At 44.9% G+C, this 144179-nt stretch overlaps 1 protein-coding gene across 1 annotated transcript; it reads right to left on the bottom strand.

Annotated features, from left to right (window-relative positions):
• Positions 1 to 46238: 46238 nt before the first annotated feature.
• Positions 46239 to 86742, bottom strand: LOC140722678 (uncharacterized). Its single transcript, XM_073037383.1, has 6 exons — positions 86401 to 86742; positions 85128 to 85137; positions 63411 to 63610; positions 57073 to 57095; positions 56867 to 56985; positions 46239 to 47280 (listed from the first exon to the last, which is right to left on the bottom strand). Exons 1-6 carry the CDS (start codon positions 86740 to 86742, stop codon positions 46727 to 46729), a joined length of 1248 nt encoding a protein of 415 aa, XP_072893484.1. The 3' UTR covers positions 46239 to 46726.
• Between the last annotated feature and the right edge of the window lie 57437 nt (positions 86743 to 144179).

The following is a 144179-nucleotide window of genomic DNA, read 5'->3' as shown; positions in this document are numbered from 1 at the left end:
CCTGCGACGGAAGTTACCACTATTACTTCCCATTGAACACATCCAGCAGCAGAATGTTCATTCCCCGAGTCTGCAGCGCGCGGAGTGGACAATCGCGGTACTGCAGGGGATCAGCAGCTCCCCGAAAGCGAAAGCATTCTGAATCAGGAAGCGCTGGGAGTTAACATGGCTTCGAAAAGAAAGGCCGAGAGTTGGATCGAGGAAGTAATTTGTCCCGTTTGCCTGGATTTCTTCACCGATCCGGTTATACTGGAGTGTGGACACAACTTCTGTCGCTCTTGTATCACACGGTGTTGGGAAAGGGAGGAGAGAAACTCCTGCCCAGAATGTAGAAAAGTGTTTGCTGACCGCACCCTCAGGGTGAATCGGGCCTTAGCAAATCTGGCTGAAAAAGCTCGTCAAAACCAGAATCCGAAAGGGAAGGAAAGTAAACGTCACTGCGAGGAACATGAGGAAGAACTGAAGCTGTTTTGTGAAACGGACAAGACACTGATCTGTGTGATCTGTGCGGTTGCGCAGCAACACAGAGAGCACCGCTTCATGCCGATTAAAGAAGCTGTTAAAATCTACAAGGTAAAAACTAAACGTTAATTTAATACTTCACACATTTCCTTTGTCCTACATATCATCACACGATCCTCCATAACCAGCACATCATTCTTTGCAACTTCCGCCATCTCCAACGGGTTTCTAGCATCTCTCCGTCCCACAGCCCACCTCCGCACCCCGAACTCTCCGCTCTTCATACGGATCGCACTCTACGGACTGTATCGCCCTGATACACTCGCTCCTCCCCACTGATCTCCCTCCTGGCACCGACACCTGCAAGCGGGACAAGTGCTACACCTGACTCCTAACCTCCTTCCTCGTCACCATTCAGGGCCGCAAACAGCCCAGTTCCTCCCGTATCTTCCATGGTCGATTGTCCTCTCGTATTAGATTCCTTCTTCTCCAGCCCTTTACCTCTTCCACCTGTCCCCTCTCAGCTTCTCACTTCATCACCCTCCCTCACGTTCCCCCTCACGTTGTCTCATCCGTCAGCTGTCAGCTGGTTCTCGTCCCCAACCTTTTTATTCTGGCTTCTGTCCCATTCCTTCCCAGTCCTAATGAATGGTCTCATCCCGAAACACCGACTGTTTATTTCCCCTGAATAGATGCTCCCTGACTCACTGAGTTCCTCCGGCATTTTGTGTGATAATCGGATTTGATCACCTGTTTCTTTTGATGCATCTTTGTTTCTATTTCCTTCACTCTCTGACTTCCAGGATCAGCTAAAATCTTCCTTAGACTCTCTCACGAAAAAGAAATCAGACTTCCTGGAAAAGGAGCAGAAACAGAAAGAGAAGATTTCCGGAGTTCGGGTGAGGCTTCCTGAGCGGAATTTCTGATATTACTGCCGAGTTTTGCTCCATTTAATGCAGAATTGCCGAGTGTCTCAGCTCCAGTGACCCGGGTTCGATCCTGACCTCGGCTTCTGTCTGTGTGGAGTTTGCATGCTCTCCCTGTGATCACGACAATTTCAGACAGATCCCAAGGTCATGCTGGATGAATGGTTAATTACAATTAACCCTGTGAAGGTGGGGAGGGTGTATGTGAATCAGTTGGGAGTCAATGGGTCAATGAGGGAGAATAGGTTTCAGGAAAACATGAGGGAATGGGGTTGATGGTAATGTTTCAATAGACAATAGACAATATGTGCAGGAGTAGACCATTCGGCCCTTCTAGCCAGCACCGCCATTCACTGTGATCATGGCTGATCATACACAATCAGTACCCCGTTCCAGCCCTCTCCCCATATTCCTTGACCCCGCTATCTATAAGAGCTCTATCTAACTCTCTCTTGAATGCATCCAGAGACTTGGCCTCCACTGCCTTCTGGGGCAGAGCATTTCACATATCCACCACTCTCCGGGTGAAAAAGATTTTCCGCATCTCAGTTCTAAATGGCCTACCCCTTATTCTTAAACTGTGGCCTCTAGTTCCGGACTCACCCATCAGCGGGATCATGCTTCCTGCCTCCAGCGTGTCCAATCCCTTAATAATCTTATATGTCTCAATCAGATCCCCTCTCATCCTTCTAAAGCCCAGTCGCTCCAATCTTTTAACATATGACAGTCCCGCTGTTACGGGAATTAACCTTGTGATCCTACACTGCACTCTCTCAATAGCAAGAATGTCTTTCCTCAAATTTGGAGGCCAAAACTGCACACAATACTCCAGGTGGGGTCTCACCAGGGCCCTGTACAGCTGCAGCAGGACCTCTTTACTCCTATACACAATTCCTCTTGTTATAAAGGCCAGCATGCCATTAGCTTTCTGCTGTACCTGCAAGCTTGCTTTCATTGACTGATGTACAAGAACACCTAGATCTCGTTGTACTCGTTCAGAAGTAGTATGGACCCCAATGGACCGAATGGTCTCCTTAATGTCATAAGGAAATACAACACAGCAATGCAGTAAACTAATCTCCACCTTTCATTCGACAGAAACAGTCACACAGCGTTCAGACCCACATCACATCCCAGTTTGCTGAACTGCGCCAGATTATCACTGAGAAAGAGCAGAGCTTACTCAGGGATCTCAGGGAAGAAGAAAAGAGGATTCTAAATTCAATGGAGAAAAATCTTCTAGCTCTTCAAGAGAATATAAGGATTATTCAGGAGGAAATCACTCAGTTAAAGGAACAGATGGATCAAAAAGATAGTGTGATATTTCTCAAGGTGAGGGATTACATTTCAATTTATTTTTGTCAAGTTGAACTAAATGAACTAAGCGGCCAATTCTACCAAATCAATTGCCGTTGCTGGTGTCCTCACACAGAGTGTTCCCCTTGCATGACGAACCTCCAATCACTCCGCTAATGACATTCTAAAATGTCGGAGATAAATATTTGATCCTTTATCAGCAACATACAATACTTAAGCAATCAAATTCCAGCATTATTAATCATAAATTAAACTGCAATGAATTGGTCAACAAATGATATGGCATCGGCCAGTCCCAGGATCAAAACAGCCCAGAACAAGGTACGAATATGTAACTTATTCCCTTCGTAATTACCACATCCCCACTCACGTGACTGGTTATCGTAATAATCACGTAACACAGACTACAATGCAGACAGAAAACAGACGTGTTGCTCCGACACACAGCATTTACAAATGGCAGTAAACTGTTTCTCACCAGACAATTGATGCAACTATTCAGGGTTTCTGTTTTCCCAAAACTGGACTTCCACAACTTCTGTACATCCCAGGAAAGAATGTAATCTTCTCTGAAATGATTTACTCTGATCATAACACAAGGCTGCTGATTGTGTCCTTAATTACCACATTAAATATCCTCTGTAACTCCCATTAACACCCAGTTCCAGTCATAGACTGTGAGTGTGTCTGGTGCGGTGGGTGTGAGAGTCTCTCTGTCAATCAGTGAGAACAAAGAATGTGACCCGCACATCAGACTTATCCTCCATATTCGGTTTCGGGCAGATTATGCAAACTTACACAGTCTCTTCTTTTTCGGATAAGTTTTACATGGGATTGTGTCCCATTCTTCATCGTGATAGAGCCATTCAGTCCATCTTCAAACAGATTCCTCTCTGTCAGAATCCTCCTGCCACCTGCTCACCACAACCAGCAACAGTGCCCCAAACTCCCTGGTCCCTCACTTGTTTACCCAGCCTCCCTATTACAGTCAGTCTCTGCTGATCCATTTCAACCACTACTGTGGCACTGAGTTCCACATCCCCTTCACTAAATTTCTTGTGGGATTTATTAAAAACCACCTGGCATTTCATCTTTGACTGAAGGTCTCCCCATAAATTGAAACATAGAAACATAGATTCAAATTTCTGGGGCATTGGAACCAGTTCTGGTGGAGGTGGGACCGGTATAAACAGGAGGGTCTGTACCTGGGCTGGACTGGAACCAATGTCCTAGGGGGTGCGTTTGCTACGGCTGTTCAGGAAGCTTTAAACTAATGTGGCAGGGTGATGGGAACAAGTGCAGAGAGACAGAGGTGTGTAAAATAAGGGTAGAAGCAAAAAGTAGTAAGGTGAAAAGTAAAAGTGGCAGGCAGGCAAATCCAGGGCAAAAAGCAAAAAGAGACACTTTTCAACATAATTGTATAAGGGTTAAGAGTGTTGTAAAAACAAACCGAAAGGCTTTTTGAGTCAATGCGAGGAGCATTCGTAACAAGGTGGGTGAATTGAATGTGCAGACAGTTATTAATGAATATGATATAGTTGGGATCACAGAGACCTGGCTCCAGGGTGACCAAGGATGGGAGCTCAACATCCAGGGATATTCAATATTCAGGAGGGATAGACAGGAAAGAAAAGGAGGTGGGGTAGCATTGCTGGTTAGAGAGGAGATTAACGCAATAGAAAGGAAGGACATTAGCCTGGAGGATGTGGAATCGCTATGGGTAGAGTTGCATAACAGTAAGGGGCAGAAAACACTAGTGGGAATTGTGTACAGGCCACCTAACAGTAGTAATGAGGTTCGGGATGACATTAAACAGGAAATTAGAAATGCGTGCACTAAAGGAACAGTAGTTATAATGGGTGACTTCAATCTACATATAGATTGGGTGAACCAAATTGGTAATGGTGCTGAGGAAGAGGATTTCTTGGAATGCATGCGGGATGGTTTTCTGAACCAACATGTCAAGGAACCAACTGGAGAGCAGGCCATTCTAGATTGGGTATTGAGCAACGAGGAAGGGTTGGTTAGCAATCTTGTCGTGCGAGGCCCCTTGGGTAAGAGTGACCATATTACGGTGGAATTCTTCATTAAGATGGAGAGTGACATATTTAATTCAGAAACAAAGGTTCTGAACTTAAAGAAGGGTAATTTGAAGGTATGAGACGTGAATTAGCTGAGATAGACTGGCAAATGATACTTAAAAGGTTGACGGTGGAAATGCAATGGCAAGCATTTAAAGATCGCATGGATGAACTACAACAATTGTTCATCCCAATTTGGCAAAATAATAAACCAGGGAAGGTAGTGCACCCGTGGCTGACAAGGGAAATTAGGGATAGTATCAAGTCCAAAGAAGAAACATATAAATTAGCAAAAAAAAAAACCGGCACACCTGAGGACTGGGAGAAATTCTGAGACCAGCAGAGGAGGACAAAGGGCTTAATTAGTAAAGGGAAAAAATATAATGAGAGAAAGCTGGCAGGGAACATAAAAACTGACTGTAAAAGCTTTTATAGATAAGTGAAAAGAAACAAAGACTGGTCAAGACAAATGTAGGTCCTTTACAGTCAGAAACAGGTGAATTGATCATAGGGAACAAAGACATCACAGACCAATTGAATAACTACTTTGGTTCTGTCTTCACTAAGAAGGACATAAATAATCTTCCGGAAATAGTAAGGGCCCAAGGGTCTAGTGAGATGGAGGAACTGAGGGAAATGCATGTTAGTAGGGAAGTGGTGTTAGGTAAATTGAAGGGATTAAAGGCAGATAAATCCCTAGGGCCAGATGGTCTGCATCCCAGAGTGCTTAAGGAAGTAGCCCAAGAAATAGTGGATGCATTAGTGATAATTTTTCAAAACTCCTTAGATTCTGGATTAGTTCCTGCGGATTGGAGGGTGGCTAATGTAATCCCACTTTTTAAAAAAGGAGGGAGAGAGAAACTGGGGAATTATAGACTGGTTAGTCTGACATCGGTGGTGGGGAAAATGCTAGAGTCGGCTATCAAAGATGTGATAACAGCACATTTGGAAAGAGGTGAAATCATCGGGCAAAGTCAGCATGGATTTGTGAAAGGAAAACCATGTCTGACGAATGTTATAGAATTTTTTGAAGATGTAACTAGTAGAGTGGATGGGGAGAGCAAGTGGATGTGATATATTTAGATTTTCAAAAGGCTTTTGACAAGGTCCCACACAGGCGATTAGTGTGCAAACGTAAAGCACACGGTATTGGGGGTATGGTATTGATGTGGATAGAGAATTGGTTGGCAGACAGGAAGCAAAGAGTGGGAGTAAACGGGACATTTTCAGAATGGCAGGCAGTGACTAGGGGGTACCGCAAGGCTCAGTGCTGGGACCCCAGTTGTTTGCAATATATATTAATAATTAAGACGAGGGAATTAAATGCAGCATCTCCAAGTTTGTGGATGACACGAAGCTGGGAAGCGGTGTTAGCTGTGAGGAGGATGATAACAGGATGCAGGGTGACTTGGATAGGTTAGGTGAGTGGGCAAATTCTTTGCAGATGCAATTGAATGTGGATAAATGTGAGGTTATCCACTTTGGTTGCAAGAACAGGAATACAGATTATTATCTGAAAGGTGGCCGATTAGGAAAAGGGGAGATGCAACCAGACCTGGGTGTTATTGTACACCAGTCATTGAAGGTGGGAATGCAGATAGATAGATAGATAGATAGATAGATAGATAGATAGATAGATAGATAGATAGATAGATAGATAGATAGATAGATAGATAGATAGATAGATAGATAGATAGATAGATAGATAGATAGATACTTTATTCATCCCCATGGGGAAATTCAACATTTTTTTTTCCAATGTCCCATACACTTGTAGCAAAACTAATTACATACAATACTTAACTCAGTAAAAATATGATATGCATCTAAATCACTCTCTCAAAAAGCATTAATAATAGCTTTTAAAAAGTTCTTAAGTAGTTTACTTAAGTACATTGAGTCCTAACCCTGGCACTTTAACATATCTTACTCCTGGCGGTTGAATTGTAAAGCCTAATGGCATTGGGGAGTATTGACCTCTTCATCCTGTCTGAGGAGCATTGCATCGATAGCAACCTATCGCTGAAACTGCTTCTCTGTCTCTGGATGGTGGTATGTAGAGGATGTTCAGGGTTTTCCATAATTGACTGTAGCCTACTCAGCGTCCTTCGCTCTGCTACCTATGTTATACTCTCCAGTACTTTGCCCACGACAGAGCCCGCCTTCCTTACCAGCTTATTAAGACGTGTGGCGTCCCTCTTCTTAATGCTGCCTCCCCAACACGCCACCACAAAGAAGAGGGCGCTCTCCACAACAGGCGGTGAAAAAGGCAAATGGTATGTTGGCATTCATAGCAACAGCATTTGAGTACAGGAGCAGGGAGGTTCTACTGCAGTTGTACAAAGCCTTGTTGAGACCGCACCTAGAGTATTGTGTGCAGTTTTGGTCCCCTAATCTGATGAAAGACATTCTTGCCATAGAGGAAGTACAGAGAAGGTTCACCAGATTGATTCCTGGGATGGCAGGACTTTCATATGAAGAAAGACTGGATCGACTAGGCTTATACTCACTGGAATTTAGAAGATTGAGGGGGGATCTTATTGAAACGTATACAATTCTAAAGGGATTGGATAGGCTAGATGCAGGAAGATTGTTTCCGATGTTGGGGGTGTCCAGAAAGAGGGGTCACAGTTTAAGGATAAAGGGGAAGCCTTTTAGGACCGAGATGAGGGAAAACTTTTTTGTACAGAGAGTGGTGAATCTGTGGAATTCTCTGCCAAAGGAAACAGCTGAGGCCGGTTCATTGGCTATATTTAAGAGGAAGTTGGATATGGCCCTTGTGGCTAAAGGGATCAGGGGGTATGGAGAGAAAGCAGGTACAGTGTTCTGAGTTGGATGATCAGCCATGATCATTCTGAATGGCGGTGCAGGCTCGAAGGGCCGAAGGGCCTATCCCTGCACATATTCTCTATGTTTCTATGTTTAACAAAGAAAACCTACAGCACAATACAGTCTCTTTGGCCCACAATGCAGTGCCGAACATCTACGTACTTTAGAAATTACCTCGAGTTAGCCATAGCCCTCTATTTTTCTAAGCTCCATGTACCTGTGTTGTAGTCTCTTGAAAGACTTATGAGACACTTCAAAACTCTCATCAGACTTATCCATATCCGGTTTCCATCAGATTACAGAAACTTTCACTGTCTCTGCTTTTTCGAATTAGTTTTACATGGGATTGTGTCCCATTCTCTGTCATGAGCAGGCCATTCTGTCCATCTTCTATCAATTTTCCCTCTGCCACAAACCTCCTGCCACCTACTCACCGCACCTAGCAAGAATGCCCCGAACTCCCTGGTCCCTCACGTGTTTATCCAGCCTCCCCATTACATTCAATCTCTGCTGTTCCATTTCAACCACTCCTGTGGCATTGAGTTCCACATTCTCTTCACTAAATTTCTTGTGGGATTTATTAAAAACCTCCTGGAATTTTATCTTTGACTGAAGGTCTCCCCATAAATAGAAACATAGAAACAAAGAAAACCTGCAGCACAATACAGTCTCTTTGGCCCACAATGCTGTGCCAAACATGTACTCACGTCTTAATAAGCTGGTAAGGAAGGCGGGCTCTGTCGTGGGCAAAGTACTGGAGAGTATAACATCAGTAGCTGAGCGAAGGGCGCTGAGTAGGCTACGGTCAATTATGGAAAACCCTGAACATCCTCTACATAGCACCATCCAGAAACAGAGAAGCAGTTTCAGCGACAGGTTGCTATCGATGCAATGCTCCTCAGACAGGATGAAGAGGTCAATACTCCCCAATGCCATTAGGCTTTACAATTCAACCGCCAGGAGTAAGATACGTTAAGTGCCGGGGTTGATTGTATTTAATGTATTTAAGTAAACTACTTAAGAACTTTTTAAAAGCTATTATTAATGCTTTTTGAGAGAGTGATTTAGATGCATATCATATTTTTACTGAGTTAAGTATGGTATGTAATTAGTTTTGCTACAACAAGTGTATGGGACATTGGAAAAAATGTTAAATTTCCCCATGGGGATGAATAAAGTATCTATCTATCTATCTATCTATCTATCTATCTATCTATCTAAATTACCTCGAGTTACCCATAGCTCTCTATTTTTCTAAGCTCCATGTACCTGTGTGGGAGTCTCTTGAAAGACCGTATCGCAACCGCCTCCACCTTTGTTGCCGTCAGCTCTTTCCACCCATTCCCAAAAACGTATTCCTGACATCTCCTCTGTACTACTTGCAAGCACCTGTGTCCTCTCATGTTCGCCACAATGAGGTACTTTTTCCACCTTCGCGCATTCAAATCCATCATTGATCTTAAATTGTTCCATTTTATCATTCTGATATCTTATCCCGATGATAATGCACAGCATGTCCTGTCTTTCCTGTAAGTTTCATCCTCTCAGTAATGGTCTAACGTCCAGAAACTTTTCCTGTAATTTTCCCCGTAGTTCTGTATTGCTGGTTTGTGTTTGTGACTGTGGGAGTGGGAATTTTCAACACCTTGTAATGATTTGGATGAAATTCAGGATGTGGACAGTAAGTCAAGGTCTAATCAGATTGGTGTTTTTTTTATTTATTTCAGGAGGAAGCTCATCGGTACAGGAGGTAGGACATGCTCTTTACTGAAACCCTGCACAGATTTGTAAAATACTTTAAAATTCCAGTTTATCACCAGCAGTTTAATATTTACAGAATCAGTGACGATGTCCAGGAATTGTCAGTGACTGATGAAGCCCTACCAGTTGAAAAATTCTATCACTTCTATTTGTTGAACACAGTGCCGAGAGAAACACTTGATGCCATTAACCGAGGTAAAACTTACAAAGATTTATTTTTCCTTGTTCATGAAACACAATTAAGTTGTAAGTTGATGCAGGATTGGCTGTGATAATGGACTGAGGTGGAACTGAAATTTATTCCACATCACCCCCACAGACTGGGAGGCATCACTGTCACATGGTCAGCTAGAGATGTCAGACCCCTGAACACACCAGCACAGGGACACAATACAACCAATACACGGGACTGGCAGATGAACCACTGTGTCCTGATCCCAGGCAAATGCACTAACATGACAAGACATGAATTCTTTCTTCATGGCCTTTCCTCTTCTGGATCGGCAACTCTCACTGTTGTTAGATGGAGAAGAGGGGAGCAATAGTGATAGGGGGTCAATCATCAGGGGAACAGACAGGAGAATCTGTGGACATGAACGGGACACCCGAATGGTATGTTGCCTCCCAGGTGCCAGTGTCAGGGACGTCTCAGATCGTGTCTGCAGTATTTTGGATTGGGAGGGAAAACAGCCAGATATCTTGGTGCATTTTGGGACCAATTACATTGGAAGTAAAGGCAAAGAGATCCTGAAAATAGAATTTGGAGAGCTTGGTAGAAAGCTCAGAAGCAGCACCCCCAGGGTTGTAATTTCTGGATTACTGCCTGTACCAGGTGCTGGTGAGGGTAGAAACAGGATAATTTGACAGATTAAAGATGGCTGAGAAGCTGATGCAAGGGTCAGGGCTTCAGGTTCCTGGATCAATGAGATCTCTTCTGGAGGAGGAATGACCTGCTCGAAAGGGATGGGTTGCACCTGGACCTGAGGGAGACAATATTCTCAGAGAGGTTTGATAGAGCTGTTGGGGAGGGTTTAAACTAATTTAGTGGGGTGTTGGAACAGGAGTGAAAGGATAGGACTGATGGTAACAATGAAAGGACATATGCAGTCAGACTAACGGATAGGGCCATTTGCGAGGACAAAATTGCAGCCAGTAGGGTGAGTATCAGTGCATTAGGGATGCAGAATTAAAAAGGGTAGCAGATACAGTACACAAAGTGTTATATCTCAATGCATGGAGTATGAGAAATAAGGTGGATGATCTTGTTGCACTATTACCGATTGTCAGGTATGATGTTGTGGCCATCACGGAAACGTGGCTGAAGGATGGTTGTAGTTGGGAGCTGAATGTCCAAGGTTACACAATGTATCGGAGGAAGGAAGGAAGGCTGATGGGGTGGTGTGGCTCTGCTGGTAAATCAGTAGCTAGATGTGACATAGGATTGGAAAATGTTGAATCTTGTAGGTTGAGGTAAGGATCTGCAAAAGTAAAAATGATTCTGACAGCAGTCATATACAGGCCTCCCAACAGTCACTGGGTTGTGGCCCACAGATTACAACTGGAAATAGAAAAAGGGGGTGATGAAAAGGACCATGTTATGATAATCATGGGAGATTTCAACATGCAGGTCAATTGGGAAAATCAGGTTGGTAAAGGATCTCAAGAGAGTGAGTTTGTTGAATGCAATGTGATGGTTTTCTAGAGCAGTTTGTCGTTGAGCCTACTCGGGGAACAGCTCTACTGGATTGGGTGTTATGTATTGAACCAGAGGTGAGTAGTTAAAAGAAACCTTAGGAAGCAGTGCTCACAATATGTCTGAGTTCAACATAAGTCACCCGGACCAGATGAACGGCACCCTAGTGTTCTGAAAGAGGTAGCAATAGACATCGTGGAGGCATTTCAAATGAACTCCCAAAAATCATTGGACCGTGGCATGGAGCCAGAGGACTGGAAAATGGCAAATGTCACTGAACTCTTTACGTAAGGAGGAAGGCAACCGAAAGGAAATTATAGACCAGATAGCCTCACCTCTGTGGTTGGGAAGAAGTTAGTGTCAATTGTTAAGATGGTCCCGGTGACTTATGTACCTTTAAGTCTTTCAGCTGTTTGATCACCTTCTCCCTTGTAACAGTAACTGCACTCACTTCGTTTCCCTCACACTCTTCAACATATGGCACAGTGCTGGTGTCTTCCACGGTGAAGACTGATGCAAAATATTTATTTTATCTGACATCTCTTTATCCCCCGTTATTATATATCCGGCCTCATTTCCACTCTCATCTGTTTTACTTATTTACAATACTTGAAAAACAATTTGATAGATTGCCAGCTTGTTTTACAAAGACAGGTGTGTTAAAAATGCCAGAAGGATCATTTGAGACCTGAGTCAGCCCAACCACAAACTGTACCAGTTGCTACCATCCGGGATACGGTACCGCAGCATAAAAGCCAGGAGCAACAGGCTCCGGGATAGCTTCTTCAACCAGGCCATCAGACTGATTAACTCGTGCTGAGACAACTGTATTTCTATGTTATATTGACCAGCATGTTGCACATATTATTTATCACAAATTACTATAAATTGCACATTGCACATTTGATGAGGGTAAAACAGTGGATGATGTCTATATGGACTTCAGTAAGTCCCTTGACAAGGTTCCACATGGGAGTTTAGTTAGGAAGGTTCAATCGTTAGGTAGTAATATTGAAGTAGTAAAATGTATTCAACAGTGGCTGGATGGGAGATGCCAGAGAGTAGTGGTGGATAACTGTTTGTCAGGTTGGAGGCCGGTGACTAGTGGTGTGCCTCAGGGATCTGTATTGGGTCCAATGTTGTTTGTCATATACATTAATGATCTGGCTGATGGGGTGGTAAATTGGATTAGTAATTATGCATATGATACTAAGGTAGGTGGCTTTGTGGATAATGAAGTAGGTTTTCAAAGCTTGCAGAGAGATTTAGGCCAATTAGAAGAGTGGGCTGAACGATGGCAGATGGAGTTTAATGCTGATAAGTGTGAAGTGCTTCATTTTGATAGTGTTACGATCCAGCAACAATTAATATATAATTGAGACAGGTTTTTGTTAACAAATAAAAAAATTATTAAACACTGCTTAAAAAAAACCCAAAAGTAAACAAAAGACTAACTTAACCGGAAGTCGGCTGCGATACGGCAGCTCGAACAGTTCTTAAAACGAGAAACGCGAACTCAGTTCTTAAAGTGATAATGCAAAAACAGTTCTTAGAAGTAGTAATGCGAAAGTCCAAATGTTTACACAGTCACTTTAGAGATATCCTTGAGATAATAAATTCTCTTCCTGGGCGTTACTGCTGATCCTAGCTGAAGCGGACTTTACCGAGGGATTCACGATTGAAGGAAATAAAACGGCTTAAAGGCACTGACCTTTCCTTGGCGAAACTCTGCATACAACTCCTTCTGCACTTTTTGGGCAAGTCAGGAGTTATCATGGACACGTTACTAATTCTTTGTACGAAGATTAAATAAAGGTCGAAACTGCTTCACAGCCGACATCAACTTTCCTCGATATTTCAGCTTCCCGAACTTTGAATCTTCACTCTCCGACTTCATTTTAACTGACAGTATTGTAGCAAAACTGCCGACAATAACCTTTGAGACTTAAGACAGAAAGTAAAACTCCACTTTTAAACAAAACTGCATCATAACATCGAACACGCAGCAACATGGAGTCAGTGGCGAATTCAGCCACGAACTGCCCCACCTCACAAGGAGGGGTTCTCCTTTTATACCCTGTTGAAAAAAAACTATCACATGACCTCCCACTGGCGGGGAAAATGACGTCACTCCACCATCACAAGACCATTACATCATGCCCAGCATAGCCTCAATTACATCATGGTCATGCGACAGGTACAAGATACCCACGGGTACGTAACAGTAGGACTAATCAAAATAGGACATATATGGTAAATGGTAGGGCATTGAAGAACGCAGTAGAACAGAGTGATCTAGGAATAATGGTGCATAGTTCCCTGAAGGTGGAATTTCATGTGGATAGGGTTGTGAAGAAAGCTTTTGGTATGCTGGTCTTTATAAATCAGAGCATTGTGTATAGGAGTTGGGATGTAATGTCAAAATTGTACAAGGCATTGGTAAGGCCACATTTGGAGTATTGTGTACAGTTCTGGTCACCGAATTATAGGAAAGATATCAACAAAATAGAGAGAGCACAGCGAAGATTTACTAGAATGTTACCTGGGTTTCAGCACCTAAGTTACAGAGAAAGGTTGAACGAGTAAGGTCTTTATTCTTTGGAGTGTAGAAGGTTGCGGGGGGACTTGATAGAGGTATTTAAAATTCTGAGGGGGATAGATAGAGTTGACGTGAATAGGCTTTTTCAATTGAGACTATGGGAGATTCAAACAAGAGGACATGAGTTGAGAGTTGGGGGCAAAAACTTAGTGGTAACTCGAGGGGGAACTTCTTTACTCAGAGGAAGTGGTAGAGGCAGGTTGGATATTGTCATTTAAAGTAAAATTGGATAGGTATATGGACAGAAAGGAATGGAGGGTTATGGGCTGAGTGCGGGTCAGTGGGACTAGGTGAGAGTAAGCGTTCTGCACGGACTAGAAGAGCCAAGATGGCCTGTTTCCATGCTGTAATTGTTATATGGTTATATGGTGATAGTATGAGGTTAGAAATACTTGGTGACACTGGACGAGATAGGACAAGTCAGCATGGCTTCGTTAAGGGAATATCCTGCCTGACAAACCTGTCGGGATTATTTGAGGAGATTACAAGTAGGATAGATAAAGGGGATGTTGTATATTTGGAATCTCAGAAGGCCTTTGACAAGGTGCCACACATGAAGGTGTTAACCAAGTTTAGAGGCCATGGTATTACAGAAAAGTTACAGGCATGGTTAGAATATTGGCTGACTGGCAGGAAACAGCGAATGAGAGTAAAGGGATCCTTTTCTGGTTTGCTACCAGTGACTCGTGTTCCACAGGGGTCAGTGTTAGGACACCATCATTTTATGCTGTATATCAAGATTTTGCAGATGGAATAGACCATAAGATATAGGAGCCAGTCGGCCCATCTAGTCTGCTCCACCATTCAGTCATAGGCAGATCCAATTCTTCCAGTCGTCCCCACTCCCCTGCTTTCACCCCATACCCTTTGATGCCCAGGCTAATCAAGATCCTATCTATCTCTGCCTTAAATATAAATTGTCTGAACATCCACTTGTGTCAACAAATTCCACAGATTTTCCACACACTGACTAAAGTAATTTCTCCACATCTCAGTTCTAAAAGGACGTCCTTCAATCCTGAATTCATACCTCTTGTCCTAGAGTAGATGGCGTTTTTCCAAGTTTGCAGATGATACGAGAATTGGCTGAGGGGCCGGTCGTGTTGATGAAACAGTTAGGCTGGAAAGGGACTTGAATGAGGAGAATGGGAAGGAAAGTTGCAAATGATATACAATGTTGGAAAATGCATGGTCATGCACTATGGTCGTCGAAATAATGTGCAGATTTTTTTTCAAATGGAGAGAAAACCCAAAAAGCTGAGATGTAAATAGACTTAGTAGTCATTCTGCAGAACACACTAAAGGTTATCTTGCAGGTAGAGTCAGTGCTGAGGAAGGCAAATCCAATGTTAGCATTCAATCCAAGGGGTTTAGATAGCATTCAATCCAAGAGCAGGGATGTGATGCTGAGGCTTTATAAGGCACTGGTGAAGCCTCACCTTGAGTATTGTGAACAGTTTTGGGCTCCTCATCTAAGAAAAGGTGTGCTGGCATCTATTTCATAAGGATGATTCCAGGAATGAAAGGGTTCTCATACGAGGAACGTTTGATAGCTCTGTGTCTGTGCTCGCTGGAATTTTGAAAGATGAGGGGGGATCTCATTGAAACCTTTCGAATGTTGAAAGTCCTAGACAGAGTAGAGCTTGATAGGTTCTAGATTGGACACAGCATCAAAGGTTACGGGGAGAAGACCAGGTAGTGAGGCTGAGGAGGGAAAAAAGGATCAGCCATGATTGAATGGCGGAGCAGACTCGATAGGCAAATGGCCTAATTCTGCTCCTATGTCTTATGGTGATCAGACCACAACATTGAAGCATTGTGAGAATGAGCTCGGACACACCAACATGCATTGACATGGGTCAAGATTTCATCTCGGGAGAAGCACACACAGCATAACCGGCCTGGCAAAGCTCCCTCACACACATACACAGGAAGGACTGGCAGATTGTAGTCAGAGCCTCAGCAATGTACGTTGTTATTTCCTTCAGTAACCTGGAAACCAATCTCTTCAGAGACAGTCATTTTTTCATTTAAACAACTCAATCACGTGTGACACATTGTCAACACACACCAGACATGTGATGACACACTGTAACTTACAAATTCTTCAATGTGCACACGCCCCTTCAATGTGTATACACACAACAGGGATATTTACCACAATCACCACACACACACACACACACACACACACACACACACACACACACACACACACACACACACACACACACACACACACACACACACACACACACACACACACAAATCCTATCAGACTGTGACACACGGCCACAGAAATAGGCACAAATTCCCATTTAGGATTGAAATCTGCCGTCCTTACCCAGTCTGTCTGTTCTGTGGCACTGAGCTGCCCTCTGACGTGACGTCACATCAACACTTCACAGACAGACTCCGGGGTGAGATTCCTCAGGAGGATGATCTGGGAGGGTTTGATGGATGTTGAACCCACGGCCCACTTCATCAATCTGCAAGACTAAGATGTCTTCTTGAGCATGGCCCATTTGTGTGTGTTTGCCCCCCCCCCCCCCATCCCTCTAACCATTTCCCATCTGTGTACCTGCCCAAATTTATTTTAAAATATTTTATTTTTACCTGCTTCTACAGCGTCTGAGGGCAAATTCCATTTACCAACCTCCCTCTCTGTGAGAATGTTACCCGATAGACCACTCAGAAAAATTTCCCATCTCACTTTCAATCTGAGGCCTCTGGTTCTGTACTCCCATTTCTTGGAAAAAGAAACGTTATTTAAGCTCCTTATGAATTATTTACCTTGATAAGGAGTCAGACCTGAACATCCTACACTACAGCTGAATAGCCCAAGCTTATCCACTCTCTGCTTTTAACCCAAGCCCCCAGTCCTGGTAACATCCTCCTGAAGCCTACTGTCCAGTGTACTGACATCCTCCCCATATTCGGGAACCGGAAATGTAGACAATGCTCCAAGTGTGGTCTGTCATCGACATCAAAGGCCTTGCTTACGTTCATGTGGATAGTGTGGAACAGGCTGATGAATACAGGACTGAAGGTGTTTTTTTAGATTGGGACAAGAAGGGCGACGTGGGAGCTAAATTCTGAAGGAAGGCAGTTTTTTTGAAAAAGACCTCGCGTACAAGAACGGCGAGACTGCGCAGGACAGCGCGGAGAGTTTAAAAAGTTGACCACCCTATACAGCGGGCAGCAGAGTGGGTGGCAGCAGAGTGTAGGGCTTTGGCTCAACGGGCTTAGGCGGTAACGTGAAGTGGCAAGAGCGAGGCACCGACTCTTTTTTTTCCCCCTTGGCAAATCGGCCCGACGAACGGGAGAACAGCAGGGCACATTAGCTAATGGTTTAAAAAGTTCGTGTGCTTGGCGAAGTCAGTTGGTGAGTAGACCTATCTTTCTTTGTTTCATTCATGCAGAATTAGGTAGGATGTCTGCAGGGTTAGTGCTTTGTTCAGGGTGTCAGATGTGGGAATCCTGGGAGACCTCCAGCCTCCCTGATAGCCACATCTGCACCAGGTGAACCGAGATTCAGCTTCTCAGAGACCGTGTTAGGGATCTGGAGCTGCAGCTTGATGACCTACTGCTTATTCGAGAAAATGAGGAGTTGATAGACAGGAGCTACAGGGAGGTAGTCATCCCTAGGCTACAGGGGTCAGAAAACTGTGTGACTGCAAGGAGTGGGAAGTGAAATGCCCGGATAGTGGAGAGCACCCCTGTGGCTGCCCCCCTCAGCAACAAGTATATCGTTTCAGATGCTGTTGAGGGGGATGACCTGACAGGGGACGGCCACGATCTCTGGCACTGAGCCTGGCGCTGTTGTGCAGGAGGGAAGGAGGGAGAAGAGGAATGCGGTAGTCATAGGGGATTCTATAGTCAGGGGAACAGACAGGAGATTCTGTGAGCCTGATAGAGATACCCGCATGGTGTGTTGCCTCCCAGGTGCCAGTGTATGGGAAGTCTCGGATCGGGTCCAGAATATTCTGAAGGGAGAGGGCGAGCAGCCAGCTGTCTTGGTACATGTTGGTACCAATGACATAGAGAGGAAAAGGGAGGAGGTCCTGCAGATAGATTTCCGGGAGTTAGGAATGAAGCTGAGAAGCTTCTGTATTCTCATTCTGTATTTTGTATTGCTACCTGTGCCACGTGCTAGCGAGGGCAAGAATAGTAGGATCAGGCAAATGAATGCGAGGCTGAGAGACTGGTGCAGTGGGGCAGGGCTTCAGATTCTTGGATCATTGGGATCTCTTCTGGGGGAAATATTACCTGTTCGAAAAGGACGGGTTACACCTGAACCACAGCGAGAATGTTTAATAGAGCTGTTAGGGAGGGTTTAAACTAATTTGGCAGGGGGATGGGAAACCGGAATGATAGAGTAGAGGAGGGGGAAAACAGAAATAAATCTAAGATAGTGAGCAGTAAAGATGTCAAGAAGGACAGGCAGGTGATGGGGCAAATAATATCAAAGAAGATACTAAAAGCTTTTTCAAGTATATAAAGAATAAAAAAACAGGTGAGAGTGGATATAGGACACATAGAAAATGATGCTGGAGAAATTGTAATAGGAGATAAGGAGATGGCTAAGGAACTGAACGAGTATTTGCATCAGTCCTCACTGAGGAAGATATCAGCAGTATTCCGGACACTCAAGGGTGTCAGGGAAGAGAAGTGTGCACAGTCACAATTACGACAGAGAAAGTACTTAGGAAGCTGAATAGTCTAAGTACTATAGTACTATAGTCTTAGTAGCTGTGGAGATCGCGGAGGCGTTAGCAATGATCTGTCGAAAGTCAATAGACTCTGGCATCGTTCCGGAGGAGTGGAAGATTGTAAATGCCACTCTGGTATTTGAGAAAGGGGCAAGGAAGCAAAAAGTAAATTATAGACCTGTTAGCTTGACATCGGTGGTTGGGATTTTGTTGGAGTCAATGGTCAAGGATGAGGTTACCGAGTATCTGGAGGCATATGACAAGATAGGCCAAACTCAGCAAGGTGTCCATAAAGGAAAATCCTGCCTGACAAACCCATTGAAATTTTTTGAGGAGATTACAAGTAGGTGAAACAAGGGAGATGCAGTGGATGTTGTGTATTTGGATTTTCAGAAGGCCTTTGACAAAGTGCCACACATGAGGCTGCTAAACAAGATAAGAGCCCATGGAATTACGGGAAAGTTACATATGTGGATAGAGTGTTGGCTGATTGACAGGAAACAGACAGTGGGAATAAAGGGATCCCATTCTGGTTGGCTGCCAGTTACCAGTGGTGTTCCCCAGGGGTCCGTGTTGGGGCCGCTTCTTTTTACGTTGTATATCAACAATTTGGATTATGGAATAGATGGATTTGTGGCTAAGTTTGCTGATGATACAAAGATAACTGGAGGGGACGGTAGTGCTGAGCAGAAAGAGAGTCTGCAGAGAGACTTGGATAGATTAGGAGAATGGTCAAAGAAGTGGCAAATGAAATACAATGCTGAAAAGTGTATGGTAATGCACGTTGGTAGAAGAAATAAACGGGCAGACTATTATTTAAACGGGGAGAGAATTCAAAGTTCTGAGATGCAACGGGACTTGAGAGTGCTCGTGCAGGATACACTTAAGGTTAACCTTCAGGTTGAGTCGGTGGTGAAGAAGGCGAATGCAATGTTGGCATTCATTTCTAGAGGAATAGAGTATAGGAGCAGGGATGTGATGTTGAGACTCTATAAGGCCTCACTTGGAATACTGTGTGCAGCTTTGAGCTCCTTATTTAAGAAAGGATGTTCTGACATTGGAGAGGGTTCAGAGAAGATTGACTAGAAAATTCCGGGAATGAGAGGGTTAACATATGAGGAACATTTGACCGCTCTTGGTTTGTACTCCTTGGAGTTTAGAAGAATGAGGGGGAAACTCACAGAAACATTTCGAATGTTAAAAGGAATGGACAGAGTGGATGTGGCAAAGTTGTTTCCCATGGTGGGGGAGTCTAGTATGAGAGAGCATGAATTAAGGATTGAAGGGCGCCCATTCAGAACGGAGATGCAAAGTAATTTTTTTAGCCAGAGGGTGGTGAATCTGTTAATCTCTTGCAGCAGTGGAAGCCAAGTCATTGGGTGTATTTAAGACAGAGATTGATAGGTATGTGAGTAGCCAGGGCATCAAAGGTCATGGTGAGACGGTGGGAGAGTGGGACTAAATGGGAGAATGGATTAGCTGATGATAAAATGACGGAGCAGATTCAAAGGACCGAATGGCCGACTTCTGCAGCTTAGTTTTATGGTCTTATTTGAATGCACCAGTATACGTAATAAGGATCTTGTAGCACAGGTAGAGTTTGACAGGTACAAACTTAGGCAGGTACGACTTTGGCCGAAGGAATTAAACGTATAGACAATTCTGTAAACAGGGCAAAATTCAAAAATCAGAGGTGCAAAGGGACATGGGTGTCCTTGTGCAGGATTCCCTGAAGGTTAACTTGCAGTTTGTGTCAGTGATAAGATTGGCAAACTCAATGTATGCATTCATTTCGAGAGGATTAGAGTACAAGAGCAAGGATGTAATTCTGAGGTTTTATAAGGCATTGGTCAGACCACACTTGGAGTATTGGAGGGGGTCCAGAAGATTCACAATAATGATTCCGGGAATGAAAGAGTTAACATATGAAGAGTTTGATTCTGGGCCTGTACTCACGGGAGTTTAGAAGAATAGCTGATTTATTATCCCCCTCAACCCTATTCTCCCGCCTCCTCCCCATAACTTTGGAGACTCTGATCAATCAAGAAGTTTACTTATTAATTTCTGCTTTAAAAATCAAACAGGAGAAAATCTGCAGATGCTGGTAACCCAAGCTACACAGGTCCTGATGAAGGGTCTCGCCAGATCTCTCTGACACCTGTCTGGAGAGAGTTGATGTTGGGAGGATGTGGGTGGGTCGAGAACGGTAAGCACAGCCTCCGACTATAGGGATGTCCATTTAGGACAGTGATGAGGAGGAATTCCTTTATCCACAGGATAGTGAATCTGCCACAGGCAGCTGTGGAGGGCAAATAATTGAGTATATTTAAAGCAGAGTAACACACACAAATTGTTGGGGGAACAGCAGGCCGGGAAGTTTCTATGGAAAAGAGTAAACAGTCGACGGTTCAGACTGAAACACTTCATCAGGACCTGTGTTGCTTAAGGGTCCCTGCAAATTCATCCCCTGTCCTAATGAGGGGCTGCGGGGGATGGGGTTCTGGGAAAGGGGACAAAGCCATCCTCATCTCCCATCTTTGCCCCCTCTCGCTTCTCATTACGTCTACACACACAGCTCACCCACGGGCTTTCCACCCCTCCCCCTCCTGGTTCAATCTGCCATTCATCTCTCCCCTACTGGTTCCCATTATCTCCTCCTTTACTGTCTCAAACCATCACACTGCCCCACTTCACACTCACAAATGAATGTGAACATTGTATGACGGGCCTGTTCCTGTGCTGTACTGCTCTATGTTCTCTGTTCCCTGTTTCGAAGAATGAGAGGAGATCTCATGGAAACACAAAATTCTTTCAGGGGTCAACAGGCAGGTTTTTCCCCTGTCCGGCGTAAAACCCACGGGGAAACATTAGTTGTCCATCCGCTCCCGTCGGGTCAAACCACGGTGAAGGTTCGTATCGGCCACTCGACTGCGCCTGAGGCCCAGGGGCCTTTCCACCGGTACCGGGCCGCGCTGCCCGAGTCTCCCCCTGATCCCCGGGGCCGCGCTGCCCGAGTCTTCCCCCGATCCCTGGGGACTTTCTAATTCTCTCCTTCTCCCCGCAGTCTCTGCCACCCTGGATGTGGAAACGGCGAATCCGTATCTCGAGGTGTCTGAGGATCGGAAGAGTGTGAGATGGACCCGGACCCGAAGGAATCTCCCTGACACCGGGAAGCGATTCACAGACTGGGCTTGTGTGCTGGGATCGGAGGGATTCACATCAGGGAGACATTACTGGGAGGTGGAGTTGACGGGGATTCGGGTCTGGTGGCTGGGAGTCGCCGGAGAGTCTGTAGAAAGGAAGGGATGGTTCAGTTTGAGTCCGGAAACCGCATTTTGGATCATCGGGCGGCATTATGACGTGTTACATCGGGATTGTGACGGGTCCCGTGTTCTCCCCTCCCCCGAGTCCCGTCTCCCTGCCGGTCCCATCCCCGGGAGGGTAGGAGTATATCTCAGTTACGAGTCCGGGACAGTTACATTTTACAACGCGGAGACCAAGTCCCATCTCCACAGCTTCACTGGGAATAAATTCACGGGGAAACTTTATCCTTTCTTCCGGACTGGGGATGGAAACCAGTGGCTGAGAATCTGCTCCGGTTCCACTCCCGGTCTGTAAATGTGTCGGGTCCCGGAACCGGCGGCAGGAGTAAAGTCCCTGTAAATATAAATGTGCGGAGAGTGCAGCTAAATACGTGGCTAAGGAGATGGTGCAGGAGGGAGGGCTTCATGTTTCTGGACAATTGGGCTTTGTTCCCGGGAAGGTTCGGCCTGTTCCGACGGGACGGTTTGCCTCTGAACTGGAGGAGGACTAACATTCTTGACGGTAGATTTGCCAGTGCTGCTCCGGGGGATTTAATCTAGATTTGCAGAGGGAGGGGAACCAGAGTTTTGGAGCAGATAGTGAGGTGGAGGAGGAAAAGGAACATGAGAGGACTGCATGTATAGACGGAAATGAAAAAGCAAACTTTATACATATTCTATATATTATATATATTCTCAGGTACATATATTTCAATGCACGGAGTATTGTAGCTAAAACAGATGAGTTTAGGGCGTGGGTTGACACGTGGGATTACGACATTACTGCTATTAGTGAGACTTGGTGGCAGGAGGGGCAGAACTGGCAGCTTAATGTTCGGGTAACATTGGAGAAGGGCCAATTTTGTGGAAATGAAAAAGGATCTAGGAAGAGTGGATTGTGAAACGTCTTTTTTTCTGGCAAGGATGTGTTCGGTAAGTTCAAAGGTGAAATTTTGAGAGTGCAGAGTTTGCACGCTCCTGCCAGGATTAAAGGCAAAATTAACAGGCATAGCGAACCTTGGTTTTCCAGGGATATTGGCGATCTGGTTAAGAAAAAGGGAGAAGTGTATAGCAGGTATAGGCAATCAGGAAGGCCAAAAAACATGAGGTTGCTTTGGCAGATAATGTGAAGGTAAAGCCAAAGGATTTCTACAAATATATTGAGAGTAAGTGGATAGTAAGGGACAGAATTGTTCCCGAGTAGATCAGAGTGTGGAGCCTCACGAGATGGGGGAGATCTTAAACAGTTTTTTTGCATCGGTATTTACTCAGGAAACTGGCATAGTGTATATGGAAGGAAGGGAAACAAGCAGTAGTGTCATGGAACATTTGTAGATTAAAGAGGAGGAGGTGCTTGCTGCCTTAAAGCGAATAAAGGTAGATAAATCCCCCGGGCCTGACTTGATATTTCCTCGGACCCTGAGAGAGACTAGTGTAGAAATTGCAGGGGCCCTGACAGAAATATTTAAAATGTCCTCAGCCACGGGTGCAGTGCCAGAGGATTGGAGGGTAGCTCATGTTATTCCGTTGTTTAAAAAAGGCTCCAATAATAAACCAGGTAATTACAGGCCAGTGAGCCTGATATCAGTAGTAGGTAAATTATTGGAAGATGTTCTGAGAGATCGGATATACAAGTATTTAGACAGCCAAGGGCTGATTAAGTATAGTCAGTATGGCTTTGTGCGTGGTAGATCGTGTTTAATGAATGTTGTAGAGTTTTTCGAGGAGGTGACCTAGAAAGTAGATGAAGGAAAGGCTGTGGATGTTGTCTACATGAACTTTAGTAAGGCCTTTGACAAGGTCCCACATGGGAGGTTAGTTCAGAAGGTTCGGACACTAGGTATCCATAGAGAGGTTGTAAACTGGATTCGAAATTGGCTGTGTGGGAGAAGACAGAGAGTGGTAGTGGATGATTGCTTCTCAGACTGGAGGCCTGTGACTAGTGGTGTGCCTCAGGGATCTGTGCTGGGACTATTGTCGTTTGTTGTCTATATCAATGATATAGATGTGGTCAATTGGATCAGCAATGTTGCTGATGACACCAAGACTGGAGGCGTTGTGGACAGCGAGGAAGGCTTTCAAAGCTTGCCGAGGGATCTGGACCAACTGGAAAAATGGGCCAGAAAATGACAGATGGAATTTAATGCAGAGAAGCGTGAGGTGATGCATTTTGGAAGGACAAACCAAGGTAGGAGAAGTGTTGTAGTGTTCGATGGTTCTATGTAGTGAACTAAACATCGATCGATTAAGGTTAACTCGTTCACCGCATCCGTCAACCGAACAGAAACACCGGGGATTCAGCAGCAGCTGCGGGCGGCGGGTCCCGACCTCCCCTGGGTCCTAAAGTCCACCTGGGTCCTAAAGACGTCTGGTGTGATGGCCTTCATCAACCGTGGGATTGAGTTCAAGAGCTGTGAGGTGATGTTGAAGCTATATTTCTCCTAACCTGTACATAAGTAATTGTAATAAGATGATGAGAGGCTTTGACCATGTGGATAGCCAGAGGCATTTTCCCAGGCTTGAAGTGACTAACACGAGGGGACGTAGTTTTAAGCTGCTTGGAAGTCAGTACTGAGGGAATGTCAGGGGTAAGTTTCTTACACAGAGAGTGGTGGGTGCATGGAATGCACTGCCTGCAGCGATGGTGGAGGTGGATACAATAGGATATTTTAAGAGACTCTTAGATAGGTTCATGGAGCTTAGAAACATAGAGGGATATACGATCAGGAAGTCCTAGGCAGTCTCTAGAATAGGTTACATGGTCGGTACAACATTGTGGGCTGAAGAGCCTGTAATGTGCTGTAGATTTCTGTGTTCTGTGTCAAAGACAGGCAGAGGGATTAGTTTAAATGGAGAGGAGGACAGCATGGAAAGGTTGGGCCGAAGGGCCTGTGTTATAGCTGTAAGGGAGGGTTTCTGTCCCAACCATCGACTCTATTCCCCTGAACAGATGCTGCCTGACTTGACAACGTTCTTGAAAAGTTGCATTCAGTTCCGCTTAGGATTCTGTACAAAGGATGTTTTGTGCTGGGACAGTGCAGAGGAGATTCATCATGATTGAGGGGGCTTCTGTTCATAAGTCCATAAGGCATAGGAACAGAATTAGTCCATTCAGCCCATTGAGTCAGCCACCTTTCCATCATGGCTGATCCAGATCGCACTCAATTCCAGATATATGACCTCCCGCCATATCCTTTGATGCCCTGACCGATCAGGAAACAATCAACTTCCGCCTTGAATATACCCACACACTCGGCCTCCACCGCAGTCTGTGGCAGAGAATTCCACAGATCCAATACACCGTGGCTAATAAAGAAAATAAGCTGCTTACCTCTGTTTGAAAAGGTGGCCCCTCAACTTTTTGGCTGTGCCCCACCAGAGAAAATACCTTCTCCACATCCACCTTCTCCAGTCCTTTCAACATTCGGTAGGTTTCAATGAGATGCCCCGCATTTTTCTGAGTTCCAGTGAACACAGGATCAAAGCTGCCAAGTGCTCCTCATATTTTAACCCCTTCATTCCCGAAATAATCTTTCTGTACCTCCTCTGGATTCTCTCCAATGACAACACATCCTGTCTGAGATATGGTCCCCAACACTGTTGACAATACTCCAAGTGCGGCCTGACTCGTGTCTTATAGATCCTCAGCATTATCTCGTTGTTGTTATATTCATGGGACGAGACTAAACTGTGTTGATCTACAGGGAGATCTTGGAATCCGAATTCATAACTCCCAGATAGTGGTTCCATTGTCAGGCAGTTATGTTGCAGTTGTAAAAATCTCTAGTTTAATCACATCTGGAGAATTGCATTCGAAGACAGGAATAATGCGGAGGTTTTGGATGGTGAGTGGAAGAGGCTTAACAGGATGCTGCCTGGATAAAGTGAGACCGGACAATCTCGGGGAATTTTCTCCGGAGTGGCAGAGGCTGAGGGAGGTCTGACAGACGTTTACAGGAATGTGAGAGGCACAGACAGAGTGGACAGCCGGGATTTTTTCTCTAAGGAGGAAATGTCCAATGCCAGTGGGCATGAACTTCAGGAGAAAGGGGGAACACACCCTCATTGGACCTTTTTGCACTATTGAAGTATTTTGTAATTTAGTGCATTTTGTATCTTTTTTCTGCATAGCTGCTGTTAAAAAAAAACAATTAGAAAAACAATGATGTTAAAAACCTGACTCAGAATTTTAAAGGAGATTTGCGTTTCAAGTTTTGTTTTTCATTCCCATAGTGGTGAGTGTCTGGTGTGAATATCGGGTGGTGGTGGAGGCAGATGCGAACGAGGCTATTAGATAGCATGTGAATGTGAGGAGAATGGAGGGATGTGTTCCTTGTGTAGGCAGAAGGGATTGGTTTAGTAAGGCATGAAGTGACCAGTTCAATTGGTTCAGAACAACCCAGTGAGCAGAAGGGCCTGTTCAAGGACAAGTACAGCAAGCAGAGCAGGTAAACTGGATAAAGTGATCCCACTCAGAGAACAGACTGTGACGTCAGTGGATATATGCCGGCATCACAGTTCTCTCACCAAAGATACTTCACTGCTGGATAAAATGAAGTTTGTGATGTTTATAACTGATGAGGTGAATTGTACTGATCAGACATCTCATCCTACTGAGGAAATTAAAATTATTGTGAAAGCTGCAGAAAGGTATCTTGGTGTAACTGGTGTTTTGTGGGAAGCTGTGAATGAAGCTCTGATTTGTGGGGGTTTCTGCATCCCAGTCTACTTGTGAAGATATGTAATGGGATTGAAATATTGAAGTGAAATGCAAGAAGCCTGATTTTACATGGTCAACATTTTTAGCAGTTTATTTCTGATTTGTCAGATTCTTCCGATGTTATATCTGTTCAGGAAACCTGCACATTTTAAGTTTTATTCCTGTGCAGGATTATATTGTTATTTGGGTTGACAGGTTAGTTGGTAGAGGGTTGGTGTTGTCAGTTTTATAAGGAAAGGGGCAGAGTATAGTGTTGTGAATGGGAATAAAATGTATCATGAACTTGGAGAAAATCTTGATTCAACAGGTATGTGTGTAATTTTCTTTTGTGAAAATATTAACTTTCTGAATTGTATTTGGTTTGGCCATCTACTTTTCTCATGGAAAATGGTTGTAGTAGTTCCCATTCTAAAACCTGGATCTCCCCGTCTGATCCTCCTTCTTGTAGGCCAATATCATTGAAGTCTCATTTATGTAAACTTGTGGAATGTATGGTAATCGAGTGTTTGAATTATATTTTCGATAAAAGAGTTAATGTCACGTTTTATCAGAGGGGAATTTGGAACGGTAGAATAAGACCATAAGACAAAGGAGCAGAAGTCGGTCATTCGGCCCATCGAGTCTGCTCTGCAATTTTATCATGAGCTGATCCATTCTCACATTTAGTCCCGCTTCCCCGCCTTCTCACCATAACCTTTGATACCCGGGCTACTCAGATACCTAGCAATCTCTGCCTTAAATAACATTGGAATCAGTTTGGGTTTGGAAGATCATATTAGGACAGTACAGTTAAATAAAGATGTTGTAATAGCAATATTTTTGATATTGAAAAGGCAAATAATATTTACTGAAGGATGGACTTTTGATTAATTTTTGGAAATGCAATTGAGAGGGCTATTGTACAATTTTTTCTGATTGTTTCTATTTGTACGTCTTGTAAAGGTATGGATGGGCAAGTATGACATTGAATTCATTTTTATATTTGGAAGATGGTATTAGTAAAGCCAGTTAAATATAGATGTTGTAACAGCAGTACTTTTACTATTCAAAAGGCAGATGGTATTTATGAAGGAAAGAATTTTTATGAAATTGTGGAAATGAGGATGGAGGGGCTATTATCTATTTTAATTGAAGGTTTTGTGTCAGGTATGGGTGTGAAAGTTATATTCAGGTTGTTATGAGATAGAGACTGGGATCCCACAGGCGGTATGTATTATTTTATATTATAATTAATAATATTTCTCTCTGAGACAGGTTTTGGAGTGTGTAAATCACTGTATGCAGATGATGGAGGTTTATGGATTAGAGGTAGACATTTCAATTTTACTGTATATAGGATGCATTCGCAATTAATAAGGTCGAAAAGTCGGCAAATAGATGGGACAAGTTATGTGTTTTACAGACAGGATTAATGAACCTGCACTTGATTGGAAATGATAGGAACTGATATTGTCAAACTCCTTAAAGGGTGTCAGTCGTAAGATTTCCAGGCATGTGGACGGATAATAAGCTGACATGGAAGCACCGGATAAGAAAATAATTGATAAATATAAAGAAACATTAAATATTCTCAGTTATCCCTGTGGGTATTCTAGGGTGTTACATGAAAGTATTTGTTGACCAATCTCGTTTGTTTAATTGGATCTGTTCTTGATTATAGTTGTGGTTTATAGATCAGCTTCAGCTTCAACTTTATAATGTTTGGGTGTGATACAAGCACAGGCTTTGAGATTGTGTTGTGGTGCAGTAAAGTTCTCCACTGTTTCGGCTTTACTGCATTGGTCAGGCCTAATCTGGAGTATTGTGTGTAGTTTTTGTTACCGGCCTGAAGGAAAGTTATCAACAACATTGAAAGAGTGCAGAGAAAATTTACAATATGTTTGCTGGGACTTGAGGACTCGAGCTTTAGGAAAAGCTGAGGACTTTATTCCCTTTAGTGTTGGAAAATGAAGGGGGATTTTGCAGATTTATACAAAATTATGAGTGTTGTTGACGGCAAATGCAGGCAGGATTTTTCCTCTGAGTTTGGAGGTCGCAGTTTAAGGGTGAAAGGTGAAATATTTGAGAGGAACCTGAGTGGGAATTCCTTCACTCAGAGGGTGGTGAGGGTGTGGGAAGAGCTGTCAGTGGAAGTTATGGATTTCATTGCAGAGAAGTTTGGATCGGTACATGGACGGGAGGGGTATTGAGGGCCATGGTCCAGCTGCGGTTATGGGACTCGGCAGAATAACAATTCGGTGCGGACTAAATGGGAAAAATGGTTTGTTTGTTTGCTAGTGCTCTCTGACTCCAAATAAAGTGCCGATGAAGGGGAATTGTTTGGGGCTGTTGTCGGGAAGCAAATGATGTGCTTTCATGATTTCCTGCTGGCGATAGAAGTGAATTGAAACTGGATATCCATGGTCAAAGTGTGGCGATCAGAGCCAGGGATTGTAAAGTTGTTGAAAACAAACAGACACACAGACACACACACACACACACACACACACACACACACACACACACACACACACACACACACACACACACACACACACACACACACACTCACTCCACATTGGCGTTCACCCCACTTCCCAAAAATATCTCTTTCCTCCTCTTTGGCTCAAACTCTCCCCACTCTCCTGCCCCCAACTTCACCCCTTCCCACATTTGCCACCTCTGCTTCCCCGTTCCCTCACTGTCTCTTTCTCTCCATCTCTTGTCTCCCACTCCCTCATTCTTTCTCTTCCTCCTCTCACCTCACCTATTTCCCTCTCTTCCACACACACTCTCTCTCTCTTCTCTTCATCCGTTCCCTTCCCCACTGACACACCCTTGTCCTCAGCAGATTCCTCCCTACCCTACCCACTCAGTCCCTCCTCCTTTACCTTGTTGTCTCTTTCTCCCTTTCTACCCAGCGCTTCCCCTGCCTCTCACACTCTCCCCAATTCCTCCTTTACTGCAGCTCGTTTTCCCGGCCACCCTCCCGTCCCCACATCCCCCACCCCGCACTGTGATGACGGTTGACTCGCACAGTGAATTGTCTGATGTTGTGTAATTCTAAGTTGTTTGGAAAGCAGCAATGTTCTCGCAGAGATGAAGGCTTGTGGTTTCCGGGAGAGGCCAGTTTGTTCCCTTTCTGTGTGCTACAGAATAGGCGGGGGAGGGGAGTGTGGAGTAGACTGGATAGCCGTGTGTTCTCAGCAGCTACGCCGTCACGACAAAGACCGAGCGCCGTCTGCGAGCTGGTCTCTGATACAGACCGACACAGACACATGAAAAGACGGACAGACACATACGGGGACACATATGAACACACAGAGATGCAGACATAGAGAAATACTTTAAAAATGAATGCAGTTTGCATTTTGAACGTTTTAAGATGGAGGCAGCTATTTTGTGAACTGTTGGAAATGATTCTTGCTCTGGGATAATCTAGTGCGCTTGTGGGGATGTCAGCGGGTTTGGGGGTTCACATGGAAATGGGTCTGCACATTGATTTGCGGATGTGCGAAGGTTTCAGGGTATGTTGGTGAATATGGATTTTGGAGTGTCGGTGAATTTGGGGGTGCACATTGCTTTAGGCATTTGAGGGTGCATGGGGATTTGGGAGTATTTAGGGCTGCGCACAAATTTGGGTGTCTCAGCGGATTTGGGGTTGCACACGGATTTGGAGAATCCTTCGATTTAAGGTTGTAATGAATCTCAAGGCTGTTTCATTTATAGATTCTTCAGGAACAAATGCACTTTGAAAAATGAACTTTGATCTGGCCATTAGGTTTGAGGTGGAGACAGCTGTTTTGTGAAGTGTTTGAAATCATTCTTGCTCTGTGATAATCTAATGTGCATGTGGGATGTCAGCGGGTTTGGGGTGCGCACGGATCTGGGTATGAGGGTGGATTTGGGAATGTCAGCAGGTTTGGGGTGCGCACGGATCTGGGTATGAGGGTGGATTTGGGAATGTCAGCAGGTTTGGGGTGCGCACAACTATGTGTATGTGGGTGGATTTGGGAATGTCGGTAGGTTTGGGGTGCGCACAAATATGTGTATGTGGGTGGATTTGGGAATGTCAGAAGGTTTGGGGTGCGCACAGATCTCGGTATGTGGGTGGATTTTGGGGTGTCGGTAGGATTGGGGTGAGCATGGATTTGTCGATGCACACTAATTTGGGGGTGAACACTGAGTTGGGGTTTGCGGACGTGCAGATTTGGGAGTGCATAATAAATTCAACCTCTTCGACCTCTGTTCTTGCTTTTTTTTTAAGTTGTAGGCAGATATTTTGAGAACCGGTTGAAATGAATGATACTTGCTGTGGGATGATCTAATGTGCATGTGGGAGAGTCTGTTGATTTGGAGCTGTGACGAGTCTCAAGGCAGATTTACAGTGGCAGCATATTCAATTGATCAGTCACCTTTGTTGGGACAGACTAACTCCCACATATGGTCTAAATATTAACTCACAATCTGTCTCCGTGGGGATTGCGCCGGTCAGACGTTATCAGGTGATGAGCCGGTGAAATATCCGGTCACCTCGAGGCTTCAGTTCATTAATAAAGTCGCGTCCTGAGCACACGGCAGAGGCGGCCGCAGTGTCTCCGGTCCAGGCTCCAGATCCTCACATTCACCGCCTCATCCCCAACGTGTTTCTAAGGTGAGGACATGTTCGGCACAGCAACTTCCTGTTTTGTGCCGGAGGTTTCTATGTTTATTCCCGGGCGGATTGTCCCATCGACCGGCAGCTCCGGGAGGTTACCAGAGTGTGTGTGTGGGACGGGGCAAAGCACCGGCCTGGAAACTCGGTACCTCTTTGGATCGGTCAGATGGCAGTCAAAGAATTACTCCTGAATGCCGCTCGCACATTGGTCTGCAAATATGCCCAGTCCTCAGCATTGTTTTACCAAACCTGTTTGTCTGCTTCGGCTGCAAGTCCTGACTGTTGCTAGGATACCGGCCTGTGTGTTGGTTTATTCCGCTCGAGGTATGTAAGGGGTTCGGGTTATAAATGCAATTGGATCGGGTGTTGGTGAGGCGGAATCTTAATATTGATTTTGTTTCAGGAGCCCCTGTGTCAGAAAGTGAACAGTGCATTATACACGCTCCAACAGAGATTTATTCTTTACAAAACAAAAAAAAATTCCCAGGACTATTCCAACGATCGTCACAAAACTGAACCTGAGGAACTCTTCTGACTGAATTCGCATTCATAAAGGGGATGAGTGGAAGACAGCTTTTAATACCCCGGCAGGTCAGAATGAATATTTATGACTAACTATCGCAGATGTGAGGTGTTGTATTCCTGGACGACATCCTGTCATGTTTACTAAAGCAATCTAGTGAAGAGAAAGTGTAGAGAAAGGGGTGGATACAGCCCAGTCCATCACAGACAAACCCGTCCACACCATTCTATACATTCCCATGGAACACTGACAAAAGACGCCCACTATTCAGGACATGCCCTCTTCTCGTCAGTACATCTGGGAGAGGGATACTGGGCCCTTATGGTCTGACGCCACCAGGTTCAGGACCAGTTGTTCCCCTACAACCATCAGGCTCCTGAACCACTGTGGCTAACTTAAATCACCAACAAATCTCAACTCGTTCCACAACCTACAGACTCACATTCAAGCAGTTTACAACTCAATTTCATCGTCATATCTTTTTATTTGCAAATTTATTTCTATGTACGTTGGTTGTTTCTTCATCTTTGACACTCTCTGCATAGAGTTTATTAAATTCTGTTGTGATTTTTTTCTTCTCAGCAGCTACAAGAAATGGAATCTGCCCATGAGGTATGTAGTAACGTATGCGGGTTTTGATAATAAATTTGCGTGGAACTGTCAAGAAAGTATCGTAGGTTTGATTTATTGCTATGAGGGTGTGGATGGTGATGAAGATTTCACAAGAACTGATAAAATCAGCCGGATTTGCTGTATCCAGTCCCAGGGTGGAACAACATTCCGATCAACATCGAACACTGAACAATACAGACCAGAAACATATCATTAATGTATCATTTAATGCCCCACTAAACTAATGCCATCTGCTGATATAAAGTCCCCACTTGTCCATTCCCTGTTCATTCAAACACCTATTTAAAAGGAACTTTATTTCCTCTGTCATACTTGCCTCGAGTATCAGCCCTGGGAGAGCATTTCATGTACCCACCAAAATATGTGAACAAAAACTTGCCCAGCATATTTCCATTCAAATTAACTCCCTCGGCGTAAATGCATGCCTGCTAGTCTGTGATATTTCAGTCATGGGACAACTAAGCCAATTGTCTATTCTATACAGCAAACACAAGGAAATCTGCAGATGCTGGAAATTCAAACAACAACACACACAAAATGCTGGTGGAACACAGCAGGCCAGGCAACATCTATAAGGAGAAGCGCTGTCGACGTTTCGGGCCGAGACCCTTCGTCAGGACTAAGCGAAAGGAAAGATAGTAAGAGATTTGAAAGTAGTGGGGGGAGGGGGAAATGTGAAATGATAGGAGAAGACCGGAAGGGGTGGGATGAAGCTAAGAGCTGGAAAGGTGATTGGCGAAAGAGATTCAGAGCTGGAGAAGGGAAAGGACCATGGGACGGGAAGCTTCGGGAGAAAGAAAGGGGGGGGGGGGACACCAGAGGTAGATGGAGAACAGGGAAACATGTCAGCGATGGGGTAAGAAGGGGAGGAGGGGCATTAACGGAAGTTAGAGAAGTCAATGTTTATGCCATCAGGTTGGAGGCTACCCAATCGGTATATAAGGTGTTCTTCCTCCAACCTGAGTTTGGATTCATTTTGACAGTAGAGGAGACTTATCATTCTGATATGTCTATCCATGGCCTCCTCTACAACTGATTCCACAACCTACAGACTCATTTTCAGAAGCTACAACTGATTCCACAATGGACAGACTCACTTTCACAGAGTCTACAACTGATCCCACAACCAACTGACTCACTTTCACAGAGTCTACAAATGATCCCACAACCAACAGATTCACTTTCACAGAGTCTACAACTGATTCCACAACCGACAGACTCACTTTCACAGAGTCTACAACTGATTCCACAACCGACAGACTCACTTTCACAGAGTCTACAACTGATTCCACAACCTATAGACTCACTTTCCCAGAGTCTACAACACAATGTAGTCTTCTTATTTTTATTTGCATCTTTTATTTTCCCTGCACATTGATTGCATCGTTTTAATACATTCCGTTGTGCTATGATTTGTTTTGTACAGAATCCTCCAATATCTTCACATTCAGAAGTGTTATTATCTGCCGAGGGAGATGAAGGGTTAATGTAGAGCTGGCTCGTCTGCAGTGATGGATGTTTACAGTCCAGCAGCCTTTCCCCGACCGCTTCAAGCTCCAATTCCAGTTTATTGTGTTTCAGCATGCAGCTAAAACTAAACAACAATTTTATATGCACCCTCTCGAACAACTGCCACGTCTGTCCTATCAAGAGGCGACCTGGACTGACAGAGAGTTTTCAGTGTCGCCTACCTAGACTTTTAGAGACTTGCGACATTGTTCTGCAGATAAATGCCCCGACTAATGAAGGCCAGAATACCATACGCTTTCTTCAACCCCCTACCAGCTTCGTTATAAGAATGTGATGATGTGTGCAGGAGGAAATACCACTCTAGGTTTGCCGATATCCTAGTGGACATACCGCCTCCGTTGACCCTGCCACTTTGATTTGGTCACCTCTTTATTCTCCAGATCCGCCACTTGTCTTTATTGGATTCTTCCTCCTCGTCAAATCCATTTTAAAGATTAAAATTGTCAGTGGTGGGGTTATTAGTTATGGACTGGGAGAGACTGCACTGTTTCGCCCTGTCCTGTCGCTTTCTCAAGGGAATCTGCTGTTCGCCTCTCAGAGGAGCTCCGTTTAAAGTTGGGATTCTGTGCCTCCCCCTCCCGGAGTGTTCTGCCCAACCCCCAACAGTCCTCGGCATTGTTTTACCAAACCTGTTTGGCTGCCTCGGCTACAAGTCCTTACTGTTGCTGGGATACCGGCATGATGTGTTTGTTTAGCCCGTTCGAGGTATGAAATGGGTTCTGTTTTAGAAGTCAGGGTGTTGGTGAGGCGGAATCAGAATATTGATTTTGTTTCAGGACCCCCTGTATCAAAAAGTGAATAGTGCATTAACATTAAACACGCTCCAGCAGATATTTATTCTTTACAAACAAAAACAACTAAAACAAATTGCTCTAGGTTCATTGGTCGTCTAGAAGAAGGTTTTGCCGATTTTAGCGAGCGGTACAAAATCCCACTGGGACGTGAATGTGAGTAGATGGAGTGATTCAGGTGCAGAAAGAACGTGGAAATACCCCCCTGTCCGATTTAGGGACCTGCCCAGCGCATGGAAGACTCCTTCTCTCCCTCAGGACCCGAAATGCTGGTCAAGGACAGGTATATTCAAGAGGCTCTTTCCGCAGGGTTTTTCAGATCCTGCCCTTCCCTAGCGGGAGCAGGGTTCTTTGTGTGATCAGAAAGATGGGCGTCTGACACCTTGCATCGATTATAGTGGTTTTAACAAAAATAACAGTGTGAATCACTCCCACTTGTCAATAACTAACACAGTGTTTGAATCACTGCAAGGGGCAACTATTCTCGTAAAACTGAACCTGAGGAATGCGTCTAACTGATAGCGGTGTACAAGATAATGAGAGTCACTGATCGTGGGGTTAGTCAGAGGCTTTTTCCCCAGGGCTGAAATGGCTAGCACGAGAGGATACAGTTTTAAGCTGCTTGGAAGTTGGTACAGAGGAGATGTCAGTTGTAAATTTGTTTACGCAGATTGTGGTGAATGCTTGGAATGGGCTGCCGGCGGCAGTGGTGGAGGCGGAAACAATAGGGTATTTTAAGAGACTCCTGGATGCGTATATGGAGCTTAGGAAAATAGAGCACTAGGCTGTTCTAAGGTAGGGATTAACTCGGCACAGCTTTGTGGGCCGAAGGGCCTGTATTGAGCTGTATTTTCTATGTTACATACCTCGAGCAGACTAAGCAAACACACAGGCCGGTATCCCAGCAACAGTCAGGACTTGCAGCCGAAGCAGACAAACAGGTTTGGTAAAACAGTGCCGAGGACTGTTGGGGGTTGGGCAGAACACTCCGGGAGGGGGAGGCACAGAATCCCAACTTTAAACGGAGCCCGTCTGAGGGTCAAACAGCAGATTCCCCTGAGAAAGCCTCAGGAGAGGGCAAAACTGTGCAGTCTCTCCCAGTCCATCAGTAATAACCCCACCAGCTGAACATACAGGTAACTTCAAACTTTAAAATGAGGTTAATGAGGAGAAAGATCCCAATAAAGACACTTGGGGGACCTGGATAATGAAGACGTGGGCCATCTCAAAGTTGGGATAGTGAAGGGATACGGTGTATCCACGAGGAGGTTGACAAACCTAGAGGGATATTTTCCCCGCTGCCCACATCATCACATCCTTACAATGAAGCCGGTCGGGTGTTTAAGAATGCGTATGGTGTGTTGGACCATTAGTCGGGACATTAATCTCAAGGGCCATGTTGAGCTCTCTGAAAGTCCAGTTAGACGACACTGAGAATTTTGTGTCAGTTCTGGTCTCCTCCTGATAGGAAAGTCCTGGAGGTTTTAGAGAGGGAGAGTAGGAAATTTACCCAGGGCATTGTTTTGTTTCAGCCAGTATGCGGGTGTACGGCTGGATCACGGCAAACTGGAACTTGAACTTGAAACGGTCGGGGAAAGGCTGTAAACATCCCTCACCGTAGACGAGCCAGTTCTACATTAACCCTCCATCTCCCTCGGCAGAGTCCAACACTTCTGAATGTGAGGACGTTGGAGGATTCCTTCAAAGCAGCTGCACAGGTTGATAGACCGAAAGGCCATGATAGAAAGGATCACAATGGGAACATTAGGCCCATCGAGTCTGCCTGCTGTCCCACCATGACTGATTTCTTCTTCTGTGCAAATTCTGTTTGATTTCTGATCCTCAGGGTTCTTCCGGGACCGTGTCCGTATAGTGACGCAGTGGGTAGAAGCTTCTGGACTGATGAGCTCGATTGTAGTTACCTGTGAGACTGGCTACACTCAGTGGGGAGGACCGATCATCAGCAGACATCCTACTATCGTGATGTAGGAACCACGAGTCATATTTAAATGACAAAAACACAAATTTTATACAAAATAAAAATAGCCGAATCAGACCGAATCGTTGGTCACTGATTCCTACCCGCTTTACCATGGCCAAAGCAGCGTGAGGGAGAGAAATGCGGGACACACCATTAAAGAGTCGCTACTGACCGTGAACACAGAATTATAGAACCAAAAACAGGCCATTCATCCCACCTATCAGACGCCAAACTACCGTGCTGCCTCGACCCATCGACCGGATGCGTCGCTCCCCTAATCCCAGCCCTCATTACCTGTGCAGATCACTCTTAAATGTGGAAACCGAAGCCGCATCCACCACTTGCGCTGGCAGCCCGTTCCACACTCTCACCCCCTGAGTGAATGTTCCCACCTCACCTTCCCCTTCGGCACTTCGATGGAAAAACGTCTGAAATAGCTTCTCACATTTTTGCAAGAGCGACCAGCCCCATTTATTGGGAACCAGGGCACACCATCTCTAATTACCCACAAAGTTTATTGAAGACTGCACCCAAATTAGACCATGATGCACCCCACAATGTAGTTACAATCCTGTTACAAAATAAGCATAATTATGTATCTGTATCCGGTATACAAACAACATATACACATTAGCACATCCCCATCACCTGAGACTTTGAATATTCCACCGTGTATGTTCGGAAAAGCACCACAAAGCCAACCCGAGCGTATCAACCCGGTTTAAAACACTTTATTAAAAATAACAGGGAAGATATGGAAGTGCATGCATTCAGCCAAATGACAACAGAACGACAAGACAATATTAGCGTGTGTAAGGAGTGTGTTTATCGAGCGCTGCCCGTCACAAGCCGAATGGCCGAATCCTGCTCCTCTATCTTATGGTCTCCCATCGTCGTGGAGCCTCAAATGCGGCTGCACGTGTTGATAGACCGAAGGGCCATGAGGTTAAGGAGCAAAATTAGAACATTAGGCCCTGTCAGTCTGCCTGCCATCCCATTATGACTGATTTTTTCTCCTGTGGAAACTCTGTTTAATTTCTGATGCTTAGAGTTCTTCCAGGAGTTAAAAATAACCAATGACCTTAATTTCAAAATTTCAGTTTATCTTGGAGTGCAAACAAACATACAAGTCCTCAGCACACTAAACAAAGAGCTGAGAACGATGGCAAGAATTGTAAGACAAAAAAGTCAGTGCTTCTGAAAAATCTATCCCTTCTATAATAAGATAAAGGAACTTACTTCAATGATGATGAATTTTTTAACAGGATAATAAATTCTTCTCCTGCTTCCAGCCGGGTAAAGGTGTCAATTTTAACCGATGTTTCTATTACAAACTCTGCCAAGTGGTGTCCAACTAAGTCCACAGCCTTATGTTGAAATATAGCTTCAACATCACCTCACAGTTCTTGAACTCAATCCCACGGTTGACAAAGGCCATCACACCAGACGCCTTCCTAACAACACTACCAACCTGCGCAGCAGCTTTGAATGTCGTATGGACATGGACCCCAAGATCTCTCTAACCATCCACACTGCCAAGAGATTAAAGTCTGATTCTGATTCTGATTATATTCTGTGTTCAAATTTGACCTGCAGAAATGAATCTCTTCATTGGTGTGGAACTACATCTGCCACTTCAGAGTTCTGCATCTGAGGAGAGGAAATAGATTGCTGAGCCTCTGGCTAGGATCATTATGTCCTCATTGTCCAGGGGAATGGTACCGGAGGATTGGAGGGAGGCAAATGTTGTTCCCTTGTTCAAAAAGGGCAGTACGGATAGTCCGGATAATTATAGACCATTGAGCCTTACATCTGTGGTGGGAAAGCTGTTGGAAAAGATTCACAAAGATAGGATTTACTGGCATTTAGAGAATCATGTTCTGATCAGTGACAGTCAGCATGTCTTTCTGAAGGGCAGATCGTGTCTAATAAGCCTGCTGGAGTTCTTTTTGGAGGTGACCAGGTATATAGATGAGGATCGTGCAGTGGATGTAATCTACATGGATTTTAGTAATGCATTTGATAAGGTTCCACACTGTAGGCTTATTCAGAAAGTCATAATGCATGGGATCCAGGGATGTTTGACCAGGTGGATTCAGAATTGGCTTGCCTTCAGAAAGCAGGGAGTTGTGGTGGAGGGAGTACATTTGGATTGGAGGGTTGTGACTAGTGGTGTCCCACAAGGATCAGTTCTGGGATCCCTACTTTTCATGATTTTTATTAACGACCTGGATGTGGGTAGAAGGATGGGTTGGCAAGTTTGTAGAAGACACAAAGGTTGGTGGTGTTGTGGATAGTGCAGAGGATTATCAAAGATTGCAGAGAGACATTGATAGGATGCAGGAGTGGGCTGAGAAGTGGCAGATAGAGTTCAACCCGGAGAAGTGTGAGGTGGTACACTTTGGAAGGACAAACTCCAAGGCAGAGTACAAAGTAAATGGCAGAACACTTGGAAGTGTGGAGGAGAAGAGGGATCTGGGGCTACGTGTCCACAGATCCCTGAAAGTTGCCTCACAGGTAGACAGAATAGTTAAGAAAGCTTATGGGGTGTTAGCTTTCATAAGTCGAGGGATAGAGTTTAAGAGTCGCGATGTAATGATGCAGCTTTATAAAACTCTTGTTGGGCCACACTTGGAGTACTCTGTCCAGTTCTGGTCACGTCACTACAAGAAGAATGTGGAAGCATTGGAAGGGTACAGAGGAGATCTACCAGAATGCTGCCTGGTTTAGAGAGTATGGATTATGATCAGAGATTAAGGGAGCTAGGGCTTTAATCTCTGGAGAGACGGAGGATGAGAGGACAAATGATAGAGGTATAGCTGATATTAAGGGGAATAGATAGAGTGGACAGCCAGCGCCTCTTCCCCAGGGCACCACTGCTCAATACAAGAGGACATGGCTTTAAGGTAAGGGGAGGGAAGTTCAAGGGGAATATTAGAGGAAGATTTTCTACTCAGAGAGTGGTTGGTGCGTGGAATGCACTGCCCGAGTCACTGGTGGAGGCAGATACACTAGTGAAGTTTCAGAGACTACTGGACAGGTATATGGAGGAATTTAAGCTTAGGGAGGCAGAGTTTAAGGGTCGGCACAACATTGTGGGCCGAAGGGCCTGTACTGTGCTGTATTGTTCTATGTTCTATCTAATTCTCGCTGGAATCTCTCTTTTAATTTAATTTTTTATTGAAGGCACGACACAGTACAGAAAACGTAATGCATTACATTTTCCTCCATTTTGCTTTTATACCTTACCCCTAAACAACACCACAATGTCATCAGTGGGGCCTTCTGGGAGTTGTAGTCATTTGTCATCGCGCGCTCCCTGTCAAAGCATGTTTCGTCACCCACCACAGACGTCACCGAAACAGACCCACTGAAGCGCGAAGGGGAATCACACACGTCCTTGTTGGCGCCGAGGCCGGCGACACCGACAGAAGCGAATCGCTGATTTCCGCCAAGGCGATGGAGCGGAAGAGGAGGGGCTGATTATGGGCCGATTTCCTCTAGCCTATCGTAGCTCAGACGTAACACTGACCCCTGCTGTCATTGGCTGTAGTGACTGTCGCTCAAAGGGAACTCAGAGGGTGATTAGTTTATGTGAACGTCAGTCAGCCTTCCTGTCTTTATGAGTTTGGATTTGGATTTATAACGGGACAGGAAGCAAATTGGGAGAAATGTGAGTTTTTATGTGATGGTGCATCAGTCTCCGAGTTACATTATTAACAATAAAAGGGCAAAGGCCGTGGTGAGGAAGGAGGCGATTTACTGGAGGTTATATGGAGATAAAATTGGAAGGGATATCAAACTTGGGGATGTTTGGGATATGATTTAGAAAATGGGGGGATTTCTGGGGATCATAATATTCCAGTGTTAATATTCCAATATTAATGAGGGCAAAATGATTGTTACTGAAACAGGGAAGGTTGTGTTACTGGTTGGGGCATTTGCTGAGATTCACAATCAGGATAATTTAAGTGAAGAGGTTAAACAATGTAGGGATATGTTTTTCAGTGTGTTACGTATTCAGGCAACAATAAATATATATGAGTTAGACAAGGGTTTTTATAACAAATAACACGTTTATTAAACACTGAAAACAAACCCCCCCCCAAAATAAACAAACGCTAGCTCAACCGGAATTCAGCTGCTGTGCGGCACATTCACATTCTTAATAGCGCTGCAATTCAAACAGTTCTTAAAGCGGTATTGAAAAAGAACAGTTCTTTAAAGCGGTATGCCGAAAGTAAACAGTTCTTTAACGCGGTATGCCGAAAGTTCAAAAGCTCACAGTCCTTTTAAAAGGAGAGACTTTTTAAAGCGATTTAAATTCTCTTCCACGTCGTTGTCCTTCGATTCCCCCGGCGTCGAACTTTCCCATGAAGAATTTTATGAAATATAGCGGTACTTTTATAAGTACTTGTGCTTGGCTCAATGATCCCGTCCCTGAGCAGCCGCTGCACCTCCGACTGAATAAAGGCCCTGTCCCACGCGCTGTACCTCCTGCTTTTAGTTGCCACAGGTTTACAGTCGGGGGTCAGGTTGGCGAACAGCGGTGGGGTGGGATCTTGAGGGTGGAGAGGCTGCAAGTGGTGTCAGTAGCGCAGCTGTCGGCATGGTGCTGGGTGGGATGTGTGGGTCGGTGTGTGTGTGTGGTCAGTAGCGGGGTATATGGCGAAGTCCCACCAAACTGAGGATTTCTGACAGTAAGTGGTGGGAGGGGCTCGTCATATGCCATAATCACACTTTCGAGGTGGCTCTGGAAGTCCAGCCCCAATAGCACAGGCGCGCACAGTTGAGGCATGACCAGTAGCGCAAAGTTCCGATATTCTGTGCCCTGCACCACCAATGTCGCTACACAACCCACCCGGATCTCTGTGGAATGCGACCCGGAAGCCATGGTGACCCTCTGGCTAACCGGCCGTGTCACGAGTTAGCAGCGTTGCACCATGTCCGGGTCAATAAAACTCTCAGTGCTGCCCGTGTCACACAGACAACTAGTACTGTGCCCCTCCACCAGGATGTCCATCATTGACCTTGCAAGCTGCTGTGGGACGCTTTGGTCAAGGATTACGGAGGCCAGAGTTGAACCACCGTCTTGGTGCCCGGTAAGCACCGGTGGGTCGGGGGCGGGGCGATGTGGTGCCGACTGAGATGGCCGCCCCCATGCCTCGCACGAGGCAGGCAGGCAAGATGGCCGCGACCAAGATGGTGGCTCCCATGCCTCACATGCAGCGCTGCCCGACCCCACTCGCGGTTCAGACTTACAGACCTTGGCGAAGTGGCCCTTCTTCCCGCAGCAGGAAAAGGTCGCTTCTCGGGCCGGGCAGCGTTTTCGGGAGTGCTTTTCGAGTCTGCAGAAGTAACACTCCGCGGACTTACGACTGGCAGCAGCTGTGATCGGTTTCGGGGAGTTCGTGGACTCGCGACTGGCAGCGGCGGTGGTGAATTCCGGTAGGGGATCGCGCGGCTGGACAGCGTCAGCATTGTGCAGAGCAGCCTCCAGCGTGTCGGCCGTCTCGATCGCCGAGCGTAAGGTAAGATTGGCATTTTCCAGCAGCCGCTGGTGCACGTACACTGACCAGATCCCCGTAACGAAGGCCCCGTAATAGCAGCTCCGCATGTTGTTCCGCCGTCAATCCTCTGCAGTCGCAAGTTCGCACGAGCGTATGTAGCGCTCGGAGAAACTGCCCGCTCGACTCGTCAGGTCGCTGTCGCCGCGTCGCTAAGTGATGTCTTGCGTAGACAGTGTTCACCGGCCGTAGGTACTGTCTTTTGAGGGCGTCCCGTGCCCCTTGGTAGGTCGGCAGGTCTCTGATAAGGGAGAATACTTTTGGACTTTTTCTGGATAGTAGTATTTTGTACATTGTGGCAGGCTCAGTCACTGGAATCGCTTCCAACTATGATTGGAAGCATGCAAGCCAGAGTTCAAAGGCAAGAGCTGCTTCTGGGGCTTGGGGGTCCAAGTCTAATTTTTCCGGACGTAAAATACTTTCCATGTTTTAAAACTTCCAGCCAATAAAATTGATGAACCATCAATAACTCTCCGAGACGTGAGGCGAGATATAGGCTTTTATTGGCTGGAAGAAAGAACAAGCAGCAATTGACCGCCACACTACATCCTGGAGACTGAGGCCGGGGCTCAGGCTCCAATCGCCTTTATACCGAGGTCCGTGGGAGGAGCCACAGGAGCTGTCAGCGGGGGGGGGGGGGGGGGGGGGCGTGTCCAACAGGTATATGTAGTTCACCACAGTCAGATTGACTGTTGGAATCTCGTCAAATGGTATTTCATATATAAAGTTTGATTTATGTCTGCACATTATGGGCCCTGCAAATCACACTGTTGAGGGAAATGATGGGGTTGACTGTTTAGCAACAAAAGCTGTTAAATGTAAAGCTGTGGATAGAGACCTTCCACTTAGCAAATGAGAAGCTAAAGAATTGGTACTTTTAAGAATTAGGGGCCTACTGTAAGACTTGTAGGATAATGGACATAAGGACAGACACCTTTACAGAATACATAAACCTACTGGGTTTATAGAAGAAGGTCTTAAAACAAGGGAAGTAATGATATTGACTCGACTTAGAAATTATGAAACTTCATTATGAAACAGTCATAATGAAACTGTCGAAACACATACTATTTCAATGTGAAGCGTATAAGGCTGAAGAAAAATCAAATACAGTCTTCAGTACAATCTTTGCGAGGGTAGATAGTTTTCAGATAAAAGCCATCAAATTATGGGACTGACTTTAAATTAATTCACAGTTTGAGCTGGAAAAGGCATGTAATAATTGTGTTAAACCTAAGGAAATGGCATATAAAGTAGCAAAGGTGAGTGGGATGTTGGATTATTGGGATGCTCTTAAAATCCAACAAAAGGCAATGAAAAAAGCCATAGACGAAATATGAGGGCAAACTGGCCAATAATATAAATCAGGATACTAAAAGTTTAGTTTTCAGTTACATGAAGAGTGAAAGGGAGATGAGAGTTGATACTGGACCACTGGAAAATGATGCTGGTGAAGGAGAAATGGGGGACAAAGAAATGGCAGATGAACTTAATGAACAATTTTCACTGTCTTTTCCGGTCAGCACCGCCCCCACTTGTCCCATTTAACCTGTCTCATTTCGGGTGGACTTTAGGACCCGGGGGAGCTCAGGACCCGCTGCCTGCAGCTGCTGCTGAATCCCCGGTGTTTCTGTTCGGTTGACGGATGCGGTGAACGAGTTAAAATTAATCGATCGACAATTCTCATGTCGTGTTTATTTCACTCCATAGAACCATAGTACGCTACAGCACAGAAAACAGGCCATTTGGAGCTTCTAGTCTGTGCAGAAACTTTATTCCACTCGTCCCATTGACCTGCACCCAGTCTGTAACCCTCCAAACCTCTCCCATCCATGTATCTATCCAATTTATTCTTAAAACGTAAGAGTGAGCCCGCATTTACAACGTCAGATGCCAGCTCGTTCCACACTCCCACCACTCTCTGAGTGAAGAAGTTCCTCCTAATGTTCCCCCTAAAGCTTTCCCCTTTCACCCTAAAACCATGTTCTCTCGTATTTATCGTTCCTAATCTAAATAGAAAGAACCTACTCACATTTACTGTCTATACCCCCCATAATATTGTAAACCTCTATCAAATCCCCCCCTCATTCTTCTACGCTTCAAGGAATAAAGTCCTAACCTGTTCAATCTTTCCCTGTAACTCAACTCCTGAAGACCTGGCAACATCCTAGTAAATCTCTGCACTCTTTCAATCTCTCCAACCTCTCCATGGATTCCTCATGTCTGACCTTTCTGAACTAACCTCCCATGCGGGACCTTGTCAAAGGCCGTACTAAAGTTCATGTAGACAACGTCCACAGCCTTTCCTTCACCTACTTTGCTGGTAACCTCCTCGAAAAACTCTACAAGATTCATTAAACACGATCTACCATGCACAAAGCCATACTGACTATCCTTAATCAGCCCTTGGCTGTCCAAATACTTCTAAGTCCGATCTCTCTGAACATCTTACAATAAGTTACATACTACTGATGTCAGGATCACAGGCCTGTTATTACCTGGTTTACTATTGGAGCCTTTTTTAAACAACGGAATAACAACAGCTACCCTCCAATCCTCCGGCACTGCACCCGTGGCTGAGGACATTTTAAATATTTCTGTCAGTGCCCCTGCAATTTCTACACTGGTCTCTTTCAAGGTCCGAGAAAATATCAAGTCAGGCCCGGGGCATTTATCTTCCTTTATGCGCTGTAAGGCAGCAAGCACCTCCTCCTCTTTAATCTCTATTTGTTCCATGACACTACTGCTTGTTTCCCTTCCTTCCATATACACTATGCCAGTTTCCTGAGTAAATACTGATGCAAAAAAACTGGTTAAGATCTCCCCCATCTCGTAAGGCTCCACACATAGACGACCACTCTGATCTCCTAGGGGACCAATTTTGTCTCTTAGTATCCTTTTACTCTTAATATACTTGTAGAAACCCTTCAGGTTTTCCTTCACATTATCTGCCAAAGCCACCTCATGTCTTCTTTTTTTCCTTCCTGATTTCCTTCTTTAGTATTTTCTTCCATTCTCTATACTCTTTAAGTAAATCATTTGCTCTTTGTTGACTCTACCTGCTATACACTTCTCTCTTTTTCTTAACCAGATCGCCAATATCTCTTGAAAACCAAGGTTCCCTATGCCTGTTAACTTTGTCTTTAATCCTGGCAGGAAAATGCAAACTCTGCACCCTCAAAATTTCACATTTGGAGGCCTTCCACTTACTGAAAACATCCTTGTCAGGGGAAAAAAAAACTTATCCCAATCCACTCTTCCTAGATCTTTTTTCATTTCCACCCAATTAGCCCTTCTGCTAGGACCAGACCTATCCTTATCCGTAATGAACTTGAAACTAATGACATTATGGTCACTGGACCCAACATGTGCGCCTCAAGTATTGCATCCTCTCTCGTAGGTACCTCTATATATTGATTTAGAAAACTTTCCTGAAAACATTTCACACACTCCAAGCCATCTAGCTCTTTTACAGTTTGGGAGTCCCAGTCAACATGTGGAAAGTTAAAATCCCCTGCTATTACAACTTCCTGTTTCTTACATCGGTCTACTATCTTTATACAGGTTTGTTTCTCCAATTCTCTCTGACTATTGGGCGGTCTGTAATACACCCCTATTAGTGTGGTCACACCTTTCCCGTTCCTCAGCTCCACCCATATGGCCCCTGTAGACAAGCCCTCCGGGCTGTCCTGTCTACGCACAGCTGTGATATTTTCCCTGACTAGTAATGCCACTCCTCCCCCTTTCATCCCTCCCCCTCTATCACGTCTGAAACAACGAATATTTCTATCATGTATAAACCTTAGGTAAGAAGTTATCTTTTTGTATTAATGTATTAAAAATAAATTATACATTCTACCTATTGAACCTCTTACTAAAGGATTCATATTCCAAATAGTATCCAACAAATCAGATTCTTGCATATATGGGAACTTAATTATTTTTGTAAAAAATGTCTAACCTGAAGATATTGCAGAAAGTGTGTATGAGAGAGAGAGAATATTTGCTAATTAACTCTTCAAAAGTCATCAATCGACCATCACAAAATAAATGAAAATAAATAAATCTGCAAAAAAAATCTTCTTTGATATGTGCCAATAACTGTTTAATTCAATTTAAAATTGTTCACTGTTACTATTTAACACAGGAGAGACTATCCAAAATATTTCCTAACATAAACAATTATTGCGATAGGTGTAAATCTGAAGTAGCCACTTTTTCACATATTTCTGGTCATGTTCTTCATTATTTTCTTTTGGAAATCTTTGCTTTCTATAATTTCTAAATTTCTGAAAATTAATTTACAATCTAATGTATAAACCTTTGATTTCTGTCTGTACATGCAGTTCTCGCATGACCTTTATCCTCCTCCACCTCACTATCTGCTCTAACACTCTGGTTCCCCTCCCTCTGCAAATCTAGATTAAATTCCCTGGAGCAGCACTGGCAAATCTACACGCAAGGATGTTAGTCCCCCTCCAGTTCAGGGGCAAACCGTCCCGTCGGAACAGGCCCCACCTTCCCGGGAACAAAGCCCAATTGTCCAGAAACATGAAGCCCTCCCTCCTGCACCATCTCCTTAGCCATGTATTCAGCTGCACTCTCCGCACATTTATATTTGCAGGGACTTTACTCCTGACGCCGTTCCCGGGACCCGACCCGTTTACAGACCCGGAGCGGAACCGGAGCTGATTCTCAGCCACTGGTTTTCATCCACTGTCCGGAAGAAAGGATAAAGTTTCTCCGTGAATTTATTCCCAGCGAAGGTGTGGAGATGGGACTTGGTCTCGGGGTTGTAAAATGAAACTGTCCCGGACTCGTAACTGAGATAAACTCCCACCCTCCCGGGGATGGGACCGGCAGCGAGACGGGACTTGGGGGAGGGGAGAACGCGGGACATGTCACAATCCCGATGTAACACGTCACCAACCCGCCCGATGACCCAGAATCCGGTCTCCGGACTCAGTCTGACCCGTCCCTTCCTCTTCACAGACTCTGCGGCGACTCCCAGACACCAGAACCGAATCTCCGTCACCTCCACCTCCCAATAATGTCTCCCCGACGTGAATCCCGCCGATCCCAGCACACAAAGCCAGATTGTGAATCTCTTCCCGGTGTCAGGGAGATCCCTCCGGGTCCCGGTCCGTCTCACACTCTTCCGATCCTCAGACACCTCGAGCCGCGGATGCGCCGTTTCCAGATCCAGGGTGACAGAGACTGGGGGGAGAAGCAGAGAATTAAAGAGTCCCCGGGGATCGGGGAGAGACTCGGGCAGCGCGGCCCCGGGATCGGGGGGAGACTCGGACAGCGCAGCCCCGGGGATCGGGGAGAGACTCGGGCAGTGCGGCCCCGGGGATCGGGTGGAGACCCGGTCAGCGCGGCCCCGGGGACCGTGGGAAAGGCCTCGACAAAAGTGAGTCAAATAATAATGTCTCCCCAAGGGTTTTATGCTGGACAGGGGAAACATCCTCCCTCTCTCCTGCCTGTTGACCCCTGAGAGAATTTTGTGTTTCCATGAGATCTCCTCTCATTCTCCGAAACTGGGAACAGAGAACATAGAGCAGTACAGCACAGGAACAGACCCTTCATACAATGTTCACATTTATTTGTGAGTGTGAAGTGGGGGAGTGTGATGGTTTGAGACAGTAAAGGAGGTGATAATGGGAACCAGTAGGGGAGAGATGAATGGCAGATTGAACCAGGAGGAGGAGGGGTGGAAAGCCCGTGGGTGAACTGAGTGTGTAGACGTAATGAGAAGCTGGAGGGGGCAAAGATGGCAGATGAGGAAGACTTTGTCCCCTTTCCCACAACCCCATCCCCCGCAGCCCCTCATTAGGACAGGGGATGAATTTGCAGGAACCCTGAAGCAACACAGGTCTCGATGAAGGGTTTCAGTCTGAACCTGTTTACTCTTTTCCACAGAAACTTCCCGGCCTGCTGTTCCCCCAACAATTTGTGTGTGTTACTCTGCTTTAAATATACTCAATTATTTGGCCTCCACAGTTGCCTGTGGCAGATTCACTATCCTGTGGATAAAAGAATTCCTCCTCATCTCTGTCCTAAATGGACATCCCTATAGTCGGAGCCTGTGCTTACCGTTCTCGACCCACCCACATCCTCCCAACATCAACTCTCTCCAGACAGGTGTCAGAGAGATCTGGAGAGACCCTTCATCAGGACCTGTGTAGCTTGGATTACCAGCATCTGCAGATTTTCTCCTATTTGATTTTTAAAGCGAAGTTAATAAGTAAACTTCTTGATTAGTCAGAGTCTCAAAAGTTATGGGGAGGAAGTGGGAGAATAGGGTTGAGAGGGATAATAAATCAGCCATTCTGCTAAACTCCGGTGAGTACAGGCCCAGAACCATCAAACACTCCTAATATGTTAACTCTTTCATTCCCAGAATCATTCTTGTGAATCTTCTGGACCCCCTCCAATGCCAGTACGTTTTCCAATAGAAGGGACCCAAAACTGTTCACAATACTCCGTGTGGTCTGACCAATGCCTTATAAAACCTCAGCATTACATCCTTGCTCTTGTACTCTAATCCTCTCGAAATGAAAGCAAACATTGAGTTCGCCAATCTTACCACTGACACAAACTGCAAGTTAACCTTCAGGGAATCCTGCACAAGGACACCCATGTCCCTTTGCACCTCTGATTTTTGAATTTCGCCCTGTTTGCAGAATTGTCTATGCCTTTATTCCTTCGACCAAAGTCGTACCTGCCTAAGTTTGTACCTGTCAAACTCTACCTGTGCTACAAGGTCCTTATTACGTATACTGGTGGATTCAAATAAGACCATAAGTCAAATAAGCAGAAGCCGGCCCTTCGAATCTGCTCCACCATTTAATCATGAGCTGATCCATTCTCCCATTTAGTCCCACTCCACCACCTTCTCCCCATGACCTTTGATGCCCTGGCTACTCACATACCTATCAATCTCTGTCTTAAATACACCCAATGACCTGGCCTCCACTGCCGCAAGAAATTCACAGATTCACCACCCTCTGGCTAAAAAAATTTCTTCGCATCTCCGTTCTGAATGGGTGCCCTTCAATCTTTAAGTCATGCTCTCTCGTACTAGAGTCCCCCACCATGGGAAACAACTTTGCCACAACCACTCTGTCCATGCCTTTTAACATTCGAAATGTTTCTGTGAGGTTCCACTTCATTCTTCTAAACTCCACGGAGTACAGTCCAAGAGCAGTCAAATGTTCCTCGTATGTTAACCCTCTCATTCCTGGAATCATTCTAGTCAATCTTCTCTGAACCCTCTCCAATGTCAGAACATCCTTTCTTAAATAAGGAGCCCAAAACTTCACACAGTATTCCAAGTGAGGTCTTACCAGTGCCTCAACATCACATCCCTGTTCCTATACTCTATTCCTCTAGAAATGAATGCCAACATTGCATTCGCCTTCTTCACCACCGACTCAGCCTGGAGGTTAACCTTAAGGGTATCCTGCACGAGCACTCCCAAGTCCCATTGCATCTCAGAACTTTGAATTGTCTCTCCATTTAAATAATAGTCAGCCCGTTTATTTCTTCTACCAACGTGCATGACCATACACCTTTCAACATTGTATTTCATTTGCCACTTCTGTGACCATTCTCCTAATCTATCCAAGTCTCTCTGCAGACTCTCTGTTTCCTCAGCACTACCATCCCCTCCACCTATCTTTGTATCATCAGCAAACTTAGCCACAAAGCCATGTATTCTATAATCCAAATCGTTGATATACAACGTAAAAAGAAGCGGCCCCAACACTGTCCCCTGTGGAACACCACGGGTAACTGGCAGACAACCAGAATGGGATCCTTTATTCCCACTCTCTGTTTCCTGACAATCAGCCAACGCTCTATCCACATATGTAAATTTCCAGTAATTCCATGGGCTCTTATCTTGTTTAGCAGCCTCATGTGTGGCACCTTGTCAAAGGCCTTCTGAAAATCCAAATACACAACATCCACTGCATCTCCCTTGCCTAGCCTACTTGTAATTACCTTAAAACATTTCAATGGGTTTGTCAGGCAGGATTTTCCTTTAAGGAAACCATGCCGAGTTTGGCCTATCTTGTCATATGCCTCCAGGTATTCCGTAACCTCATCCTTGACAATTGACTCCAGAACTTCCCAACAATTTCTCAAGCTAACAGGTCTATAATTCACTTTTTGCTTCCTTGCCCCCTTCTTAAATACCAGAGTGGCATTTGCAATCTTCCACTCCTCCGGAACCATGCCAGGGTCTATTGACTTTTGAAAGATTATTGCTAATGCCTCCACAATCTCCACAGCTACTTCCTTCAAAAACACAAGGGTGCATTCCATCTGCTCCTGGAGATTTATCTACCCTTAGCCTATTCAGCTTCCTGAGTACTTTCTCTGTCGTAATTGTGACTGCGCAAACTTCTCTTCCCTGACACCCTTGAGTGTCCGGTATACTGCTGATATCTTCATCAGTGAGGACTGATGCAAATACTCGTTCAGTTCCTCAGCCATCTCCTTATCTCCCATTACAATTTCTCCAGCATCATTTTCTATCGGTCCTATATCCACTCTCACCTGTTTTTTTACTCTTTATATACTTGAAAAAGCTTTTAGTATCTTCTTCGATATTATTTGCTAGCTTCCTTTCATAGTTCATCTTTTCCCTCTTAATGGCCTTCTTAGTTTCCTTTTGTAAGCTTTTAAAAACTTCCTAATCTTCTGTCTTTCCACTAATTTTTGTTTCCTTGAATGCCCTCTCCTTTGCTTTTACTTTGGCTTTGACTTCTTTTGTCAGCCACAGTCGCATCCTTTTTCCATTTGAAAATTTCTTCTTTTTTGGAATATATCTGTCTTGCACATTCCTCATTTCTCGCATAAACTCCAGCCACTGCTGCTCTGCCGTCCTCCTGCTAGTGTCCCTTTCCAGTCAAATTTGGCCAGTTCCTCTTTCGTGCCACTGTAATTTCCTTTACTCCACTGAAATACCGACAAATCGGATTTCAGCTTCTCTTTGTCAAATGAACTCAATCATATTACAATCACTGCCTCCTAACGGTTCCTTCACCTCAATCTCTCTAATCACCTCTGGTTCATTACAGAATATCCAATCCAGTACCTCTGATCCCCTAGTGGGCTCAATAACAAGCTGTTCTGAAAAGCCATCTCGTAGACATTCTACAAATTCTCTGTCTTGAGATCCAGTGTCGACCTGATTTTCCCAATCCACTTGCATGTTAAAATCCCCCACAATTATCATAACACTGCCCTTCTGGCAAACCTTTTCTATTTCCTGTTGTAATTTATAGTCCACCTCACTGCAGCTGTTAGGAGGCCTGTATATAACTGCCATCAGGGTCCTTTTACCCCTGCCATTTCTTAGCTCAACCCATAAAGCTTCTGCGCCTTCCGATCCTATGTCACCTCTTTCTAAAGATTTAATACCATTTCTTACCAATAAAGCCACGCCACCCCCTCTGCCACCTGCCTATCCTTCCGATACACCGTGTAGACGTTCAGCTCTCAGAGACATGCATCCTTTAGCCACGTCTCAGTGATGGCCACAAAATTATACCTGCCAATCTGTAGCTGTACGACAAGATCATCCAGCTTATTCCTTATGCTGTGTGTATTTAAGTCCAGTATTTGATAGTTTTTGTTTTGATTGCACTGCAACTCATCCCAGTGGCTACAAATTTGCTCCATCACCTGCCTGTCCTTCCTGACATCTTTACTGCTCACTATCTTAGATATATTTCTGTTTTTCCCCTCATGTGCTCTATCATTCCGGTTTCCCATCCCCCTGCCATATTAGTTTAAACCCTCCCTAACATCTCTATTAAACATTCCCTCTATGATATAAATCCCCTTCGGATTCAGGTGTAACCCGACAGCTGGCTGCTCGCCCTCTCCCTTCAGAATATTCTGGACCCGATCCGAGACATCCCGTACCCTGGCACCTGGGAGGCAGCACACCATGCGGGTATCTCTACCAGGCTCACAGAATCTCCAGTCTGTTCCCCTGACTATGGAATCCCCTATGACTACCGCATTCCTCTTCTTCCTCCTTCCCTCCTGCACAACAGCGCCAGGCTCAGTGCCAGAGACCCGGTCACCGTGGCCGTCCCCTGTCAGGTCATCCCCCTCAACAGCATCCGAAACGATATACTTGTTACTGAGGGGGGCAGCCACAGGGGTGCTCTCCACTATCCGGGCATTTCCCTTCCCCCTCCTGGCAGTCACCCAGTTTTCTGACCCCTGTAGCCTAGGGATGACTACCTCCCTGTAGCTCCTGTCTATCACCTCTTCATTTTCTCTCATAAGCAGTAGGTCATCAAGCTGCAGCTCCAGATCCCTAACACGGTCTCCGAGGAGCTGAATCTCGGTTCACCTGGTGCAGATGTGGCTATCAGGGAGGCTGGAGGTCTCCCAGGATTCCCACATCTGACACCCTGAACAAAGCACTAACCCTGCAGACATGCTACCTAATTCTACAGGAATGAAACAAAGAAAGATAGGTCTACTCACCCACTTACTTCACCAAGCACACGAACTTTTTAAACCGTTAGCTAATGTGCCCTGCTGTTCCCGCATCCGTCCGGGCCGATTTGCCAAGGGGAGAAAAAGAGTCGGTGCCTCGCTCTCGCCACTTCTCGTTACCGCTTAAGCCCGTTGAGCCAAAGCCCTACACTCTGCTGCCATCCACTCCGCTGCCCACTCTATAGGGTGGTCATCTTTTTAAACTCTCAGCACTGTCCTGCGCAAACTCGCCGTTCTTGTACGCAAAGTTTTTTTTAAAAAACTGTCTTCCTTCAGAATTTAGCTCCCACGCCGCCCTTCTTGTCCCAATCTAAAAAAACACCTTCAGTCCTGTATTCATCAGCCTATTCCACACTGTCCACATGAAATTCAGCAAGGCCTTTGATGTCGATGATAGACCACACTTGGAGCATTATCTGCATTTCCGGTTCCCGAATATGGGGAGGATGTCATTACACTGGTCAGGAGGCTTCAGGAGGATGTTACCAGGACTGGGGGCTTGGGTTAAAATCAGAGAGTGGATAAGCATGGGCTATTCAGCTGTAGTATAGGATGTTCAGGTATGACCCCTTATCGAGGTAAATCATTCATAAGGAGCTTAAATAACGTTTCTTTTTCCAAGAAATGTGAGTACAGAACCAGAGGCCTCGGATTGAAACTGAGACGGGAAATTTTTCTGAGTGGTTTATCGGGTAACATTCTCATAGAGAGGGAGGTTGGTAAATGGAATTTGCCCTCAGACGCTGTAGAAACAGGTAAAAATAAAATATTTTAAAATAAATTTGGGCAGGTACACAGATGGGAAATGGTTAGAGGGATGGGGGGGGGGCAAACACACACAAATGGGCCATGCTCAAGAAGACATCTTAGTCTTGCAGATTGATGAAGTGGGCCGTGAGTTCAACATCCATCAAACCCTCCCAGATCATCCTCCTGAGGAATCTCACCCCGGAGTCTGTCTGTGAAGTGTTGATGTGACGTCACGTCAGAGGGCAGCTCAGTGCCACAGAACAGACAGACTGAGTAAGGACGGCAGATTTCAATCCTAAATGGGAGTTTGTGCCTATTTCTGTGGCCGTGTGTCACACTTGATTGAGTTGTTTAAATGAATAAATGACTGTCTCTGAAGAGACTGGTTTCCATGTTACTGAGGGAAATAACAACGTACGTTTCTGAGGCTCTGACTACAATCTGCCAGTACTTCCTGTGTATGTGTGTGAGGGAGCTTTGCCAGGCCAGTTATACTGTGTGTGCTTCTCCCGAGATGAAATCTTGACCCATGTCAATGCTTGTTGGTGTGTCCGAGCTCATTCTCACGATGCTTCAATGTAGTGGTCTGATCACCATAAGACATAGGAGCAGAATTAGGCCGTTTGCCTATCGAGTCTGCTCTGCCATTCAATCATGGATGATCCTTTTTTTCCGTTCTCAGCCCCACTACCTGGTCTTCTCCCCGTAACCTTTGATGCTGTGTCCAATCTAGAACCTATCAAGCTCTGCCTTAAATACACCCAACAAGTTCCACAAATTCACCAGCTGCTGGCACAAATTTCCCCGCATTTGTTTCAAATAGACCCCCCTCTATCGTGAGGCTGTGACCTCTTGTCCTAAACTCCACCACCATGGGAAACATCCTTTCCACATCTACTCTGTCTAGGACTTTCAACATTCGAAAGGTTTCAATGAGATCCCCCCTCATCTTTCTAAATTCCAGCGAGTACAGACACAGAGCTGTCAAACGTTCCTCGTATGAGAACACTTTCATTAATGGAATCATCCTTATGAAATGAACCTTCTGCAATGCCAGCACATCTTTTCTTTGATGAGGAGCCCAAGTTCACAATACTCAAGGTGAGGCTTCACCAGTGCCTTATAAAGCCTCAGCATCACATCCCTGCTCTTGGATTGAATGCTATCTAAACCACAGATTTAAAGCCAGGAGCAAGAGGTTCCGAGACAGCTTCTTCAACCAGGCCATCAGACTGATTAACTCATGTGGACAGAACTGTATTTCTATGTTATATTAACCAGCCTGTTGTACATATTATTCATCATAAATTACTATAAATTTCACATTGCAATTTAGACGGAGATGTAACGTAAAGATTTTTAATCCTCATGTATATGAAGGATGTAAGTAATAAAGTCAATTCAATTCAAATCAATTTCATATTTATTTTTTTCATCCCAATCATTCTTTCAGTTCCTCTCTGTAGATATTTAAAAGCTTCCCAAGCCTCTGTCTTCCTACTATTTTTTTTGTTTTGTTGTATGCCCTCTCTTTTGCCCTTACATTAACTTGTCTTCCATTGTCAGCCACTGTTTTACTATTTTGCCATTTGAGTATTTATTTATTTTTGGAATACATCTATCCTTCACCTTCCTCATTTCCCCAGAAACTGACACCATTTCTGCTCTGCTCTCATCCCTGCCAGCATCCCTGTAATTTCTTTCACTCCTCTGAAATACTACAACGTCAGACTTTACTTTCTCCTTCTCAGATTTCAAGTTGAACTCAGTCATGTTGTGAGCACTGCTTCCTAAGGTTTCTTTTAACTACCCACCTCTGGTTCAATACATAACACCCAATCCAGTAGAGCTGTTCCCCGAGTAGGCTCAACGAGAAACTGCTCTAGAAAGCCATCACATTGCATTCAACAAATTCACTCTCTTGAGATCCTTTACCAACCTGATTTTCCCAATTGACCTGCATGTTGAAATATCCCATGATTATCATAACATTGTCCTTTTCATCAGCCTTTTCTATTTCCAGTTGTAATCTGTGGGCCCCAACACACTGACTGTTGGGAGGCATGTATATGACTGCTGTCAGTGTCATTTTTACTTTTGCAGTTCCTTACCTCAACCCACAAGATTCAACATCTCCCAATCCTATGCCACATCTTGCTGCTGATTTACTAGCTGAGCCACACCACCCCATCGGCCTTCCTTCCTTCCTCCGATACATTGTGTAACCTTGAACATTCAGCTCCCAACTACAACCATCCTTCAGCCACGATTCCGTGATGGCCACAACATCACACCCGACAATCTGTAATCGAGCAACAAGATCATCCACCTTATTTCTCATACTCCATGCATTGAGATATAACACTTTGTGTACTGTATCTGCTACCCTTTTTAATTCTGCATCCCTAATACACTGATACTCACCCTGCTGGCTGCAATTTTGTCCTCACATCTGTCCGCCATATCTGACAGTCTGATTGCACGCTATCTTTGCATTTTACCATCAGTCCTCTCCTTTTACTCCAGTTCCCGATCCCCCCCCACCCAAATTAGTTCAGACCCTCCCCAACAGCTCTATAAAACCTCTTTGTGAGAATATTGTTCTCACTTGGGTCGAGGTGCGACCCATCCCTTTTGAGCAGGTCATTCCTCCACCAGAACAGATCCCAATGATCCAAGAACCTGAATCCCTGTCCCAGCACCAGCTTCTCAGCCATGTTTATCTGTCAAATTATCCTGTTTCTACCCTCACCAGCACGTGGCACAGGCAGCAATCCAGAAATTACAACCCTGGGGGTGCTGCTTCTGAGCTTTCTACCAAGCTCTCCAAATTCTATTTTCAGGACCTCTTTCCTTTTACTTCCTATGTAATTGTCACAAATTTACCAAAATATCTGGCTCTTTTCCCTCCCTCTCTAAAATGCTGCGGACACAATTCGAGGCATCCCTGACCCTGGCACCCAGGAGACAACATACCATTCGGGTGTCCCGTTCACATCAATAGATTCTCCTGTCTGTTCCCCTGATGATTCAGTCCCCGATCACGACCACTCCCCTCTTCTGCCTCTAACAACAGTGAGAGATGCTGATCCGGAAGGGGGAAGACCTGCGTCAATCAGAGTCTGCACTCACAGGGCAAGCAGGACTTGTGTATTTTCCTGACAATCCCTGTCACCACACTGATACCTGTTTTTATTCCCTGCAATATTATCATCAGTATTAAATTCCCAGCTCCTCTGGTAAATCCAAACTTATGTCCTGGTGTGTTAGTGCATTTGCCTGGGATCGAGACACAGTGGTTCATCTGCCAGTCCCGTGTATTGGTTGTATTGTGACCCTGTGCTGGTGTGTTCAGGGGTCTGACATCTCCAGCTGACCATATGACAGTGATGCCTCCCAGTCGGTGGGGTTGATGTAGAATAAACTTCAGTTCCCCTTCAGCCCAGTATTACAGACAATCTTTGCCTCAAATTGGAACTAAATTGAACTTCATAAACAAGGAGAAATGAATCTTTGAAAATTTTACCTCGATTAATGGCATCAAGCGTTTCTCTCAGCACTGTGTTCAACAAATAGAGGTGATCGAATTTTTCAACCGGTAGGGTCTCATCTGTCACTGCCAGTTCCTGGACATCGTCATTAATCCTGTAAATATTAAACTGCTGGTTATAAATTGCTTTTCTGAAATATTTTACAAATCCATTCAGGGTTTCAGTAAAGAGCCTGTCCTACCTTCTGTTCCGACGAGCTTCCTCCTGAAATAAATAAAAACAAATCGGATTAGACTTGGACTTACTATCCACATCCTGAATTTCATCCAAATCATTACCAGGTGTTGAAAATTCCCACTCCCGCAATCACTCACACACACCGACAATACAGAACCACGGGGTAAATTACAGGGAAAGTTTCTGAATATCAGACCATTACTGAGAGGATGAAACTTACAGGGAAGACAGGACAGGCTGTGCATTATCATCTGGATATGACGTCAGTGTGATAGGATGGAGGAATTGTAGATCAGTGATGTATGTGATTGTGTGCAGGTGGAGGAAGTACCTCTATTTATGGGGAGACTTGTGAGGTGATGTAATTCCAGACGGATTTTTAACAAATTCCACAAGAAATTTAGTGAAGAGGATGTGGAACTCATTGCCACAGGAGTGGTTGAAATGGAACAGCAGAGATTGAATGCAATGGGGAGGCTGGATAAACACGTGAGGGCCCAGGGAGTTCGGGGCACTGTTGCTGGGTGCAGTGAGTAGGTGGCAGGAGGATTGTGAAGCAGGGAAATTGAGAGGAGGAAATGGGCCGAATGGCCTGGTTATGTTTTGAACGATTGCACGTTCATTTGAATGTTATCTGTAAAAGTAAAGAGACAGTATTAGTTTCCCTAATCAGGCGGAAACCGGAAATAGAAGATAAGTCTGATGTGTGGGTCAAATTCTTTGTTCTCACTGATTGACAAAGAGACCCTCACACTAACCACACCAGACACACTCACAGCCTGTGACTGGAACCGGGAGTTAATGAGAGTTTTAGGGGATATTTAATGCAGAATTAAGGACACAGTCAGCAGCTCTGTGTTACGATCAGAGTAAACAAGTTCAGAGAAATTTGCATTCTGTCCTGGGATGTACAGAAGTTGTGGAAGTCCAGTTTGGGGACAACAACAACCCTGAATAGATGCATCAATTGTCTGGTGAGAAACAGTTTACTGCCATTTGTAAATGCTGTGTGTATGAGCAGTGCATCTGTTTTCTGTCTGCATTGTATTCTGTGTTACGTGTTTATTACGATAACCAGTCTGGTGAGTGGGGACCTGGTAAAAGCGAAGGGAATAAGTTACGTATTCATACTTTGTTCTGCACAGTTTTGAGCTGAGGACGGGCGGATGTCATTCTGTATTTGACTGCTGTGTTGCAGCTTACTTTACAATGACTTACCCTGAAGTTTCATTGCTCCAAGATTGTATTTTGCTAATGAAGGACTGAAAGCGTATCTTGGACATTTTGAAATGTCATTATTGGAGTGATTGGAGGGCGCATCATGCAAGTATAACAACTTGTGTGAGGTCACCAGCAGCGGCAATTGATTTGTTAGAATTGGCCGCTGTGCTGTGTTTATTTCAAATATACCACTGTTCATTTAGTGCCCTTTGACAGGAACAAATTGAAATAGAATCCCTCACCTTGAGAAATATCACACTGTCTTTTTGATCCATCTGTTCCTTTAACTTCGAGATTTCCTCCTGAATAAACCTTATATTCTCTTGAATCTCCCGAAGATTTTTCTCCATTGGGTTGAGAATCCTCTTCTCTTCTTCCCTGAGATCCCTGAGTAAGCTCTGCTCTTTCTCAGTGATAATCTGGCGCAGTTCCGCAAACTGGGATGTGATGTGGGACTGAAGGCTGTGTGACTGTTCCTGTCGAAGGAAAGGTGAAGATTAATATACTGCATTGCTGTGCTCTGTTTCCTTTTGTCGTTAAGTTCCGTCTATTGGAATCCATGCTACTTCTGAGACCATTCCCGCCAACACCATTCCCTCACGTTTTCCTGAAACCTATTCTCACTTATTGACCCATAAACTCCCATCTGATTCACGTACACCCTGCCCACCTTTACAGGGTTAACGGCAATTAGCCACTCATCTGGCATGTCATTGGGATGTGTCAGAGTCTCTCATGGTCACAGGGAGAGCATGCAAACTCCACACAGACAGCAGCAGAGGTCAGGATCGAACCCAGGTCACTGAAGCTGCGATACTCTGCTATTCCGCATTAAAAGGAGCAAAACTCGACAGTAAGATCAGAAATTCCGCTCAGGAAGCCTCACCCGAACTCCGGAAATCTTCTCTTTCTGTTGCTGCTCCTTTTCCTGGAAGTCTGATTTCTTTTTTGTGAGAGAGTCTAAGGAAGATTTTAGCTGATTCTGGAAGTCAGAGAATGGAGGAAATAGAAACAAAGATGCATCAAAAGAAACAGGTGATCAAACCCGATTATCACACAAAATGCCGGAGGAACTCAGTGAGTCAGGCAGCATCTATTCAGGGGAAATAAGCAGTCGGTGTTTCGGGATGAGAACCTTCATTTGGACTGGGAAGGAATGGGACAGAAGCCAGAATAAAAAGGTTGGGGATGAGAACCAGCTGACAGGTGACGGGTGAGACAACGTGAGGGGGAGCGTGGGGGAGGGTGATGAAGTGAGAAGCTGAGAGGGGACAGGTGGAAGAGGTAAAGAGCTGGAGAAGAAGGAATCTGATACGAGAGTACAATCGACCATGGAAGAAACGGGAGGAACTGGGCTGTTTGCGGCCCTGAATGGTGACAAGGGAGGAGGTTAGGAGTCAGGTGGAGCACTTGTCCCGCTTGCAGGTGTCGGTGCCAGGAGGGAGATCAGTGGGGAGGAGCGAGAGGATCAAGGCGATACAGTATGAGGAGCGCGATCCGTATAGAGAGCGGAGAGTTGCGGGGTGCGGAGGTGGGCTGTGGGACGGAGAGATGTTAGAATCCCGTTGGAGACGGCGGAAGTTGCGGGGTGATGGTATTTAGAAGAAAAGAAATGTGTTAAGTATTAAATTAATGTTAGTTTTACCGTGTAGATTTTAACAGCTTCTTTAATCGGCATGAAGCGGTGCTCTCTGTGTTCCTGCGCGTCTCTACAGATCACACAGATCAGTGTCTTGTCCGTTTCACAAAACAGCTTCAGTTCTTCCTCATGTTCCTCGCAGTGACGTTTACTTTCCTTCCCTTCCCGATTCAGGTTTAGATTCCGAACTTTTTGTGTTAGATTTGCTAAGGCCCGATTCACTCTGAGGGTGCGGTCAGCAAACACCTCTCTACATTCCGGGCAGGAGTTTCTCTGCTCCCTTTCCCAACACCGTGTGATACAAGAGCGACAGAAGTTGTGTCCGCACTCCAGTGATACCGGATCGGTGAAGAAATCCAGGCAGATGGAGCAAATTACCTCCTCGCTCAAACTCTCGGCCGGTCCTTTCGAAGCCATGTTAACTCCCAGCACTTCCTGATTCAGAATGCTTTCACTTTCGGGGAGCTGCTGATCCCCTGTAGTACCGCGATTATCCACTACGCGCGCTGCAGTCTCAGGGAGTGAACATTCTGCTGCTGGATGTGTTCAATGGGAAGTAATAGTGGTAATTTCCATCGCAGGGTGGGATCAGCAACAACACATTAAACAGATCAGAACAGAAATGAAAACGCTGCCGTGGACTGCCTGAGCCCGGCTCCGAAAGGAGCGGCGTTGCAACCTCGTCCCGAAAAGTGGCAGTGCACATAAATGTCAAATGAACCTCCAAAGGCCTCATCTCTGCGGTCGGAAGGATCTTCCCCTGGAAGACGATTGAAGTCCTGCGGTGAAAGGAGAAGCCACAGGGCCGGTAACCTTCGCCCTGTACAGCGGACTCTGAGGAGCTGCTGTTGGCGGCCTGTGTCCCGGTAAGCGTGATGGGCTAAAGAAGAAGCAGAACAGAAGTGAAGCCAGAGAGAAGAGCCTGGTTCAGTCTGAGGCCGGACTGAAAGGGACAGTTTCTGAAAAGAGAGGCACAAGAGACTGCAGATGCTGGAATCTCGAGTAAGAAACTCGAGGGACTGAGCGGGTCAGGCAGCATCAGTGCAGGGAAATGTAAAATCGACTTTCAGGTCGAGATCCTTCAGCTGGACTGTCTCAACCGGAAATCTCGATTGCTATTTCCCTCAGATGCTGCCTGACCCGTTGAGTTCCTCCAGCAGCTCATTTTTTAAATATAGTTTTTCTCGAGGTGTAAAGACTGGGGTGTAAAACAGGGGTTAAGTAACAATTTAAAACAACTATTAAATTAGTTCATGCCATGAAAGTGGGGATGTCGAGAGAATATTGTGCTGTGACAAGACAGATGCCGTGGCTGCAGGGGAAAGTACAGGACTGGACATTCCACGTCACAGGGTGGAAAGGATTATTTTGGTCGGTGAAGTCCTGAAGAAACTCTGACTTTACCCATGTCTGTCCCAGCTCCAGTGAAAGGCCAGTTTCCACAATTCTGGACAGAGCCCAGACGTTGATGTTTTTTTTTAACATAAACATTATTTGCCATGGAATATTGACAGGGATAAACCGTGCAATGCCTTTACCCGAGGATCAGTGAGCCTTCTGTCACGCAGCTGCTGTGGCACAGGCCCTTGTATCTTTCTCCACAGATCTTCGCCAGCCCACAGTCCGCAAAGAGGTGAGTGACCGTCTCGTCTCCACTGCAGTAATCTCGGGGCAGCGCGCTGTGGGAGTGATCTCTGGGCATGCAGCAAGGATCAGACTGGGAGGGCCCCTCTCCCCCAGGTTTGGCACGATGATTGAAGTAGTTCATCGCCCTCCTGATGAACCGACACAATCGATTATATTCATCCCAGTGCATTCCGGCTGGAGCCCAACCAGCCACTGAGCACATCGACATGAAACCCTGTCGGAGTAGAGCAGCATCCATCATCAGAGATGCTCACCACCCAGGCCAGGCTCTTTTCTCGCTGTTGTAATCAGGTAGAAGGTACAAGAGCCTCAGGTTTCGCAGCACCAGGTTCAGAAACAGTTACTACCCCTCAACCATCAGGCTCGGGAACAACACAGGATGACTACACTCACTTACCGTCCATTGAGATGCTCCCACAACCAATCATCATAACAAAATGAGTGAAATCGGAGGTGGTTTGACTGAGACTGATCGCACTGGGCCTGTCTCAGAATTACAGAATTAAAGGGACAGGCTTAATCTCACAGGATATTGACAGGGTCGGGGCAGGAATGATGTTTTCCCTGGCTGGGCTGTGGAACCAGGGTTCACAGACTGAATATCACAGTTCACCTCAGCAGGACTGAGATGAGGAGAAATTTCCTCACCAGTGCAGCGAATCTTTGGAATCTCCTCCACAGGGTTTCTAAATTTAATAGACATATTCTGGGGTTCAGCGCTGATGGGGACATTGCAGGAAAGTGGTGTTGAGTTCAAAGGTCAGGCATTGAAAGGGTTCAGATGAATTTCACGAGGACGATTTCTGGTATGAAAGGGTTATTACACGAGGAACGTTTGATGTCTGTGGGTCTGTACTCGGTTGCATTCAAAAGGATGCGGGGAATCTGATGGAAACCTTTTGAAAATTAAAAAGTAGACAGAGTAGATGTGGAAAGGATGTCTTCCATGGTGCGAGTCTCGGACTAGAGGCACAGCCTCAGCATACGGGGGCGCCCGTTCAAAAACGGAGATGCGGAGAAATGTCTTCAGACAAAGCGTGGTGAATTTGTGGAATTTGTTTCCACATGCAGCTGTGGAGGCCGGGACGTTGGGTGTTATTAAGGCGAAGATAATAGGTTCTTGATTGGACTTGACATCAAAGGCTACCGGGGAGAAGCCGGGAACTGGGGGTGAGGAGGGAAAAAGGATCATCCATGATCGAATGGCGGAGCAGGCTCGATGGGCCAGGCGGCTTAATTCTGCTCCTGTGTCTTATGGTTTTATGTTCTGAGTGAAGGGCAGAACAGGCGCAAGGGGCCGAATAGCCACGCCTCCTCCTGTTTCTTATTTTATAAATCACCAGTTTAAATCACCAGATTTTCTAAATCTCCGGATCCGGAGATCCGTCAGCACCCGCTGCGCTTATTTCATGTTCCTGTTATTTATTGCTATTTATTTATATTTGCATTTGCACAGTTTGTTGTCGTCTGCACTCTGGCTGATCTTTCACTGATCCAGTTACAGTTACTATTCTGTAGATCTTCTCTGTGTCCGCAGCAAAATGCTTCTCGGGGTTGTAAGTGGTGACTTATCTGTATTCTGATAATAAATTTTACTTTGAAATTTGAGTTTCGGGGAACTACCTTTGATCCTGAGAACAAACTGTGACTGACATCTCCAACTCCCGGTAGCAGCCCGTCCACACACACACACAGCCAATCAGTGACACCACTGGGAGTCTTGCTCCTTTTGGCTGAGGAATGTTAGTGGGCGGGATACTGAATGTTTGGAGCGGTTCGAGGTTGGGAATGGGAAGCGAGTGGACCCGGGGAGAGGCCAAAGACTGGGACTGTACTTCGGGTAAAGGTTGCAACACCTGCCGGGGTTTTGAATCCTTCCGATGGCAGAGACTGGCGGAGATTTCGTGAGATGTTTCAGCCACACGGAGGGTGCCCAGTCTTTCGCCGCCGTGGATCGGGGCCTGTTGTCGGGGGTTAAAATCCCAGACCTGTCTCCTGATGCTGGGAGACCGGATGTGACCCACAATCGGACAGGCTGAAAGCCAACGGAGAACAAATCGCAAAGGCAAATTTGTGCTTTGGAAGATATGAAATAGCAGCATGCCTGACCATTCGGCCCCTTGCAAATGTTCTGTCTTTCACTCAGATTGTGGCTGATCTTTGACCTCAGCGACACTTTCCTGCAACGTTCCCATCTTCGCTCAGCCCTTAAATATTCCTTGTGAATTCAGAAAACCTATGGAAAAAATCCAAAGATTCGCCGCACTCCTCATCTAAGTCCTGGAGATGACATCGGATTCTGAGTCTGTGACCCTTATTCAACACCCAGTGAGGAAAAACGTTTTTTCCTGCCCCCACCCTGTCAACACCCTGCGAGATGGTGTCTGTCTCAGTCAGACCACTTGTTATTTCTCTAATTTTGAGACAGGCCCAGTCAGTATAATCTCTCTGAGGACACTACCGCACCCCCCAAATCAATTGGGAATACCTTCACTTCATCCCACCAGTGACTCTGGGAGAGAGACCAGACGCAATGTTCCATGTACGCTCTCACCAGGACCCCATATACCTTCAGGGGAGATCTTTATTCTTCTATTCAAACCTTCCTTCCCATTCAATTCTCTTAATTTAATATCGAACTCAAACAGTGAACAGACACAACACAGCCTCAGCCATGAATTTAAAGGGCAGGTGTTGCAACAGTTTGAGCTTCATACCGGGGGCCACGGAGCAAGCAGGGTGTCAGAAAGGGAGGAATGTGGGAGTGTTGTTTGGTAAATGGCAGGATACTTGGTAGTGTGGAGGAACTGAGGGATCTGGGGGTACATGTCCACAGATCCTTGAAAGTTGCCTCACAGGTAGATAGGGTAGTTAAGAAAGCTTATGGGGTGTTAGCTTTCTTAAGTCGAGGGATAGAGTTTAAGAGTCGTGATGTAATGATGCAGCTCTATAAAACTCGGGTTGGGCAACACTTGGAGTACTCTGTCCAGTTCTGGTCACCTCAGTATAGGAAGGATGTGGAAGCATTGGAAAGGATACAGAGGAGATTTACCAGGATGCTGCTTGGTTTAGAGAGTATGGATTATAATCAGAGATTAAGGGAGCTAGGGTTTTACTCTTTGGAGAGAAGGAGGATGAGTGGAAACATGATAGAGGTGTATAAGATATTAAGAGGAATAGACAGAGTGGACAGCCAGTGCCTCTTCCCCAGGGCACAACTGCTCAGTACAAGAGGACATGGCTTTAAGGTAAGGTAAGGGGAGGGAAGTTCAAGAGGGATATTAGAGGAAGGTTTTTCACTCAGAGAGTGGTTGGTGCGTGGAATGCACTGCCCGAGTCAGTGGTGGAGGCAGATACACTAGTAAAGTTCAAGAGACTACAAGACAGGTATATGGAGGAATTTAAAGTGGGGGGTTATATGGGAGGCAGGGTTTGAGCGTCGGCACAATATTGTCTGCCGAAGGGCCTGTAATGTGCTGTACTATTCTATGTTCTACGTTATATGTTCTATGTCTGAGCCCAGCTGTGTGTGTTTGTGTATCTGAATCAGGTTTAATATCACCGGCGTATGTGGTGAACTTTGTTGTTTTGATTCAATTCAATCCAAGACTCACCCAAAATAGGAAACATCCTCTCCATATCCACTCTATTAATCCTTTCACCATTTGATATATTTCAATTAGGTCTCCTCTCATTCTTTTGAATTCCACTCAATACAGGCCGAGAGCCATCAAATACTCTTCATATGACAACACATTTAATTTGGGAATCATTTACGTGAACCACTTTTGGACACTGTCCAGTTTCAGCACATCTTTTCTAAGATAAGGGGTCCAAAACCGCTGACAGTACTCCAAGTGGGGCCTCACCAGTGCTTTCAAAATGTTCAACATTACATCCCTGCGTTTATATTCTATTCCTCTTGAAATGAATGCTGACATTGCATTTGCCTTCTTCACCACAGACTCAATCTGAAAATTGACCTTTAGGGAGTATTTGGAAAATAGTCAGCCCCGTCATTTCTTTGACCAAAGTGCATGCTGATACCCTTTGCTGAAACTGTATTCCATCTGACACTTTTTTGCCCATTCTCCTCATCTGCTGAAGACCTTCCATAGCCTCTCTATTTCCTCAAAACGACCTGACCCTCATCCATCTTCATATCATCTGAAAACTTTGCAGCATGGTCATCAATTTCATCCTACACATCACTGACATTTAACATAAAGAGTATCACTCCCAACACAGACGACGGTGGAACCCACTCGTCAAGAGGCTCCCTTTATACCCACTCTTTGCTTCCTCTCAATCAGCCACGGCTTTGTCCATGCTGGAATCTTTCCTGTAATACCATGGGCTCATGGGTTGTTAAAGCAGCTTCATGTGTGGCATCATGACAAAAGCCGTCTGAAAATCCAGGTAAACATCATCAATCGATTCTACTTTGTTTGTCCTGCTTGTTATTTCTTAAAATAATTTCAACAGTTTTGTCAGGGAAGATTTTCCCTTCAGGAAACCATGCTGACTATGGTCTATGGTCTATTTTATCTTGTGACTCAGACCTCATCATTAATAATCTACTCCAGCATTTTCCCAATCACTGAGGACAGACTAACTGGCCTATAGTTTTCTTTCTTCTGCCTCTCTCCGTTCTTGAAGAGTGGAGTGACATTGGCAATTTTCCATTCTTGCTGAACCATTCCAGAAGCTTGTGATCCTTGAATGTTCATTACTAATGGGTCCACAATCTTTTTAGCCACCTCTTTCAGAACGCTGGGGTGTACACCATCTGGGTCACGTGACTTATCTAACTTGGCCTTTTAGTTTCTCAAGAACCTTCACTCTGGTTCCGGTAACTTTGCACACTTCTGACTCCTGACACCTGGAAGTTCCACCATTATGCTGGTGTCTTCCTCAGTGAAGACAGACACAACATACTTATTCAGTCTGTCTGCCATTACTGACTCTCCTGCGTTGTTTTCCTACCGTCCGATATCCACTCTTCCCTCTCTTTTACACTTTCTGTATCTGAAGGATCCACATTAGTTTGGGATGGAAAAAGCTACTCGGAATTGATGAACTTGCCTTTGTCGTTGGGAAATTGGCAAATTACTGAGCTGACTCATGTGATGAGGGACAACAAGCTGTTTCAGAAATATGGCAGAGTTGCCGGCAGTTCAAACTGTAGCTCTGTAAAACCAAATGGTCCTAAACTTTATATTAGCTAAAAAGTGGGGAGTGTGTTTTAATTGGGCAACAATGTTGCACAAACACATTGGACAAATCTGAAAATATAACTCATCTGATGGATTATATTTGAGAGGCAGCAGATAAAATTAGAGAAGTGGGAGAGCAGTTCCACAATGATAACCCCTCAGGAAGCCGGTGGCCATTTGGGACTCTGGGAGGATGGTGGGATACTGGTTTACATTGTACAGTTCTACAATGATAACCCCTCAGGAAGCCGGTGGCCATTTGGGACTCTGGGAGGATGGTGGGATACTGGTTAATATTGTACAGTTCCACAATGATAACCCCTTAGGAAGCCGGTGGCCATTTGGGACTCTGGGAGGATGGTGGGATATTGTTTTACATAGTGCAGTTCCATCATTATAACTCCTCAGGAAGCCATTTTGGGAATCTGGATGAGAGAATACCGTTTTACATTATGGAATAACCATTAGAGTAAATATAATCAGATTATGATTCTTTTACTCTTCCATGCGACAGAAACGAGGGTATATCAGGGTTTCGGGTCCTCATGGGGAATGAACGGGGTAAAAGGGAAAGAAAGCCCTGAGATCTTAAGTTTTTTCGCCTTAAAGTCATCATTCACTTCGTAAGTTCTGATGATATTGGATGTCTGTTGTCATGGGACAACAAAAAGGAGGGAATGGGGAAATATGTACTGAACTTTGCATTTTATTGTGAGTAACTGATGAGACGAAATGGAGCTGTACAAACCCCGGAGTGCTGAGCTAGTATATGCAATATATGTAGGTGACTAAAGTAGCCGGAGGAAACGACAAGAAATGTGCTCACTAAAGGAACTCGTGACTGCAAACACTGAACGCTGTGCAGAAATGAGGAAGTAGCAGAGACGACTCAACCGGAGATGGCAGCAACAACAAATGTATCGGGAACACGGAGCTCGCTGGGAACACGGAGTAACCTCGTCTCGTTTTTGGAATATTTTGTAAACGCTGTGTTTGAAGTCCCCTCCCATCCCTGGTGAGAATGGAGGTGAACTTACCCCCTGCAGGTAATAAAGAATAAAGCTGCTTGATGAGGAAACACTCAATGTTGGGATTGTGTTCTGTGAGTCTCAGCAGAGAGATACTTGACAGGGTGTTAAGGGTGAAAGGTGGGGAGTTTATGGGGCACATGAGGGGATACCTCTTCACTCAGAGGGTCACAGGAGTGTGAAATGAGCTTCACCCACCCACAAAACGTCTGCCCCCGAATGAGGTGGAGCCCAAATGGCGGGTCCCTCAAATGAGCTGCTGCCAACCGGAGACTGGGGTCTTCGGGCTGGTTTGTTGCCACCAGAGAACATGATGTGTGCCCCTGGTGATGGACACACTGACGGTAGGTGTCGGCGCTTGGGGGGGGGGGGCAGTGTTGTACTTGTACGGGTGGTTAGCGATATCTCAGAGCCAGTAGATGCCAGACAAGGGCTCGTCCTTTATTCTGGGAGGTCCTGGTACCAGTTGTAACGGGGTTTACCCGAGGGTGCAGTCTGGGAGGTCAGGGACTGGGCCGTCTCCAGTGCCAGTACAGTCACTCTCAGCTGAACCTGGAGTGGGAGCAGGGACGGTTCCTGTTCAGATACGGACATGAAGGTCCAAACCCGGGGAGAAGCCATTGTCAAATTTCACCAAGAAACAATCAGGCCAAACAACTTCAGGCAGAACTGGTCAGGATGACAAACAGACATCGGTACACAGAAATGACAACTTTTAAAATCAGAAATAAACCAATGTAAAAGCAAATTTAAAACCAGCTCCTTTGCCTGAGGATGGGTGGAATGGAAATGGTCCCGAGGCAAAGGAGGTGGTTTCACACCGTCTGCACGACTCAGTCGCCCCATTGAAGGAGTGGCATTGGCGATTGAGTTCGCACTGAGAGGGGGATTGGACACGGAGGGACAGGCCTGATGAGGGTCGGTTTGATTGCCGAGGGGAACTGCTGTCTTGTCTTGTGGACTGGCCACTCACGGCTTCCTCACCGGCTCAGACACTGAAAGCCCGTGTTTACATGCTCTCCCCCCCCCCCCCCCGGGTCCAGGCAGTCTCGTCCCCGGAGAGATGAAAGAGAAAGTAAATTCACCCGCTTCCAACTGGACAATGATGTGTGTTAGTTATTTAGTGGAGAATGTAGGTCGAACAATTTGTCAGCTTGTGGGTAACACCAAAACAGGTGTGTGGAGAAAGTGTGGGATGTCAAACGTTTCAATGGACTGGAGACCAGTTGGGAAAGTGGGCCGAGGAATTCAGATGAAGAGACAGCATTCCTTGGGCTCTAGTTTCAAACAGACAAGACTGGTGCACCATGGTTCAGCTCGTCAGGTTGGAGGGTACCGGGACAGAATATAAGGTGTTGCTCCTCCATCCTGAATGTGGACTCACCTTTTAGGGGCATATTCGCACCATCCAACACCAGTGCGGCTTCCCAGTCGGCAAGCATTTTAATTCTTCATTCCCAGTCCTGTTCCGCCGTGTCGATCTATGGACTCCTCTTGTGTCAAGATGAGCTCCCCCCGCCCCCCAGGGTGGAGGAGCAACACATTATATTCCGTCACATTATATACCCTCCAATCTGATGGCATGAACATCGATTTCCACGCAGGAGAACAAATTACCGTCACCCTCCTCTATGCCCCACTCTGACCTTGTACTTCTTCTCATCTGCCTACACTCCTCCCGGGACCCTCCTCCTGCCCTCACTCTGGTCCACTCTCCGCTCCTATCAGATTCTTTCTTTTCCAGCCCACCCTTTCCTGACCTTTCCCACCCACCCGGCATCAGCTTCCAGCTCGCCTCCTCCCCTCCCCCACCACATTTTTATTCTCGCATCTTCCCCTGTGCTTCTCTGCCCTGCAGAAGGCTTTCGGTCAAAAAACGCCGACTGTTTATAATTTTCTATAGATGCTGCCTGAGGTGCTGAATTCCTGCAGCGTTTTGTGTGAGTCGCTTTGGATTTCCAGCATTTGCAGACTTTCTCCTGTTAGTTCCAGAAATCGCCGTCCGTGACCAGGCGATCACATGCGCATGCGTAACCTTTCCTCCGCACCCCGGAACACCCTCTCTCTCTCTACGCGGGCTCCGGGGAACTTTCTGCTCAGGAGCGAAGGCTCTGGAGCCGTAGCGGATAGATGGGTCTCTAGTTTATGGTGGATTCTGGGTAAAGAAGCAGCCATAGTTGACTGGCCCCGTTTCCCCGTCAGTCCGCAGGCCATATTTGGAAGCGCAGGGGGACAGAAGGGGAGTAGATAGATCACTCAGGCACCACCGAGCACTGAGGAGCTTAGCTTCCAGTCAAGGAAAATAACAATTTGTACTGCATGAAAATAACAAAAGAATATCCTGATATCAGCTTTAGTCCTTGAGGAAATCACCTTTGTTCCATCTTGTTCTGCACCTTCCTAGCTGTGAGAACATGTTTAGTACCATTCGCTTTTGGTACATAATGATACCAATTACCTTTGGCCTGGGTAACAAGTGACCTGTAGCGTTCTCATCACAAATATGCCACACTCCAATGAGAAGGGGGACTGCCCTCCCCTTCATGTTCATTGGCATTGCCTCTGATGGGCTCTCCACCGTCAATCACCTGTGCGGAGGGGCAGAGTAATTTGAAACTCTCCAGGTTTTGCCGTGTATCATCACATGTTCTTTGTAGTGCTGTCGTACATGACCAGAACTTGAAATAATCCCAATGCTTTCTCTAATTTATTTTTCTCACATTGTATGGACCGACTATTTGTCTGAAAGTTAAATGTGAACACAGCCTGAAAACAGCACGGCATCAACAAAATACCAGCTGTGCAGCAACAAAGGCTCTCTGTGTGGGAGCATTTCAGTTACTGCACAGCTCAGAATGATATGGGACAGAGAATAATACTAATGGAAGGAATCAGACTGGGCCAAGTCACAGATTGAATGTCCCATTCTCACACAGACAGGAAGACTGTCGGGGAATTAGATGGACAGACCAGTTGCCGGCACCATGAACAGTTAGAAGGTGAGTTTTTCCCCCAACTTGGGTTGAACCTCCCTGTAACAGTGTGATGTCAGAGCTCAGAGTGGAGACTAAAATTATCTCATAATATATCGGCTGTGAAAATTAATCAGATACAGGAGCAGAATGAGGTCGTTTGGCCCATCGAGTCTGCTCCACCATTTCATTACAGCTGATCCATTTCCCTCTCAGCCCCACTCTCCTGCCTTCTCCCCATATCCCTTCCTACCCTGACTAATCAAAAATCCATCACCCTCTTCCCTAAAATATACCCAATTACTTGGCCTCCAGAGCAACTCATAGCAGCAAATCCCACAGATTCACCACACTCCGGTTAATGAAATTCCTCCTCATCTCCATTCTGAAAGAACAAAGCTCGATTTTGAAGCTGTGTCCTCTGGTCTTAGACTCCCCCACTCTGGTAAGCATACTCTCCACATCCACTCTATCGAGACTTTTCAATGTTCGATAGATTTCATTATTCTGAACGCCAGTGAGTAGAGGCCCTGAGCCATCAAATGTTCTTCATCTGACAAACCTTATAATTACAGAAATATTTTTGTAAACTTCCTTTGAACGCTCTGCAATGTAAGCACATCTGTTCTACTTAAGGGGCCTGAATCTGCTCTCAACAGTCCAAGTGAGGCCACACTTTATAAATACTCAACAACACATCCTTGCTTTTATATTCTCGTACTCTTCAACATTATTTCCTCTCCATTGAGAAAATAGTCTGCACTCTCATTGCCTCTAACAAAGTGGATGACCATAGACTTCTCTGAATGATGACTTTCACTCATTGATGTCTTTTGTAAATCTTTTTTACAGGTTATAAATGGCAAAAATTGTGTACGGGAATTTTGAACAGAACAACATGTCAGTTTGCTGTCTCTGCCCAGATATTTGAGGAGTTACTAGATATTTAACCATGTATCACTGTTGATCCTTGGATATGAAGAATTATGTCATCACAGCTGGATAAGTGCTTTGTGTCTGAAATGAAGTTTTCTGTTGTAACTCACTGAAATCCACTGGAACCGGTGAGCATTTGTTCACTGGAGATCAGTTCTTCAACTGCATTGATTGTGCAAGGGGTTTACTACATCTGACATTTGACTTATGAATTGACAAAGAAGTGTGGGAAGTGTGTGAATCTTCACTCACTCATCTGACCTGCATGTACACCAGCGAGTTCACACTGATAAGATGTCATTCACCTGCGCTGATTGTGGGAAGGGATTCACTCGGTCATCCAGCCTACTGACACACCAGCGAGTTCACACTGGTGAGAAGCCGTTCACCTGCTCAGACTGTGGGAAGGGATTCACTCAGTCATCGCAACTGCAGAGACACCAGTCAGTTCACACTGGGGAGAAGCTATTCACCTGCTCAGACTGTGGAAAGGGATTCACTTGGTCATCTGAACTGAAGATACATCAGCGAACTCACACTGGGGAGAGACCGTTCACCTGTTCAGACTGTGGGAAAGGGTTTATTCGGTCATCTCAGCTGAAAGTACATCAGCGAATTCACACTGGGGAGAGGCCATTCACCTGCTCAGTCTGTGGGAAAGGATTCACTCAGTCATCTGTACTGAAGGAGCATCAGCAAATTCACACTGGGGAGAGACCGTTCACCTGCTCAGACTGTGGGAAAGGATTCACTCATTCATCTGTACTGAAGGTACATCAACGAATTCACACTGGGGAGAGGCCGTTCACCTGCTCCCAATGTGGGAAGAGATTCTCTCAGTCATCCCACTTTGTGACGCACTGCCGAGTTCACACTGGGGAAACTGTTTAAACAGGCGACAGGCTACAGGCTGGATATTTTACCATCACAGTTGCTGAATCAAGTTCAAGAGTGACTGTTGGTGCCGAGTTCTGCACTCTGGTCACTGGGCGTGGGAGGTATTCCTCGGCTAATGTTCCAATTTAATGGGACTGGAGTTTAATGGTTTGGATCAGTGACACAGAAATCAGTTCTCATTTAAATTCTGACCATATTGACAGAATATCCGTTCTCTCCCCTGACTATCATCTCCTATAACTACCGCAAGGCCTGAATTTACACTTCCCTGTTGAGCATCAGAGCCGACAGTGCTACCGGCCTTTCTGTTGCTGCCGTGCCCCAATGGGTCAACCACCACCCACCCAGCAGTATCCAACAAGGTGTTCTGCTGAGGAGAATGCCCACAGGACAGCCCTGCACTGTCTTCCTTATGACCCTTACCTGTGCTGGTGGTCACGCTTCTCCTATCCGAAGCTTGTGCTCTGGGTGTGGCCACCTCTTCAGATGTTTCTTTTCAATTATTATTATTATTATTATTATTATTATTATTATTATTATTATTATTATTATTATTAAAAATAACACAGGTACGTTGAAGTAACAACACTCACAATGCCTCAAAACAAATTATCTTAAAGATTGAACATTTTTGTGAATTAAAAAACCCTACTAAGGAAGAAAAGTGGGAGAAAAAAGAAACCCATTGGGGGTACAACCCCGGAGCCAGGCGTCATACAGAAAGCTTCTAAAAATAAACATCAAACCGCCAACAAGAAGGACAGATATATCAAAAAACAATTACACTTAGATAGTGGAGGAAATCTATCAGTTAACTGAAATGATAATAACGAGCAAATGAGCCCCATCTCTTCTCAAAATCAAATAAAGGTTCAAAGGTTCGACTTCTACCTTTCTCCAAGCTAAGACACAGCATCACTTGAGAGAACCATCGTGACAAAGTAATAGCTGATATGTCCTTCCATTTCAACAAGATGGCCCTCCCAGCTGTCAATGTAACAAACGCAATAACATGTTGGTCAGACATAGAAATACCACGGATATTTTGAGGAATTATTCCAAAAAGCACAGTCAACTTCTTTTCTTTCTTTTTACAATATTTTTATTCAGAAGAAAAGAATGATTTACAGAGAGCAACACATAGATACATCTCAACATAACTTGTGTACATTCATATATTGTGATAAAATTGATCAAAATGTTATAGCATATCACATAAAGGTATACCACTCTGTAATCAAAAATTGAAAGATAGGTAATACATCATAAAAAATTATATAAAAAGTCAACCCCCTACCAACTACCAAAGGAAAAAAGTTGATGGATGATAATGAATAAATTAGAAAAGAAAACATATTCGCTTAAGAAGAGAAGATAAAAATATACATAAAAGTCTGTGCACTGTTAAACTTTATAAATTGGAAAAGTAATTTTGGAAAGGTCCCCAAATATCATAAAAAGATTGTTTCGAATTTAAGACTGAGCAGCGGATCTTTTCTAAATTTAAATCAGACATAATATCACGTAGCCATTGAAGATGTGTAGGAGGGGTAGACTAAGAAGCTGTCCAGTTTTTATCCGAATGTTTCTCCACTTTGTAATAAATGTAACTCTGCTGATGCCTCTTTAATTCATATGTTTTAGTTTTGCCCTAAAATTTAAAAGATTTGGCGGGAAGTATTCCATACCTTCTCACAACATTTTAGGGTCCAATTTGACCCAAATCCCTTTACTGCCTTGTTTGGTATTATTGCAGATGAAGATATAACTTTAAATACTTCTAACCTACAGGTTTTAGTTTTTACCTCTCTTTTAGCAAGGAGAGCAATCTTGCTTAAATGGAAGCACAGTCAATTTATTAGGTTGTAAGTTGATTCTGAGTGCTTTAGAAATTATCGAAAAGACTGACTTCCAAAACTATTTTAATATAGAACTTGACCAGAACATATGTGTCAGTGTAACTCTCTCAGTTTTACATCTATCACAATACTTGTCAACTTTGGGAAATATTTTAGAAAGTCTCTCCTTCGACAAATGGTAACGATGTACAATTTTAATTTGAATCAGTGAATGACTAGCACAGATCGAAGAAGAGTTAACCAGCTTCAGAATCCGTGCCCAAATCTCCCATATCAACGTCAAACTGAGTTCCTTCTCCCAATCTTGTTTAATCTTAAGTAAAGGACGCGTATCCCATTGTAATAATAAATTATAAATTCTTCCAATAGAACCTTTCATCGAAGGGTTCTTATTCATAATAGTCTCTAATAAGTCAGCCTCCAATATGTAAGGAAAATTACTTAAATATTTTTGAATCTCTGAAACAATATCTAACTTGAAGGTATAGTAAAAAGTATGAATATGAGAGAGAATATTTATCGACTAATTGTTCAAAAGACATAATTCTGCCTTCTTTAAATAAATCTAAAAAGGAAGTAATACCTTTATTTTTCCAAAGTAAAAAAAAAATTGGATTGCTCCAGGAAGGTTTAAAAAAGTGATTACGATAAAATAAACTACACAGTTTAAATTTTTTAAGATTAAAAAAATTGTGGACATGGAGCCAAATTTGCAAAGAGTGCTTAACCACAGGATATAGGTTTAAATTAGCAACTTTAGCTAATTGTATAGGTAGAGCAACTCCTAATAACGGAGTTAAATAAAACTGTTTCGCAGCTCTCAGTTCCAGGTTTACCCAAAATGGTCGATCATTCCTATCACCTTATTATAAGCAAAAGGACATATATCGCAAATTAACACCCCAATAATAAATTCTTAGATTAGGCAAAGCGAGACCTCCGTCCTTTTTCAACTTCTGTAAATGACATTTACTAATTCTTGGTCTTTTATTATCCCAAATAAAAGATAGAATAATAGAACCAATCCCATCAAAATCCCCTGATAGCTGAAAAAAAGACCTCCAGTTATTAGTGACAACAGTAGCAATAGGAGATTTATATATGATTTTAATCCAATTATTAAAATTAATACCTAAATCAAATGTTTCTAAGACATTAAGTAAATATTTCCATTCAACGCGATCAATTTCCTTTTCAGCATCCAAAGATTCATCGCATTGTGGAGATTTCGAAGCGGGCGAATATATAATGTTAAATAGTCTCCGAACATTTGAAAAAGAATAACGACCCTTTATAAAGCCTGTTTGAGCTTCAAAAATGATTTTACCCACAGACTCTCCAACCGATTGCCCATTATCTTTGACAGAATCTTCGCATCAACATTCAATAATGAAATAGGTCTGTATGAGCACAGTCAATAGGATCTTTATCCTTTTTGAGGATGAAAGAAATAGAAGCCTCATAAAAAGTAGAGGGTTAATCACTTTTCACAAAAGAATCTTTAAGCATCTCCAACATATATGGAGAAAGCAATTTTCCAAATTTTTTATAATATTCTACAGGATAACCATAAAGTCCCGGAGCCTTACCAGATTGCATTGAAAAAATAGCTTTATGAATTTCGGATTCAGTAATTTGTGCATCCTAATGACCTACTGGTCTTCCTAATGACCCTTACCTCTGCTGGTGGTCACGCATCTCCTATCCGAAGCTTGTACTCTGGGTGTGGCCATCTCTTCAGATGTTTCATTGATAGTATCCTCAGGCTCCCGAATGATCCTGAGTACATCCAACTCCCTGAACCAGTTGTCAGGCGCTGTGATTAGGTGCACTTCATACAAATAATCATGAGGGAAACTGTTAGATATCCAGAATTCCCACATCTGACCGGAGGAGCATCCCATCTGCTCTGCACTAAAATACACCACTGTGGGTCAGAAGGAATTAACATGCAAAAAAAAACATCAAACGTTAATTGGTCAATGACAGTGGAAGGAGAGTGAACAATTGTCTGTGTTTTTGCCATGAGGTCGAAGGAATAGAGGCTGCCATTTTGTGAAGCTGCTCTGTAACCCCCATTTTGTGAACTGATTGATGAACTGATTGCTATGGGATAATCTAATCAGATCAACTGAACACAAGAAGTTTCTTGTGTTCCCATTCTAAGCCTGAAATCACTCTCACATAAACCATGTATTATGTACACTGTCAGGTTTGCAGAAGTAATCTCGTTATCTCTGAACCTGAAGTCACTCTGAGATAAGGTGTGTATTATGTACAGTGGCAGGATTGCAGAAGGAATCTCGTTATCTCTGAACCTGAAGTCACTCTGAGATAAGGTGTGTATTATGTAGAGTGGCAGGTTTGCAGAAGGAATCTCGTTATCTCTGAACCTGAAGTCACTCTGAGATAAGGTGTGTATTATGTACAGTGGCAGGTTTGCAGAAGTAATCTCGTTATCTCTGAACCTGAAGTCACTCTGAGATAAGGTGTGTATTATGTACAGTGGCAGGTTTGCAGAAGGAATCTCGTTATCTCTGAACCTGAAGTCACTCTGAGATAAGGTGTGTATTATGTACAGTGGCAGGTTTGCAGAAGGAATCTCGTTATCTCTGAACCTGAAGTCACTCTGAGATAAGGTGTGTATTGTATACAGTGGCAGGTTTGCAGAAGGAATCTCAATATTTCTGCCCAGTGTCTGAACCAGAGTTGAAGAGATCAAAATAATTCACCTTTGGCAAGACGTTGTGTAGCCTTTGGACTACATCCAGTGGAAATCTGTCAATCAACAACCTGATGAACTTCAGCCAACAAGAATTACATGCATCCTCTGAACTGATAAGAGTTTCTTATCAGAGTTTCTTAACAAGAGTTTCAAATGCAAAGCTGTGATAACTCCTGAGACTAACCCTCACAAGGAAGAAACCCCATGGAAGGGACAGGAGAAGAAATGATCGATCGTTTGGACAAAATGGGATCCCCTGTTTCAGTGTTGCGAATTTGAGAAGTGGCCACGGTGTGTATTACTACAGAGGGAACAGTGGAATTCATGTTTTAACTTTTTGGCCTGAGATCAACATAGTTACTTTGTTGTTTGTGCAGGAACAATAAAGTGCAAGCTTTGATTAATTACGAGTTGCCTGGTGAGTTTCCAAACTGATCTCAGTTGATGAACGGTGAACGTATTTTGGCGCCCTGGGGTGCACTCGAAAAGAAAGAAAAGTGGTCTGGGACCCTGGTGTCGAGTTGAACCACACAGTAGGTTAGGATATTAAAATGTGAAAGGGAAAGGACAGGAAGAACCCAGGGATTCAGAGGATTTCAGAGATTACTTTCATGGTTAATTATGAAGGAAATGGTCAGATTATAAGGAGTGGTTAGGAAAGTTTGAGAGTTGAGGGTCAGGGACTCTGGAGGCAGAATTGTGGAAAATAGTTAGTGAAAATAAATTTAAAAAATTATAAGGGATTAAAAATGTTATAATGTGATGTTTGTTGGATTATCTAATTGAAGTGAAGAGAGAAAAAACTGAAACTGGCGGAGGAATTGTGTAAGTGTAGGGAAGAGTTAGAAATTCTGACGGGGCAGGATCAGGTGAATTTGATCCACATGAGTCAGTTTCAGGCTCAGTGTGAAGCGTTAACAAGAGAAAATGAGAAAACTGAAGAGGAGTATAAACAGGCGGATACAGAATTAGAGAAAGGAAAAGTCTGGGTCGGGATTTACGGCTGTTGTGAATGTCATGAAGAAATCGGCAGCTGAGAGGAAAGGCTGCGCTGATCGCAAGTGTTTAAAACAGATGGAAAATCTGCAAAGTGAACTCTCAGCTCGGAGAGGAGTGATATGTGCGAGGACGGACGATGATGGTGATGCAGATTGGGGTGATTTAGCGTATGAAGAGACGCTTGTATCACACACCGGGTTGCTCTCTTCAGTCACCTGATGAGGTAATCGTAGCCTTTGGCCAGGGGCAGATATGGTCAGGTAGTGCCCAACCTTCATAGAGTGTTTCAACCCGTAACCACTACACTGTCCAGCTGGTGGATCTGAAGTGAGGGCCAAGTCACTGCCCATCTGTTCCTGACCTCCAGCTCAACCCCTCTCTCCAGCTCCATACCCAGTAAGGGGCTCTTTCTGCTTCCTCCCCCATCCTGCCAGCTGCTTGCTTCTTGCTCTTTTCATCAAGGCCCAGCACAGTCAGCAACCTCCATGCTGGCCGTGCCGGGAACCCACTACAGTCGATCTCCATGAGGAACAGCCACGTCTGCCATCCTTTGTCCGAACTAACAGTCTGTAGTGAGATGCTGAAGATGTTCTATAGGTCAGTTGTGGAGAGCGCCCTCTTCTTTGTGGTGGCGTGTTGGGGAGGAAGCATTAAGAAGAGGGACGCCTCACGTCTTAATAAGCTGGTAAGGAATGCGGGCTCTGTCGTGGGCAAAGTACTGGAGAGTTTAACATCGGTAGCTGAGCGAAGGGCGCTGAGTAGGCTACGGTCAATTATGGAAAACTCTGAACATCCTCTACATAGCACCATCCAGAGACAGAGAAGCAGTTTCAGCGACAGGTTACTATCGATGCAATGCTCCTCAGACAGGATGAAGAGGTCAATACTCCCCAATGCCATTAGGCTTTACAATTCAACCGCCAGGACTTAAGAACTTTTTAAAAGCTATTATTAATGCTTTTTGAGATAGTGATTTAGATGCATATCATATTTTTTTTTACTGAGTTAAGTATTGTATGTAATTAGTTTTGCTACAACAAGTGTATGGGACATTGGAAAAAAGTTGAATTTCCCCATGGGGATGAATAAAGTATCTATCTATCTATCTATCTATCTATCTAAAAGCCAGGATTATTAGGGAAGTGGCCCGCCTCCCAGCAGGTTTTTCCGAGAGTGGGTGGAACCTTCAACACTCAGTGCCCCAATGGCGCCTGTAGTAATGGAGGGACTGCAGGAGACACCAGAAGCGGGGGTGTGGGGCGTGTGTGACACGGTATTCTGTCCCTTTTGACTTGGCCCAATTGAGTGCTGGAGTGGTGAATGAGAGATGATTCTCGGAAACTTTCCCGGTGCATTCAGCAGACAGGATAACTCACGGTTTATATGAAACGGAGGAGGGGAAGCTAACCCTTCTCTGTCTAACTTCAGCTTTCCCTTCAGCCCTGCCGGAGGAACAGGCACCCGCCCAGGGGACACGGGGTGATTTACAGAAGGCACCATTAGAAGTTGCTGGACTAATAGAGGTGACAGTGGAGGTTTTGCATAACTGCAGACAGTGGAAAGGAAGGAACCTTCTATATTTGTGACGAGGTTGTGGCCGGTTTTCTCGAGTGTGTTGGGTCCTACTTTAGATCCGCAGAATTTGACTCCGTGACAGGGTAGGAACTGGCCGAGGAACTTGGTATCGCACAGTACCGAGGAGAGCAGAAGGGTGTGTGAAATGATTGATCCATTCACATCCCTCACATGCTGAAGCATGGGCTCTCTGAAGGATGATGTGAACGAGGGAAAAGGAAGTGAGGGAGAAAGGTACTGAGGAGGGTAAGGGGAAAAGGGGTTCTAAAACGACCCTATCACAGAACAAGGTTTGCAGCGGCAAAATGAAGGGAGACGGGGTGCTGATCAGGATGAGCTGCCACCGAGCTCAACAGCGCCGCCTAATGGCTGGGTAGTCAAACACGTGGTTGAAACACTTACGTTCCCACTGTTATGAGTACTGGATCCCCAAAGAAATGATGCAATTCTGGACACAAAGTTTATTTTGCCGTTGATTGCCCACAGCCCAGGTGGTTTGTGATTTGTCAGGATGTAACAATGGCCCATTGCCCCTGGAATGACAACTGTGTTACGTACGATGCATTGCCCATGATGTTGATGAAAAGCCACGACCTGTATCCGGAATTACCTAGGGGAAGTCCAAGTTGTATGTGTGTTCACCACGTGGTTGGATGGTGCAGCTGGACCGCTTGTAGAAACTAAAGTAGGAATCCGCCCCATAAACTTTATTTGGAATGCCGGAGACTCTTGAACCACCCTAAACATGACCACGTTCAATGCAACACTTTGGGAAAGAGAAGATACGGGACTGAACCGAGGGGATAAATTGAACTCGAGGTCTGTGGATAAGTGTATAGTCAGGCATGGTCAGGCAGAGACAATGGGTCGATCCACACAGAGACACAGAAACACGCTACACGGAACTGCACTTTCTTATCCGCCTCTCCAGCGCTCCGCCGTGTTCTTTAACACATACGTGGTGATATGATTGAAACATACTCAAGACTTTATGGCCATGTATTAGGGTTAAGGGTGGGTCCTGGACGAGCACCGAAATGTTCTGACTGTGACTAAGTCAGTGAAGATGTTGGCGGGTTTTCTGGATATGAAAGTGTTTATTCACCATCACAAGCAGATCTTTTCTTGGCGACCCCCTCGTTAGAGTCCCCCAAACACAAACTAATCCCAGTGTTTATACTCTCGAGGGGAATGGTAACAGTAGGTGATTCAATACAATTTTACAAACTACAATGACATAATTTACTTCACTATTCTGTGTCAACGTTTCGGGCCGAGACGCGTTTCCACGGATGCTGTCCGACCTGCTGAGCTCCTCCAGCTTGTTGTACGCGTTAATAATTGGGTCTGATCATCTGAACCAGTGTCCGCGGATCTGCTGACGAGAGTTATCGAATTGAACTGCGCTGTAGAATTAATCCATTAACGGAGCCGCTCAGCCTCAGGTTACTGAGTTGTTCCTGTTTTCGCTCTGAGACCCGTCCTAAACTGGGGCATCGCTTCGTCCTGTAGAAAAGTCTCGGCCCAAAACCGAAGTTTGTCCAATTCCATGGATGCTGCCTGAGCTGCTGAGTCCCTGCAGTACTAACTTGTGTGTTGCTTCCCTCCGTATCATTTCTCGGCCCCATCAGATGCTGAGTTTCCAGGGGCCTGGTCAGTCACGGTTAAATCAGTGAAACCGGCTCCATTAGCGACTGGAATCTGGATCAGCACCGATCGTTATTATTCATGAAGATCGCTTTTATCGCCGACGATTGTCCACACATTGTCCAATTTCCACACTGAAGAAGGCAGGTTGGAGTCAGTGACCCATTAAATTAGCAGCCGTTCATAGACTGTAGTGTTCCAGACCTTTAGCTGAAACCCGATCCCTTGAGGAATTGTTTCAGTAATGCCCTCTGTCTGTTATCTCTCTCTCTCCCTCACTCTCTCCCCCCGTCCCCCTCCCCATCCCCCTCTCCCTCCCCCGATCCCCGCCTCCCTCCCCTCCCCCTCCTCTTCTCCCCCTCCCCCACACGCAGTGAATGTAGTGGCGATCGTGATCCTATCCCGGGGAAAGTGCGGCCTCTCTACGTGCACCACTCGCTACCTGGTGGCCATGGCAGCGGCGGATCTACTGACCATTGTCACCGAGGTCATTTTGACTCGGTTCATTAGGTCTTATTTCCCGTGGAGTTTTCTGGGCATCACCCCTGTGTGCCGTGTTCTCAATGCACTGATGACCGCAGCTGCACGCTGTTCTGTCTGGTTCACCGTCACTTTCACCGTTGATCGGTTTGTCGCCATTTCCTGCCCCAAGCTGAAAACAAAATATTGCACCGGGAAAACTGCGGCTATGGTTCTAACAACCACCGGCATACTGTTTTGTCTGAAAAACTTTATCCGCTACTTCATGTACAAACCCGCAGTGATCATCAACAATGTACCGTGGTTCTGTGTGATCAAGGACAATTATTTCACTGACCCCAGATGGGTAGTGTATGATTGGCTCGATACGGTTTTAACTCCGTTCCTCCCTTTCGCTGGGATCCTGCTGCTCAACGCTCTGCCAGTCAGACACATTTTAGTGGCCAGTCGGGTTCGTAAGGGGCTGAAGGGTCAGAGCAAGGGGCAGAACCGCAGTGACCCGGAGATTGAGAGCAGGAGGAGGTCTGTGGTTTTACTCTTCACCATCTCCGGTAGCTTCATCCTCCTGTGGATGACACTGGTTGTAAATTTCATATATTATCAGGTTTCAGGAAAAGGATTCGATTCAATGATTCTGAATTGATCTTTCACTACGTCGGGTATTTCCTGATGAATTTCAGCTGCTGCACGAACACATTTATTTACGCGGTGACTCAGTCGAAATTCAGGGAGCAGGCGATCAGCGCGGTGAAATATCCCGTCACATCGATGCTTCAGTTGATTAATGGTGCCGCATCCTGAGTAGTCGCCAGAGGCGGCGGCAGAGTCTCCAGTCCGGGCTCCAGCTCCTCAGATTCACCGCCTGATCTCCCAGGTGTTATTCCCGGGCGGATTGTCCCATCGACCGGCAGTCCGGGACGTTAAGATAGTGAGTGTGTCGGGAGGGGCAAAGCACCGTCCAAGAGAGTCAGAACCTCATTCTTCCCCCCAGATGCCAGACAAATAACTACTCCGGAATGCCGCCCGCACATTCGTCTGCGGATATGTCCATCTATTCCCATTCCGCTCACCAACCTCACTGTCAGACATTCCCACAAGACGGCGCGGGTCGAGTCAGATGCTCATTTACTAACCCAATGTGAAACACACCAGTCTCCGCCATCTCGTTTAATGATTGGCAAAATTAAGGCACTCCAACTTAATGGCGCATTCCCGTTATCAACTGGACTGGACTGTGGAGTGGAGAATTGGGAAATAAAATCCTCACTGCTTCTGTCTTCTAATGAAAGCTAGATTACACGCAACAAATCCTATCGATTATACGTAATGAAACACAACACTGCGAATAAAATAAAGTCACACCCATGCCTTAAGAAAGCGGTTAAATTAAACCAATCAAGCCCCCCAAAATTGCAATGAAGCCTGTATGATTTACTTCCTGATATGTTTCATCCTGAAATAGCATCTGTTCAACTGTTTCATAATGAAAAAACCTACACGATCCGGAAAAATGTTTTGCAATTGGACAAAAGGAATAATTAAGCTTGGTAAGACATGGCGATATAATTCCTTCCCTTCTTGTTTCTCCCATAAACCCAGCACTTTCATGTTCCCACTCTAGTTCCTGTCAATATAATTCCGTCTGTTCTTGTTTTACCCCTTTCTCCCCATACACCCAACACGTTTATGTATTCTGTAAAGGTGTACCCATTTTCCCATCAGTCTTTCCATAAGCTCCTAATTCTCAACATACATAACGCTGAACTTCTGAATTGTTAAGTGAAGGGTCTTTATCCACAGTTGAACTTTTGTAAATTTCAGTCAACCCACTCATTCCCCTCAATACCTCTGCGTTCAGAGACCTATAAGAAGAAAATATATAAACAAGTACTTGAATATGAATGAATGCCTGGCGAGTTTCCAACAGTAAATCTGACCGACTGCTAGCATACCATGTTTAAGAGTAATCAAAACCGAAAAGTAATCTGAACAAATATAACGTTACATGGGAAAAAAAATCTTCACCCACCTTAAGCTTAAAATGATGGTAACCAGTATATACTGATAAATGGTTGCAAAGTAATTTCATATCATTGTCTGTACTTTAGTCAAAAAGAATGGGCTACTCCAGCATTCCCAGTCAAATTATCTTTCGTTCCATCTTTAAAAATGCTAACAAATTTGACACGATTAGTAACGATTGGCGGTTAACATATCATAATAATTTTCCTTAATATACTGATGAGACAACAGATTCTCCGGCAGAACAGAATATTTACATTGTATTAAACTGTTCAACCTAAAATCGACTAATGTGATTGTGAAAAGAAAACAAAGTAGAGTTACTGAGAACGCGACACTGGGACATATTGCATAATCCAACAAGCCCATACTCCAAGCGTGATAAGAGCCCAGATATCGAAAACTGAAAACACTCTTCCTGAGTGTTCCCACCCGTCCTCTAACACACTTTCAACAGCATGATAATGTCTCTGCCCCCTGAAATTAATCGGGTATGTTAATATCAATTTCAGCCGCCGCAATTGTGAGGGTTATTATCCCATTTCACCCAGTAAAACCGAAACACGAGACGACTTTACTGCATAACAACACAATCTTAAAGTCTATGCTTGCATCACATACAACCATTTTAAAGCTGAAAATGAAGCTGATCCATAAGCCACACAGACAGAATCTAAAACAGATCTAATTAAACAATTCTAAATGATTAATAAAGATTTTCGTGTAACACCCAAGAATATCCACATAGACGGCTGAGAATATTTATTTCTCCTTTTTATTGATCAGTTATTATAACGATGTAGTGCTTCCATGTCAGCTTATTGTCCACCCATATGCCTGAAAATCTTTGTTCTGGCACGTCTTCAAGAGTTTGACCATATAAGTTCAAATCATCTGCAGATCAATTAATCTTATTTGTAAAACACATAACTTATGTTTAGCTACTGAAAGCTTACATCGTCATCTATTTCCCTTTTGTTCAAACAGATTAATAGATAATTGCAACTCCATACACTAAAATTCAAATTTCTGCCTCTAATCCAGAAAGTTCCTTCATCTGTACATAGTAATTCACCGACGCTATCTCGGGAAATATCATTAATCACATTATTAAATAATAAAGGATTACAAATACCATCTTGTGCGGTCCCATTCGCTATCTCATACACACCAGGATATATCTTTCCCACCCTTACTTGCAGGGACCTTCCAAATGACAAAGAAAAACAGAAAAAATTCATAAAAAATGCTGCAAGCTCCCCTCTCCTAATTTCCAAAAGTCCTTCCTTCCATAAATATTACATGCCTTTTCAATGTCAAAATAACTGTCATTGCAACAACTTATTTTAACTGTGCTTTCCTAATATCGTATTCCAAATACAAAACTGAATCCAATATCATTCTCCCCTTCCACAATATACTCTGATAAAATGATAAATTGCCTCCCCCTTCAAAAATATAATTCAACCGTTTCAGTACTATCCGTCCATAAGTTTACATAGATGAGAGGTTAACCATATTGGTCCATAACTGGAAGGATCAGACAGGGAGCTCCGAGTTTAGAATAGGCAATACAAGTCATTTTCCACAAGTTGTAAAAATGAACCACTTTAATATCCCACCTGTTGAATGATATATTTCTACTACATATGCCACATACGTTTAACTCACATTCACAACTCTATACGCTGCCCTTTTCCTTATAAAACTGGGAACACCAGTTACACCAAGATATCTTTCTGCAGCTGTCACAATAATTTTAATTTCCCCCAGTAGGACGAGGTGTTTGATCAGTACAATTCACTGTTGCATGCGGCGACTGAGGAAAACCCAAGTGCGGGACACCGGCACGTCGACTGAGTTGGGGCTGCTGGCTTAGACGAGAACGAAGAACAGCAAACCGGAGGAATCTTGACAAGAAGACGGGATTTACAGGGACTGTCTTGAAACTAGAGCGGAACATAGAACTAACGGTTCTAATTGGATAAGGGAACGAAGTATCAAACGAGAATAAACCAACAAACTGGCAGCCTGTGATAGTGACGCCATCGTTATTAATTCACAGTCTCTGATAAAAACCAGGTGTACTGTAATAAAGTAAACTAGAGCAATTGGAAATCTAATGACTGATATTAGGGCATAAATCAGGGATAAAGGAGCGGTAAAGGTGAATAACCAAACGGAAGCATGACAGTACCCCTCCCTCAACGGGAGGCTCCAGGCGACCCCCCAGGCTCGTTTCCATGGTCCCAATTGGGATCCGAGATGACAGAAGGGTCCAGGATAAAGGAGAGGGGAATCCAGGAACGTTCTTCCGGGCCGTACCCCTCCCAGTCGACCAGGTACTGGAGACCCTCCCTCTACGGTGAACATCCAATAACTGCCGGAAAGTGTACGCCGGATGGTCGTCGATGATCGGAGGGTAGGTGAGGTTAGAGGGGGTTCGGTCGGAGGGCATAACCGGCTGACAGAAACCGGTTTTAACTGGGAGACGTGAACTATAGGGTGGATCTGCATTGACGTAGGTAGTTTGAGCCGGATTGCCGTGGGATTGATAATGTTCTCAAACTCGAATGGTCCCAGGAAGCGGGTGGCGAGCTTCTTGGGCTCGTTCTTGAGAGGAATGTCTCTAGCCGAGAGCCACACCATATGCCCAGGGCGATACTCAGGAGCAGGGGTACGATGGCGGTCGGCAATTTTTCGGTTACGGTTAGCTGAGCGAGGCAGGGCCGTGCGTGTGTCTTCCCAGATCTTTCGGCACCTTGTATATGGGCCTGGACCGAGGCTTTTCCCCGGGCGCAGACGGAACATGCAGAGACACAGGAACGGGTGTCGGCGTCCATGGAGGGCCATCAGAAATGTCTCTTCAGGAGGGTCAGAGTCCGATCGATCCCGGGATGGCAGGCGAATCGAGAAGTGTGCCCCCACTGGAGAACCTGCGATCGAGCAGAATCGAGTACAAAGAGGCGATTGGGAGATCCGATGCCTGGGTCAGGTTGAGTCCGTTGGGCCTCCGTGACTCTGGACCCGATCTCCCAGGCATGGTAGGAGGATGGACTCGGGGCTGGGAAAACGGAAACGTATTGACGGGAGAGAGCATCGGGCTTCCCGTTTTTGGACCCCGGACCCCGGGCCTGGCGGGAATTCAGGCGTTCGGCGGACTGGAGTTATTCAAGGTTCTTGTGGTCTGTAGAATGAGGGTTGGCCCCTTTGAAACCTACTGAATGGTGAATGCCTCTGACAGAGTTGTTGTGGAGAGGATCAGACCTCTGGTGGGAGACTGTAAGACTAGAGGACAGTCTCAGATTGGAGGGACTTCCATTTAGAATGAGAGCAAGAGGAATATCTTTAGCTGGAGAATGGCGAATCTGTGGAATTCGCTCGTTGTCACAGGCAGCAGTGGGTGCAGTCCTTACCTATATTTAAGGGAGAGGTTGACAGATTCTCGACTGCTCAGGGCATGAACGGATATGGAGAGAAGGATGGAGATGGGGGCCAGTAGCGTACAGTAAATGGATCAGCCATGATGAAATGGCGGAGCAGATGCGATGGGACAAATGGCCTAAATGTGCTCCTGTATCTTATAGATTAATGGTCTCAATCAGGACAGATCAATTTTCAATTAGTGACAGGACATCGCATCGACCCTTGTGGAAGTCGAGTACGGAAACTGCAGGGAACCTAGCCTGTCTCCAGGAGTATTTAAAATGTCTTTGGACACCTGTGAGGTGCTGTAGATTAGCTTCCATTGTTCAAGAAAGGCTCTGACGATGAGCCAGGGAAGCAGAGACGGATTAGCCTGACACCAGGGGTTACCTTATTGTCAGATATTCTAAGGGACAGGATATAGAAGTATTTCAAAGGTATCAAATGTTTCAAATGTGTAGTTAATGTGAGAGAAATGTATACAATATACAGCCTGAAATTCTACTCTTCGCAACCATCCACGAAAATAGAGGAGAGCCCCAAAGAATGAATGACAGTTAAATGCTAGCACCCCAAATTCCTCCCAGTTCACCCCACCCACGCATAAGCAGTAGCAATGCAAATATCTCCCCCCCCCACCCACCACTTAAAGAAAGCATCGGCGCCCTCCACCGAGCACTGAAACGTGCAGCAAAGCGTCAATAGGGACACAGACTTGCAGAACCCCAAAGACTACACGTTCACCCGGTAATTCAACATATCCGGTAACACTCTCTCTCTCTCTCTCTCTCTCTCTCTCTCTCTCTCTCTCTCTCTCTCTCTCTCTCTCTCTCTCTCTCTCTCTCTCTCTCTCTCTCTCTCTCTCTCTCTCTCTCTCACTCACTTTCTCTCTCTCTCTCTCACTCACTTTCTCTCTCTCTCCCTCTCTAATAAGAGAAAAAGTGGGTGTCCCCGTTTCACAGCGGATTGGTGGGGGCGGACATAACAAACAGCTCGCTGATTTAAGATGTTAAATGTCTGTTGTGTTGCTTGTTCCGAGCTCTGTGCCCGAGGAACTCGGGTCTCCGGGCACACGGCCAGCAGCCAGCTCGCTGCTTTCGATCTTCCGTCTCCCACGACGCACCGATTTCCTGCAACGGCACCGACCTCGACTCCACCCGCCTCCAGAGCCACGAAATCCCGGAATACTGAAGGCGCGCTGGTGTTTTAGCCCTCGTCCTTGGTATATCGAATAACGGCCAGTCGTCAGACTCCGAGAACGGGTCCCATTCCCGCAAAGAACCAAAGTCAGTTTGTATTTCCAGGTCGGGGTCTTCAAAAGAAATATGAAAGGGAAAAATAGAGATATTAAAATAGAACTAGAGCTCTTTCCGAAGTTGCAAACAAGGAGTCGCCGTTAGGCGCCATCGTCCTCCTCAGCTCCACGTAACTTTGGATTTCAATGGGAATATGGTAAACTGGATTTGCAGCTGACACCTGGATACAGAACATGAGTGGCAGTGAGGCCGATTATCGAAACTTGGAGATGAGTTTAGCAGCTGGATAAATGGGCTGACGGTTTTGCGGCTGGAATGTAATGAGGACCGATGTGAGGTGTTGCGCTTTGCCGGGAACAACAGGGTCGGACTCAGACAGTGACTGGTCGGGGATTGTGGTCTGCGGAGAGCAGAGGGATCCGGGAATACAGTTCCATAGTTCCGGGCAGGGTCATGAAGAGAGCCTTTGGCACATTGGCCTTCATGAATCAAAGTACTGAGCACACGAATTGCAAAGTTATGTTGACGTTGTAAAGGACGTTACTGAGGACAATCCTGGAGTATTGTGTGTAGTCTGGATCAGAGAAAACCTACAGTACAATGCAGCTCCTTCGGCCCACATAGCTGTGCTGAACCTGTCCTTACCATAGAACTACCCAGGCTGACCCATAGCCCTCTAGTTTTCTAACCTCCGTGTATAAATCCAGGGTCACCAATCTACACGAAAAAAACATCAGGAACCTTGAACGATTAGAGCGAACATTTATAATGATGTTTCCAGGAGGTGAGAACCTGAGTTGGAGAGAAAGATTCAAAGGGTTTTGTCGCACCGAAGCTGAGGCTTTTTCCCCTCGGGTTGGGTGAGGCCTGAATAAGAGGTCATAAGTTCGGGGTAAAAGGAAAAGGGTTTAAGGGTAAAACGTGAGGGAACTTCTTTTACTGAGAGGACAGTGTGAGTGTGGAATGAGACGCCAGTGGAAGTGGAGAAATGAGGTTCCATTGAGACACTTGGACAGGTACATGGACGGGAGGGATGGTCCTGGTGCCGGCCGAAGGGGCCGTCGGGAAACAGACTATCACACTCTGGAGGAGACGATGGGTATGTTGATGTGTGAGGAGTTTAATAACTCTACATGCAGTCCTTAAGAATCTTCTCCAGAAACGTGTCTACCCCTAACGTGAGTCTATATTTTCCAGGATTATCCATCCCCCTTCTTAAATAACAGAATAAGATCGATCAGCGCTTTTCTGAGATCTTACTCGTGTTACAGAGAACACAAATATATTGGTCAAGTCACTAGTGATGTCATTTCCCGCCTCTCTCAATAATCTGCAGTGTATCCTACCAGGCCCTGAGTAAATAATCCACCTTACTGCTCGATAAGAGACTAAACACGACCTCCTTTGTGGTCCTGTACTGATACAAATATAAAAGGCATTGTGATTAAGTACAGGATCAGAAAGGTTTAGTTAAAGACTCCTGCAGCAGGGAAAATAAACTTTCAGCACCTGTACCCATGTGACTATTCAAGCTGACTCATGCCCAGAGGAAATGGCTCACACGCAGGCAGATGGGATAATTTTGGTGGACACCAGTGCAGCCTGGAAGGGCCACTCTCAATGCTGAAACTGCAGGGTTTCATCCAAACCTTCGACAGTATTCCTCTCAGGAGATTGTGCCTGACCTGGTATGTTTCTTAAACTGTTGCATTCTATACAAAGTATATTTTGTGCAGGAGGTCTCCAGAGGAGATTCACCAGGAGTGTGGAGGATCGTAGTTCATAACTCCCAGAGTGCCTGCTGCCGGCTGGTGGCGCAATTTTCTCTGCATCGGCGGAGGCTGAGGGAGGTCTGACAAACATCGCCGGAACAGACACTCGGAGGTGTGGACGGAGAGCCACGCCCGTCCCTGTAGATGCCGCGGCCGACGACCACCGACAGCAGTATCGCTGAACTCCGCCATAGCGATAGAGTAGAAGAGGAGGGTTTGAGTTTGGGGGCAGATTTCCACCAGGCCTATCGTAGTTCAGACCCTTCACTGTCCCCTGCTGTCACTGGCAGAGGAACCTGTCGGTCAAATGAGATGATTAGTTAATGTGAATTTCAGTCATGGAGAGAGGTGGGAATGTGAAAACAGCAACTATGTTGCCTAAGGAAAATAGAGGCGGATCAGTTCAACAGGTTAAAGTACAGTTGGGTGTGTCTTATGCAGAGACCTTGCAAAAAGTTAAACCTGACTCTGACTGCTAAATTTAATAAAGTGTTCCGAGTCAGAGAATAGACTAGGAGGTCAGTGGATATATGTCCGCATCACAGTTCTCTCAGGAAAGATACTGTACTGGTGGATACAATGGAGTTTGTGATGTTAATAATGGATGTGGTGAATTGTACTGATCAGACATCTCGTCCTACTGGCAAAAACATAAAATGATTGCGAAAGCTGCAGAAAGGTATCTCGGTGTAACCGGTGTTATGTTGGAAGCTGTAAATAAAGATCTGATGGGAGGAGTATCTGCATCCTAGTCTATCCCAGCCTGATTTTTCATCCTCAACACATTGAGAAGTCTGCTTCTCATTTGTCAGATTCCCTCGATGTTTTGAGTGTTCAGGAAAAGAGATTATTTTCACAGTTAAGTTTTTCTGTGCAGCATTATATTGTCGTTTGGCGTGATTGGTCATTTGATAGAGAGGTAGTGCTGACAGTTTTATAAGAAAGGAGGCAGGGTGTAGAGTTGTGAATGTGAATGAACCGTATGTGGGATTTGCTGTAGAAATATTTGATTCAGCAGGTAGTTGTATATAACTGATTATGGTTTACAATGCTTCTGGAAAACTGCAACAAGTCTCGAAGTTATTTCATTTGTACATACATTACTAATAACTGCAATTTTAATTATTGTTCAGGCAGCCATTTTGTGAAGGGTTGGAACTGTGCAGTTTGGGGAGACAGATGAGAAGGGACTAAACCAAGGGGATAAAGTGAATTGGAGATGGACACGTGTATAGTCCGGCAGGGTCAGGCAGTGACAGTCAGTCTACCCACACACAGACACACAAAGGTTTTTTTGGAGCCGGCTGGATTCGAACTCGGGAACCTTCGCTCCGAAGTACGGCGCTGATCACACGACAACAACAGCCGGCGTAGTGTTCGCGGTTCAATACAATTTCACAAGCTACAATGGCATAATTTACTTCAATATTGTGTGTCTGATAAATGGTTACTTTGAAGTGCATATTTACACTGGAAGCACATTTAATTGATAAGATAGCTCGGACGGTTCAGTCACCTGCGTTGGGACAAATTAGCTCCCAATGGTCTTCATATTAATTGAATAGTTTAATCGCCATCCGTCACCGCGGGAATTTCACCTGTCTGATGTAATCGATTTGTAAATAATTTAAAATCTTTATTTTTAAATCTGTTGAAATCTGTCCCTGTGGAGTGACTGAATTGTATTAAAAACCCGAGGCATGTGCTGCCTCAGCATTTCATTCCGAGAGATCGCGTGTAACACAGGGGGGCCAAATCACTGGACAGAGAAAATGTCTGCATTGTTGGATATGTACATGAGAGTGCAGAAAGTAATGTACGTGTTCATTGCCGTTGTTGGAGTTCCCGGTGAGTGAGCAGAGGGATTCATGTTTGGAATTTCTGATTGTTACCGGTGTAAACCTATTCATGATCATTTTACAATCTTCCAACTTGATGATTATTGCACAAATATCCGTCAGAGATATCGATCCTGTCAATTTCACTTTCCGATTTTTCATATTCAATGACAAAGGGAACTAAACCCCTGTCTCTCCTCTAACTCACGGGATCGACTCAAACGCTGTTCTTGCCTTCAATGATACCTTGTCCAGATTTGTCCAGTGCTGAGGACAGGTAGCTCTCCGGGAAGGTGTGACGGGGGGTGGGGGGTTCATTGTCAGGTTCACTGTTTATGAGTTAATGATCAAAGAGAGCCCCTGGTGCTGTGTTTCGCGTCTCCCTGTGGAGTCTGTCACAATCGTATCCTGCTGCCATTTGGTCAATAATTTGTTCTGATCACCCGATTCGGTGTCCAGGGATCTGCTCACGTGTGTTATCGAATTGATCTGCGGTGTAGAATTAATCCGTTACCTGAGCCACTCAATCTCTGTTTGCTAATCATGTTTCCAGTGTTTTCAGTGTGTTTCTCCCCTCTGTATCTCATCTTGGAAACATCAGATGCTGATTTTCCAGAGTCCTGGTCAGTCACGGTTAAGTCTGTGAAACCGGCCCCATCAGCGACTGGAATCGGGATCAGCAGCGATCGTTGTTGCTCATTCAGCTCGTTTATATCGCCGACGATTGCCCACACATTGCTTTATCTCCACACTGAAGAAAACAGTTCAGTGATAGTGTGACCCGTCTGGATCAAGATTAGCAGCCGTTCACAGACATCTTTAGCTGCAACTCGATCCGATGTTAATTCCCGGAGAATGTGTCAAGTGTCTGTTTCTCTCCAGTGAATGTACTGGCGATTGTGATCCTGTCCCGGGGAAAGTGTGGCCTCTCTACCTGCACCACTCGCTACCTGGTGGCCATGGCAGCGGCGGATCTACTGACCGTTGTCAACGTGTCAATTTTGACTGAAATCAGATGGGATTACTTCCCGAGGAGTTTTCTGGATATCACCCCTGTGTGCAGTGTTATCGATGTACTGAGCTTCACAGCCGCACACTGTTCTGTCTGGTTCACCGTCACTTTCACCTTTGATCGGTTTGTCGCCATTTGCTGCCAGAAACTGAAAACAAAATATTGCACCGGGAAAACTGCGGCTGTGGTTCTAACAGCAACCGGCGTACTGTTCTGTCTGAAAAATGTTCCCCGATACTTCACATGGGAACCCCGGATGATAATCGACAATGTACCGTGGCGCTGTGTTACCAAGGACAATTATTTCACTGACCCCGGGTGGGTGGGATATGACTGGCTCGATACGGTTTTAACCCCGTTTCTCCCTTTCGCTGGGATCCTGCTGCTCAACGCTCTGACAGTCAGGCACATTTTAGTGGCCAGTCGGATCCGTAAGGGGCTGAAGGGTCAGAGCAAGGGGGAGAACCGCAGTGACCCGGAGATGCAGAGCAGGAGGAGGTCTGTGGTTTTACTCTTCACCCTCTCCGGCAGCTTCATCCTCCTGTGGATGACTCAGTTTGTAAATGCCATATATTATCAGGTCTCAGGGAAAGGATTCGAATTCAATTATTCTGAATGGATCTTCATCTACGTCGGGTTTTTGCTGAAGAATTTCAGCTGCTGCACGAACACGTTTATTTACGCGGTGACTCAGTCGAAATTCAGGGAGCAGGTGATCAGCGCGGTGAAATATCCCGTCACCTCGGGGCTTCAGTTCATCAATAAAGCCGCGACCTGAGCACAAGCCAAAGGCGGTTGCAGTGAGGGTTCCAGCTCCTCACATTCACCCCCTGATCACCCAGGTGTTATTCCCCGGCAGGTTGTCGCATCGACCGGCAGCTCTGGAACGTTAGGATAGTATATGTATTGTGAGGGGCAAGGCACCGTCCTGGAGACTCAGTACCGCATTGGACCTGCCAGATGACAGTCAAAGACCAGCACCGGAACGCTATCCAGCCATTGGTCTGTGTATATGTCCATCTTTTCCCTTTGCGGCCCATCAGCCTTACAGCCCACAAAACGGCGGGGATCTAGTCGATTACTGGCTGCCTAATCCAATGTCAATCACACTACTCTCCGCCTTCCCCTTGAATGATTTGCTAATGTAATGAAATGGGGCGGGTTTTGGTTAAAAGGCGTTTGACAGATCAAATTAAAGTCGCATTCCCGCCATTAACTGGGCTGGAGTGTGGTGCAGAGAATTATTAAAAAAAACCTTCACTGCTTCTTTTTTGAATAAAGTTCTTTCCCGTTTTGTTTTATTCCGTTCCCTCATTAAGCTAACAGTCACACATTCTGCAGTGGTGTTTCCTTTATGCTCATTATCCCAACAGTTTTGCTACAATTCTCAATCACACCAACCCCTTAGCTTCTGATTTGCCGGGTGGAAGGTCTTTATCCACAGCTGGAATTGTATCAGCTTTTGTAACTCAACCTCTCCGTGCAGGTTGAGACCCATAAGAAGACCCATAAAACTCATAAGAAGTGGGCCAATGAGTTTCCAACAGTAAATCTGACCGACCGCTAGAATAAATTGTTTTAAGGATCAGCAAAACCGAAAAGGCATGTGAATAAATTAGAGATTTACACGGACTAATTTCCTCCACCCAGTGTAAGCCTAAAATAATGGCCACCAATGCTACTCTATATAGTGATATAATGGTTAGTAAGTTGTTTCTTTGTCGTTACCTGTAATTAAGGCACAGAAACAGCCAGAGGAACATCTCAGTTGTTATATTTTGATTCTTCTGCAACAGTTAATATATCATAATAGTTTTCCAAAATGCACTGATGAACCAGCAGACTCTCGGACATTGCAGAATTCTTAGACTTATTAAACTGTGTGACTTAATATCAGCTAGTCAGAGGGAGAACAAGATGGGGTTTCAGAGAACGTGACATAGGGGAACATTGCGTAATCCCACAATCCCATCTTCCCAGCGCGATAAGATCCCAGCCACCTAAACTTGAAAACACTCTTCGTGTGATGTTGCCAACCGTCCTCGAACACAACTTCAACAGGATGGTAATTTATTTGTCCCGTCTAATGAATCCAGTTTGTTAATATCAACTGCAATCTCCGCAATTATACTTGGCTCATTTCAACCAATAAAGCTGAAACAGGGGACCACCTTATTGCGCCAGAACACTTCCAAACACTTTAAAATTGAAGATGACGCTGATCTACAAGTCACACAGCCATAATCAAGAACATATCCAATTAAATAAATGAACATGGTCCACAATGATATTAATGTAGCTCCCCAGAATACCCATATATACAACTGAGAATATTTAATGTTATTATTTTCTGATATGACGCTTCCACGCCATCTGATTATCCACCGACATGCCTGAAAATCTTACCGCTGTCACGTCTTGAAGAGTTTGACCATATCATTTCAAATCAACTGCATGCCTATTAATCACATTTATAAAACACAGAACTTGTTCATCAGCGACTGAAAGCTTAAATTCTCATGTATTTGGCGACTGTTCAAAATTATTAGCTGCTAATTGGATCCAATATACAGTATAATTGCAATTTATGCCTCTGAGCCATAGAGCTCCATCATCTGCATATAGAGATTTACACACCTCAGTGCCTGTCTCAGAGAGAATATCATTAATCATAACATTAGATAATAAAGGGTTACAAATACGGCGTTGTGGGTTCCCACCCGTACCAGCACCGACCGTCCAAATATAAAACTTAGACAAAGTCTCGCAGTCTCCTGCTCAATCCTCATTTCCATAAATCCATAAGACATGGAAGCAGAGTCAGGTCATCCGGCCCATCGAGTCTGCTCCACCATTCACTCATGGTTGATCCTTTCTTTCCGTCCTCCTCAACCCCAGCTACCAGCCTTCTCCCCTGAACCTTTGATGCCATGTCCAATCAAGAAACTATCAATGTCTGCCTTAAATGCACCCAACGCCGTGGGCTCTGCAGCTGCATGTGGCAAGAAATTCCACAAATTCACCACCCTTTGTCTGAAATATTCCCCGCATCTCTGTTTTGAAACGGCGCCCCTCTCTCCTGAGGCTATGCCCTCTTATCCTAAACTCTCCCACCATGGGAAACATCCTTTCCATAATTCAATCCCAAATCCTTCCGGACTGCGCCTCCCGCTACGGACATGTAAGACCCAGTTGCTTATTGTCCGCCTTTAATCTCCCTTTTCCGATTTAAACTTTGAAATTTTAACTTTATTCAGTCGAATTTGTATAACGTTAGTTATAATTATGGCTACTTCGAAGAGCACCAGACGAAATCCCGACCCCTCTAACGGAAAATCTAAACAAAGCTGACGAGTTCTCGGAAGAACCCCCTTGGGTCAAGAGATTGGAATCTCGAATCACCGGTATCTGCACTGAAATAACTCAACTGAAATAGAAATTTGAAGAAGAAATTGACTCTCTGAGCCTCGATCTTAAAGAAGTTAATCGAAATGCGGCTGACCTTTCTTCTCGTTTGGAAAAGGCTCAACAACGGATCGTGGAATTGGAAGCTCGATCGCGTCGGAATAATATTCGAATTGTTGGATTAAAAGAGAAATCAGAATCTGCCGACACACTGGATTATTTTGATAAAATGTTTCAGTCTCTATTTCCGGAGGTTTGTTCGCAACCCCCGGAGCTTGAATCGGCTCACGGAACCTGTGCTTTAAAATCTTTGGATGAAGGTAAAAACAGACATGTCGTTGTGCATTTTCTCCGTCTCAGAGACAAGGACCGCATCATTAAACGTGCAAGAAAACAAAGATTATTTCAATTTCAAGGTTCAGAAGTTCGTTTTTTTTTTCCAATATTTTCCGCGTGAAATTGTTAAGAAACGTGCTGCATTTGTCTCTTCTATGAAATTAGCTTTTCAGAAAAAGCTCTTTCCATTATTACAATAGCCAGCCAAATTAAGGCTTTTTGTTAAAAATTCTGGAGTTCGTATTTTTGATGATCCAGCCGAAGCATTGCGTTTTATTAACTCTTTGTCTAACGAGTCCGATGGCGAATCTGAAGTTTGAATAATTTATAATAATTTGACTGTCTTGTGCTGTAAAGCGATGAAATTGGAAGATTTGGTGCTTACAGAAAGTTTTTAACTTAAAATGTATTCTTAGCTTCGAAAAACACTGGTTTTGGTGGTTTTAACCTTCGAAAATATAGCGGGAGAACTTTTGAAAGACTCTAGATAATTTTGAACCATCTAGTTTTTTTTCTGTAGCATTTAAATGAACCAACTTTTTTTTCTGTATGCTTTTTAAAAGTTTTTTTGTTAAGTGCTTCGATTTCTTTACGTTTTAAAGAAAGACTGGATAATTTAATGATGGCGATTGTTTTTCCTTTTGTGCAAATATTTCAACCACGACGAGTCTGAAGCCTGAACTTTGAATGATTTACAATGGCTTGAGTGTCTCACGGTGTAAAGACTGATAAGACTGGAAGATCTGGTGGTCACAGAAAGTATTTAGCTTAAAATTTATTTTTATTTTTGGCAAAGACTGGTTTGGTCGGTTTTAACCTCAGAAGATATAGTGGGAGAACTGTTGATAGGCTGTAGTTAAGTTTGTACTTCTAGAACTTTTTACTTTTTGCAGCATTTAAATGAATTAATTGTTTGTTTTTATTCTGTATGCTTTATTGAAGATCTTTGAAGAAATTATTTGATTTTTCTTGTGTTTTAAAGATAGATCGGGTAATTTAAAGATGGCGATTGTTTTTCCTTTGTGCAAATATTTCAAGAATTGTTTTGGATGTGTTTTTCTTCCCTTATCTAATACTATGAAGGTTACTTTCAAATTGAAGGTCGTTTTGTTTTATAAGAAAAACACTATCTTTTCAAGTTAACTTTACTGAGATAAATGTCGACCGTAATGAGATTTATGTCCGGTAGAGGGAGGCAGAGATTACTTTTTTATATCCACGTAGGCGGAGCTTTAACAGCATCGATGCTTTTCCTGGGGAGTGCGTCGATAGCTATCGACCTTTTTTTCCGGGCTTTATAATTTGGGAGTTTTTTTTTTCTTTTTTTACCCCCTTTATGGAATCCCGGATTATTTTTATTGTTGTTCATCTCCGCCACTTTCGATCACTTTATTCTGAAAATATTTTAACTAAAATCATCTCTATGAATCAAACGGGCTTTATTAAAGGCCGTTCTCCCCTTCCCCCACCACCACTGCAATCCCCTCTCCCTCAGATCCCATCGTCATTCCTGGGCCCTCAGGGAACTAATTCCGCTAGACGGAGGAGAGTGGTGGTAGAGGGGAAATGGTTAGGTTCCATCTTCCTCTCACCCCAACCCTTCCCTCTCCAATGACACTACCAGCCTCCCTCCCCCCTCTGATCCCATCTCTCATCCGTGCCGGGTCTTTACCATTCCATCCGACGTTCAACTCTCTGAGGCACAGTGCTCTGTCCTCAGTAAAGGCCTCAGCTTTATCCCTCTTCGCCCACACCTCAGCGAGTTCCGTGGGCGCCATGACGCTGAACTCATCTTCCGCCGGCTCCGTCACCGAGCTTATTTCTTTGGCAAGGACTCTCCTACCCCCACCGCTGACCCCTTCTCCCGTCTTCAGCAGTCCTCCTCTTCATGGACACCCCGCTCCGGTCTTCTGCCTGCTCTGGATTTCTTTATTGCTAATTTCCGACGGGACATCAACCGTCTTGACTTCACCACACCCTGTTCCAATTCCAACCTAACTCCTTCCGAACGCTCTGCTCTCTGCTCCCTCCGCACCAATCCCAACCTCACTATAAAACGCGCTGATAAGGGGGGAGCTGTTGTTGTCTGGCGTACTGAGCTCTACCTGTCCGAAGCACAGCGACAACTCTCTGATACCTCCTCTTATTTAACCCTTGATCATGACCCTACTAAGGAGCACCAGGCTGTCTCCTATACCATCACCAACCCTATCAGCTCTGGGGATCTCCCATCCACTGCCACCAACCTCATAGTTCCCACACCCCGCACTTCCCGTTTCTACCTCCTACCCAAGATCCACAAACCTGCCTGTCCAGGTAGACCTATTGTCTCAGCTTGCTCCTGCCCCACCGAACTCATTTCTGCATACCTATGTTCGTGACACTTCTCACGCTTTTAAATTTTTCAATTATTTTATGTTCCCTGGCCCCCGCCGTCTTATTTTCAGCATGGTTATCCAGTCCCTATATCCCTCCATCATTCACCCGGACGGTCTCAAAGCTCTTCGCTTCTTTTTGGAATCCAGACCTAACGATTTCCCCTGTACCACCGCTCTCCTCCGTCTAGCGGAATTAGTTCTTACTCTCAATAATTTCACCTTTGGTTCCTCCTACTATAAGCCTATAGACTCTCACAGCTACCTGGACTATTCCTCTTCCCATCCTGTCTCTTGCAAAAATGCTATCCCCTTCTCACAATTCCTCCGTCTCCGCCGCATCTGCTCTCAGGATGAGGTTTTTCATTCCAGGACGAAGGAGATGTCTTCTTTTTTTAAACAAAGGGGCTTCCCTTCGTCCACCATCAACTCTGCTCTCAAACGCATCTCGCCCATTTCCCGCACATCTGCCTTCACCCCATCCACCCACCACCCGACTAGTGATAAGGTTCCCCTTGTCCTCACCTACCAGCCCACCCGCGTCCAGGTTCAATGTATAATTCTCCGTAACTTCCGCTACCTCCATTGGGATCCCACTACCAAGCACATCATTCCCACCGCCCCCCCCCCCTTTCTGCTTTCAGGAGGGATCTCTCCCTACGCGACTCCCTTATCCACTTATTTCCCCAATCCCCCCCATCCCCATCCCTTCCCACCGATCTCCCTCCTGGCACTTATCCTTGTAAGAGTAACAAGTGCTACACCTGCCCTTACATTTCCTCCCTCACCACCTTTCAGGGTCCCAGACTGTCCTTCCAGGTGAGGCGACACTTCACTTATGAGTTGACTGGTGTGGTATACTGCGTCTGGTGCTCCCGATGTGGCCTTTTATATATTGATGAGACCCGACGCAGACTGGGAGACCTTTTCGCTGAACATCTACGCTCGGTCCGCCAGAGAAAGCAGGATCTCACTGTGGCCACACATTTTAATTCCACGTCCCATTCCCATTCCGATATGTCTATCTATGGCCTCCTCTACTGTCAAAATGAATCCACACTCAGGTTGGAGTAACAACACCTTATATACCGGCTGGGTAGCTTCCAACCTGATAGCATGAACATTGACTTCTCTAACTCCCGTTAATACCCCTCCTCCCCTTCTTACCCCATTCCTGGCATACTTAGTTTTTTTTCTCTCTCTCTCTCTGCCCATCACTGCCTGTTCTCCATCTCCCTCAGGTGCTCCCCCCCTTTCTTTCTCCAGAGTCCTCCTGTCCCATGATCATTTCCCTTCTCCAGCTCTTTATCACTTTCGCCTGTCACCTTTTCCAGCTCTTAGCTTCATTCCACCCTCTCAGGTCTTCTCCTATCACTTCACAGTTCCCCCTCCGCCCAGTACTTTCAAATCCCTTACTACCTTTTGTTAGTCCTGACGAAGGGTCTCGGCCCGAAACGTCGACAGTGCTTCTCCTTATAGATGCTGCCTGGCCTGCTATGTTCCACCAGCATTTTGTGTGTGTTGCTTGAACTTCCAGCATCTGCAGATTTCCTCGTGTTTGCACTGTACATCATCTGCCAACCTTTTTGCCCATATTCCTAAAATGCCGATTCAGTCCGCCATTTCGTTTGCCCAATTACTAAGTCTCCAGCATCGTTTACCTACGGCCTGAAATTCACTCTCTCCTCCCTTTTACACGTTATGTATCTGAAGAAATGCTTGGTGTCCTGTTTTTGTCTCTGTTTAGCTTAAATTCATATTCCATCTTTACCTTCTTAATGTCTTTTTAGTTCTTTTCTTTTGGCTTTCATAAGCTTCCCAGTTGTTTAACATCCTACAATTTTTTTCTCAATTCTCTTGGTCTTTTATGCTGGCATTGACATTCCTGCAAATCTCTTCCTCTTTTGTGATGTATTTATCCCGTGCCTTCCGAATTGCTTCCGGAAATTCCAGCCATCGCTGCCCTGCCGTGGATCCTGCTGGTGATCTTTCCAGTTAATTCTGGCCGATTGTAATCGCCTCTGTGATTACCGTGACTCTGCTGTAATACCACCACATCTGATTTCCGCCTCTCCTTCTCAAACTTCAGGGTGAATTCAAAAACATTGTGCTCGTTTGCCCCTAAAGGTTCTTTTACTTTCAGGTTTCCAATCACTTTTGCTTCATTGCCCCACACCCGAATCAGTAGAGAGGATCCTCCAGTCGGTTCAATCGTGAGCTGCCTTAAAAAGCTATCTCGAAGGCACTCGAGAAATCCCTCTACCAGGAATCCAGCTGAACCTGATTTTTCCAATCTACATGCACATTTAAATCCCTCATGACTCTTCTACCATTTCCTTTTCGGTAAGAATTCACTGTCTCCCGTTTAATTTGTAAGTCACAACCTTACTGCTGTTCCATGGTCTATACAGTGTCTTTCACCTTGCAGTTCCTTAGCTCTATCCACAGTGGTTCAATACCTTCCGCCTCTGCATCACCTCTTTCTAATGGTTTGATTTTACTTGTTTTTTTTTTACAAACAGAGCTACGCCACCACCTCTGCCTTCCAGCCTGTTCTTTCGATACTGTATGCATCCTTGGATACTAATCTCTCAGCTATAATCAGCTTTCAGCTATTGACTACAGTCATTGGTAGTAGCGGAGGCAGCAATTAAGATCCAGCGACACGGCTTTTCACCAATGAAAATAAAAACTGTATTTATCCATACCCCAGCCGTGTATTTTCGCGTTAGTCCATTATTCATGTGGAAGTTGGAGATCAGAGTAACTGACAGTGGACTAGCCAACCAGTGTCACACCAGCCCTACAGTCCTCTGGGAACGTCAGACTGTGAGGTACTGAGCATGAATGGGAATAGACAGACATATCCACAGACCAAATGGTGGGCGGCATTCTGAAGCAGTACATTGATTGGCATATGGCGGACCAATGAGTTTCTGAGTCGCAATGACGGTGTTTTACTCCCTCACGGCCACGCCCCCTCCCTGCACCACACAAACGACCCTAGTGTCCCGCAGCTGCCGGTCGCTGGGGAAAATCCGCCCCGGAATAACACCCTGCAAAAAGGACCAATGAGGTTGTGTTCCCCCTTTCTCCTGAATTTCATGCCCACTGGCATTGGACATTTCCTCCTTAGAGAAAAAATCCCAGCTGTCCACTCTGTCATTGTCTCTCACATTATTGTAAACGTCTGTCAGACCTCCCTCAGCCTCTGCCACTCCAGAGAAAATTACCCGAGATTGTCCGGTCTCACTTTATCCAGGCAGCATCCTGTTAAGCCTCTTCCACTCACCATCCAAAACCTCCGCATTATTCTTGCATTCGAATGCAATTCTCCAGATGTGGTTAAACTAGAGATTTATACAACTGCAACATAACTGCCTGACAATGGAACCACTATCTGGGAGTTATGAACTCGGATTCCAAGATCCCCCTGTAGATCAACACAGTCCAATCTCGCCCCATGAATATAACAGCAAAGAGATGATGTTGAGACTTTATAAGACACTAGTCAGGCCACACTTGAAGTATTGTCAACAGAGTTAGGCCCCACATCTCAGACAGGATGTGTTGTCATTGGAGAGAGTCCAGAGGAAGTTCACAAGGATGATTTTGGGAATGAAGGGGTTAAAATATGAGGAGCACTTGGCAGCTTTGACCCCGTGCTCACTGGAACTCAGGAAAATGCGGGGGCATCTCATTGAAACCTACCGAATGTTGAAAGGACTGGATAAGGTGGATGTGGAGAAGGTGTTTCCTGTGGTGGGGCACAGCCACAAAGCTGAGGGGCCACCTTTTCAAACAGAGGTAAGCAGCTTATTTTTTTATTAGCCAGGGAGTATTGGATCTGTGGAATGCTCTGCCACAGACTGCGGTAGAGGCCAAGTGTGTGGGTATATTTAAGGCAGGAGTTGATTGTTTCCTCATCGGTCAGGGCATCAAAGGATATGGCGATAAAGCAAGTGTATGGGGTTGAGTGCGATCCGGGATCAGGCATGATGGAAAGGCGGCAGACTCGATGGGCTGAATGGCCTGAGCCTGTTCCTATCATTGAAAGTTTCTGGACACAAGACCCCTCATTCATGATGAATCTCCTCCGCTGTCTTCCAGCACAAAACAATTTGTAGAGAATACTAAGCAGAACAGAATGCAACTCTTCAAGAACATTGGCACTTCAGGCAGCATCTGTTGAGGGGAATAGAGTCGATGTTTGGTACAGAACCACTCCCTTAAGGCACTGACACAGGCCCTTCGACCCAACCTTTCCATGTTGTCCCGGTGTCTGTTTAAACTAATCCCTCTGCCTGTCTTTGACACAGAACATAGAAATCTACAGCACAGTACATGCTCTTCAGCCCACAATATTGTACCGACCATGTAACTTACTCCAGAAACTGCCTATAATTTATCTATAAAGTATAACTGTCTATGCACACTGCCAAGAGTCTTACCATTAATATTATATTCTGTGTTCAAATTTGACCTATTGAAATGAACCACTTCACACGTATTGGGGTTGACCTCCATCTGCCACTTCTCAGCCCAGTTCTGCAACCTATCTATTCCCCGCTGTAATCTCTTTTTTAATTAATTTTTATTGAAGGAATGACACACTACAGAATACATTACATTTTCCTCCATTTTGCTTCAGTATCTTACCCCTAATCAATACCCCCAACTTTTGTGTCATCAGCGGGGCCTTCTGGGAGTTGTAGTCATTGGTCCTCGGCTCCTCCCTCGCTTGCTGCAAAAGCATTTTTTCTCAGTCACCAGAGACATTGCCGAAACAGACGCACCGAGGCGCGAAGGGGAATCACACCCGTCCTTGTGGACGCCGTGGCCGGCGACACCGACGGAAGCGACTCGCTGAACTCACCCATTGCGATGGAGCGGGGAAGGAGGGGCTGATCATGGGCCGTTTTCCTCCAGCCTATCGTAGCTCAGACACAACACTGACGCCTGCTGTCATTGGCTGTAGTGCCTGTCGGTCAAATGGGAACTCAGCGGGTGATTAGTTAATGTGAACGTCAGTCAGCTTTCCAGTCTTTATGTGTTTGAGTTTGTACTTGTATCGGGGAGAGGAAGCAAATTGGGTGAAATGTAATTTTTTATGTGATGGTGCATCAGTCTCCGAGAGACATTATTAAGAATAGATGGGCAAAGTTCGTGGTGAGGACGGCGGTGATTTACTGGAGGTTATATGGAGATAATGTTGGAAGGTATATTAAACTTGGAGAGGTTTGGGGTTTGATTTAGAAATTAGGGGTATTTGTGGGGATCATAATATTCCAGTGTTGATTAATGAAGGCAAAATGATTGTTACCGAAACAGTGAATGTTATGTTACTCTGGGTCATTTGCTGAGATGCATAATCAGGATAATTTAAGTCAAGAAGTTAAACAATGTAGGGATAAGTTTTTCAGTGAATACCCTGATGTGTTGGAAGTTAGCTGTAGCAATGATAGTATCACTGATGTAGAGATTTATTTGTATGAATTTAAGAAGTTTATTAATAATGCAGGTCAGGTGTCCCCAGGAAAGGGTGAGATATGTAATTGTAGTTGTATATCATTCTCTTTTGTGAAAATATTAAATTTCTGAATCATGCTTGGAGTTTAGGCCATCTACTTTCCTTATGGAAAATGGCAGCAGTCGTGCCTATTCTAAAACCTGGCAGATCCCCATTTGATCCTTCTAGTTAAGGGCCTATATCGTGAACGTCTCATTTATGTAAACTTATGGAATGTATGGTAATCAAGCACTTGAGTTATATTTGGGAAAGAGTGGTGATGAAGTGTTTTATTAGAGTGGATTTTGGAAGGGTGAAATGACATTAGATTCAGTTTTAGGTTTGGAAGATGATATTAGGAAATCAGAATTAAATAAAGATGCCGTAATAGTAGTATTTTTGATACTGAAAAGGGAAATTATATATTATGGATTAAATTTTGATTAAATTATGGCAATTAGGAGTGAGGGGAGTTTGTATAATTTTTCTGAATTTGTTTTATTTGGACGGACTGTGCAAGCACGGGTCGGCATGTTATGTTTGTGTTTCTATGAGATAGAGAATGGGATCCCACAAGGCAGTATTTGTAGCCCTTCATTATTTAATACTATGTTACTGATACTTTCTCTGAGACGGGAAAATGGGGTACCCTGGGTAAATGACAATATACAGATGATACAGCTTTATAGATCAGAGGTAGTAATTGCAATTTACTACCAATTTATTTCCAATTGAAATTGGGAATATTCCTGCTTCCGCTCAAAGTATGATAGCTTTTTCAACTTTATTGGCTAGGAGAGCTATTTTGTTGTACTAGAAGGATCGAAATCCACCTGTGTTTTTTTTTGGCTCTCCTCCATTATGTCGTGTTTAATTTTGGAGAAAATTAGAAGTCGGATGTTACATCTTTTAAATTTGAGCAAACCTGGCGACCTTTCATTCAATAATTTCATATGATTTAAATTTTCTTCCTTTTTTACTTTTTTAGTATTTGTTTTTCGTCTCTGTGCAATTTCAGATTTGGCCAGAAGGATTTTTCCCTTTTTTATGTAATTATATCCTAAAATGGACTGCCTAGACTTTTTTTTTTGTTGTTTTCGGTTAATTTAGTGGTTTTTTTCTTCTTCTCATAATAGAGATTTTGAGACTTTTTAATGAATTGTTCAGAGGAGTTGTGGTTCCTTTTACATATTAGCTGAATATTATACATGATTTCGACAGTGTATATTCCTTTCATTGTTAGTATTCTTATTGAAATATGTATTTGATATAACTTCTCCTCTGATTTGCATTTATCCTGATTTTTTTAAATCAATAAAAAGATTGAAAATGAAAATGGAGACACCTATCAGTAAAATAACTGATAAATGTAAAGGAGCATTAAATCTCCTCAGGCATCTATGTGGGTATTCTTGGGTGCAACATGAAAATATTTGTTGACCAATTATATGTGTTTAATTTGATCTGTTCTTGATTATGTCTGTGTGGCTAATGGATCAGCTTCATCTTCAAATTAAAAATGTTTGTATGTGATGCAATTAAAGGCTTTAAGATTGTGTTCTGGTGCGGTAATGTCGTCTCTTGTTTTGGCTTTACTTATTGGAATGGGACAACTGCCCTCCCAGTAACAGAGGTTGAAGTTGATCTTAACATAACGGATTAATTTCAGAGGGCAAAGAAATGATCATCCTGTTAAAGGTGTGCTGGAGGACGGTTGGGGACATCACAAGAAGAGTGTTTTAAGTTTTGAGTGGCTGTGTTCTTAACACGCTGGGAATATGGGTGTATTGGATGATACAATATGTCCCACTGTAGCTTTCTCTGTAACCCCACCTTGTTTTTTCCAATGAATTCAGTTGATTTTAGGTTACACGATCGGATTCAGTTCTGCCTGAGAGTCTGTTGGTTCATCAGTATATTAATGAAAGTTATTATCATACAGTAACCATTTTTACAGATGAATCAGAAGATAATTTAACTGGGGATGTTGGTGTGGCTGTTTCTGTGTGCCTGAATTGCAGGTAAATGATTAAAAAATGAATTACAGCCATTTATCAGCATAGAAAATAGAATTCTTTGCCAACAGTGTAGGCTTACAGTGGGTGGAGGAATTTGGTCCTTATAATTTGCTCAGAATACATTTCGGTTTTGATGAGTCTTAAACAGGTCATTCTGGCAGTAGGTCAGATTGACTGTTGGAAACTCGTCAAACGGTATTTCATATATAAAGTTTGATTTATATGTCTGCACATTATGGGCACTGCACATCACACTGTTGAGGGAAATGATGGGGCTGACTGTTTAGCGACAAAAGCTTTTAAATGTAAAGCTGTGGATATAGACCTTCCACTTAGCAACTGAGAAGCTAAGTTGGTACTGTTAAGGATTAGGGGCTTATGGCAAAACTTGTAGGATAATGGACATAAGGACAGACACCTTTACAGAATACATAAACCTGTTGGGTTTATAGAAGAAGGTCTGAAAACAAGGGAAGGAATGATATTGACATGACATAGAAATGCCCACACTATGCTTAATTATGCCTTGTATCTAATTGGAAAACTTCATTCTGTGTCGTGTACATTTTGTCATTAGGAAACTGTCGAAACACATACTATTTCAATGTGAAGCATATAAGGCTGAAGAAAAATCAAATGCAGTCGTCAGTACAATCTTTGCGAGGGTAGATAGTTTTCAGATAAAAACTTTATTCAATTATGGGACTGACTTTAAATTAATTCACAGTTTGAGCTGGAAAAGGCATGTAATAATTGTGTTAAACCTAAGGAAATGGCATATAAGGTAGCTAAGGTGAGTGGGATATTGGACTATTGGGATGCTCTTAAAATCCAACAAAAGGCAACAAAAAAAGCCATACGAATGGTAAAGAAGAAATATGAGGGCAAACTGGCCAATAATATAAATCAGGATACTAAAAGTTTAGTTTTCAGTTACATGAAGAGTGAAAGGGAGATGAGAGTTGATACTGGACCACTGGAAAATGATGCTGGTGAAGTAGTAATGGGGGACAAAGAAATGGCAGATGAACTTAATGAACAATCTTCACTGTCTTTTCCATTCTGCACCGCCCCCACTTGTCCCATTTAACCTGTCTCATTGCGGGTGGTCTTTAGGACCCAGGGGAGCTCAGGACCCGCCGCCCGCAGCTGCTGCTGAATCCCCGGTGTTTCTGTTCGGTTAACGGATGCGGTGAACGAGTTAAAATTAATCGATCGATAATTCTCATCTCCTGTTTATTTCACTCCATAGAACCATAGAACACTACACCATAGAAAACAGGCCATTCAGCGCTTCTAGTCAGTGCGGAAACTTTACTCCGCTCGTCCTATTGACCTGCACTCAGTCCATAACCCTCCGAACCTCTCCCACCCATATATCTATCCAATTTATTCTTAAAACATAAGAGTGAGCCTGCATTTACCACTTCAGATGGCAGCTCGTTCCACACTCCCCCCACTCTCTGAGTGAAGAATATCACCCTAAACCTTTCCCATTTCTCCCTAAAGCCATGTCCTCTCACATTTATCTTTCCTAATCTAAATGGAAAGAATCTACTTGCATTTACTGTCTATACCCCTCATAATTTTGTAAACCTCTATCAAATTCCCCCTCATTCTTCTACGCTCCAAGGAATAAAGTCCTAACCTGTTCAATCTTTCCCTGTAACTTAACTCCTGAATACCTGGCAACATCCTAGTAAATCTTCTCTGCACTCTTTCAATCTTACTGATATCCTTCCTATAGTTAGGTGACCAGAACTGCAAATAATACTTCAAATTTGACCTCACCAATGTCTTAAACAATCTCCCCATAACATCCCACCTCCTGTACTCAGTACTTTGATTTATGAATGCCAGGATGCCAAAAGCCTTAATTACAATCTTGTCTACCTGTGACGCCACTTTCTGGGATTTATGTACCTGAACTCCCAGATCCCTTTGTTCCTCCGCACTCCTCAGTGCCCTACCATTTACTGTGTATGTCCTACCTTGGTTTGTCCTTCCAAAATGCAACACCTCAAGCTTGTTTGCATTAAATTCCATCTGCCATTTCCTGGCCCATTTTTCCAGTTGGTCCAGATCCCTCTGCAAGTTTTGAAAGCCTACCTCGCAAAACACAACGCCTCCAATCTTGGTATCTATATCATTTATATACAACAATGGTCGCAGCACAGATCTCTGAGGCGCACCACTAGTCACAGGCCTCCAGTCTGAGAAGCAATTATCCACTACCATTCTCTGTCTTCTCCCACAGAGCCAATTTCGAATCCAGTTTACAACCTCTCCATGGATACCGAGTGTCTGAACCTTCTGAACTAAACTCCCATGTGGTACCTTGTCAAAGGCCTTACTAAAGTTCATGCAGACAACATCCACAGCCTTTCCTTCATCTACTTTCTTGGTAACATCCTCGAAAAATACTACAATATTTGTTAAACAAGATCTACCATGCACAAAGCCACACTGACTATCCTTAATCAGCCCTTGGCTGTCCAAATACTTGTATATCCGATCTCTCAGAACACCTTCCAATAACTGACCTACTACTGATGTCAGGCTCACTGGCCTGTAATTACCTGGTTTACTATTGGAGCCTTTTTTAAACAACGGAACATGAGCTACTATACAATCCTCCGGTACTGCACCCGTAGCTGAGGACATTTTAAATATTTCTGCCAGGTCCCCTGCAAATTCTACACTAGTCTCTCTCAAGGTTCGAGGAAATATCAAGTCAGGCCCGGGGGATTTATCTACCTTTATCCGATGTAAGGCAGCAAGCACGTCCTCCTCTTTAATGTCTAATTCTTCCATGACACTACTGCTTGTTTCCCTTCCTTCCATATACACTATGCCAGTTTCCTGAGTAAATACTGATGCAAAAAAACTGTTTAAGATCTCCCCCATCTCGTGAGGCTCTACACATAGCCGACCACTCTGATCTTCTAGGGGACCAATTTTGTCCCTTACTTTCCTTTTACTCTTAATATACTTGTAGAAACCCTTTGGGTTTACCTAAACATTATCTGTCAAAGCCAACTCCTGTCTTCTTGTTCCCTTCCTGATTTCCTTCTTTAGTATTTTCCTACGTTTTCTATACTCTTCAAGTACCTCATTTGTTCTTTGTTGCCTATATCTGCTATACACCTCTTTTTCTTAACCAGATCACCAATATCCCTTGAAAACCAAGGTTCCCTATGCCTGTTAACTTTGTCTTTAACCCTGGCAGGAACATGCAAACTCTGCACTCTCGAAATTTCGCCTTTGAAGGCCATCCACTTACTGAACACGTCCTTGCCAGAAAAAAACTTATCCCAATCCACTCTTCCTAGATCCTTTTGCATTTCCACAAAATTGGCCCTTCTGCAATTTAGAACCTCAAATCGAGGACCAGACCTATCCTTATCCATAATTAACTTGAAACTAATGACATTATGGTCACTGGACCCAAAATGTTCGCCTACACATACTTCTGTCACCTGACTGTCTGGTTTCCTAACAGGAGATCAAGTATTGCATCGTCTCTCGTAGGTGCCTCTATATATTGATTTAGAAAACTTTCCTGAAAACATTTCACACACACTAAGCCATCTAGCCCTTTTACAGTTTGGGAGTCCCAGTCAATATGAGGGAAGTTAAAATCCCCTACTATTACAACTTCCTGTTTCTTACATCGGTCGACTATCTTTATACAGGTTTGCTCCTCCAATTCTCTCTGACTATTGGGCGGTCCATAATACACTCCTATTAGTGTGGTCACACCTTTCCCGTTCCTCAGCTCCACTCATATGGCCTCTGTGGACAAGCCCTCCAGGCTGTCCTGTCTACACAGATATAGTCAGGGATATTTTCCCTGACTAGTAATGCCACTCCTCCCCCTTTCATCCCTCCCCCTCTATCACGTCTGAAACAACGAATATTTCTATCATGTATAAACCTTAGGTGGGAGGTTATCTTTTTGCATTAATGTATTAAAAATAAATTATAAATTCTACCAATCGAACCTCTTACTAAAGGATTCTTATTCAAAATAGTATCCAACAAATCAGATTCTTGCATATATGGAAATTTAGATAATTATTTTTGAAAAAAATGTCTAACCTGAAGATACTACAGAAAGTGTGTATGAGAGAATTTTTGCTAATTAACTCTTCAAAAGTCATCAATCGACCATCACAAAATAAATGAAAATAAAAATAAATAAATGCAAAAAAACAGATCCCCTTAATCACTAAAAATTAAACAACATTGGGAGAGAGAACTGAATATGACCTTTGTTAATGAAGATGGTCAATTCTCCTTTGATATGTGCCAATCAGTGTTTAATACAATTTAAAATTGTTCACTGTTACTATTTAACAAAGGAGAGACTATCCAAAATATTTCCTAACATAGACAATTATTGCGATAGGTGTAAAACTGAAGTAGCCACTTTTTCACATATGTTCTGGTCATGTTCTTCATTAAAATCTTTTTGGAAATCTTTATTTTCTACAATTTCTAAAGCTCTGAAAATTAATTTACAACCCAATGTACAAACCTTTGATTTCTGTCTATACATGCAGTCCTCGCATGACCTTTATCCTCCTCCACCTCACTATCTGCTCTAACACTCTGGTTCCCCTCCCTCTGCAAATCTAGTCTACCACCCCCCCCCCCCCCCACCACGCCGGAGCAGCACCAGCAAATCTACCCGCAAGGATGTTAGACCCCCTCCAGTTTAGGGGCAAACCATCCCGTCGGAACAGGTCCCACCTTCCCGGGAACAAAGCCCAATTGTCCAGAAACATGAAGCCCTCCCTCCTGCACCATCTCCTTAGCCACGTATTTAGCTGCACTCTCCGCACATTTATATTTACAGGGACTTTACTCCTGACGCCCGTCCCGGGACCCGACCCGGAGCGGAACCGGAGCAGATTCTCAGCCACTGCTTTACATCTCCAGTCGCGAAGAAAGGATAAAGTTTCCCCGTGAATTTATTTCCAGTGAAGGTGTGGAGATGGGACATGGTCTCCGCGTTGTAAAATGAAACTGTCCAGCACTCGTAACTGAGATAAACTCCCACCCTCGCGGGGATGGGACCGGCAGCGAGACGGGACTCGGGGGAGGGGAGATCACCGTTCACGTCATAATCCCGATGTAACACGTCATAATGCCGCCCGATGACCCAGAATCCGGTCTCCGGTCTCAGTCTGACCCCTCCCTTCCTCTCCACAGACTCTACGGCGACTCCCAGCCACCAGACCCGATTCCCCGTCACCTCCACCTCCCAGTAATGTCTCCCCGATGTGAATCCCTCCGATCCCAGCACACAAGCCAGGTCTGTGAATCTCTTCCCTGTGTCAGGGAGATTCCTCCAGGTCCGGGTCCATCTCACACTCTTCCGATCCTCAGACACCTCGAGACACTGATGCGCCGTTTCCACATCCAGGGTGACAGAGACTGGGGGGAGAAGCAGAGAATTAGAGAGTCCCCGGGGATCGGGGGGAGACTCGGGCAGCGCGGCCCTGGGGATCGGGGGGAGACTCGGGCAGCGCGGCCCCGGGGATCGGGGGGAGACTCGGGCAGCGCGGACCCGGGGATCGGGGGGAGACTCGGGCAGTGCGGCCCCGGGGACCGAGGGAAAGGCCGCTGGGCCTCAGGCGCGGTCGGGTGGCCGACACGAACCTTTGACTCGACAAAAGCAGATGTATCCACAAGGGGTTTCCGCTGGATAGGGGAAACATCCTCCCTCACTCCTGCCTGTTGACCCCTGAAAGAATTTTGTGTTTCCATGAGATCTCCTCTCATTCTTCGAAACTGGGAACAGAGAACATAGAACAGTACAGCACAGGAACAGGCCCTTCATTCACTGTTCACATTCATTTGTGAGTGTGAAGTGGGGGAGTGTGATGGTTTGAGACAGTAAAGGAGGTGATAATGGGAACCAGTAGGGGAGAGATGAATGGCAGATTGAACCAGGAGGGAGAGGGGTGGAAAGCCCATGGGTGAACTGTGTGTGTAGACGTAATGAGAAGCTGGAGGGGGCAACGATGGCAGATGAGGATGACTTTGTCCCCTTTCCCAGAACCCCATCCCTCGCAGCCCCTCATTAGGACAGGGGATGAATTTGCAGGAACCCTTAAGCAACACAGGTCCTGATGAAGTGTTTCAGTCTAAACCGTGGACTGTTTATTCTTTTCCATAGAAACTTCCCAGCCTGCTGTTCCCCCAACAATTTGTGTGTGTTACTCTGCTTTAAACATAGTCAATTATGGCCTCCACAGTTGCCTGTGTCAGATTCACTATCCTGTGGATAAAGGAATTCCTCCTCATCTCTGTCCTAAATGGACATCCCTATAGTCGGAGGCTGTGCTTACCGTTCACAACCCACCCACATCCTCCCAGCATCAACTCTCTCCAGACAGGTGTCAGAGAGATCTGGCGAGACCCTTCATCAGGACCAGTGTAGTTTGGATTACCAGCATTTGCAGATTTTCTCATGTTTGATTTTTAAAGCAGAAGTTAATAAGTAAACTTCTTGATTAGTCAGAGTCTCAAAATTTATGGGGAGGAGGCGGGAGAATAGGGTTGAGAGGGGTAATAAATCAGCTATTCTTCTAAAATCCCGTGTGTACAGTCCAAGAACCATCAAACACTCCTCATATGTTAACTCTTTCATTCCCGCAATTATTCTTGTGTATCTTCTGGACCCCCTCCAATGCCAGTACATGTTTTCCGATAGAAGGAACGCAAAACTGCTCACAATACTCCAAGTGTGGTCTGACCAATGCCTTATAAAACCTCAGCATTACATCCTTGCTCTTGTATTCTAATCCTCTCGAAATGAAAGCAAACATTGAGTTTGCCAATCTTACCACTGACACAAACTGCAAGTTAACCTTCAGGGAATCCTGCACAAGGACACCCATGTCCCTTTGCACCTCTGATTTTTGAATTTTCGCCCTGTTTACAGAATTGTCTATGCCTTTATCCCTTCCACCAAAGTCGTATCTGCCTAAGTTTGTACCTGTCAAACTCTACCTGTGCTACAAGATCCTTATTATGTATACTGGTGCATTCAAATAAGACCATAAGACAAAGCAGCAGAAGCCGACCAAACTGCCCTTCGAATCTGCTCCGCCATTTTATCATGAGCTGATCCATTCTCCCATTTAGTCCCACTTCCCCACCTTCTCACCATGACCTTTGATGCCCTGGCTACTCAGATAACTATCAATCTCTGCCTTAAATACACCCAATGACCTGGCCTCCACTGCCACAAGAAATTCACAGATTCACCACCCTCTGGCTAAAAAAATTTCTTTGCATCCCTTTTCTGAATGGGCGCCCTTCAATCATTCAGTCATACTCTCTCGTACCAGACTCCCCCACCATGGGAAACAACTTTGCCACATTCACTCTGTCTATGCCTTTTAACATTCGAAATGTTTCTGTGAGGTTCCCCTCATTCTTCTAAACTCCAAGGAGTACAGTCCAAGAGCGGTCAAATGTTCCTCACATGTTAACTCTCATTCCAGGAATCATTCTAGTGAATCTTCTTTGAACCCTCTCCAATGTCAGAACATCCTTTCTTAAATAAGGAGCCCAAAACTACACACAGTATTCCAAGTCAGTGCCTTATAGAGCCTGAACATCACATCCCTGCTCCTATACTCTGCTCCTCTAGAAATGAATGCCAACATTGCATTCGCCTTCTTCACCACCGACTCAACCTGGAGGTTAACCTTAAGGGCATCCTGCACGAGCACTCCCAACTCCCATTGCATCTCAGAACTTTGAATTCTCTCTCCATTTAAATAATAGTCTGCCCGTTTATTTCTTCTACCAACGTGCATGACCGTACACTTTTCAACATTGTATTTCATTTGCCACTTCTTTGACCATTCTCCTCATCTAGCCGTCTTTCTGCAGACTCCACCACTTCTTCACCACCGATTCCGTAATTCCATGGGCTCTTATCTTGTTTAGCAGCCTCATGTGTGGCACCTTGTCAAAGGCCTTCTGAAAATCCAAATACACAACATCCACTGCATCTCCCTTGTCTAGCCTACTTGTAATCTCCTCAAGAAATTTCAATGGGTTTGTCAGGCAGGATTTTCCTTTAAGGAAACCATGCTGAGTTTGGCCTATCTTGTCATATGCCTCCAGGTACTCGGTAACCTCATCCTTGACAATTGACTCCAGAAACTTCCCTACCATTTCTCAAGCAAGCAGGTCTATTTTACTTTTTGCTTCCTTGCCCCCTTCTTAAATACCAGAGTGGCATTTGTAATCTTCCACTCCTCCGGAACCATGCCAGAATCTATTGACTTTTGAAAGATCATTGCTAATACCTCCGCAATCTCCACAGCTACTTCCTTCAAAACACAAGGGTGCATTCCATCTGGTCCGGGAGATTTATCTACCCTTAGACTATTCAGCTTCCTGAGTACTTTCTCTGTCGTAATTGTGACTGCGCACACTTCTCTTCCCTGATACCGTTGAGTGTCCGGTATACTGCTGATATCTTCCTCGGTGAGGACTGATGCAAATACTCGTTCAGTTCCTCAGCCATCTCCTTATCTCCCATTACAATTTCTCCAGCATCATTTCCCATCAGTGCTATGTCCACTCTCACCTGTTTTTTTATTCTTTATATACATGAAAAAGCTTTTAGTATCTTCTCTGATATAATTTGCTAGCTTCCTTTTATAATTCATCTTTTCCCTCTTAATGGCCTTCTTAGTTTCCTTTTGTAAGCTTTTAAAAGCTTCCCAATCCTCTGTCTTCCCACTGATTTTTGTTTCCTTGAAAGCTCTCTCCCTTGCTTTTACTTTGGCTTTGACTTCTCTTGTCAGCCACGGACGCATCCTTTTTCCATTCGAAAATTTCTTCTTTTTTGGAATATATCTGTCTTGCACCTTCCTCACTTCTCGCATAAACTCCAGCCACTGCTGCTCTGCCGTCCTTCCCGCTAGTGTCCCTTTCCAGTCAAATTTGGCCAGTTCCTCTCTCATGCCACTGTAATTTCCTTTACTCCACTGAAATACCGACACATCGGATTTCGGCTTCTCTTTCTCAAATTTCACAGTGAACTCAATCATGTTATGATCACTGCCTCCTAACGGTTCCTTCACCTCAATCGCTCGAATCACTTCTGGTTCATTACACAATATCCAATCCAGTATCTCTGATCCCCTAGTGGGCTCAACAACAAGCTGTTCTGAAAAGCCATCTCGTAGACATTCTACAAATTCTCTCTCTTGAGATCCAGTGTCGACCTGATTTTCCCAATCCACTCGCATGTTAAAATCCCCCACAATTATCATAACACTGCCCTTCTGGCAAGCCTTTTCTATTTCCTGTTGTAATTTGTAGTCCACATCACTGCAGCTGTTAGGAGGCCTGTAGATAACTGCCATCAGGGTCCTTTCACCCCTGCGATTTCTTAGCTCAACCCAGAAAGATCCTGCACCTTCCGATCCTATGTCACCTCTTTCTAATGATTTAATATCATTTCTTACCAATAAAGCCATGCCACCCCCTCTGCCTACCTGCCTCTCCTTCCGATAGACCGTGTATCCTTGGACGTTCAGCTCTCAGAAACATGCATCCTTTAGCCACGTCTCAGTGATGGCCACAGAATTATACCTGCCAATCTGTAGCTGTACGACAAGATCATCCACCTTATTCCTTATGCTGTGTGTATTTAAGTATAACACCTTAAGTCCATTATTGGGTACTTTTTTGTTTTGATTGCACTGCAACTCATCCCATTGGCTGCAAATTTGCCCCATCACCTGCCTGTCCTTCCTGACATCTTCACTGCTCATTATATTAGATTTATTTCTGTTTTCCCCCTCCTCCGCTATATCATTCCGGTTTCCCATTCCCCTGCCAAGTTATTTTAAACCCTCCCTAACAGCTCTATTAAACATTCCCACCGTGGTTCAAGTGTAACCCGTCCTTTTTGAACAGGTAATACTTCCCCCTGAAGAGATCCCAATGATCCAAGAATCTGAAGCCCTGCCCCCTGCACCAGTCTCTCAGCCACGCATTCATCAGCCTGATCCTACTATTCTTGCCCTCGCTAGCACGTGGCACAGGTAGCAATCCTGAGATTACTACCCTGGAGGACCTGCTTCTCAGCTTCCTTCCTAACTCCCGGAAATCTCTCTTCAGGACCTCCTCCCTTTTCCTCTCTATGTCATTGGTACCAACATGTACCAAGACAGCTGGCTGCTCGCCCTCTCCCTTCAGAATATTCTGGACGCGATCCGAGACATCCCGTACCCTGGCACCTGGGAGGCAGCACACCATGCGGGTATCTCTACCAGGCTCACAGAATCTCCTGTCTGTTCCCCTGACTATGGAATCCCCTATGACTACCGCATTCCTCTTCTCCCTCCTTCCCTCCTGCACAACAGCGCCAGGCTCAGTGCCAGAGACCCGGTCATCGTGGCCGTCCCCTGTCAGGTCATCCCCCTCAACAGCATCCGAAACGATGTACTTGTTGCTGAGGGGGGCAAAACTGCCTTCCTTCAGAATTTAGCTCCCACGCCGCCCTTCTTGTCCCAATCTAAAAAACACTTTCAGTCCTGTATTCATCAGCCTATTCCACACTGTCCACATGAACTTAAACAAGGCCTTTGATGTCGATGATAGACCACACTTGGAGCACTGTCTGCATTTCCGGTTCCCGAATATGGGGAGGATGTCATTAAACTGGACAGGAGGCTTCAGGAGGATGTTACCAGGACTGGGGGCTTGGGTTAAAATCAGAGAGTGGATAAGCTTGGGCTATTCAGCTGTAGTGTTGGATGTTCAGGTATGACCCCTTATCAAGGTAAATAATTCATTAGGAGCTTAAATAACGTTTCTTTTTCCAAGAAATGGGAGTACCGAACCAGAAGCCTCAGATTGAAAGTGAGATGGGAAATTCTTCTGAGTGGTCTACCGGGTAACATTCTCATTGAGAGGGAATTTGCCCTCAGATGCTGTAGAAACAGGTAAAACTAAAATATTTTAAAATAAATTTGGGCAGGTTCACAGATGGGAAATGGTTAGAGGAATGGGGGGGGGGGGGCGGTCAAACACACACAAATGGGCCATGCTCAAGAAGACATCTTAGTCTTGCAGATTGATGAAGTGGGCCGTGGGTTCAACATCCATCAAACCCTCCCAGATCATCCTCCTGAGGAATCTCACCCCGGAGTCTGTCTGTGAAGTGTTGATGTGACGACACGTCAGAGGGCAGCTCAGTGTGTGTGTGTGTGTGTGTGTGTGTGTGTGTGTGTGTGTGTGTGTGTGTGTGTGTGTGTGTGTGTGTGTGTGTGTGTGTGTGTGTGTGTGTGTGTGTGTGTGTGTGTGTGTGTTGATTGTGGTAAGTATCCGTGTGGTGTGTATACACATTGAAGGAGAGTGTGCACATTGAAGAATTTGTATCTTACAATGTGTCATCACATATCTGGCGTGTGTTGACAATGTGTCACAAGTGATTGAGATGTTTCAATTATCAAATGACTGTCTCTGAAGAGACTGGTTTCCAGGTTACTGAGGGAAGTAACAACGTACATTGCTGAGGCTCTGACTACAATCTGCCAATCCTTCCTGTGTATGTGTGTGAGGGAGCTTTGCCAGGCCGGTTATGCTGTGTGTGCTTCTCCCGAGATGAAATCTTGACCCATGTCAATGCTTGTTTGTGTGTCCGAGCTCATTCTCACAATGCTTCAATGTAGTGGTCTGATCACCATAGGACATAGGAGCAGAATTAGGCCATTTGCCTATCGAGTGCTCCGTCATTCAATCATGGATGATCCAGACTCGATGGGCCGAATGGCCTACTTCTGCTCTTATATCTTATGGTCTATTCCATCAGCTAAATCTTGATATACAGCAGAAGATGAAAGTGTCCTAACATTGACCCCTGTGGAACCCGAGTCACAGCAGCCAACCAGAAAAGGATCCCTTTACTCTCATTCACTGTTTCCTTCCAATCAGCCAATGTTCTAACCATGCCTGTAACTTTTCTGTAATACCATGGCCTCTTAACCTGGCTACCACCTTCATGTGTGGCACCTTGTCAAAGGCCTTCCGAGATTCCAAATATACAACATCCACTGCATCCCCTTTATCTATCCTGCTTGTAATCTCCTCAAAGAATCCCAACAGGTTTGTCAGGCAGGATATTCCCTGAACGAAGCCATGCTGACTTGTCCTATCTTGTCCAGTGTCACCAAGTATTTCATAACCTCATACTTAACAACTGACTCCAATTTCTTCCCAACCACAGAGGTGAGGCTAACTGGTCAATAATTTCCTTTCTGCTGCCTTCCTCCTTACTTAAAGAGTTAAGTGACATTTGCCATTTTCCAGTCCTCTGGCACCATGTCAGGGTCCATTGATTTTTGAAAGATCATTTGAAATGCCTCTATAACTTCTACTGCGATCTCTTTCAGAACACTAGGGTGCAGTTCATCTGGTCCGGGTGACTTGTGTACCTTTAGGTCTTTCAGCTTTTTGAGCACCTTCTCCCTTGTAACAGCAACTGCACTCACTTCTCTTCCCTCACACTCTTCAACACCGTGCACAGATGTCTTCCATGGTGAAGATTGGTGCAAAATATTTGGTTTATCTGCCATCTCTTTATCCCACATTATTATATATCCAGCCTCATTTTCTAGCTGTCCTATATCCACTCTCATCTCTGTTTTATTTTTTTACAATACTTGAAAAACAATTTGATATTGTTTGCAAACTTGTTTTACAAAGACAGGTGTGTAAAAAGGGCCTGAAGGATCTTTGGAGACCAGAGTCACCCCAACCACAAACTGTACCAGTTGCTACCATCTGGGATACGGTACCACAGATTAAAAGCCAGGAGCAACAGGCTAAGGGACAGCTTCTTCAACCAGGCTATCAGACTGATTAACTTATGTGGATACAACTGTATTTCTGTTATATTAACCAGCCTGTTGTACATATTATTCATCATAAATTACTATAAATTGCACATTGCGCATTTAGACGGAGATGTAACGTAAAGATTTTTAATCCTCATGTATATGATGGATGTAAGTAATAAAGTCAATTCAATTCAAATCAATTTCTTGATTATTTTTTTCATCCCAATCATTCTTTCAGTTCGTTTCTGTAGATATTTAAAAGCTTCCCAATCCTCTGTCTTCCTACTAATTTTTGTTTTGTTGTATACCCTCTCTTTTGCCTTTACATTAACTTGTCTTCCCTTGTCAGCCACCGTTTTACTATTTTGCCATTTGAGTATTTATTTATTTTTGGAATACATCTATCCTTCATCTCTCTCATTCTCCCAGAAACTGACACAATTTCTGCTCTGCTCTCATCCCTGCCAGCATCTCCTAACAATTTGTTTTGGCCAACTCCTCTCTCACTACTGTAATTTCTTTCACTTCTCTGAAATACTACAATGTCAGACTTTACTTTCTCCTTATCAAATTTCAAGTTGAACTCAGTCACGTTGTGAGCACTGCTTCCTAAGGTTTCTTTTAACAACTCACCTCTGGTTCAATACATAACACCCAATCCAGTAGAGCTGTTCCCCGAGTAGGCTCAACGACAAACTGCTCTAGAAAGCCATCGCATTGCATTCAACAAACTCACTCTCTTGAGATCCTTTACCAACCTGATTTTCCCAATTGACCTGCATGTTGAAATCTCCCATGATTATCATAACATTGTCCTTTTCATTAGCCTTTTCTATTTCCAGTTGTAATCTGTGGGCCTCAACCCACTGACTGTTGGGAGGCCTGTATATGACTGTCATTTTTATTTTTGCAGTTTCTTACCTCAACCCACAAGGATTCAACATCATCCAATCCTATGTCACATCTAGCTGCTGATTTACCAGCAGAGCCACACCACCCCATCGGCCTTCCTTCCTTCCTCCGTACACATTGTGTACCTTGAACATTCAGCTCCCAACTACAACCATCCTTCAGCCACGATTCCGTGATGGCCACAACATCATACCTGACAATCGGTAATAGTGTAACAAGATCATCCACCTTATTTCTCATACTCCATACATTGAGATATAACACTTTGTGTACTGTATCTGCTACCCTTTTTAATTCTGCATCCCTAATGCACTGATACTCACCCTGCTGGCTGCAATTTTCTCCTCGCATCTGTCCGCCCTATCTGACAGTCTGACTGCACGCTATCTTTGCATTTATACCATCAGTCCTATCTCTTCACTCCAGTTCCAACCCCCACACCCCCACCAAATTAGTTTAAACCCTCCCCAACAGCTCTCTCAGACCTCTCTGTGAGAATATTGTTCTCGCTCGGGTCGAGGTGCGACCCATCCCTTCTGAGCAGGTCATTCCTCCACCAGAAGAGATCCCGATGATCCAAGAACCTGAATCCCTGTCCCCTGCACCATCTTCTCAGCCATGGGTTATCTGTCAAATTATCCTGTTTCTACCCTCACCAGCACGTGGCACAGGCAGCAATCCAGAAATTACAACCCTGGAGGTACTGCTTCTGAGCTTTCTACCAAGCTAGCCAGATTATTATCAGGATCTCTTTGTTTTTACTTCCTATGTAATTGGTCCCAAAATGCAACTAGTTATCTGGCTGTTTTCCCTCCCTCTCTAAATGCTGCAGACACGATCGGAGACATCCCTGACCTTGGCACCTAGGAGGCAGCATAGCATTCGGGTGCCCCGTTCACGTCCATACATTCTCCTGTCTGTCTCCTGACGATTGCGTCCCCTGTCACTACCGCTCCCCTCTTCTCCCTCTAACAACAGTGAGAGTTGCTGATCCGGAAGGGAGAAGACCTGTGTCAGTCAGAGTCTGCACTCACAGGGCACAGAGGACTTGTGTATTTTCCTGACAATCCCTCTCACCACACTGATACTCGCTTTTATTCCCTACAATATCATCAAGTCAGTATTAAATTCCCAGCTCCTGTGGTAGATTCAAATTCATGTCTTGGCGTGTTAGTGCAGTGTATCTGGGATCAGGACACAATGGTTCATCTGCCAGTCCCGTGTATTGGTTGTATTGTGACCCTGTGCTGGTGTGTCCAGGGGTCTGACATCTCCAGCTGACCATGTGACAGTGATGCCTCCCAGTTAGTGGGGTTGATGTGGAATAAACTTCAGTTCCCCTTCAGCCCAGTATTACAGACAATCTTTGCCTCAAATTGGAACTAAATTGAGCTTCATAAACAAGGAGAAATGAATCTTTGTAAGATTTACCTCGATTAATAGCAGCAAGCGTTTCTCTCAGCACTGTTTTCAACAAATAGGGGTGATCGAATTTTTCAACCGGTAGGGCCTCATCTGTCACTGACAATTCCTGGATATCGTCATTAATCCTGTAAATATTAAACTTCTGGCTAGAAAATGCTATTCTGAACTATTTTACAAATCCATTCAGGGTTTCAGTAAATAGCATGTCCTACCTCCTGTTCCGATGCGCTTCCTCCTGAAATAAATTAAACACAAATCTGATTAGACTTGGACTTACATCCTGAATTTCATCCAAATCATTACAAGGTGTTGAAAATTCCCACTCCCACAGTCACTCACACACACGGACAATACAGAACAACAGTGTAAATGACAGTGAAAGTTTCTGAATGTCAGACCATTACTGAGAGGATGAAACTTACAGGGAAGACAGGACAGGCTGTGCATTATCATCTGGATATGACGTCAGTGTGATAGGATGGAGGAATTTAAGATCAGTGATGTATATGATTGTGTGCGGGTGGCGAAAGTACCTCTATTTATGGGGAGACTTGTGGAGAGATGTAATTCCAGATAGATTTTAATAAATTCCACAAGAAATTTAGTGAGGAGGATGTGGAACTCAATGCCACAGGAGTGGTTGAAATGGAACAGCAGAGATTGAATGTGATGGGGAAACTGGATAAACACGTGAGGGACCAGGGAGTTCGGGGCACTGTTGCTGGTTGTGGTGAGTAGGTGGCAGGAGGATTGTGAAGCAGGGAAACTGATAGAAGAAGATGGACCGAATGGCCTGTTTATGATGGAGAATGGGATATAATCCCATGTGAAATTTATCCAAAAAATAAAGAGACAGTGAAAGAATCCCTAATCTGATGGAAACTGGATACAGAAGATAAGTCTGATGTGTTGGTCAAATTCTTTGTTCTCACTGATTGACAAAGAGACCCTCACACCCACCGCGCCAGACACACTCACAGCCTATGACTGGAACTGGGTGTTAATGGGAGTTTTAGAGGATACTTTATGTAGTATTAAGGACACAATCAGCAGCTCTGTGTTATGATCAGAGTAAATAATTTCAGAGACATTTGCATTCTGTCCTGGGATGTACAGAAGTTGTGGAAGCCCAGTTTTGGGACAATAGACAATAGGTGCAGGAGTAGGCCATTCGGCCCTTCTAGCCAGCACTGCCATTCACTGTGATCATGGCTGATCACGCTCAATCAGTACCCCGTTCCTGCCCTCTCCCCATATCTCTTGACCGCACTATCTATAAGAGCTCTATCTAACTCTCTCTTGAAAGCATCCAGAGACTTGGCCTCCACTGCCTTCTGGGGCAGAGCATTCCACATAACCACCACTCTCTGGGTAAAAAAGTTTTTCCGCATCACTGTTCTAAATGGCCTACACCTTATTCTTAAACTTTGGCCTCTAGTTCTGGACTCACCCATCAGCGGGAACATGCTTCCTGCCTCCAGCGTGTCCAATCCCTTAATAATCTTATTATTATGGGACAACAACAGCCCTGAATAGATGCATCAATTGTCTGGTGAGAAACAGTTTACTGCCATTTGTAAATGCTGTGTGTAGGAGCAGCACGTCTGTTTTCTGTCTGCATTGTATTCTGTGTTATGTGTTTATTATGGTAACTCGTCACGTGAATGCAGGCATGGTAAAAGCGAAGGGAAAAAGTTACGTATCTGTACTTTGTTCTGGGCGGTTTTGAGCTGGGGTCGGGCGGATGTCATTCTGTTCTTGACCGCTGTGTTGCAGCTTACTTTACAATGAATTACCCTGAAGTTCCATCGCTTCAAGATTGTATTTTGCTAATGAAGGACTGAAAGCGTATCTTGGACATTTTGAAATGTCATTATTGTAGTGATGGGAGGGCGCATCATGCAAGTACAACAACTTGTGTGAGGTCGCCAGTAGCGGCAATTGATTTGTTAGAATTGGCCGCTGTGCTGTGTTTATTTCAAATATACCACTGTTCATTTAGTGCCCTTTGACAGAAACAAATTGAAATATAATCCCTCACCTTGAGAAATATCACACTGTCTTTCTGATCCATCTGCTCCTTTAACTTTGAGATTTCCTTCTGAATAATCCTTATATTCTCTTGAAGAGCTAGAAGATATTTCTCCATTGGGTTGAGAATCCTCTTCCCTTCTTCCCTGAGATCCCTGAGTAAGCTCTGCTCTTTCTCAGTGATAATCTGGCGCAGTTCAGCAAACTGGGATGTGATGTGGGTCTGAACGCTGTGTGACTGTTCCTGTCGAAGGAAAGGTGAAGATTAATATACTGCATTGCTGTGCTCTGTTTTCTTTTGTCATTAAGTTCGGTCTATTGGAGTCCATGCTACTTCTGAGAGCATTCCCATCAACACCATTCCCTCACGTTTTCCTGAAACCTATCCTCACTTATTGACCCATAAACTCCCATCTGATTCACCCACACCCTCCCCACCTTTACAGGGTTAACGGTAATTAGCCATTCATCCGGCATGTCCTTGGGATGTGTCCGAGTCTCTCGTGGTCACAGGGAGAGCATGCAAACTCCACACAGACAGCAGCAGAGGTCAGAATCGAACCAAGGTCACTGGAGCTGCGATACTCTGCAATTCTGCATAAAATGGAGGAAAACTCGACAGTAATATCAGAAATTCCGCTCAGGAAGCCTCACCCGAACTCTAGAAATCTTCTCTTTCTGTTGCTGCTCCTTTTCCTGGAAGTCTGATTTCTTTTTTGTGAGAGAGTCTAAGGAAGATTTTAGCTGATCCTGGAAGTCAGAGAGTGAAGGAAATAGAAACAAAGATGCATCAAAAGAAACAGGTGATCAAACCCGATTATCACACAAACTGCCGGAGGAACTCAGTGAGTCAGGCAGCATCTATTCAGGGGTAACAAACAGTCGGTGTTTCGGGATGAGACCCTTCATTAGGACTGGGAAGGAATGGGACAGAAGCCAGAATAAAAAGGTTGGGAACGAGAACCAGCTGACAGGTGACGGGTGAGACAACGTGAGGGGGAACGTGGGGGAGGGTGATGAAGTGAGAAGCTGAGAGGGGACAGGTGGAAGAGGTAAAGGGCTGGAGAAGAAGGAATCTAATACGAGAGGACAATCAACCATGGAAGAACGGGAGGAACTGGGCTGTTTGCGGCCCTGAATGGTGACGAGGGAGGAGATTAGGAGTCAGGTGTAGCACTTGTCCCGCTTGCAGGTGTCAGTGCCAGGAGGGAGATCAGTTGGTAGGAGCGAGTGGATAAGGGAGTTACAGTACGTAATGGACGATCCTTACAGAGAGTGGAGAGTTGTGGGGAGGGGTGGGTCTGGGCTGTTGGAGGGAGAGATGTGTTTGGTGGTAGAATCCCGTTGGAGATGGCGGAAGTTGCGGGGAATGATGTGTTCGATGTGAAGGCTCCTGTGGTCCCAGGCAGAAGAATGGAGGATAGAGTGAAGATCAAATTCCGGTTAGTTTTACCTTGTAGATTTTAACAGCTTCTTTAATCGGCTTGAAGCGGTGCTCTCTGTGTTCCTGCGCATCTCTACAGATCAGACAGATCAGTGTCTTGTCCGTTTCACAAAACAGCTTCAGTTCTTCCTCATGTTCCTCGCAGTGAAGTTTACTTTCCTTCCCTTTCGGGTTCAGGCTTAGATTCCGAACTTTTTGTGCCAGATTTGCTAAGGCCCGACTGGCCCTGAGGGTGCGGTCAGCAAACACCGCTCTACATTCCGGGCAGGAGTTTCTCTGCTCCGTTTCCAAACACCGTGTGATACAAGAGCGACAGAAGTTGTGTCCACACTCCAGTATAACCGGATCGGTAAAGAAATCAATGCAGATAGAACAAATTACCTCCTCGCTCAAACTCTCGACCGGTCCTTTCGAAGCCATGTTAACTCCCAGCACTTCCTGATTCATAATGCTTTCACTTTCGGGGAGCTGCTGATCTCCTGCAGTACCGCGATTGTCCATTACGCGCGCTGCGGTCTCAGGGAGTGAACATTATGTTGCTGTCTGAGGGAAGGAATTGTATCTGTATCAGAAACAGATTAAGCATGTCGGAACAGTCTCAGGGAATGAACATTCTGCTGCTGGATGTGTTCAATGGGAAGTAATGGTGGTAATTTCCATCGCAGGGTGAGATCAGCAACACATTAAACAGATCAGAACAGAAATGAAAACTCGGCCACGGACTGCCTGAGCCCGGCTCCGAAAGGAGCGGCGTTGGGCCTGGGGTTTGCAACCTCGTCCCGAAAACTGGCAGTGCACAGAAATGTCAAATGAATCTCCAAAGGCCTCATCCCTGAGATCGGAAGGTCCTTCCCCTGGAAGATTATTGAAGTCCTCCGGTGAAAGGAGAAGCCACAGGGTCGGTAACCTTCGCCCTGGACAGGGGACTCTGACGAGATGCTGGTGGCGGCCTGTGTCCCGGTAGGCGTGATGGGCTAAAGAAGAAGCAGAACAGAAATGAAGCCGGAGAGAAGAGGCTGGTTCAGTCTGAGGCCGGACTGAAGGGGACAAGTTCTGAAAAGAGAGGCACAAGAGACTGCAGATGCTGGAATCTCGAGCAAAAAACTCGAGGGACTGAGCGGGTCAGGCAGCATCTGTGGAGAGAAATGTAAAATCGACTTTCAGGTCGAGATCCTTCAGCTGGACTGTCTCAACTCGAAATCTCGATTGCCATTTCCCTCAGTCTAGAGGTAGATAAATCTCCCAGACCAGATGGAATGTGCCCTCTTGTTCTGAAGGAAGTAGCTGTGGAGATTGCGGAGGCATTAGCAATTTCCCTCTCCCCCAGTTAAGGTTTGGCACGATGATCAAAGTAGTTCATCGCCCTCTTGATGAACAGACCCAATCTGTTGGTTTCGGCCCGGTACATCCCGGGTGGATCCTCCCAACCACTGAGCACATCGACATGAAACGCTGTCGGAGTAGAGCAGCATCCATCATCAGACATGCTCACCACCCAGGCCAGGCTCTTTTCTTGCTGCTGAAATCAGGTAGAAGGTACAAGAGCCTCAGGACTCGCACCACCAGGTTCAGGAACAGTTACTACCCCTCAATCATCAGGGTCGGGAACAACACAGGAAAGCTGCACTAACTTATCGACCATTGACATGCTCCCATAACTTATCATCGTACTGGGCCAGTATCAAAACGAGTGAAATCAGAGGTGGTCTGACTGAGACTGATTGCATTGGGCCTGTCTCAGAATTAGAGAGGTAAAAGGGACAGGCTCAATCTCACAGGATATTGACAGGGTTGGGCAGGAACAGCAGGACTTGTTCAAGTATATAAAAAGACACGTGAGAGCAGATACAGGACAGATGCTGGAGAAATTGTAATGGGAGATAAGGAGATGGTGGAGGAACTGAATGAGTATTTTGCATCAGTCTTCAGTGAGGAAGGCATCAGCAGTATACCAGGTGTCAGGGAAGTAATATATGTGCAGTCACAATTACGACAGAGAAAGTACTCAGAAAGCTGAATAGTCTAACGGTAGATAAATCTCCAGGACCAGATGGAATGCACCCTTGTGTTTTGAAGGAAGTAGCTGTGGAGATCGCGGAGGCATTAGCAATGATCTTTCAAAAGTCACTAGATTCTGGCATGGTTCCAGAGGACTGGAAGATAGCAAATGTCACACTGCTATTTAAGAAGAGGGCAAGGAAGCAAAAAGGAAATTATAGACCTGTTAGCTTGACATCAGTGGTTGGGAAGTCGTTGGAGTCGATTGTCAAGGATGAGGTTATGGAGTACCTGGAGGCATATGACAAGATAGGCAGAACTCAGCATGGTTTCCTTCAAGGAAAATCCTGCCTGACAAACCTAGTGCAATTTTTTGAGGAATTTACAAGTAGGCTAGACAAGGGAGATGTAGTGGATGTTGTGTATTTGGATTTTCTGAAGGCCTTTGACAAGGTGCCGCATATGAGGCTGCTAAACAAGCTAAGAGCCCATGGAATTACGGGAAATTTAGATATGTGGATAGAGCGTTGGCTGATTGGCAGGAAACAGAGAGTGGGAATAAAGGGATCCCATTCTGGTTGTCTGCCAGTTACCAGTGGTGTTCCACAGGGGTCCGTGTTGGGGTGGCTTCTTTTTACATTGTATATCAACGATTTGGATTATGGAATAGATGGCTTTGTGGCTAAGTTTGCTGATGAAACAAAGATAGGTGGAGGGACCTGTAGTGCTGAGGAAACAGAGAGTCCGCAGAGAGACTTGGATAGATTGGGAGTGGAAAATGAATTACAATGTCGGAAAGTATATAGTCATGCACTTTGGTTGAAGAAATAAATGGGCAGACTATTATTTAAATGGAGAGTTCTGAGATGCAATGGGATTTGAGAGTGCTTGTGCAGGATACCCTGAAGGTTAACCTTCATGTTGAGTCGGTGGTGAAGAAGGCGAATGCAATGTTGGCATTCATGAGCAGGGATATGAGGTTGAGGCTCTATAAGGAACTGGTAAGGCCTCACTTGGAATACTGTGTGCAGTCAGTTTTGGGCTCCTTATTTAAGAAAGGATGTTCTGACATTGGAGAGGGTTCAGAGAAGATTCACTAGAATGATTCCGGGAATGAGAGGGTTAACATATGAGGAACATTTAACCGCTCTTGGACTGTACTCCGTGGAGTTTTGAAGAATGAGGGGGAACCTCACAGAAACATGTCGAATGTTGAAAGGCATGGGCAGAGTGGATGTGGCAAAGTTGTTTCCCATGGTGGGGCAGTCTAGTATGAGAGGACATGACTTGAGGATTGAAGGGCGCCCATTCAGAACGGAGATGCAAAGAAATTTTCTTTGTAGCCAGAGGTTGGTGAATCTGTGGAATTTGTTGCCAAGGGCGGCAGTGGAGGCCAAGTCATTGGGCGTATTTAATGCAGAGATTGATGGGCATCTGAGTAGCCAGGGCATCAAAGGTTATGGTGAGAGGGCTGGGGAATGGGACCAAAGGGGAGATTGGATCAGTTCATGATAAAATGGCGGAGCAGACTCGATGGGCCGAATGGCGGACTTCAGCTCCTTTGTCTTATGTCTTGTCTTATGGACTGAGATGAGGAGAAATTTCCTCACCAGTGCAGCGAATCTTTGGAATTTCCTCCACAGGGTTTCTAAATTTAATAGACATATTCTGGGGCTCAGCTCTGATGGGGACATTGCAGGAAAGTGGTGCTGAGGTCAAAGGTCAGACATGGAGCGGGTTCAGAAGAATTTCACAAGGATGATTCTAGGTATGAAAGGAACTCCTCATCTGAGTCCTGTCAGCTGACATCGGATTCTGAGTCTGTGACCCCTTATTCAAAACCCTGTGAGGAAAAATGTCATTGCTGCCCCCACCCTGTCAATACCCTGTGAGACTGTGTCTGTCTCGGTCTCAGTCAGACCACTTGTTATTTCTCTAATTTTGAGACAGGCCCAGTCAGTGTAATCTCTCTGAGGACACTACCTCACCTCCTAAATCAATCTGGGAAATCTCTTCATTCCCTTCATCCCACAGGCCGACTCTGGGAAGGAGACCAGACCTGTGCACAGTGTTCCATGTACGCTCTCACCAGGACTCCATATACCTTCAGAGGAGATTTTTATTCTTCTATTCAAACCTTCCTTCCCATTCAATGCTCTTCATTTAATATCGAACTCAAACAGTGAACAGACACAACACAGCCTCAGCCATGAATTTAAAGGGCAGGTGTTGCAACAGTTTGAGCTTCATACCGGGGGCCACGGAACAAGCAGGGTGTTACAAAGGGAGGAATGTGGGAGTGTTGTATGTCTGAGCCCAGCTGTGTGTGTTTGTGTATCAGAATCAGGTTTAGTATCACCGGCATATGTGGTGAAATTTGTTGTTTTGTGACAGCAGTACATTGCAATACATAGTAATAAAAACTATTGATTACAGTTAGAATGTGTAAAATTATATTCAAAATGGAGTGCAAAAAGAGAAGGAAAATACTGAGGGGGTGTTCATGGGTTCTTTCTCCATTCAGAAATCTGATAGTGGGGAAGAAGCTGTTTCTGAACTGGTGAGTGTGTCTCCAGGGTCCTGTACATCCTCCTTGATGGTAGCAATGAGAAGAGGTCATGCCCTGGGTGATGGGGGTCCTGCATGATGGATGCCACCTTTTTGTGGCATCATCTTTTGATTGTGTCCTGGATGCTGTGGAGTCCAGTGCCCATGAAGGAGCTGGCTGAGTTTACAACTTTCTGCAGCATTTTCTGATCCTGTGCAGTGGCCTCTCCACACCAGGCAGTGATGCAACCAGTTAGAATGCTCTCCACAGTACATCTGTAGAAATTTGCAAGTGTCTTTAGTGACAGACCGATTCCCCTCAAACTCCAAATGAAATATAGCCCATGTTGTGCCTTCATTGTAACATATTGTGCATCACTATGTTGGGCCCAGGATAGTTCCTCAGAGATGTTGACAGGCAGGAAATGGAAACTGCTCACCCTTTTCACTTCTGATCCCACGATGAGGACTGGTGTGTGTTCCCTCGACTTCCCCTTCCTGAATCCACAATCAATTCCTTTGTCTTCATGAAGTTGAGTGCAAGGTTGTTGCTGTGACACCACTCAACTGGCTGATCTATCTCATTCCTGTACTCCTCCTCGTCACCATCTGAAATTCCACCAACAATAGTTGTGTCATCAGCAAGTTTATAGATGATCCTAGCCACACAGACGTGGTGTAGAGAGAGTAGAGCAGTGGGCTGAGCACGCATCGTTGAGGTGTGCCGGTGTTGATTGTCAGCAAGGAGGAGATGTTATTTCTGATCCACACAGACTGCGGTCTCCTGGTGAGGATCCAGTTGCAGAAGCAGGTACAGAGACCCAGGTTTTGGAGCTTGTTGATTACAGTTGAGGGTCTGATTGTGTTGAATGCTGAGCTGTAATCAGCAGCCTGACTTGTGTGTTGCTGTTGTCCAAAACAATTTACCCAGCAGTTGGTGAACATTTAGAGCTCACAACCCACTCTCCACCGCACATCTGTAGATATTTGTCAAAGTTTTCGATGTCATGCTGCAACTTTACAAACTTCAAAGGAAGGAGAGGCACTGCCGTGCTTTCTTCATAATTGCACTTGCAGTGCTTATAAAAAGTATGCGGCCACCTTGGAAGTTTTCATCTTTTATTGTTTTATAACATTGAGACAGAGTGGATTCAGATTTGTTTTATTCACACTGATCAGCAGAAATAAAAGCTCTCTTCTGTCATTGTGAAAATAGATCACCAAAAAGTTAAAAAAGTAATTACAAATATAAAATAGAAAATATTTGAGTGCATCAGTATTCACCCCTACATGTCTGTATTCTAAACCTTGCAATCGCATTTCACCAGTTAGAAGATTTGATTTCATTTTTACATATAGAACCTCCCCACCCCTCTGCCTACCTGCCTGTCCATTCAGTACAATCTGTATCCTTGCACATGAAGCTCCCAGCTATAATCTTCCTTCAGCCACCATTCAGTGATGCCCACAATGCCAATCTGTAACTGTGACTCTTACTCCATGTATTGCTCGCATACAAATATAAAGCCTTCAGTTCCGTATTCATCACCTTTTTCATTTTCTCACCCTTTTGCATTACAACTCATCCCGCCCACTGAAATTTTGCCCTATCGTCAGCCTCTCAATGGTGGCAGTCTCACTACACACTGCCGCTGTTTGAAAACTAACAACATTCTCCTCAGCCCTATCACTCCAGTTCAGATCTGCTGCCAAATTAGTTTAAAACCTCTCAGACAGCTGTAGCAATCCTACCCGCGTGGATATCAGCAGACACTGACCCCCCCCCCCCCCAAACCGAGTTCAGGTGTAAACAGTCCCTGTTGTACAGGTCCTATGTTCACTAATGATCCCGGACCCTGCCCCTCCGCACCAGTTTCACAGCCACACTGTCATCTGTCAATCATCCTGTTCTTACCGTCACTGGCACGTGGCTCAGTCAGAATCGAGGCATCACTACGCTTAAGGTCTCTTTTCAGTGTTCTACGTCACTCCCGAATACGCTTGTATATCTATTGAGGACCGCACCTTTCCTACCTATGCTATTGGTCCAATATGCACCAATATTTCTGGTGGCCACAGTTGCCGGCTCCTTCTGCTCCCCTCCCCTGTGTGACCAATTGGAGACCCCTCAGAGGTCATTGAAGTAGCTGCAGACGTCCAAGAGCGGCCTCGATAACCACCTGCCGAGGCTCCCTCTGCATCGGCTGTTGTTTCCATGCCCGGAGGGGCCGGGACGGAATGGCTCCCCGAATTAACACCTGTTAAACTGGGACAGACATGGCAGATAACAAAATCAAAGGGAATAAGATCTGAGCCAGCAGATAGATCTATCGGGGCAATTTCAGACAGTTTCCCCGAATAATGGTGGGAGGAATCTGAATTCCTAAGCACTGGACCCCAGTGAGGTGTGGAGTATGATTAGTGATGCTTCTGACCCGCTAGAAAAACAAATGGTGTTCCATAATTGGCTCACACAGACTTGCCAAACTCTCCAGACCCTGCCTGGGTACTTGTGCCACTCCTCAGGGTTATATTTGGAACCTCTCGGACAGGGACAGGGAGTGGGTTCCCCTTTCCAGACCCTGCCTGGGGACTTGTGCCACTCCTCAGGGTTATATATGGAACCTCTTGGACAGGGACAGGGAGTGGGTTCCCCTTTCCAGACCCTGCCTGGAGTCTTGCCTGCCCTCCTCAGGGTTATATATGGAACCTCTCGGACAGGGACAGGGAGTGGGTACCCCTTTCCAGACCCTGCCTGGAGTCTTGCCTGCCCTCCTCAGGGTTATATATGGAACCTCTAGGACAGGGACAGGGAGTGGGTTCCCCTTTCCAGACCCTGCCCGGGGACTTGTGCCATCCTCAGGGTTATATATGGAACCTCTCGGACAGGGACAGGGAGTGGGTTCCCCTTTCCCAGGCAGACGCCCGAAGGTGACCGGGAGCCACCAGAGGGGCTGATGTAATACAAGCCATGGCACGGTGGGTCACTGAGCTAAGGGAACCCATTTGAATGACAGCCCGACTGCATGCGGATTTTGGTGAGTTTACCCGATAACTTCAGAAAAAAGGAGAATCCCTTGCGTACTTTATAGCTCGTTTTAAGGATACATGAGAGTCCAATGCCGGCAAACCCCTGGACAGATCAGCATGTCCAGCTTGCAGTGCAGACTTTTCTAAACTGTCTCAGACCCAAGCCTGCCCACTCCTTTAAGTTAACTAATCTCAATTCGCTGTGTCAGACCTGGCCCCGGGTGACATAAATTCTGATGAATAGGGAGCGCAATTGACTCTTTAAAGGGACTGGGGAAAAGCGAGAGTGTGCACAGAGAACCGGTAGTGAGGAGATGGAGTTCGGGACCCGACGAAGAACCCAGAATGGGTGGTGGGATCGTGCGGACGGTGCAGATGAAGAGGACACTTCACTAAGGACACAAACGGGGTTTGTAGAAAGAGGAGACATTGGGCCAGAGATTGCCGCACTGCATTCACAGACAAGAATAATAAGAGGCAGGAAGTGACCCCGGATCACAGTAATACTCGACAGAGTATCACATTTACTGTCCAGAATCCCTTTGGTCCCGGATATGGCAGGCCAGAGGGGACGGATCACAGTGATACTCGACAGAGTACCACATTTACTCTCCACGATCCCTTTGGTCCCGGATAGCGCAGGCCAGAGGGGACGGTGATACAGGCGGCTGTGATCAGGCTCACCACACAGGCAGGCTCTTTTCTCACTGCTGCAATCAGGTAGAAGGTACGAGGGCCTCAGAACCCGCCCCACCAGGGTCAGGAACAGTTACTACACCTCAACCATCAGGCTGTGGAACAACACAGGATCACGGCACTCACTTGTCCATAGAGATGCTGCCACAACAAATTATCGTACTGGGACTGTCTCCAAATGAGTGAAATAAGAGGTGGTTTGACTGAGACAGATCGCATTCCTGTCTCAGAATGAGAGAAATACAATCACACAGGATATTTACAGCGGAAGGGCTGGAATGATCTTTCCCATAAGGTGTGTAACCAGCGCTCACAGACTCAAAATCCGAGGACAACTCAGCAGGACTGAGATGAGGAGAAATTTCCTCACCCAGAGTGCAGTGAGTCATTGCAATTATCTCCACAAGGTTTCTAAATTGAATAGACATATCCTGGGGCTCAGCGGTAATGGGAAGTTGCAGGGAAGTGGTGCTGAGGTCAAAAGTCTAGCATGTTCTGAGTGAAGGGCAGAAGAGGCGCAGGGGACCGAATGGCCACGGCTGCTATATTTCTGTTTTTCTGAAACAAGAGTTTACCTTTGCGCCTTCCTGTTTCTTGGCATGTCGGATTGAACGGGGCGAGCTGAGAGATGTTTCAGCCACACAGCCGTGGATCGGGGCCTATTTTCCGGAGTTTCCTCCCAGTCCTGTCTCCTGCTGCTGGGATACGGGAGCTGGCCCGCAGCGGCTGCCGATGGAACTCCGTGCTGTGAGCGCACCCCTGTGCAAAAGGACAGGCTGAAGGTCAAGGGAGAACCAGGCGCAAAGGTAAACTCGGACTTTAGAAAAAAGAAACAGGAGCAGGCCATTCGGCCCTTTGTGTCTGTTCTGCCTTTCACTCAGAACATGCCTGATCTTTGACCTCAGCGCCACTTTCGCGCAACGTTCCCAGCATCGCAGAGCCCCAAAAGATCTCCTTCGAATTCAGAAACCTTGTGGAGAAAATTCCAAAGATTTGCTGCCCTCTGGGTGAGGAATTTTCTCCTCATCTCAGACGTGCTGAGGTGAACTCGGATTCTGTGACCCCCGTTCCTCAGCACAGCCAAAGGAAACATCATTCCTGCCTCTACCCTGTCAATACCCTGTGATACTGTGTCTGTCTCAGTCAGACGGCCTTATATTTCTCTAATTTTGAGACAGTCCCAGTCAGTATAATCTCTCCGAGGACACTACCTCACCTCCTAAATCAATCTGGGAAATCTCTTCATCTCACAGGCTGACTCCGGGAGGGAGACCAGACCTGTGCACAGTGTTCCATGTACGCTCTCACCAGGAACCCATATACCTTCAGAGGAGATCTTTATTCTTCTATTCAAACCTTCCTTCCCATTCAATGCTCTTCATTTACTATTGAACTCAAACAGTGAACAGACACAACACAGCCTCAGCCATGAATTTAAAGGGCAGGTGTTGCAACAGTTTGAGCTTCATACCGGAGGCCGCGGAGCAAGCAGGTTGTCACAAAGGGAGGAATGTGGGAGTGTTGTATGTCTGAGCCCAGCTGTGTGTGTTTGTGTATCAGAATCAGGTTTACTGCATCTGTGGTGAAATTTGTTCCTTTATGTCTGCAGTACAATGCAATATTTAGTAATAAAAACTGCAGATTACAATTAGAATGTGTAAAATTATATTTAAAATGTAGTGCAAAACGAGAGAGAAAATACTGAGGGTGTGTTTATGGGTTCTTTGTCCATTCAGAAATCTGATGGTGGGGAAGAAGGTGTTCCTGAACCGGTGAGTGTGCCTTCAGGGTCCTGTACATCCTCCTTGATGGTAGCAATGAGAAGAGGTCATGTCCTGGGTGATGGGGATTCTTAATGATGGATACCACCTTTCTGTGGCATCATCTTTTGAATGTGTCCTGGATGCCGTGTAGTCCAGTGCCCAAGAAGGAGCTGGCTGAGTTTACAACTTTCTGCAGCAATTTCTGATCCTGTTCCGTGGCCTCTCTACACTAGGCAGTGATGCAACCAGTTAGAATGCTCTCCACAGTACATCAGTAGAAATTTGCAAGTGTCTTTAGTGACAGACCGATTCCCCTCAATCTCCGAATGAAATATAGCCGATGTTGTGCCTTCATTGTAACTGCATCAATATGTTGGGCCCAGGATAGTTCCTCAGAGATGTTGACAGGCAGGAAATGGAAACTGCTCACCCTTTTCACTTCTGATCCCACGATGAGGACTGGTGTGTGTTCCCTCGACTTCCCCTTCCTGAATCCACAATCAATTCCTTTGTCTTCATGATGTTGAGTGCAAGGTTGTTGCTGTGACACCACTCAACTTGCTGATCTATCTCACTCCTGTACTCCTCCTCATCACCGTCTGAAATTCCAGCAACAATAGTTGTGTCATTGGCAAGTTTATAGATGTGCCTAGCCACACAGACGTGGGTGTAGAGAGAGTAGAGCAGTGGGCTGAGCACGCATCGTTGAGGTGTGCCAGTGTTGATTGTCAGCAAGGAGGAGATGTTATTTCTGATCCACACAGACCGTGGTCTCCTGGTGAGGATCCAGTTGCAGAAGGAGGTACAGAGACCCAGGTTTTGGAGCTTGTTGATTACAATTGAGGGTCTGATTGTGTTGAACGTTGAGCTGTAATCAGCAGCCTGACTTGTGTATTGCTATTGTCCGAGAGATCTAAGGCTGAGTGGAGAGCCCTCATGTTCGACGACACAACCTCTTATTCTGCGCACACCCCCAAATCCATATGCATCCCCCAAAGTCATGTGCCTACAAACCACCAATCCATAGCTCAATCACCAACTCAGTGCGCACCCACACATGCTGACATCCCCCGCAAACATAACCCTCAGAGCCCGAATTATTTCAAACAGTTCCCGAAATGCCGGTCTCAGTATTAAAAATCCCCACTCCAGATCGGCCGATACATCCAATTCTGGGAGTCACTCAAAATCCGTGTACAGCCACATGTGAACCTCCATATTGGACGACACAGCCCTACGTCTGCACAATTCGCGAATCAGTGCGCGCCGCCATATTGGAGAATGAATACACCCTGTGTCCGTGCGCAAACCCAAATCCCTAAATGTGCGCTATCACCATTTCTGTGCGCACCCCAAATCCCTAAATGTGCGCTATCCCCATTTCAGTGCATACCCCAAATCCCTAAATGTGCGCTATCCCCATTTCAGTGCGCACCCCAAATCCGCTGACACTCCAAATGCACTTTAGATTATCTCAGAAGCAGAATCGTGTCACTGTTCAGAAAATGGCTGCCTCGACAATGAAATTCTAATTCAATCCATACTCGCCATGCCCATCCCCAAATCTTTGTGCATCTCCCAAAGCCGAGGGCAACCCTACATGCACAACAGTTTATCCCAGGACAAGAATCATTTCAAAGAGTTCACAAAATATCTTCCTCCGCATGAAACAACAGGAAAAACAATGTTCAACGTGCAAAGAGCAAAGACTTGCTGTACATTCCCAAACCAAAAGCTGTGGATGCACCATGAGGTATATCGTCTGCTGAAACCTAAATCTGTGGCTTTCAAATCTGCCGACACAGGTCTGTACCAGAAAACCGGGTATGACTTGCGCAGGGCTACTTAAAGCGAGAAGAGAATATTAAAGCAGAAAGAGGGGTGAGGGAAAGATGTGCTTGGTAGTGGGATCCCATTGGAGGTGGCGGAGGTTACGGAGAATTGTACGTTGGATCTGGAGGCTGGTGGGGTGGTAGGTGAGTACAAGGGGAACACTATCCCGAGGGGGGTGGAGGGCTGATGGGGTGAGGGCAGATGTGCGGGAAATGGGAGAGATGCGTTTCAGAACAGAGTTGATGGTGGAAGAAGGGAAGCCCCTTTGTTTAAAAAAGGAAGACATCTCCTTCGTCCTGGAATGAAAAGCAGATGCGGCGGAGACGGAGAAATTGTGAGAAGGGGATAGCATTTTTGCGAGAGACAGGGTGGGAAGAGGAACAGTCCAGGTAACTGTGAGAGTCTGTAGGCTTATAGTAGATACCAGTAGATAAGCAGTCTCCAGAGATGGAGACAGAAAGATCAAGAAAGGGGAGTGAGGTGTTGAAAATGGACCAGGTAAATTTGAGGGCGGGGTGAAAGTTGGAGGCAAAGTTAATGAAGTCAACGTGCTCAGCATGCGTGTAGAAGGCAGCGCCAATGCAGTCGTCGATGTAGCGAAGGAAAAGAGGGGGATGGATACCCGTATAGACTTGGAACATAGACTGTTCCACAAAGCCAACAAAAAGGCAGGCATAGCTGGAACCCATGCGGGTGCCCATGGCTACATCCTTGCTTTGGAGGAAGCGGGAGGAGCCAAAGGAGAAATTATTGAGAGTAAGAACTAATTCCGCTGGACGGAGGAGAGTGGTGGTAGAGGGGAATTGGTTTGGTCTGAAATACGAAAAGGAGCGAAGAGCTTTGAGATCGTTCAGGTGGGGGATGGAGGTATATAGGGACTGGAAGTCCATGGTGAAAATAAGGCGGTGGGGGGCAGGGAACTTAAAATCATTGAAAAAATTCAAAGCGTGAGAAGTGTCACGAACATAGGTGGGAAGAGATTGAACAAGGGGGGATAAGACAGTGTCAAGGTATGCAGAAATGTGTTCGGTGGGGCAGGAGCAAGCTGAGACAATAGGTCTACCTGGACAGGCAGGTTTGTGGATCTTGGGTAGGAGGTAGAAACGGGAAGTGCGGGGCATGGGAACTATGAGGTTGGTGGCAGTGGATGGGAGATCCCCAGAGCTGATAAGGTTGGTGATGGTATATGAGTCAATGGCCTGGTGCTCCTTAGTGGGGTCATGATCAAGGGGTAAATAAGAGGAGATATCAGAGAGTTGTCAGTGTGCCTCGGCCAGGTAGAGGTCAGTACGCCAGACAACAGTAGCGCCCCCTTATCAGCGGGTTTTATAGTGAGGTTGGGATTGGTGCGGAGGGAGTGGAGAGTAGAGCGTTCGGAAGGAGTTAGGCTGGAATTGGAACAGGGCGTGGTGAAGTCGAGACGGTTGATGTCCCGTCGGCAATTAGTAATAAAGAGATCCAGAGCAGGCAGAAGACCAGAGCGGAGTGTCCATGAAGAGGAGGAGGGTTGAAGACGGGAGAAGGGTTCATCGTTGTGGGTAGGAGAGACCTTGCCAAAGAAGTAAGCTCGGTGACGGAGCCGGCGGAAGATGAGTTCAGCGTCCTGGCGTACGCGGAACTCGCTGAGGTGTAAAGCCGAGGCCTTTACTGAGGACAGAGCGCTCTGCCTCAGAGAGTTGAAGGTCGGAGGGAATGGTAAAGACCCGGCACGGATGAGAGATGGGATCAGAGCGGGGAGGGAGGCTGGTAGTGTCAGCGGAGAGGGAAGGGTTGGGGTGGGAGGAAGATGGAGCCTCTGAGGGCCCAGGAGCTGAAGATGGGATCTGAGGGAGAGCGGATTGCAGAGTGGTGGTGGGGGAAGGGGAGAACGGCCTTTAATAAAGCCCGTTTGATTCATAGAGATGATTTTAGTTCAAATATTTTCAGAATAAAGTGATCGAAAATGGCGGAGATGAGCAACAATAAAAATAATCCGGGATTCCATTATGGGGGTAAAAAAAAACACCCAAATTACAAGCCCAGAAGGAAAGTCGATATGTATCGACGCAAGCCCCAGGAAAAGCATCGATGCTGTTATAGCTCCGCCTACTTGAATATAAAGAAAGTAATCTCTGTCTCCTTCTCCCGGACATAAACCTCATTACAGTCGACATATATCTCAGTACAGTTAACTTGAAAGGATAGTGTTTTTCATATAAAACAAAACGACCTTCAATTTGAAAGTAACTTTATAGTATTAGATAAGGGAAGAAAAACACATCCAAAACAATTCTTGAAATATTTGCACAAAAGAAAAATAATCGCCATCTTTAAAGTATCCAAGCTATCTTTAAAACACAAGAAAAACCAAATAATTACTTAAGAAATCTTCAATAAAGCATACAGAATAAAAAAAACAATTAATTCATTTAAATGCTGAAAAAAGAAAAAAAAGTTCTAGATAGTACAAACTTAACTACAGCCTATCAACAGTTCTCCCACTATATCTTCTGAGGTTTAAACCGTCCAAACCAGTCTTTTTCAGAAATAAAAATGAATTTTTAGCTAAAAAGTTTCTGTGACCACCAGATCTTCCAGTCTTATCAGTCTTTACACCGCGAGACACTCAATCCATTATAAATCATTCAAACTTCAGGCTTCAGACTCGTCGTGAATGAAATACTTGTACAAAAGGAAAAACAACCGCCATCTTCGAATTATCCAGTAAAGAAATCCAAGCAATTACTTAACTAAAAACTTTTTAAAAAGCAGACAAAAAAAAAGTTGGTTCATTTAAATGCTGCAGAGAAAAAAAAACTAGACGGTTCAGAATTATCTACAGTCTTTCAACAGTTCTCCCGCTATATCTTCGAAGGTTAAAACCATCCGAACCAGTCTTTTCCGAAGCTGAGAATACATTTTAAGGTAAAAACGTTCTATAACCATCAAATCTTCCAATTTCATCGCTTTACACCACGAGACAGTCAAATTATTATAAATTATTTAAACTTCAGATTCGTCATCGGACTCGTCAGACAAAGAGTTAATAAAACGCAATGCTTCGGCTGGATCATCAAAAATACGAGCTCCAGAATTGTTAACAAAAAGCCTTAATTTGGCTGGCTATTGTAATCATGGAAAGAGCTTTTTTTGAAAAGCTAATTTCATAGAAGAGACAAATGCAGCACGTTTCTTAACAATTTCACGTGGAAAATCTTGAAAAAAAAACGAACTTCTGAACCTTGAAATTGAAATAATCTTTGTCTTCTTGCAAGTTTAATAATGCGGTCCTTGTCTCTGAGACGGAGAATACGCACAACAACATGCCTGTTTTTTCCTTCATCCAAATATTTTAAAGCACCGGTTCTGTGAGCCGATTTAAGCTCCGGGGGTTGCGAACAAACCTCCGGAAATAAAGACTGAAACATTTTAGCAAAATAATCCAGTGTGTCGGCAGATTCTGACTTCTCTTTTAATCCAACAATTCGAATATTATTCCGACGCGATCGAGCTTCCAAATCCACGATCCGTTGTTGAGCCTTTTCCAAACGAGAAGAAAGGTCAGCCATATTTCGATTAACTTCTTTAAGATCGAGGCTCAGAGAGTTAATTTTTTTCTTCAAATTTCTCTTTTAGTTGAGTTATTTCAGTGCAGATTCCGGCGATTCGAGATTCCAATCTCTTGACCCAAGGGGCTTCTTCCGAGAACTCGTCAGCTTTGTTTAGATTTTCCGTTAGAGGGGTCGGGATTTCGTCTGGTGCTCTTCGAATAGCCATAATTATAACTATTGTGATACAAATTTGACTGAATAGAGTTAAAATTTCGAAGTTTAAATCGGAAAAGGAAGAGATTAAAGACGGACAATAAGCAACTAAGTCTTACATGTCCGGAGTGGGAGGCGGAGTCCGGAAGGACTTTGGATTGAATTATGAAAAGGATATTTCGCATGTTGGAAGGGCATAGCCTCAGGAGAGAGAGGCGCCGTTTCAAAACAGAGATGCGGGGAATCTTTCAGACAAAGGGTGGTGAATTTGTGGAATTTCTTGCCACATGCCGCTGCAGAGCCCACGGCGGTGGGTGCATTTAAGGCAGACATTGATAGTTTCTCGATTGGACATGGCATCAAAGGTTCAGGGGAGAAGGCCGGTAGCTGGGGTTGAGGAGGACGGAAAGAAAGGATCAACCATGAGTGAATAGTGGAGCAGACTCGATGGGCCGGATGGCCTGACTCTGCTTCCATGTCTTATGGCTTTACGGAAATGAGAATTGAGCAGGAGACGGCGAGACTTTGTCTGAGTTTTATATTTGGACGGTCGGTGCTGGTACGGGTGGGAACCCACAACACCGTATTTGTAACCCTTTATTATCTAATGTTATGATGAATGACAATTATCAATTATTTTACTGATATGGTGTCTCCGTGTCGGTTTATTATCCACCCACGACTAAAAGTCTCAGCACGGACTATCTTCAAGAGTTTGATCATATAATTTCAGATCAATGGCAGGTCCATTAGTCCTGTTTGTAAACACATTACTTGTGTTTAGCTTACTGAAAGCTATTTGCCTATTGCGTAAATATATTAATTGCTAAATGCAGCCTCCATACACTTAAATTCAAATTTCTACCTCTAATCCAGAAAGCTTCTTCAGCTGTACATAGTAATTTAACCACGCATTCTCAGAGAAAACAGCATTAATCAAAATATTATACAATAAAGAGTTGCAAATACTGCCTTGTGGGATACCATTCTCGATCCCATAGAAACTAGAATGTATCTTTCCTACCTTTACTTGCAGAGACCGTCCAAATTAAAATAAACTCAGAAAAGATGATACAATCCCCCCTCCTGATGTCCATAATTTAATCAAAAGCCCTTCCTTCCGTAAATATCATCTGCCTTTTCAATATTAAAAACACTGCTATTACAACTTTATTTAACAGCACTTCAACAGTATCAGTATCGTCTTCCAAACATAAAACTCTACTTAATGTCATTCTACCCTTCCTAACCCCACTCGGATAAAACGATACATCACCTCCCTCTTCCAAAACATAATGCTAGATTAACAAACGTCCCATAAGTTTGTTAACGATATAGGTCCATAACTAGAAGGATCAGGGGGGAGCTATATTGTTAACGTCTCATATATGTGGTTAAAATTAAACACTTTAATGCCCCTACTCATTGAATGAATTAATTCTACTACAGATGCCACATACGATCCATTCACTGCCACATTCACGATCCGCTCACTGTGCTGTTCCGATCCAATTGAACTAGCGTTTCATGTTTTACTAATGTTGCAACACACATCTCCTTGAACCATTCTGAGACAGGTTTAACATTACATTAGCGAATTGGTCTACAGTAGCAGTGTCGGGAAAAGGTAGAAAAGTACACGAAATTACAAACTAAATAAATAGTACATAAACAAGGACTAATGAGGCCGTGTTCCTCTGTTCACCTTAAACGCTCGCCCTCTAGTGTTAGACATTTACTCCTCAGGCTGTCTGCGCTGTTTGTGCCTCTCATATTCCAATAAACCTCGGCCCGCCTCCCTCAGCCTTTACCATTGCCGAGAAAATATCTCCAGATTGTCCAGTCTCTCATTACCCTGCCGTGTCCTCGTAAACCTTTTGTAATCACATTTCAAAACCTCCATATTTTTCCAAAAGTGGAATGCAGTACTCCAGAAGCAATTCAACTAGAGATTTATAAAACTGTAAAATAACTAACTGATACTGGAACTGTGCGCTTCCACTACAAAATACAAGGAGGCCCTACATCGCCTTGAACAACACACCATCGTGTGTACCCATTTCAGGGAGTTATAAATTAGGATCCCAAGATCCATTTGTATATCCAGAGAACAATCTCGTCCCATGGCACAAGACCCTCAAATTCTCCCACCAAATAGAGAAGCTCTTATGCAGTTTTCCAGCGTAAAATATCATTTTATATGTAACTCTAACCAGAACTGAACGACTCCCTTCCCTTTCAGAATTGACATAAGCCCTTAGGCCCAACTCTTCCATGCCTACCTGTTGCCCACCTAAACTAATTCCACCTGCCAGCGTTTGACCCATCTCCTACGGGACAGGAATTAGCTTGAATGTACGTCGCTGTCACATGGACACATGGGCTGAAGGATCCTTTCCCTGCTCTGAGTGTCAATGACTAAACATTTCTCGTCCTGTTCTTACCCACAACATCTTTTCAATTTGTATAAGTACAGGACCACTAAGGAGGTCGTGTTTAGTCAGTTAACGGGGGTTATTTCCGCACAGCCTGGCGGGATACAATTCAGATTATTGGGAGAGGCAGGAAATGAAATTACAGTGGACTTTACCAACATGTTTGAGTTGTATCTAGCCACAATGAAGATACCCGGAGAGCGGGAATAAATGTTATTCTCTTAATTAAGAACTGGAATGGATAATACTGGAGTAATGTAGACTGGTGAGTCTCATGTCCGGGGTAGGCAAGTTACTGCAGAGTATACTTAGCGATAGAATATAGACTCATTGAACCCCACAACAATAAACTGTTTCGATTATCGTAAATAGCCCTCTGGCACTTCCAATTCTCTGGCCTAGTTTTCATGTTTTCTGGCCTAGTCTCATCGACCTGCACCAGGAACAGAGCCTTTCATATCCCTCCCATCCATGTACCATTCCAAATGTCTGATTGAATATACTTGGTCAGCTCGCCCGGCATTACCTTGTGCCCCACCTCTCCAGCATCATTTTCC

The sequence above is a fragment of the Hemitrygon akajei genome, unplaced genomic scaffold (assembly GCF_048418815.1).
Source record: "Hemitrygon akajei unplaced genomic scaffold, sHemAka1.3 Scf000083, whole genome shotgun sequence".
Classification (NCBI taxonomy): Eukaryota; Metazoa; Chordata; class Chondrichthyes; order Myliobatiformes; family Dasyatidae; genus Hemitrygon; species Hemitrygon akajei.
The sequence above is the reverse complement of the archived record's forward strand: the minus strand, read 5'-3'. Positions and strand labels throughout refer to the sequence as shown.

What these genes read in the sequence shown, in the direction of transcription:
- LOC140722678 (XM_073037383.1), bottom strand. Translation starts at nt 86,742, where the DNA reads ATGTTCCGTCTGCGCCCGGGGAAAAGCCTCGGTCCAGGCCCATATACA. An exon ending in TGTTGCAACCTTTACCCGAA is followed by an intron (nt 57,096 to 63,410) that starts GTACAGTCCCAG and finishes TATTTATTTCAG; the next exon opens with GAGGAAGCTCGTCGGAACAG. An exon ending in GAAGCTCGTCGGAACAGAAG is followed by an intron (nt 56,986 to 57,072) that starts GTAGGACAGGCT and finishes TAATATTTACAG; the next exon opens with GATTAATGACGATGTCCAGG.